Source organism: Aythya marila (assembly GCF_965140915.1).
Source record: "Aythya marila genome assembly, chromosome: 18".
Classification (NCBI taxonomy): Eukaryota; Metazoa; Chordata; class Aves; order Anseriformes; family Anatidae; genus Aythya; species Aythya marila.
Genome location: NC_139059.1, coordinates 2,555,807 through 2,660,661, shown reverse-complemented (window position 1 = coordinate 2,660,661; position 104,855 = coordinate 2,555,807). Strand labels below are relative to the sequence as shown.

The following is a 104,855-nucleotide window of genomic DNA, read 5'->3' as shown; positions in this document are numbered from 1 at the left end:
GTTATGTACAGAAAACGCATTTTAATACAGAGGGGATGCCTGCTGTGAGCATGCTTTTGGGTTTCCCAACCCGCATGGGTGCTGCTGCTGGCCTCCTGCTCAAGGCAGCCCTTCATGGTGGCACTGGAGAGGAACAAGGGAGCCCAAAGAACCTCAAAGGGCTGCTCACAAGGTCTCCAGGCACTTGCTGCACAGGATTCCTTAGGGGGGGGAGGCTCAGGGCCAGGCTGGCATCAGCCCGCCCATGTCTACCAGGGCAGGAGAGATGCTGGGGACGGGTGCTGTGAAGATGATGCTTGAAGCAACTTGTTTTGGGGAAGAAAAAGAGAACTGAAAGCTCCAAGAAACTTTTCACTAAGGAGAAAAATCAGCATACTGAATTAGGGACTTTCTGAAGATCTTTTAAGGAAACATTACAGGGAAATTAATTCATTTTTCAGCTTTAAAGAAGACACTTAAAAAAAATAAAGAAAGAAAAAAGGCATGCTGCCCTTAGGACACCATTAAACACAAACTAGTATGAAAACCTGGGAACTTTGACTAAATTGAGATTAAATTTCTTCGGGGTTGTTTTCCTCCCTGCCACAGGCACACCCCGCTTTTCATTTCATTATGTCCTTAACTATGTCCTTAACTGACCCGCAGGGCTGGAGGTGGATGACCTTCCCCTCCTCCTCCTCCTCCCAACCCATCACCCTCAGCCCTTCGCTGCTCCTCGCCTGCAGCGAGCACCCATCCAGCCACCCAGTGAGCCTGTCTTGGGCACGGATCCAGCCGGAAAAATGAATTACTTTTCTTGGTGGGGTGCATTTTAAGTGGATGAAGATGATTCATCGCCGCAGATGCGCAGCTCCGCGTGCCAGCAGCGCGCAGCTGCTGCGGGGTCACTTTTAGCAACAGCCCGGATCGGGGCCGAATCGATCTGGCTGTGAAACACGACAACTTCACGCTGTTGAATCCCAAGTGTTGCAACACCACAATTCCCTGAATTCAATTAAAAATATGATCTTAGTCCCTGCAATAAAATAACCCTGAAGGCTTCAGCCGTGCTGAATGCCGCGCACTCACCTGCACGGTGTGCTGCGCTCTGGGCTTTTTGAGCCAGTGCCCCTACTTCTAGGGCAGAAAAACACATGCATAATAGAAAGACAAGCACTTAACAATCCAATCCATCTTTATTTTGGTAGTTCTTTCTGCTGGAAAATGGAAAACCTCAACTTTACAAATAGAGCAGAATGGTAAAATAGGAAAAAAAATAATAGTAAATCAACTGCAAATGATTCAAAGTGCCTGACTGTGACATCAGGAGTGTTACAAACATGTTTAGACCCACAACCTGCTGTTTCCTGCTACCAGAACACTGTATGTCTGCTAGATTAGGGTTTACTCACTGCACAGATGTTTTTAAATACGGGTTTTCTTGGTAACATGAACAAAATCAGACACATTAAATTCCTCCATATAAAAATACATCCTTATAATAAGACCACAGAGTAAAGGCATCTTCAGATTTCTGGATACACTGGCTAATTACTCATCGCAACATCCCTGCAAAGCAGCTAAGGATCATTATGCCTGGGAAAGGCAGCACGAAGAAAGATGGTTTGCCCCAAGGGCCACAGCAAGCCCAAACCCCACGCTGCATCCTCTTCCAGGTGTTGCACAGAGTGGGGCTCAGGTCGTATGGCCAGCACTTGGTACATCACTGACAACAGCTGAACAAAGGGACTTAATCTGCAGGATTAAATCTTAGACTTCTCGGGTTATTCTAGAGTTTAATTATGCATGTTTTTTCCCTGTTCTGGCAATTATAGACATCATCTAACACTTTGGAAGACTTTTTCTACAGTATACTGTAATTCCGGAGATGTCTTGGGGTGGCACCTTATGCTACATTGAAAGCCAAAGCCACAACAGCAAAAAGATCCCACCCACATATGAAGTTAACTCAACGTGCCAGATCCTTTATACAGGAGGTTGCACAACTACAGTGCCACATCACCTGGGTTACACCGGGGTGAGGAACAGGAAAACCAAGCTGAGGAACTCCAGGTGCTAACAAAGTTTTCATAGGGTCTGTTTGAAATGTTAGACATAAGAAACTATGTGAAATAGGATGATGTTACCCAGACAGAAGTCTCATTGTACAGAATTACCTTACAGCCTATTAGGTGAAAAGGACTAAAATTAAAAAAGGGCAGCAATGGGGCTGCATGTGCAGAAAGGACAAATTCAGGTCATGGTCCTGGTGCTACCACAACTCCAGGGCTCAAAGCTTCACCGCAAAACAAAATCTGTACCCTGAGCTGCAGCCTGAGGGTACGGAGGAGGAAGTGAGAGTTGTTTCTCACCCCAGCACAGGGAGATGTACGTTTGCATGATGACAAAGGAAAACAGATCTGGGCTCTCAACGTGATGAAAAACCAGTATTACACAGACTATGTACAAGCAGCTGGGCCAGAGAAGTCCTCATTATCCCTTGGTTTCTGAATTTCCTCAAGAAAAGCAAAGGTATTTTCTAACTTTAACGTGAAGACGCACAATCGATATGACTTATGAAGCCAGTGTTTTGATAAAAATGCATCACTAAATTTGTTCATTGCAGAACACAATGAACAGTTAACAATCTTCAATTTCACATATAAAACTAAAAAAAGTGATGATAGCTTTGTGTAGAAAATAATATATTTTAAACATACATCTGTTGGATCTTAGGATAAAGAACTATGTATTCTTCTCTTCGTAGTGCTTCTATGCAAAGTAAAGGCACGATTCCTACGTGTGAGGTTGTGAAGTGGGATCTTATTCTTTTGGGTTTATGAAGGTGAATGGAAAACTGCCACGCTGGGATGAAGCACGCTATGCTGAGCACACTACGGCATTACTTACTGCAATCACTACAAGGAAGGACTAGGATATCGTGTTGCATGTGCTTATGGATTCACCGCCAAGAATGGAAACAGCTAAAGGGACTGCCTCCAGCCCAGCCGGCAGGATACGTCGCACCCCACAACAGAATTGGACTGTTTCTGACACAGACTCGAAACACATTTCTGCAAATCCCATAACTACACAGCTATGTCTTTGTACTTTTACCAAGCTGGGGAGGGGGGGGAAGCATCCACTTCTGTGTACCTTGTTTAACCCTACAGTGCATGCATTACACACAGCAGTGCCGCCACACCTGCCAGTCTGCAGCAGAAAGGACCACGAGTGCTGACAAGGGCTGGGTCGCAGCTGTAAGTGAGCAGTTCCAGGCTGGCTGGACACCAAGCTAAGCCTGTGGACCCTTCAGGACCCTGCTTGCAGTGAATATGGTTACACCGGAGCGATTTTCCCCCTCTCCAAAGCAGGTGCATCTTCTAAGCGTGAGCAGGGATGGATTAGCCACAGGGATAGGACCTCGTGGGGACACGCATGGAGCCTCGCTGGACAGCCAGCGATGCCTGCAGGGGAAGGATGCTCCAGGGGAGCTGGCGTTGCCCAAATGCCCAGCTTGCAGCGAGGGCAGCCCAACCTTGGCATCGTCAGAGCACAGCTAGCAGCGGTACCGCTGGGGCAGGCACCAATGCCAGGAGATGCCCAAGTGTCCTGGCAGCGTCTGCTCACTCTGTGTGAACCAGGAACCAAGCAGCAGAGGAGGAATGTCACAACAGGCAGAGTAATGGTGGGGATCCTCACTGCTTCCACCAGTATCGCTTGGGCCGGGATGCTCAGCGTTCCCAAATGCCGTTCTCCTTCCCTGCCCCAGATGCTTTCCACGTACTGCCCTGGCAGCTCAGCTCCCCCAGCACGACACGGTGCAGGAGATCATCACATGCACAAAGCACCAGCAGCCCGGCGAGCCGTTGGGATGGCGAGGGGCTCAGAAAACGACCCTGTCCTCCTGTGTCCTCTCCCACCACAGCGTGCTGTTCAGGGTGCCGAAGCTGCTGTCCTCCTCCTCCTGCTCCCTAGCAAGCTCCACAAAGACCTTGAAGAGACATAAGGGAGATGAATGTGCCAGGTTCCTTGGAGGAACTCGCTCAGTCACAAGACAATTTACGGTAAAAGCCTTACAAATACAGAACATATTGCTGCAGATCCGACTTGGAAGTTTTTTGTATTTTGGATTTTTTCCTCTTTGCTCCTACCCTCCCACCTCAAAACACTGGGAAGGAAGCTGCACCAAATACGAGCTGAAAGCATTTGTCATCAGTGGTAACTAATCCAGATTAAGCAATAATAACCTTCAGTTTTACCCCCTTTTCATAAAAAAATAGCAATGTCTATCTTTCTAAGAAATCACAGTGATAGTTCCACTAATGCCACAATTATTTTTTTCTTTGTTCTAGCCAGCACATCTGGCCGGACTTATTTTAAAATGTAAGGGGAAAACAGGAATAAGGGGAACTGAAAGTCCCAATTCATGTTCTGGGGAAGTACAGCCCCACTTTCCTGATACCAGAGAAGTCACCAGTGGAGCAGCCTCAGCCCCTTGGAGCTGGGCACCGAGCTCCAGCTGTGGGTACAGGGATGCCCACAAGGATGCATGGCTTAGGGCCCGTAGACGTGAAGTTAAGCTGCCCCAGACCCCTATAGAAACCCCATCCTGAAAACTTTAATGCCTAAGCCTGGCATGGATTACTTTCATGGAATAACATTTGCTTCAACATACCTGTTCCAGTGTTGCCTGAGAAAAGCTGTACTCCTCGATGTTAAAGGTGTGTTTTACTGTTAAAAGAATTCAAAAGAAAGCATATTTAAGCATACTTCACTATCTGAGACAACTGGATTTAAAGCATTTAAGCTGGTACATGTGCTTACTGTTGGCTTCACAAGAAACAGGGATGGCAACAGCAATAGAAAAAAGGAAATTAAATGGATTTTCAACATAAATGCAAACGTGCCTCTGCACGTGGAATGAAGGGAAACACATCAGCTGTGGGAGACAGAAAGATTTCCAAACATGATGGGTGGCAAGTGCTTAGTTACCTTCTTCCAGCTTGGAAAAACAATGTGAAAGCGACTGTACATCTTCTCTAGGGATTTTATACGCCAAGATAGAAGCAAAACTGAAACAATCAAACAAAACAAAATTAGCTTCAGGTAAAAAGCAAAAATACAAATATCCAAGTGAACAAATTTAAATCATTTACTAAAGACTACTCGAGGCATTTTGATGAGTTGTCCACACACAAGAAAAGAGGGATGGCCCAGCTCCAGGAGAGCAGCGGGGTTATAACCCGTTTGAGAGCACCCTGGTTGGGATGCTTCAGCTGAAACTCACCTGGGCCTGCTTGGTGCTTTTTATGCCCTTCAGCTGAGAGTCAGCCATTTATATTCTACCTATAAAGTGACACACAAAAACTCCTGCCAGGGCTTAAACGATGAAGTTTTGCCTTTCACACCAGCTCTGACAGGGGTCACGCTGCACCCAGTGCTCCAGAAGAGGGACCTGCTTTACCCTGCACAAGGGCTTGTGAAAACCAAACTCTCCTTCAAATCTCCCCCATGGGAAGGATGTGCCTTGTGCAATGCCTGCAGTGCTCTTTCCGACATCCTCAGCAGCAGTCACCAGGAATTCAAAGCTGCTGGGAGAAAGCCAACCAACCCACCCTCAACCCCAGGTCCCCACAGTTCAACCAAGTGTTTCCAGCTATGGGCAGGGATTCAGTGCCTCAGAATTCATCCCATTTCCAGGATGACAGAGAAGGAAGCCATCACGCAACAGTTATGCAGAAATCTGGTTTTGCTTCTGCTATGCCACTTTTGCACACATGATTCAGATGCTTGGCCCTAGTCGGTGGCACGAACACTTTGGGTTTGCTGACTTGCAAAACATTTTTTTTTAAGCTGTATGGGAATTTTTTTTTGTCAATGTTAGCATTATGGCATTCCTTACTCATTACTGATGAGCTGCTGAGAAATCAGAGACTTGTATTAAGCTCAATGTTCTCTGCTTATTTGTTAAACATTACCTTTCTTGGCGATTTGCATTGGGGAAGATGTGCAGAATCTGCCTCTGCAGATACTCCATCTGCTGTACATCAGGTGTTTCCCTTAATTTCATTTCCAAGAAGTATCCTCTGCCAAATTTACTCTTCAGGTGTTGAACAGTGCCTATACACCTACCAATGGCAGAGAGAGAAAAGGTGGTACACGCTTTACACCATACTCAAAAAAGCAGACTAACATCTAACAGCCCCTTTCCACATGCTTAATTTTGCTCCAGGTTGAGACAATTGTTGCCTAATTTTTAGAACAAGGCTCCATGGCCAGCAGCTGCCCCATTTTCCACTGCCAGCAGTACCTGAGCTGCCCGGCCACCAGGATGGCCACGCGGTCACACACAGCATCCGCCTCCTCCATGTAGTGCGTGGTCAGAATGGCTGCTCGCTCCTTGTTTTTAAAGGCTGCTCGAATTGCCCGCCTACAAAACAGGAAAAAAGGAATTCCCAACCAGGACACTACTGAAGCAACAGCAAAAAACAACACTGGGCATAAAATGCTAGGAAGATACTGGGAGGGGAATCATCAAATAACGCTGCTGTTACAGAAAAATGAATTCAGTCTTTGTTTCCTTCTGGTTGCTGAGGTTTTTCAACTGTCCTGGTCAAAGACAGCTGAATGTCAGTGTTTTGCGGAGAGGTACACAGGCAGACTGTCCCAACACCAAGTGTCCATGCACTGCATATTACATTTCTCCTCTCCCGTTAGGTGTGCAGTGACTCCCTGCAGCCCTGGGGTTGGTTTGTGGACTAATGGCAGAGCAAGGTGTCCCACTGAGGGTTTTTTTTTTTTTTTTTTTTTTTAAGAAAGATGACTCAAATCTCATACTCCTCGTATTCCTTTACTTTGAAGATTTCTTTCTCCTGACTTCCATGCTTTTCACCCCGGGGCTGTTCCAGGAGAGGACACAGGGGGTGTGCATCTTGCCCCCCAGCTGGTAGCATCAGCAGCGATGGGGCTGCTCCCCAGGACCAATTCCCAAGCGGAGAGGAGCCCCCTGCCAGCACGGCACTCACCACATGTGCTGCTTGGCTTTGGGGTCCATGCCAGTGGAAGGCTCGTCCAGCAGCGTCACCCGCGGGCTGCCCAGCATGCTCAGGGCAAAGCAGAGCTGAAAGGAGGGCAAAGGAGCAGGGTAATTGCCATGATGCCTCCTGCACGCAGGCACCACGGCAGCTTTGGAAGCAATTCCATACCTTGCGTTTCAGCCCGACTCCCAGCTTCTTCGTTGTCTTCTGCAGGTGGTCTTTTAAATCCAGGGCACTTGAGATGCTGTGGAAGGAGAAGCAGACATGAAAAGCCCAGGTAACACAGGGTGTGATGGTTCAGCTTTCCTCTCATCACACTGGAAGCAATCAGTCCAATTTAAGATCTGAATTACAAATATTTGTAGAGAAAAAGCAAAGCAGTTAGCAGCATCAGAGCTGGGCGCTTCTGCCTGTCACAGGCCCTGTGTCCCAGTGGAACCATGTGTTGACAACCCAGACATGGCTCCAAGCTTTGGCCTCCCCATCCTCGCAGCCCCTGCCAAGGCTGTCACTGGCATTTCACAGTCTTTTAGAAATAATAAAATACAAAAAGCAATTGAATTTTGTGCTGTTTAATCTTTATCTCCTAAGCTACAAATTAAAACTTGATGAATTTGCTAAAATGATCTGAATATAAACTCAAATAAAAAAAAATACTGCGTTAGGAAAAGTGAAAAAAAAAAAAAACACCAAAACAGTTAAAACCTCAAATGTTTCTATAATAAACTACTTACCGTTTTACAACTTCCTTAACATCAGTCTGACTCATGCCTTTGATAGCGCCATAAATTTCAAAATGTTCCTGCAGTGTAATATCTGGCCACAGTGGATTAGTTTGAGGACAGTACCCCACGAATTTAACCGAGTCATCGTCGCTGTTCACTCCGGAAGAATAATCTCCCATCAGAACCTGCAGAAGTACAACAGCCTCAGTCGATAATATTGTCAGTTTTAGAGCTGGTTTTGTTGAAGACTTAGCAAAAGACACTCAGGAAGGGCAGCAGTAATGACAAATGTTAAGCATGGATTCACTTTCTGTGAATAGGAAAGATATACCTGCCCGCTGGTCGGCTCAACCTCTCCAACAAGCATGTTAATTAATGTGCTCTTCCCAGCTCCGTTGGGTCCTAATAATCCCAGTATTTCTCCTAAGGGCAGGACAACACACAAAACACTGCCTGTGAGGTCAGACAAATTAATTCACAAAACCAAGAGTCGTTTCTGTAACCGAGGCAGCTCAACAGCAAATGATCCAACTCGAACCTTTCCTCACGCAGAGAGAGACGTGTTTCGTTGCCACTTTCTTTATTCTCCTCCCCAGACGGAACTCCTTCCTCTCATCATACTCCTTGTGCAGGCTGCTGACCACAATCGCTGGCATCTAAGAAAGGAGAGAGGAAGGAACAGTGATGCTCTGGCACGCTCTGCACGGAAACCATGTCCCCATGACCCGTGGTGGCTGCAGCCCCCAGCAGCCACTGAATTTGGGGTTTGGGGCTGCAGCGTTACCTCCTCACTATTGGGGTTGCTCAGCGCTTCCTTCACCCGCAGCCTCTCCGCCTTCACATCTTCATCTTCGTTCTCATCGCGCGGGGCATCCGGCAGCTTCCAGGTTTTGACTTTTGTGAAGCATTTTCTAAGGGGAAGAAAACAGCACGAGGCCTGCGCTCAGCATTCCGGTGGAGCAAAGCTTTCTGAGAAATCAATCCAGATTTGCTCTCCGGTTGATACAGAAAGCTTTTGCGCTTGCCAAACCTCGGAGTAATGTGTTTATGCTGCGCATCCGAGAAGCCCCAAAAGAGTTGAAGGAGCTGTCAGTGTGTGCAATTATGCCATTTTAACGCTGAGCTCTTTGTTAGAACATCCATCTCTGATGATGCAGTGGGAAGGGAAGTTCATGGCTGCAAAGCAAGCAGCAGCTCTGCTTCGGTGGAAGCAAGTCACTGCTGCCCCTGCAGTGCTGCTCACCCTCCTGCTGGTGGGCACTCACAGCTGTGATCCTGGTTATACATTATCAGAAGAGGCATTGAAATCCCCTTATTAACCTTATTTTTAAGTAGGATTGCCCTCAAAATTTGTAGTTCTGTATAAAGATAACTCAAAAGGAAGCAAAAGCTGCACTATCCCCCATAACTGTATGCTACGTATTGCAGTTCAACCACCTGCATGATTTTTAAGAACTGCTTCCTTGGACTTACTCCTTTTTAAAAGTCTACTCAATAGAGAAACACACCTGAAAAATGGATCCTCTCGAATTGTCCTCCCTCCGTTCTTCACCTCAAAACATCGCAGCAGGAAGAGCCACACAACACACTGCAAATAGGGCTAAAACAAATAGAAGTCATTTGTCAGAGCACTGCTAGCCCTCCGGGGATGGAGATCCTACAGGTAGCCCTATAGGCAGCCCCACCGGTGTGACGAGTGATGAGAATCACCAGCTCTTCACCACAGAAATGCTGATGGCTCTGAGAAGATGAAATATATTCTTATGCCCCTGCTTTAGCCAAGAAGAGCTGACAGTAAAGAGAAAGTCTGCTTTGATTTAATGGCAATTGCTTGGCTTCTAGGAGAGAGACAGACTGTCCCCTGCTCTGGAGTTCGTCCTCCATCGGTATGGACTCCCATAATAATCAGAATTAATAACAGCACTGTTAGTAACTCTACTGAAGCAGGAGATATTGAGTTGGTAAGTACAGCAAGTTTTACTGATACTGTTCTGCTGCAATAGCCTGCAAAGCAGCAGACCCCACAGATGCTGAGCATTAGATCAATTTTTTACTAATGCAGATGCCCAAAAAAAAGGGGTCTCCCAGCTGGAGTTACCAATTCTCTATGGCAAATAATGATGCTTACTGCTATAACTGCCACCAGGAGCCTGTCCCATGGGTCATGATATTCTCCATTCTTCTGTTTGTCTGTCCACGAGACCTAACAATGCAACAAAAACCCTGTTTAAGAAAATAATTACCTACCAGAGACCACGTATTCTGCATTGCGCTTTACCCTGTGAGCTCTGTGCAGATCCGGATCAATGTGCCAAACCAGCCCAGCCCCACAGGCTGAGCAGCACATGGTTTTCCTTTCGATATTTAATGGTAGACTTGTGTCTTTCCTCATGTTAAACCTGCAACACTCTGCTTGCAGGAAAAAGGTGACTTTTTGCCAGCAGCTGCCCTTCTTCATGCAGTAACTGGCTACTGATGGCACTATGCAGGTCCCAGTCACATCTTTAAAGGTGCCCACCCGATTCCAGCCATTTGTAAGCACTCTGGAGAGCATCTGCTTTGTGTCCTTACCTTTATGAAACAGATCAGACAGCCGATAAGGGAATAGATGGGAATGAAGATGGAGAAGACATAATGCAGCGTGGTGGTCACTGTGTAAAAATCCAGAAAAAAGGCCACTTCGGTGACAACCGTACACAGCAAAGCTGCCTATACAAAACAAAGAAAAAAAATTCCATTTTCATTCAATTCTGGCTCTAAAAGTGTACGTTACTTAATTTGAGGCATATTTCTAAAGCTTTTGTCATTTAGTATATGTCAGTAATAAAGAAACATTGGTAAATATTCGATTTCTTGTGCAGTAAGGACACAGTGAAATGACCAGGCTGGAAAGGCTGGCGTGGCTTTGGAGAGAACCAGGCCTCCCAGTTAACCAAAGCTGAGGGAAAGTTACTCACCACTGAGAATATAAATGACCAAAATTCTTTTGTATTTTGGACTTTTTTAAATGTGAAGGAGACGACGTAAGTGAACAGCACAACTGATGGGACGTAGCCAATCAGGCAAAAAAGCTGCAGAGACAAGAAAGGTTTCTCAGGAAGTGTGCAGTATGAACCCATTTTTTTTTTGTATGTTTATCAGTTGATGTTATTTTAGGGTTGTACATGATTCTGGGTACAGCATGTGTCATTAAATACAGAAATAGATGCATAGGTAGGAACGCCCTTGAATGTAGTTCCATGTTTGCTGTATTTCCTCTTGCTTTTATTTAAAACAAAACAAAAAACACAGGCTCCCATACATATCAACCTGATGATTTTAAGAAATATTACCAAGCCCTCCATCAACGTTAGCATTTTTGCAACAATCAGAACAAGGGACGGATGCAGCAGTAACAGATCAGCCCTGCAGCACAACGGTCACACCCCAAACCTGATTAGCGCAGAGCTACCAATTCTGGGAAAGAAACTGGGAAAATCCAATTCTTCTCAATTACAGCTAAGATTTCAGAAAAGCCAGCTCCAACTATAAAAGATATGATGGTTTGTAGCCTCCTTAGTTTATGCATATGCTGCAATTCATTGCGGAGCTGGTCTGTGTTCAAAGTCACCGCAACCTTGTCATTAGCAGAGTGCCGATGCAAGCGGCGCAATTATCAAATGGCAGCAACAGCGCAGAGCAAATTGAGCAAAGAATGACAGTGCACTTCCTTGGAAGGTTCTGGTAATTTAAAGCTCTGTTTTATTCTGGTTCTCAGTTAAACCCTAAATACTTCCCCCCTCCCCCCTCAGGGGAAGAAGAGGTTTTGCCTTTGGTACATTCAGGCTGGTGCCTCTGCACCAGGAACCCTGATCAGGCATTTTCTGTATACATTGTTTTGGAAAACCCTGCTGAACCATCTAATAAAAATAAATGCTTGTGGAAAATAACAGAACCAAGCCCCTGCACCTCTGTGTGTCCTCAGGTCCCCACCACACTCACCACAGCCATGAACTTGCCGACGTAGAAATAGATGCCATAGTGGAAGGCAAAGAGACTGCCTATCATCAGGACGAGGATGGAGAAGAACAGTGGGAGGTCAACGACAGCTTGGCCCACCCAGTAAGCGGACGGATAAAGCCCTGCTATTTTCAGCTGTGTGTATGCTTTGATCTGCAACAGGAAAAGAAAATGCCCACGATGGTCATCTGTATTGGTACGTGGGTGGGCTCTCATTTCTTGATCTGACTCACCACTTTTACATGGACATTGTATACATGTAGAAGCACATCGCCCACTTGTTGCTGATCCTAGCTGCCAAAGCACGTAACATTTCCATGGAAAGCCAAAGGGCTTTTCTGAAACCTGCTCTACCCGATGCCACCAACACCGGAGTCACTCCTGCTCTGCTCTGGCTGCCCTGTGCCTCGCAAGGCAAAGGATACTACTTAAAACACCTCTGAAGATCTTTCCAAAAAATCCCAAGATTTTTAAGATCTTGTGTGTCTACAAATCCACACCCAGAAGCTTACCTTATGGTTTTCTGCATTCTCCATGGCAAAATAGGGTGGCATGCCCGTGACAATGATTCCCAGCAGCACAGCTTCAAAATAGATCTCCAGTTTGAAAACAGTATCTGGAAGATCCTGAAATATACATCAGATTTCTTCAATAATAGAACGCGTGTGGGGAAAAAAATGCACTTATGATTGGAACACGACTGGGTGTGCAAAAGCATGAGTTCTTGAGCCCACCTCAGCACCAGCTCTGCTGCCTGCTGCGAGCTGTCCCCAGCCCTGCTCACCTGGATGAAGGGGTTGCTCCAGATCTGAATGCTCTCGCTTACGTTCAGAGTGCGCAGCAGTAGGTTGCTGACAATATTCATCAAAACTGGCACGGCATGCACCATGGTACTGTTGAATACGATTGTGAAAACATAGTTCTGGAAAGAGAAGTATTTGTTATATTAATTAGTCTGCCTGAAGGGTAACGCCCTGAAAGGGCTCTCCTGTGGGCTTAATTAAACCTGAACAATGATAAAAAAAAAATCTCTGCATGACAGAGGATGCTTTGCAGGAAGCTCTGTGCTGCTCAGAGTGGTTAGAACACAAAACCTAATTCAATAATACAGTCATGTTCATAGAGAACAAATTATTTGGAATAAATCCTCAAAATGTTTTATGCAACTGTTACACTCTGACAAATGATGCTCCAGCCAATTACAGCCTGAAAAACAAAATACACAAGGATCTGCACTCATAAGTTCTTGCTAATGCATTTTAAAAACAGACAAAAATTTATGTTAGCTAAGGACTGCACTGTCACACTGCTATTAGTAGCTGCAACAACAACAACAAAAAAAAGGGAACAAGAGATAGAGCTGGCATACTGCAAAGCATTTCCTTTGTTGGAAATTAAATACAACCCTGATATTCAAATCATCCTGACACTCCTTCAGTGACCATTGTGAAATGAATAATTCCAGTCCAAGATACTCATTTTTCTTTACACATGAGAGCACCATGGAATTATACTTCTGTCAAATTGTGTAATTCAGCCAGTGCAAGTAAGGAATAAGTTCATATGCCAGGTCTCTTGTGAAGTAAAATATTTCTCTTGGCTTTTTGTGTGTTTGTGAGGAAAGAAGAGGAATGGAAGTTTTATTAACCTACCATAATTATCATTATGAAAGAATGAATTTATTTTGAGCATATTTCCAGTCCTCTACAAGTCCTCTTTGCAGGCTTCTTGCATAAGCAATATTATATGACATTATTTGATTATATAATTCAATACTTTGGACGTTTAAAAATTTGATCTCCTTATTGAAAACAACCCAGAGCCTCAATACACAGAGTGGTCCCCAAATGTTCACACAAACAGCAGAGATGAAATTTCAACCCTATCACCTCAAGTGAACAATCAGCATCAACCTCATCAGGCTCACCCCGAGCCTGCCTTTCAGGACAGAGCAACAAAACCAGCCCCTGGCCAGCTGCTCTGGGATATGACCGAGCAGATCTGTCTGTCTGTCTGTCTCACCTGTCTGGATTCAAGGTCGAACACATTTAAACCTGCACTGTGAGGTGCAGCTGAAACGTAGTCGCTGTCATTGAACATCTCCACCAGGACGTTCAGGCTCCCGAGAGAGTGGACAATGTCATCAATATCTGAGTCTGGTAAGAGACAGAAAAAGACATCACCAGCTTGCAGTGTTTTACACAAAATTATTGATGTGTTTTCAAGTCAGCAGTGCTGCAGTCTTCTCCCTGATCTAACCATATGATAGCGACCACCCTTTCATTACATGTGCCCACTAAAGAGAGTCCTCTGCTGTTCTGAGCACCGCAGATGTTTTTGTCTCTGCTTCCCCCTCCGCAGCCTCCCCAGAGCTCAGGAAACACTCGGTTATTTTACACAATTAAGTCGCACAGGCCAAATGCAACAGTTGGAAGCAGAGGTGCCAAGGAGCATCATCAGGTTACTGAGCGTTTCAGCTGCACAGAGAATTAGCTAACAGACAGAAATCAGAGGCGCTTTGATGCAGTATCTGGAGGACTGAAAGCGTATTATGTACAAATTCCCCAGAGCTCAAAAAGATGTTTATTTCTACTGCCCAGATTGCTGCTAGCCACTTTTAAAACATCTCCATTTGAAACAGAAAGGAATTTTACAAAGCACTTTGTAGCAGGATTTTAATGCAGATGTATCCAAGTGTCTCTGTGCCCAGCTCCTTCACACGGATCATCTTTGTGCAGGGAGCACAGCACCACCACACACAGGAGAAGGAGGGAGATCTCTGAAGTGAACCACACAACACAGAGGATTCTCACTCTCTACCGTGTCTGGCCACTTGGAAATGCTTGATTTGGATTCACTTCAAGGAAAGTTGTTTTGAACCCAGAAGGTTGCACCCACCACCTTTCCCCCCATCTTCACCTTCCCTTCCTCACCCCAGGGGATGCAGCAGCCAGCAGCCAGCCCTGCAGAGCCCCTTCCCTCCCCTACCTGTGGAGTTCTGCAGCAGCAGCCGACTCCTGTACTTGTGATATTCCTCCCCAGGCTTCAGCAAGTACAAATCCGGGGAGAGTCTGACAGGAGCTATTGAATTTTTGATGTAGTGGTGCGTGAGAAACAACAAGATCTGAACGACAAGGAAAATCAGAAAAAGCAACAACCTGAAAGCAAAAAAGAAAAGGTTTGGTTTTATTAAAATTCAGCAAATGCAGGCCCAGTTGATGTGCACGTCTATTAAAACAACATCTCCCTCACCCCAAAATGCAGCTATTCAACAGCAATGAACAGCCTCACACTTGGTTATGTTTAAATGTGACTACAAACAATAATTAAATTGCATCCTGCCTCTTCCCTGTTGTCATTCAAACAGGTTTTGAGATTTTTGTGTACGGACCAAAAAGCCTCAATACTTACATCACTCTGACACATTTATTTTCTCGCCTGAGACTAAGGAAGTGAACTTTTGCTATGGTGGAAACCTGCTTCTTCCACAGGGCTGCGTGGCTCATTGGGGGCGACCTGGTCTCTGAGAGCATCAGGAGGCTCTGCTCCATGTCATCGAGTGACTTTGTGTCTGCCTCCTCCTGCACTTGCTGGGAATTAAACACGCTGTAATCTGGAACAGAAGAGAGTAAAAGGGTATGGACTGGGCTGCTCTGACAGGGCTACATGGTTTGAGATCGTAGGTCTGGAGGAAGCTTTGCTGAAGTCAATTCTTGACCGCTGCTATTGAGAAATCACCTCATCCCTCCCTGGGCTCTCAATTTAGCCCCAAGGCCAATGATACTAATGTACCCCAAAGCACACAGATCAGACACTGAAGGCAGATGATACAGATTTCTGCCCTGGGGAGAGCAAAACTGATAGCCTACAAACACTCAGACGGTGCAGCCTTGCCCTAGCTCCACTACATCAGCCCAGGCACATACCTGCATTACTCAGCATCAGCACACTCAGCTGTTAAAGCCCCTTACACCCACTCAAAAACTTTGCAGTGTGGATAGTTTACTACTCTGCATTGCAAAAAGCTCTAAAAAGATAAAGGCAGCTTCAACACTTCACAGCTGACATCAGAAGATCTGATCAGCTCTGCAGTAACAGTCAGCAGTCCCAGCTTTTCATCTGGATGAAATTTAAAGGAAGGGGAGAAAGACAAGCTCAGCTTCAGCCTTACGTGCAGGCTACCAATATTACTGCTCACCTAGAAAGCTGGAAATGAATTTTATATCATGAATTTCTTCAAAGTAAGCTCCATGAGGTAAATAGAGCACATTATAAAAAGACAGACATAAGAAGTGCAGCTGTGAAGCAAAGAAGTGAGATGTAGGTTCACTGTATGAAAATTAAATCGTTGCAGAGACAGCACCAAAAAGCCTTTTCTCTTCATCCTCCCAGAATTTCTCTCCACCCAGCTCACAGCTTGTGTGTGTTTTTCCTGATAAATATTTCAAAAACCTGGGATAACGCAAGGCCTGAGGTGCCCTGTGCCACCAGGCATTTTTAATTCTTACCTCCATAGCAAGCCTCCTAGCAGCGACGCGGCACAGCAACATCTACACTACCTCGTACTAAACCAAATACAAGGGAGAACAGGAAAATACCATGGGCTGTCCCACCTGCTTGATCGATTTCTGCCTCAACTTCCAGCTTCAGGTAGACATCCTCCAGAGTCGTCATGGAAACACCGTAAGTAATAACGCCCAAATGGGAGTGGGTGTCGAGGTCAGAAAACAAGCCTGCAGATAGAAGTGAAGAACACTGGTTGCTCTGGGACAGGATCACATCGTCCTCCCGAGAGATCTTCAAGCAAGCCAGAAGCGCTCTGCATCCCTAAGGCCTTCAAGACCATAGCGTGTAAATGTGGCTACTTCAACTTGAAGACACAGGTCATGGCATGACAACCAAGGTGAGGATAGGCTCATTATAGCACAACACTTTTCATCCTATGTGGTCAGGCACAGAAAACGTAAATTACAAATAAATAAAATGGGAAGAGTTGCTGGACACCCAGCAACACTCGCCAGGTCTCCCCAGTTGCTCCTGCCTCCATTGCTGAGGCACATTCTAGCTTCGACTTCTCCTTAAAACAGTTTGGGGGAACTGAATCAGTCTTGCATAAAGATGTTTCGTACTTTTTTGAAAAGTACGAACAGTGACTGCTAAAGGTAAAGCTAATAAATTATTTACTAGTTAAATGTAACGGGAGAAGGGCATTTATGAAATGTGAGCTGCAATCACATCCATATTGATTCCCCCTTAGCTTTTCCAACAGTGACAAGGACACACTGTTTCTTCCATTTTCTTCCAGGAAACAAACAAGGAGTGCTGTGTACAATTAAAATCAGATAATTGCTGCCATCTAGTGAAACTAACACATTTGTTCCACACTCTCTCTCTCAACAGTGAATTTCAGTGCAGGGCCACAATGCTCTTTGTGGCTCACAACAAGGGGGATTATTGTAGGACTTATTGGCTTCCTGCTGGAGGCCAGCCCTGGTCACTGAAATGTTCTGCAGTAAGAAGATGCTTGTGCCAGACAACAGGACTCTTGGACAACAGGGTCTTTTCATGTTTCTGCTACAGGCATCTCACCAGCATCTGCACCACAGCCCCCTGAGGAACGCAATGAGGTCTTTGCCTGCCTGAGAAACTGATGAGAGCTAAAGCAAAGACCTCACTGACTGATCTTGAGCCAAACCATAGCCCCCCAAAAAGCTTGTATAAATGCACAAATGCAGAAATGACAGTTTGACAAGTACTGCAGGCTACAGCCAGGCTTGATGGATTTCCCTTTGATGGCCATCCCACCCTACACCAATACCTGCAAACTTGTCCATGTCCTTGAGCGGCAGGGTGTACACGAGCTGCTGGTCGGTCTCTTGGAGCAGGCTGGCTGTGGGTACGTGCTGTCTGATCAGCGAGGTTGTAGCTTCTGTGTTGCAATAGGCATCAATGTGCATGCTATGAAAACACACAAGAAATTGGTTTTAAAAAGGTGGCTTTTGTCCTGATGCCCAGATCAGAAAGATTAGCCTGCAGAGCACCAAGCAATCAGGAGATGATAAAAGGGTCCTTCTTGGGGTGGGGGTACTGTCTTACTGATTTACAAAGAAAACAGATAGATGAAGTCACATGTAAAGAATACCTCAAGCGGTAGCCAATTCCCCATTTGGTTTTCAGAAAGAGAGAAGATCCAAGGCATTTTAACATCCCTTGAGAAATCACAGCTTTACGATCTGGAAACAAAAATCAAGAAGGCCTTTTGAGCAAGAGGACTGCCAACAGGCTCCAGAACCCAGGTAAGCCCTTCACGTAACGGTGCCTCCCTGGCTGCAGAAGCACCACCTGAGGCTCAGTAACACAACTGTCGTTTATGGACAGGGCCACAGCAGGGCTCACCAGCAAGGATATCTGCCTCGTCCATGAAGTGAGTGCTGAAAACCGTCACGCGATTTGGTTTTCTGTTTTTCAGGAGGTTCCAGACAATATGACGTGAACACGGATCCATGCCTGCAGTCGGCTCATCCAGCAGCAAAACCTTTGTGCAAAAGGAAAAGCATTTGCAAAGCCATATCCGTGTGCAAGGTGTGGCCTCAGAAATCCTATCTAAATGACAGACACAGGTTTTTGGTTTGAAGCCTGCTAGTTATTTGCTCAAAACACAGGAGACATCCTATCTTCCCTTCGTTTTGAATAAACACATCTCCTGTTGTGAAAAATGGAAAAATCATTCAGTAAGTTAATGCCATAATCTGTTTTATTCTATTTCAAGTGCAATTACATTTAGCTATGCATTGACTCTGTCTATTGAGGAATGCTTAAATATATGCTTTTAAAATCCCAGTGAACTGTCAGATGTATCCTTTTTTAATGCCTATCTAAAAGCAGCCCCAGTTCCTACAGGGAAGAAATAACAGACCTGTAACACAAGAGAGCTCTGTGGCTCTGCTTCCAAGCCAAGGGCTCACGCTGCTTGCAAGGAAAGTCTTGCTCAGATTCACTGTTAGGGGCTAAATATTACCTGCCAGGAACAATATAAAGCTTCTCAGTTCTTTATTTCATAAAGACATCAAATCCACAGCTACTACCATCACCTAAGGAATTAACACCTTCAAGCATGGAGGTTGGACTAAATTGTTTAAAACTAAAATAAGGGGGAAAAAAAAGTAACAGTTGCGCACAGTATCAACTTAGGCATCTAAAATGTTAAATGCATTAATTGGTTTTGACAAGAAACATCATCACTTAGGTGTGTTAGTAACACAAAGCTGGGAGCGCTTCTGTCACCCTCACCTTTGGGTTCCCAAGGACAGCAACTCCAACCGACAGCCGCCTTTTCTGCCCCCCACTTAACTTCTTAGCTTGATTGTCTTTGATAGGCTGCATATCCAGGTCCAACAACACCTTCTGAACCTTTAAACATAAGAAACAGATTTATTATAAAAAAAAAGCTATTTTTTTAAACCAGATTGCAATTTTTAGCCTTCAAATTAATGTTAAATTTAAACGTTTCATATGCATTTTAGTTTCCTAGGAAAAAACAAATAGATCACCCTTGCAAAAATGTCTGCCTGTACTCTGCCTCTGTCTGCTGTACTGTAAAGTAATATCCCCCTCCACACCTGCCTTCAGGAAGCATCTGGGCCATGTAGGGTTATAGTGCTGTGTAGGCTAAAAATGAACATATAAGACTGTGCTTGTGTCCAAGCAACTTACCTCTTGTATCAAGTCATTCTGAGGTATTCCCTTAATTGCGGCAAACAGGGAGAGATTCTCCTCCACGGTTAATATGTCAAAGTGGATATCAGACTGAGGGCACACGCCTGCTATTCGACGCACTTCAAGCATTTCATCAATTTCAGAGACTCGGTGACCATAGACAGAGACAAACCCTGAAAAAAGCCCAAAACAATCAACTTAATTTTTTTTTTCTTCTTTTTTTTTACAGGCAGCCAGAAAGCAGGCTGGCCTGGGTAGCTAAAGAGGGGCAAGAAATTCAGGTGGGCTCTTTCAGATATTATCCAGAGAAAAAATTGGTGCATCTTGAGATAATAAGAAGGGATAATGGTTTTCAAAAGCAGGGTGGCCAAAGCTCCTGACAGCGGGAAGCCTCACCATCTGTCGGTGGACACAGCCCACAGAGGATGTTCATCAGTGTTGTCTTCCCGGTCCCGCTGTGCCCAAGTAGTGCCGTGATCTGGCCTTCGTAGATGTCGAAGGACAAGTCTACCCAACAAAGTGGACAGGAGAGAGAGGATAGGTTGGTGATGAGCTTGTGGCACCCTGAGTGGGTTTATGCCAGAGAGATGAAATCAAAAAATGACATATGGGGTAAGCCTCACGTTCTGCTAGGAGGAAGGCCAAGCCTCCATGCCATGTTGCGGCCTACCAGTGGGGTGGCCATGGCCATGAGTGGCATGGGGCTTCGTGCCATTGGGCAATGAGAGGGCTGGGGAGATGGGGCAGGCAGGTTGTGCCTCCTGATGACAGGGGAGGAGGAGAAGTGACTGAGACGGTGTCATCAGGCTTTCTTTAGTGAGGGAAGGGCTCCTCTACTGGGGCACTGGTTTAGAGGAGATCATTGCCAAAGCGGTGAGAGAAGGCGCACACAAGCACATCTGGCATTCACGCTTCAAGTCCCACCCCAGTAAAAGAAACCCAAAAGCCCAAACTGAAACACAAAAAGATCACTCAACAATCCAGCTACTGCTCCTCTGCATCTGATAAGCAGCTTAAAAGCTAAAATGTTCTTACTTCTGAGAGCCTCCACAGTTTCCCCCTTTTTCCTGAATGTTTTCTGAACACAGCTGATTCTGAAAGAAGACATGTCATTTTATAAGCTATTTTAGGATCTTTATATGTCATTTTGAACGTTCAACACGCAGCAACAGTCACAGCAAGATGACTGTGCTAAAGTGGCACAAAACACATCTACGAGCCATAGAGGCAATGCAAGAGACAGGACATTCTGTCACAGAACTTAATCATCTCCACCCTGGTATCAGAAAACTTTTTCTTGTTGCCTTCTTAGGCATTTCCTATGATGACAGGATGAATTATTTCACGTCCGTGTTTCTTTCACACAGTAGAATAATGCACTAGAGGCTTCCCAAGTTAGAGAAGGGCACGGCTACTCCCCAGTAAATTCACAATCTGACAGAAGATTCAACAGACACGATGTGGAAGAGACATATTAGTACAACAAGACTCCGAAGACATGATTACTGGCAGTTCTCCATCAAAATTAAGCAAAAGAAAGCAGGTATTTTCTCTCTGAGAGGTAAAAGCCTTCCTTCCAGCCCTACTGCATTTCAAAACAAAAACGCAACACCACCAAAACCAACCACCAGTTTACCTGAAGGCACAACGTAAAGGATGGGTTTTGGAAGCCTGACCACCTTGCAAATGAGGTCAGAGAGGAAATTACAAGTATGAAGAATGGGATGAGGAAAGGGATACGAAAGACTACAAAACCTGTATGTTCAAAGACAATGGCAGAATGATGGCAAGCTGGTGGAGACACACTATGGAAAGAGTCCAGGAAAGATGAATAAGGCAAAAAGTAACTACAGCATCCTCATGAACATTTCCATTAAAACTTCAACCTATGGCAGACACCCAAAGAGACATGGAGAGCACAGACAGCACAACACTCATTCTGGTCACTAAGCTCAAAAACTCATTTGAGACTAGTGAAGCCATAAAAAAGGAGTGAAAACAGAGTTTCTCAGCTCACATGAGGCTATGCATTTGGACAGTGATGAAAACAAAAACTAAAGGAAAAATTCTCAAAACAATATCTAAGAAACACTAAAAACACAAGACAATCCGGGTGCAAGACAACAGGCAAAGCAAAATGAAGAGTGAATTATGAGACCAAGCATATCTATTTTGCAGTTTTGTTTTACCCTCTTGCCTATGACTGCTAGGTAAAACCACCATGAAGTTCCCCTCTTGTCTATGGAGAACATAACAGCCTTCCCAGAAACCCAGAATTCAGCTCTCTCCTCAAATGTGCATTACCAGAAAATAAACTCTCCCAGCAGAGTAGGCGTTTCAGCATCTGCAATCACTTACGCCTCTCGCGGCCTCAGCGAGGCTGAAGGAATGGAAAACCGGCCGTTTTTGAGAGGACTCCAGCTGAAGGAATACAATACACAAACAAACCCTTTCTTTAAGCCCAGTGATTTACCCTTGGAGAGCATCCATGTAGCTGATGGTGGGGCTTCACTGAATATGGAAACACGCTGTGCTGCGTGTGCGGAGAACTCTCCGCAATGCATACCATGTGCTATTTGAATCAGCAGATTAGAGGAACAGAAGTAGTTTCCAAATTACAAATGAAACATCGAAGACTCAGGTGATCTGCTAAACTGCACATGGGGCCAGGCAGGAATCATACCTGATGGCTTCCTTTCCCTGAAATTCGGAAGGCACAGGTTCAACCATCTCACTGCAATTTAAATTGCCATTGATGCTGCTCTCGTACAGTTCCTTGTAATTTTTTCTGTGCTTTGACCAGAATGAGGGCTTCATAAAGAAAAATGATGATCGGCGTAGTCCAAACTCCCCTAGGTAATACAGGAAAAAAGAAAACTTCTTAACTGTAAATACACTGCAGCTTTTGGGATTTGGCTATAAAAGCCATGAGCTATCCTGCTCAAAGTTTAGGAGCCAGCCCACATCCAAATTCTGGAGGGGCTTCACCAGCCAAGTTTACATTATCTGTTTTTAAGCCATGGTTTCCATCAGTGCTGCTAGCAGGTCCTGGATTTGTTAAGTATTTAAATAGATGTGCAAATCTCTTTTTATCTGAGAAAAATCTCCAGTGCTGAAGGTACGGTAACTTAACTACATGCACTAGAAAGCAATGGAGATCACAGGCAAAGGCAGTGGAAGGGCTTAACACAGGCATTAGTCACATGAGGAACAACTTCATTCTACGTTTCATGTTCATTTACAGCTGTCACAAGGAAAGGTCTGGAACAGGCAAAGTGGTCTTTACTTTTTTTTATCCCGTAAGAACAAATTGCATAAGCTGAGACCCAAGCTAGCCTAGTAAGGAAGCCTTTTAGAAAGATGGAGACAAGGTTTAGCTGACATACTTAAAGACCATAAATTCTAAACATGCTAATTCTCCTTCCTCCCATATCCCAGCTTTCACAGAATATAACTTATTTCAGCTAAAAGTATCCCGAGTCACTGTTTAAACTTTACTTGCAAAGAACAGCACCATCTCCTTTCTCCACAACTAGAATCAAGCCAAACACTGCATGCCAACACTGTGGAACCCAGTGGGCAGGAGGAAAGGACCCAGGAGTTCAGAAATGCCACCCAGCTCCACCAGAGATTTCAACCAGAGGGCTCAGTACTTTGGGAATTCATGACATTAGCACAGTTCAGTTCGATTTCTCTCATGAACATACCTGGAATGACCTGATCAAGGTAGACAGCTACAAGCAGATAAAATATGCTATCCAGCACCAGTAAGATAAGTGAGATAAAGAGCGGGTAAGGACCATGACTTAGATTTGAAAATGTTGCACCATCTTCATAATCTTCCAGATGCATGACCTGCCAACAAACATGCATGGACCGAGATGTTACACACCCACATTTTACCAGCTTGGCAAGGCATGACAAGAACGGTGCAGAATGTAGCAACAGAAAAAAAAAAATAGTCAAAAAGTGACCAAGATCACAGAAACAACATAAAGTTGCTTGATGGTGCACTGGGTTTTACTTGATATTAGAATTGCCATGGGAAGCTATTAAGACGTGCATTTTTCCCCACCATCTGCTTATTAAATAAATAAATAAATCAAACTATTTAAGAATATCTCTATGACTACCTATCAGAAATGTTGCAAGACAAATGACTGCTACGAAGCTGCAGTCCAAGCAGAAGGTTCTTTACCTGTGCAACACCAATCAAGAAGCTGCACTGGCACAGGGGGCTGAGAACCCACACGAAAGACTTGGGGAAATCTTCCAGCAGGACGATATTCAGGCCCACAAATCCAAAAGCCAGGGTGGCCAAAAACTCAACTATACCCACGTGCTTTGACTTTTTAAATAGAGGTGTCAACATAAGTGCAAAGAATACCTAAGAACAGATTAAAAAAGAAAGAAGCAATATGTTAAAAAAATACATTAATACAAGGTATAGAAAACGAAAATAGCTTTGTTCTGCCTCTGCTAATCAAATAATTTTCCTGGTACAGTCATTACAACATTAACCCAAGTTCCTTCAAAAACAGACCAACATGAGCAACAGATTTCCCAAAGATGCCGGGTGATGGCACAGAAAAGAAACTGAAGTAAGAGAAATAAGGAGCCACACTGCTGTGTGTGTACATTCCAGTTAGTAACCCCCCCCCCTTTTTTTTTAAAGTGATAGATCATAAGTAACCAATGCAAAAATATTTGTTTATGAACTCACACATGCAATTTGTTGTGTAAATTAATTCCTTATTAATTAGGGCTTTAACATTACACTTGCCCTAAGGAAGTGACGTTCGTTCCAGACTGTTTAGTAGAGAGAACAAGATCAGAGGGGATAAAACCTGTGGATGGGATGGCCTAGGCATACTTACTGAAGAGATGCCATACAGGAAAAAAAGGAGAAATATCACAAAGGCACTGCTCTGGGGAAAGAGTGAGGAGGCCGTCGCAATCACCGCCATGAGAATGGACATAACGAAGATCAGACTCGTGTACAGAAGCACCCAAGAAAGCCTACGAGCAAAAGGGGAAAAAAAAAGGAACAGAAAGCAGTGAATGAATTCACATCCTGAACTACTCACATGCAAAACCAGCTAGAACTACAATTCTTTCACATTCCGGGCAGCTGCACCACAGGCCAGGCTTGCGAGAAAACAAGAGCCCCTAAATGAAAAGGGCTCTTGTAAACGTCCCTGGGACTGTTCTGAGCATCAGGGCACAGACATCAGCACCCGCTGCTTCCAAAAGATGAACAATTACACAATTCATGATTTCTAGTTTTTTTTTTTTTTTTTTTTTGAACTTGCATAATTAATTTCCCAGTTTAACCAGAAGAGGGTAACTGAGCAGTAGGTTTCAATAATTAAAGAAATTCTATTTAAAATTTAACACACTAGTCATTCCGGTAGCTGCGCCAGGTAATAAAATCCTTCCCTTTTTGACAGCGGTGTTGCAAGACTGTGAGCAACTCTGGCCTCAGCAAACAGATGCAGTTTGTACGCAGGTAGTAAAAATAACGCATTTCCTCCAAAACATGCTTCTGATTTTTTTTTCCAGTGCAGAAGCTGCATTACCAGATCACACCCATTTCACCCAGGGAGTCCCTGAAGCAGAAAGGTAGAACAATTTTCTCAACATCTGCAATGCTCAGGAGGGACACGTGCAGCCTGCTACCGCGGCCGACCAGCACGGCCACAAGGGATCAGACCCGTGGGAAATGAGGTTTGTCACCAAGGAGGCACCGCAGAAAAACAGAGCCGAACATCAGGAAAGGGCTCTGGTACAGAAACACAATGAAAACAACCAGGAGGAAAAAAAAAGACAGCCGCAGCTGGCTGTTATGGTGCAGCGGGGCACAATGCTAAACCACTCTAGGCTACTGTGGGAAGCAGAAAGCGAACCCCTTTTTATCACTACAATTATCAATGTGTTTGAATTAGTACGTCCTCTTATTTGGAAAAAAAATACACAAAGCCAACTGCTTTGTGCTGCGTAGGACAATTTTCCTCACAGTAAGAAAGCAAATTAAAACTTGTTGTTTAGACTGCTCTTCGTGGCACGTTAAAATTACAGAGTTAGATTGGCTTAATTATGTGTTGGGGAAACGCTGCTGATAGGCTCTGAAGAAAGACTGCATGTTACCTGTTGATCCTCCAGGAAAGGAGTTACTGAGCCAAAGTGCTGACAACGATAAAAGCAAACTACACAAAAACACCATGCTGCAACTCCTTTAATCCCTCCAAATCTGGCACTACTTGGTATGGATAAATGCAGCAGCATTACTCTGGTATTTATTGACTGAAACATTCCTGTTTTTATGATACCGTATCTCTATGTTAGACTTTGCAGAGCACCTCACCTTTAGGTTGCTGCAATATTAATTTGATTAAGTGAATATAATTGGTAAACTGAGGATAGGATAGCAGAGCTTTACTGTAAAGTGTTATTTTTTTTATAATTCTTCTCTAAAGAATGGGCTATACCAAACACTCACGTACCAAAAAGCAGTATCGTGAAGTCCCAATATTTTTAAGAATTCCTTTAGCTTCCTCTCCTTTTCTGCCACAATATGAATTGCCAAATAATATCCAAATGGCGAGAAAGCAATTACTAGGTAAATTAAAATGATGGCACGAGGAAAGTTGTCGATTTCCACCACCGCCGCCTCTCCCATAACCGTTGCTCTCGTCAGTTCGAGCTGTTCCCAAACGGATTGATTGGTCCTCAACTGCGAGGAAAAGGAAAAGCTGTTTTAATGCTGTGGCTGGTTTCACAGCCCTGCTCTGAGGCACTCACGGGTGCCTGCTGCCGAGCCCTGCAGTTAACGCCTGCTCTGACGCATTGGGCTCATCTGGACACAAGGACGAATGTTGATGTTATTTAGCTGGGCAAGAACATTTCTGTAAAAATTATGGCAAAACACGTGAAGCAGTCTGCCAGCTCATTGGATTCAAGCTGATTTTCGGTATGGCATTGTACAGTTAATATACAACGTCACAAAACCAACCAGAACCTGGCAGCTCATGGAGCCGAACCTCAGTGGTTTCGTTGCTTTATTTGTTCGGACTGACCTGTATAATCGCTGCATCGATGCAGGCTTGCAGAGCTGTAAATCCTGAGCTCCAGTACGTCACCGATTCACAACCCTTCCGCAGGTTGGAGCAACTGGCTGCAGAATAAGCAAGGTGTTTTGAAGAGCAAGCCCCAGCCCCAACATAAAGATGGTGCAGCTTGAGGCCGCACCTTGTAAGAGGTGGGAACAACTTCCAAAACATGACATACACACACACCATCAAGCCAACAGAAAAACAGAGTCTGATTTTCAAGTTCATCCCCTTATGGAGTACATGTAAGGGTGGCATGTTTACCTCTCGATTCCGTGTACACAGAAGTCATAGCCACTGTATCGGGGAACCTCAGCTGGTAGGACATGGCATCGCTGAACACGACGCCCACAAAGTTCGAGGGTTTGAAAGCACTGGCCTCCTGCAGCTCCTCTTCGCTTAAATATTCCTCCGTGATGATGCCTGTGAAGTGGTAGAAATTATCGTGTTGACTTAGGTAACGGTGCAACAGGAAGAAAAACTGTGCAACGCTGTTTATTTTAAAAAAAAAAAGCCATGCTAATCATTAATGATTTATTTGGTTTGGGATATATATAGAACTGTATTTTTGTCCTAGTAAAGGAAGAATTTTCCTGAACAGGAACATGCAAGACTGTAGCTCAGTAGTGGGGTAGGCAATTCAAAGGAAAATACGAATTCCACTTTTGAACGTCCCCGAGTTTTCCCCCCCAATCCTTTCTTGTCCTCAGGCACCACCGTGTTTCAAGAAGGGCAGATTAATTGGGACATAGGGTTATGTGCAAGACAAGAGGGTATTCTGCCACCACCTTCAGCTGAGAACTGCAGCTCTCTGCATGCCAAGCACAGCCACAGTTTTTAAGGGAAATGGACTGCAAAGGCAGAAAGCAGATGAGGATACCCGTAATGAAACACAGGCATCAGGCTGTGCGGCTTCTCAGCGGTACCTTTGAAGTGCGAATACCACCAGGAAGAGATTGAAAGATACCAAACTAAAAATACATCAGAATGGTTTGGGATGTATCAGTTCCGACTAGATGTGCCAGCTGTACAAAGCACTTTAAATATATATATATATATACACACATAAATCTGTACTTTTCAAAAGAAAAGGTGAGAGTGTTAATTGGAATTGTCATTAAAAAAAAAAAAAAAGTTGTTTTGATAGCTACGGGATAGAAAACTCAACCTAAAATATCTGCAGAAGAGCATTATCTCCTGAATTTGCACTGGGATGGCACAGGCAGGTGTAACCAACCCTAGGGTGGTTCAAGGGCTTTTTGCGCCCTGCATTTGGGCCCTCTGAAACCCTTTTTTGTAGCTATAAAACACTTATTGTCTGCAACAGGAGGATGGGAACCACTTTCAGGAGGCAGTGCCAGAACATTTGCCAACCAAGCAAAAACTGCCTTCACAGTCTGTTCTCTCTCTGTGACGGAAAAGCAACACTTTTTATCTTATCATTAGCAAGCAGCAAGAGCAAGCTCCTTCTCTAAACACAAGCCACAGCATGAGATATATTCAGAAAAAAAACAACTAAAAACAACTGCTTAGTTCTGAGTACCGTCTTCGAAGTTATCAAAAGCCACCTTCTTCATGATTTCTCGTGCCATTCTGGTGGGCGGTGTGTATCCAACGACAAAATTCACCAGCATGGAGGTGTCCAGAGTACCGAGGTTGGTGTTGGAGATCTCGCCATACTTCCTGTGCGGATGCATCATGCTCATCAGAATGAGCCAAAACAAGAAGAAGAGTGGGAAAAGGATCTCCTACACCAAGAAGGAAGAGATGAATTAAAACTTCCAAGAGCAGGCGTAGAAACAAGAATCACCAATAATTTGTCCGAGTTACACAAAGCTTAGACAACAGACTGTGAGCTTAATTACTTGACTGTAAAGTTTCCTGAACGTTCTCGAAAAGTTCCCTGAATGTCCTCAGTGTAACAGTGATTTCAATGCCAAATCCTTCTCTGGCACTGAAGCAGGATTTTAATCGCATGCATTGGTAACTTGAGAAACCATTTTATGATACAAAGGGATAATTCTGCATGCCTCAAATATCAGCAGGCTTATGCTCTTTGGAAAGAAACAAAACAACCCACAATCCGTTAAACAATTAGTCAAGCATTCGACTGACTCTTGTTCACCTCAAAACTCGTACACATCACCTGTGCATATGGCTAAACAGTTACAACAGAAAAATTTTCTGGAGAGGCCTAGTCCTGCTATCCTGGCCAGTTTTGATCTCTAGGAAGGGTGAACATGTTTTTGAAAATGCAGTGAGATTGCATTATTAATACAAGGACATATTCTGCATAATGCCTTATATTTTTGGGACAAATAACCAGCCAAAGGATCATGAATTTTTTTATGAAAAAGCCTATTTCAACCAAAACTCAGAGCAAACCACGAAGCTTCAGAAGTATTGTAATAAAAGTGAGTGTTGCCCTCAACACAGGAACCACTTCAGTGCCGAATAACCACAGACAGGCAGCCAGCAGCCAGCCAGCACCCCGCTCACCTGAACGCTGCTTTTCTTTGTCCTACATTTAACAAGCCAGTTCTTGAACAAGAGAGCTCTGGTTTGCCTCCATACCCCTGCTTCTCTCGGAGCATCTGGCGCCATTTTTCAAGTCTTAAAAAAAAAAAAATTAAAAAAAAAAACAACATGAATTAACAAGATAATTTAAAAAGCAAAAGCCAGGCAGCTGCATCATTTAGTATCTCTAAAAACGTCCACTTGTGTGTCTGTTAGATGCCTGCTGCGTCAAGAAATTGATAGTATTCATTTCCAACAAGAGAGCTGGGCACATTGGCTGGGGGAGACGTCGGGGTGCCATCTGAGCAATCCCCACCCAAAGGCAGGGTCAGCTCTACACAAGCTGATGGGATCCAAGCCAACCCGGGCTTATTTTTATTTTATTACATACAAATTAAAAACAAAAGTACTTATCTCGGAACATAATTCTCGTGTCCAAGAGCTGAGGGCAGCCAGCCAGACTGACGCATCAAAAAACAAGACACCTCACCCCAGGATAACTGTTCAATTTACCACGAGCAACCCCTTTTACTTCTGGAGCGGATCCAGCACTACTTATTCTCCTGATTTACCTTTTCATTAGGCCAGCTGCACGCTGCACTGGTGCTGAACAGGAGCTTTTGGAAAAACTGAAGACAACTGAAGTTGCTCTTCCCCTTCCACCACGACGTAGCTGGTGAGCAGCTGCCTTTACCCCCAGCAGGCTGCTGTCAGCAGCTTGGGGTCACGGTTCCGTGCACGTCCCTCTCCATCTCCTCACCTGCAGGTGGAAATACAATCGTGAGCTGCTCAACACCGACAGCAGGATGGGTGCAGGGTTCCACCGGGCCTGATGACTGAGCTGTCACCACCACTTCCAGCTCCACGTGTCCCACCTGCTGCAATGCCTACAAGCCACAGGGGAGCAACTACATCTTTTCTCAACATTTCGCCCAAAACACGGTCTTAAATTTTAAGAATTTATCTGCTTTCCAGGCTTTTTAGTTACCAATGCTTCTCCAACAAGCAGACTCCTGTTTTTGGTGACTGCATGCTGGGAGCTCCGTAGCAGGACATACTTTCTCTGTTATCTTTTAGACAACACACAGTTTAAGCTTCCTCCCTCAGCAGCATATTAATATGGAAATCTATTTTTGGAGTGCTGGCCTCATCTAACTGAAGAAACACATGAGGTTGCTCAGATGTCAGCACCGCTGCCATCAGCTCAGCTTGAAACACTCTGAGCAAACTGCACATACACGGACAGCAGTACCGGCGCACGTATATCCGATAAGAAAAGAGGGGTAAAGCCAGCTATTGCCACTAAAGTCACTGTGTGCCCCCTCCTTGGGCTTGGTGCAGGTGGGCTGCAGCAGTGGGATTTGGGCCGTGGCTGTAGCAGGCACCAGAGGCTCAAGGACCCACAGGAGAGCCGCCGGCACAGCGCTGAAACCGATGCCTTGGAAGGGAGCCCGCTACTGCCTCAAGTGCTTCCAGTAAAAGCCCAGGGAACCTACTTTAAAAATTAATGTTTCTTTGATTTTTTTAAAAAATGAAGTGCTTAAATACCAATTTATGCTAATAACTAATTCTTGTGGGAGATTGCATACAGCATCTCTAGATACCTTCAACCAAAAAACGATGCAAAATGGTGGCGGAGACATGTAGAAACAATCCAGAAGAGCAGCTGTCACATATAGGTCATAAAAACCAAAGTGCTTCTTCCCTCTGCTCGCAACACTCTTTGTTAAGTGCCTGGACTTCCACTGTTTGCTCTCAGGAGCAGATTTCAAGAGCACTTACAAGAGGAGAAGCTCCACTGAGGTCCTTACTCAATGCTATGCGGCTGCATTAAAGCAGCGAACCCTTCCCTTGGTCCCACTTCACTATTTATAATGAAATACAGAAAACTGACAGGGCTGATTTAATCAAATTCAATCACTGAGGCCATTTGCTGCTTCTTTAATTATTTTCTATCCATCAATAAAAAAAAAGAGAACCCCAACCAATAAAAAAAAAACACAACCAACAACAGCAATTCCACATCTTCATTGGAACGCTTCCATCCTTCAATTTACATCGCTTAGGTTAGAGGGAGAGTCGTTTTAAAAATGCTAATTCATTTCTTGATACTACATCTGCCATCTCCAAAGAAGCTGGTGAGGCTACATAGCACACTATTGAGAGCGCTGAGGAACTAGCACTTGAACAGTGAAGAACCACAGCTGGGTGATAAAGCCTCCCCAAAAAGTCCAGGCCAGGAAAACGAACACATCGGCTGAATAGGAAAAGAGAAAGGCTGCCAAGACATTTATTTGAGTAAGTGCAATAGACAAAATGAAAAGATTCTTAACCTGCAAATGTCCCCATCAATTTAGCCACTTCCCTGTGGCCTTGCGCTGATAGGAGCAGCGGCTGAAACACAACTCGTGGGCATCTCAAGGAAATTACTGCATTCATACTTTAATTCCACACTGCAGATGCTTGTGCTTCTTACAGGGGAAAAAGGACGATCAGCTTAGTTAGGAAGGATTCCCTCTCTTCCCTGGACATCAACCTCATAATTCTCTTTAAGGTTTTAAGGGTCAGCCTATATATGCTTTACTGCTGCATGGCACACCTGTATTTTATAAAAATAAAAACAGAAGAGCCTCAGCCAACTGAACTGTGGCTCCAGGAAAACAAAATCTATCCCTGAACAACAATACCTGCAGAAAGACAAGAGCATAAGATTACAGATCTTGTTGAAAGAAGACAATACCTTAAATGATACTTAAGAAAAACTCCAGATGTGCTCTTTACTGGTCTTAACGTTATTTCAGCTAAATGCTAAATTTATGCTTATTAAAAATAATAATAAAAAAAGGCTGAATTTCCTTCCTCACCCGAAGCCCAAAGGAAGCAGCTGTTTCTCGGGTTAGACCCCAAACACCCCCCCCCACCCTACACCGCAGCGCACGGCCCCGCTCGGGGGGCGCTGCCTGCGGGGGTCCGGCCCCCCCCGGCCCCTTGCAGAGCGGGTCCCTCGTGTCACGACCAAATGCAGAACGCAATACACGGCGTGCAATGAAATACAGAAGGCACAACGAAAAAATGCATAGTGAAATAAACACGCCGAAGCATTTACTAGACAGCGATGACGCGCACAGGTGCAGCAAAACTCCTCCTCTTCCTTCCTTTTTTTTTTCTTTTTTTTTTTTCCTTTTTTCTTTTTTTTTCTTTTTCTTTCTTTTTTTTTTTTCTTTTTTTTTTTTTTTTTTTCTCCGTTTTTCCCTTTCCCTTTTATTTTTTTTTTCCTTTTTCCTTTTTCCCCCTCCCTCCCTCCCCTTGTTATACCCCCTCCCCACCTCGGGGGTCGCTCCCCCGGTGCAGCCCCCATCTCCACCCGCAGCGGGGGTGCCCGCTCCCCCCGGCACTCACCGCCTCGGCCCGGTTCGACCCGGCTCGGCTCGACCCGGATCGGCTCGGGAACGCCGCGTTTGCAGCGGGGCCGCAGCTCGGGGCCGGTCCGTGCCGTGCCGTAGCCGCCGCCCCGGGGCGGAGCGGGGCGGAGCGGAGCCTCCCGGCCGCGCATCCCCGGGGGGTCCCGGGGGAGCCCCTCCAGGAGCCGCCCTAGGCGGGGAAGAGCCCCAAAAAATGGGGTGCTGGAAGGTGTCGGGGGGTCCTCAGCGTGCCCCGGGGGTTTAGGGACGAGAGGGAGCCGCCGTGATTGATTCCGTGCTGCTGCTGCCTACCTGCTTGGGGGGATCTCCACTGCTTGCTCGCCTTATCAAAAATGGAATTAAAGCGTTGGGAGCGCTGCCCTGGATGCAAACGCTGAGTTCTGGCTGGGTGTCGTCGCCCGTCGTGGCTCGCTGGCGCGTGATGGCTCCCACTGAGTCCTTCCCTCTGCAGTGAGCGCTCTCGTCAGCCTCGGGCCAGGCCTTAGCCCATGCCCGGCCGTGTGCTGCCCAACGGGATGCTCGGAGATCCAAAATGCTGAGATCTGAACGATCCAAGCACGGCGAGAGCGATCTGCCGCCTAGTTCCCAGATCTGCTGAAAAAGGGAAGGCAGAGGTGTCGCGGAGAGCTGCAGCAGGGATGCTGTGTGCATGCAGCTCCCGGTGCTCCAGCACGCACCGGCTGCAGGCAGCAGCCTCTCCCCCGGGAGAGCATGGCGTTGGGTAGGTGATGTTTGGAGCCAGCACTTGGAAGCCTCTGCCTGAGCTGGGTTTGTGCACCTGAGGAGCTGCACGAGCATCATGCATGGCTGCACTGAAGTGCAGCAGTGTAATGACAGCATGGGCTCAGCATTTCTACTTGGAAAACAGATCTGGAGTCTGCATCTGTGTCTGCAAGAACAAAAAAGGTCTCAAAGTGCCATATTTTACCAGAAACCTCAGTTTACAGGTGTGGCTAGCATGGCCATGCAGAATCCTTTGCATTCACACTTTTACCTGCACTGTCTAGGAATATTCACAACTCATCGTGTGCCTTCTGCAGATTTTGCTCCCTGTCGCGTTCCCCCTGGACCTCTGGCACCTCTCCCCACCTCCCCACCGCTCCCTGCTGCCGCCAGCCCCAGAGCAGCAGAAATCCTATGGGCTGGTTTTGGGGAGCTGTTTTTAGGGAGCTGTTTTTGGGGGGAGGAGGAGGCTGCTTCCACCAGGTGTCCTCTGAGAGCAGTGTGGTTCTGGGCTGGGCAGCACTGGGTCCAGGCTTTTTGGGATACCTCACACGTACAAAATGATCAAATTCTGCCTGATCTCTATGCTAGCAATCCCTTAGGAAAAAAAAAAAATAGGAAAAGAAAAAAGAAGTAGCTATCAGAAAGGCTTTAACTGGAAATATTTTTTCTTCTCGTTTCCACCTTAACAAAGAGCAGTAGATACAAGCAATCTAATTTAAAAAATGCCCTTTCGTTTTGCTTAATGAATACTGAGTAAATGCACTGGCATAACTGGAGCTTCAATAAAAAAAAAAATAAAAACAAAAGCAAACTTGTTATCGTCATCCAACTAGCATTAAAGAGCAAAGAAGCCTGGCTGGAACTGAATTCTTCTGGTCACTTTGATGTTTGTTGTGGTCTCTTTTTATGCTTGAAGAGTTTTAACTGCTCATATTTATGTTCTAGCTGCAGAATTTGGAGCTCCTGGGCTCTAACACACGTGAAGATAATCCCCTGCAATATATTTTGTGTTCAGAGAGGGGACACCACTTGCACCAGGCGTTGCACCAGGTGCTGCTGCAGCCAGACAGCCCTGGAGCCAGGACCCCGTCCATGCCAGGGAGTCAAAGCACAGCGGGGAGAAAGCCTGTGGAGAGCAGTTACCACCTGATGTAGGGCAATGCTTTTCATCTTCAAAGCACATTAAAACCATTACCGAATTAATTTTTCCAACAGCCCTGTACATTCGAATGCCCCAAATACGATCTCCGTTTATAGGTGCAGAAAGGCAGGGGTGATGTAATTTGTTCGAAACCAAAGGGAGCCCGCATCTGAGGTGGGGACGGGCACTGCTCAGTGCAAACAGCACTCGCCAGCAACCTCTCCAGCTTTTACTTCTTAGCAAAAGAACTTTGAAGACAAAAGAAAGCACTTCCATCTGTTTGACTGGGGGAAAGATCTAAGCAGCCAAATCCAGGTAGTGGCACCATGCAACAAAACCACACGAATGGCTGGGCAAAGGCTTGGCAGTGCAAATTCTGTTTTCTTACAGGGAAATTAGTTTCTGCTTACTTCAAACTGTGAGGCTCTACCTCTGCAGCAGCCTCGCTCCATCAGTACAAAACAGTCCATGACAAACAAGAGGTGAGTTCACACCTGGAGACACAAGGGTTAGGGAGCAGACAGAAACATTTATGGGTTTGTTTCAGACCTTGGGACGTTTCTTCCTGCTGCTCAGTGCAAACACGCTGCAGTTGAAAGAGTTGTTGCTTACAATAAATTACACGAGTTTGATGATGAAAGGCAAAACAACAAATAATTCAGACGCGAGCCTGAGCTGAGCTTCTCTAAAAGGTGGGGAGATGAGCAGGGGTGTGCCGAGGCCACGCTTGGTGTGCGCTTCACTGCTGCCCTCGGCTGCGGTGCAGCTCCACCACCGTGTCTTTGCACCTCTGGCCTGTCTGTCCTCAGCCTCCAGTATCTGTCCCTGGGGAAGCAGAAGGCTCAGAGGGGACAGGCTGAGGGGGCTGCTGCAGAAAAAAGCCACTACTTGGGGCCAGCACAGCCCTGCTGAGGATAACGGCAGCATGATCGCTGGTGCTCCTCCTGCACTGTTCCTGCACGGCATAAGCAGAGTTTGAGTTTGGAATGCAGAATTCCAACCTTTAAAGGCATGTTGACCACCTGAACTCAGTATTTTGGCTGTGTTTCCACTGTCCCCTCTTTATTTTCTGTACACAAATGCATGCTGGCTTGTGCTGAAGCAGTGGGAATTTTTTCCCATCCTCGTGGCTCCCGTATGCGGGGAGCTCCGAGGCTGATGCAGCGCACACCAAATGGCACCACTGCCCTGCCAGGCACAAAAGACACCTCTTCTGCTTTCTTTTTGGAGGATCTTGTGCATTGCAGAAAGCCGTGCACGGCCACCGGGCCCTCGCCCAGGGAATTGAGTGCACGGGATGTTACGGAAACGGCCGTGCAGTGCTCTGCAGTCCTAATGCACACAATGCATTTTGGAAAGGAAGCACGAAGTAACCGAATTTCCTTTCTTTGAGTAGGCAGTGCCTCAGCCTGTAATTGAAAAAAAAAAAAAAAAAAAAAAAAAGAGTTAAAACTGCAAAGGACCATTTGTAAATACTTGGGTCATGTCCCTGCTCAGCCTGCCGGTGGAAGGGCTGCGAGGTGCCTGCTGCACCTGGACACGGAGCAGAGCTGGAGGCAGATGCCCACGTCAGAGCAGGTTTTATTGCTGGCAATCAGCGGGGAGTTGTACCCAGCCCTTCCTGTGCTGCTTTCAGAGAAAAGAACGAGTTCAGCATCTGAGACAAATGGCCCGAGCTGGAAGCTCATTCTCGTTTCAGCTTGGTGGACGTGTCCCTTCTGTGCCCGGTGGCGTTTATGTCACGGCTGGAGGGAGCATGCCTGCCCTGAGTGCTCTGCACAGCCAGCAGAGTTTGCAAAAAAAAAACAACCTGGAATGCTCAAATGATTTTGTGCAGCGATGCAGAACCGTCAGGTGAGCAGCTGTTCCCTCACTGCTTCTCTTTTTATCAAAGCTTTGCAGAGCCCTTTGAGAGGCAGAGGCCTACCACAGAAACTGCTCAGATTCAAACCCAGATAAACCCGAGCTCTGGTTTGCATTTTCCTTTGGACTCACCACCTGCTTGTGAGCTGACTCGAGTCCTGCTCCTTGCCTGTTGCCTGTTAATGTTTAGGCCGATTTTCTCCTGCACAGAGCTGGCTCATGCACCCGGTATGCTTGTGCCTGTCCCCTGCGGCAGGGACTTGGGGACCGGGACCTCGGCTGCTGGGAGGCCTTGCTGTGCTGAGAGTGCCTTCACTTTCCAGAAAGCACTAATAAAAATAAAAATAAAATTATACTGTAGATCATGGTTGGTTTTCTCATGCAATAAGAAGGCACAGATGTTCCCGACCAACAAAAGGCTCCTCCTGCACTGCAAGCTGGAAGAACTGCTCTTCTAATTCCTCAAAGGATTTCTGCTACAGACTGTGCCAGCTAGAACCAAATTGCGTGCAAAACCAGAGATCCCCATCGTGTCCCACTTCTGTTTGGAGCCAGCACATCCCGTGTGCCTGGTGCTGCTGGGGAGGACAAAGCCTCTGTGCTCCACGCGTGCTTTTTGGGGACCGCAGGGCAGCATGGAGAAACTGCGGCTGCCTCCCAGCTCTGTTTCATCTGGATAGAAACAAAGCAAAGCTGTTAAAAAAGCAGCCTGGCTGGAATTCTGGGGGTTTAATTAATCAGGCAGGTTGCTGTAAATGGTTAAACTCAGAGCACATCCTCAGCAGTCAGATAGTTTTTTCTGTAAGCAGTTGTTCCAGCCCCCAGAGCAGAGGCAATTGCTTGTAGGACAGAAAATACACTCCATATTTACTGGAAATGATGCGCTTGCATCAATAAGCCTGCATATAAGCATAAAGATGATGCATTTGCATCATCTAGTGCTAGAGCCCAGATTGTCTGCCTGGGAAGCCCTTCAGCAGTAAATCAGAGCACCTAATTTAGTGGGCTGCCTCGTTCTGTGAGCTGTAAGGAGACTAAAATTGAACTGTGCAAACACCAGCCTCCGTCAGCACTCCCTGTTACACGTCTGCAGCTGCTGTACCTGCACACAGCTGAGAAGGATGCTCTGCCACTGCCAAAGCCTCCAGCTCTTGGCCACCAAAGCCCTTTTCGATATTCACCAGCAGGGCACGGTTGTGAAGCCTAGGCCAGTATCAGCAGCAGCTCATCCCCATGAAAAGAAAAGGGATAAAATGCTGTTGAGAACAGCAGCATTTTGCAGCTCATTAAATGGCTTTGACTCTTTTTGAGTCAGTTTTGCTTATGGCAGGCAAGACATCCACATACGAAACAAATCTTATTTCAATGCCCTTATCCATTTTTTTTAAACTACATTCAAACTGGTTCAAAATTAAATTTCATGAAAGAAGTGGCAATCTTGGCCAAAGTTTTGGCACAGAGACATTCAGCCCAGAAAAGACTTTTAAGGGAAGTCCTCTGAAAAAAAAACAAGCTGCTCACTCTGGTCAGGAATGATACCTCATGTTTGTAGAAAAAAAAAGAACTAAAATGTCTTTTTTAAATCAGTTTTGCAAACAAGCAGAATTATGATAAGTTCTCATCCAGAGGATGCCCAAGGGCAAACTCTGCTGTGGTGTGTGGCAGCCTGTGGCCAGCCCACGCCTGCCCACCACCAGGTGTGTTCCCTTCCTGTCACTTTTGCCACACAGGTTATAAAATGCAATTTCCTGTTTTAGGAAGCACAGCATTGGCTGACTTTGTATTAAAACATACTCTCTCTTTATGTTGTTTAAATAAAATTATGCTTCCTGCTGCCAGCCCAGTAAAAACATCCCTTCACACAGAGGTCTCTACCTGTCCTTGTTTAGCACTGCTTTCATTTGGAGCTGCTCAACCTCATCCAACCGTGCTGGAGGACATTTTTTTTGCATTATTTGTTTTTTGGAGGGCATTTTTTTGCCTCCTCCTCCTTCCTCTCCCTGGCTGCCAGTGAGCCGTGAGCTTCTGGCTCTGAGGATTTGGGCTTCTCCTTCCCTTGCACCCTCAGCACAGGGAGTTTCCAGGTGGTTTCCTACCAAACCCCAGCTAGGTGGGACACTGTGCATTGCACCTGCAACCAAAAAATCACCAGGTGACCACATTTGAGGCCAGACCATGGGCAAGACTGGCTTCTGTGGACAGAAACATCATGCAGATGGGGCTGGGGCACTGAAATGATTCCTGAGGGCAAAGCCCCTGCAAACAGCATGGGGCTGTGAGCTGTTCAGTGAGACATCCAAATTTGTACCACGTTAAACAGGAGCACAGAACACCACCACAGGTTTTGACAGGCTACTCAGATATATTCGCGAGGAAAGCCCTCTCCAGTAATTACCTCCAGACCATGTTACCCTGGGAGCTACGTAAATATAATAAAGGTTTAACAAAACACCTCACCAAACACTGGCATGGCAGGGGCTGCACACACCAAGCAATGGGAGCATCCCCACCCTGAGAGTGTGCAGGCACACCGAGATGCTCTCGGTGTTGCATCTGCTGCTGGGTGCCCCTTGGCTTCCAAGTGGCCCAGAAAAATGAGCCATGGCTTTGTGGTTTTTTTTTGTTTTTTTTTTTTTTTGAAGGAACACAGCTTGCAAATTGTTTTGCTGGAAAAAAAAAAAAAAGCAAAAGAAAAAAAAAAGAAAAAAAAGGAAAAAAGGAAAGAAAAAGAAAAAAGAAAGAAAAAAAAAAGGAGAAAAAAAAAGTTTGGTGTAAGGTTTTAAACATTAGTCCTTAGAATTCAGTTCTTGCCATCCTCCATGACCGGCGGAAAGAAGGAATCAGGGACAAGCAGCGAGAAACAAAGTCCAAAGTGCAGAGCGGTGCCACAAGGCGAAAAACCCCACAAATGCCACGGATAAGCCAGCGAGCCGGGCGTTAGCGAGGCAGGTGACACACGGGGACAGCCACCGCCAGGCCGAAGGTCACAGCCACATCTGCAGGCGGTGACACAGCCACTGCTGCGAGCTCCTGGAGGCTCTGCCCAGGATGGATGGGGACAAACGCCAGCCCCTGGGGCTCCTCTGGGGCAGCTCAGGGCACCCTGGTCTTGCAGCAACCTTAGTGGGGTCGTTTTGAATGCTCCCTCCTTGCTCTGGGTGCAGGGTGTGTGGTGCTGGCTTAAACCTTACCAAAAGGCTTGGATGTTCATGCCCAGGCAGAATTTAGGGAAGTCTGGATTTGCTTCTTGCTCCTGTCCCACCTGCACTGCTGGGTCTCCAAACGATGCCTGCAAAATCTTACTGCTACTGAGCCTGAAGGTACTGTGCATGACCCCAAAAGACATTTAAAGACCCCTGGCAGAGCTGGCAGTGCCCAACGTGCCCACAGGAGCAGTGCCAGCCCTGCAAATCCAGCAAAGCACGGGCTGCAGGCTGCCCTGAGTGCTCCTGAGGTGCCCGAAGGATGCGTTTTGGTCAATTGCTTCACCAAAGTAATTGGAGGAGCTATTTTACATACACACATGTGTATATTTAACGTGTACATAAATTGTATATATGTAAAATATGCATACAAATGGAGTGCAGATAGGAGGGAGTCCAAAGAGGAAACAAACAGGCAATACTCACAGCATCCAAACCCACACCGGCATGCAAAGGAAAAGCAGCTCCCAGCTGACTGATTTCCAGTGGTATGAGGCTGCTTAATTTGTCATCAGCCTCCCTTTTTTCAAAAATAATGGTAAAACATCTGACCTGGCTCACATGGCATGGCTCTTAGTGGTCTGAGATAGAGCATTTTAATCTCTACCCCTCTTCTTTAGCCTAAAAGAGACCAGCACTGCCCTCATTTTGCTTGGAAAAGTGTGCTCAGCCCCTCGCTCTTATCCAGCAGGGGTTATACCCCTAAGACTTCATTATTTCTTCAGTTCCTAAGCTGTAAGCAGGTTTTGTATATCGGCCTCTGCCACGTTTATGAGCTGTGAAGCCCTCAGCCTCTGGTCATTGCCCCTCTGGTCAGTGTCCCCCCGAGCTCCCCACCTGCCCGGGGGCAGCATGCTGCTGGCTGCGGTGTCCCCCTGCATTTCTACCCATCTGAAGTAGGAAAACACGTGGCATGCAAGCGGCTGCAAGGGAAAACACCAGGGAAAAAAGTAGCAGAGGCAAGGCAGAACAAAAGCCCTGGCGGAGCTGAACTCTCAGGAACTCTGCTGGGCTTTCACAGCATTCCCAGCCTGCAATCCCCTTTAAATCGGGGAACAAAAGAACGGGGGCGATCGCCCAGCACCATTCAGGACGAGGAGCAGATGGTCTCTGCTCCCAGAAGCAGCCGTGTTTAGGACGCCTCATTGTTTCTCACCTCCTCGCTCGTAAAGCATTTTTCTCCTCCTCAGCATCTGCACCCGCTGTTTGCCTTGGCTTTTCCTTGAGCTCCATCCCCAGCCGTCCCCGCAGAGCCCCCCTCTGCCTAGCTGGCCCCTCTCATCCTGGAGAAACTCCTGGGGCAAATTCACCTGCTGGAGGTGAGCCCAGCCCCGTCTGCCTGCCTTGTGGCCAGCAGAGTGCTCATCCTGCTCAGCACCGATGCTTTCTGTGCTCTGGAGGAGAGGTGAGGTGTGCGTGCTGTGCCCCAGCAGCAGGAGGGAACCAGCTGGTGTCCGCCTGTCTTCGTGCCATCACCTCTGCTGGGGTTGATCTCAGCCAAAAAATGACTGCAAATTCCTCAAGATCCTGCCTAGGGGAGAGGATTGCCTAGGGTAGGATAGCACAACATCTCCCTGCTGTGGATGCTGCCTGGCCATGCTCCTCCTGCCCAATTCCTTCGTACACAAAGTGTATTGGTTCGGGAAGATCTCGCTTCCCAGGCACTGTGACTTCTATCCTGCCATGCATAGGTCATCACCCAAAATACACACCGAGTTTAGGTAATAGCAGCAGTGCCTCTGCACCCTGAGGCACTGTACAGAGCATGATTTGGAGCCCAAAAGCCCTGGCATGAGGAGCTCAGCAGGGCTGCAGGCACCACGTTGCTTCTCTCTGTGCTGCATTGTTTGCGCCTCGGTGGTTACAAAGCACACACAGTGCCGGGATCTGCACCTGCTGAGCTCGGTGCAGCAACCTGCAGTGAAGGATTGTGGCACAGGGAGGAACATATGCCAAACAGCCAGGTGGCTGAGATGGAAACGTGGTGATAAAGAAATGCTGGAGGAGCAAAGCAGGAGGGCTCCAAGAAGCAACGCTCCTCGAGCCTGCATTGTTTGTGGACACAGCGCTGGGATTCATTTCTGGCCTGTAGATTATTTGCAAGCAATCATTCCTGCAAACACTGAAAACAAAACCTCTAATTGTATTTTTCCTGGACAAAACACCCCATGGCACAGCGTGCCTTCCATCACCCTGATCAAAGCGTGGGCTGGGAAGCCTAACACAAATCCGTACCTCCGTGCAAAGTGGCTCTTTACAAGTGCAGAGATGAGAATTTTCAGTTGTGTCCTGAAACCATGGTGTGTTTGTCATTTTTTTTTTCCTTTTCTGCAGCAAATTCATCTCTTAGCAATGAGGGAGCAAGCTGAAGGAGGAAAAAACAAGCCATAACCATGCATAAAATTGAAAGGGCGACGTAGAGACAGTCAGTGCTGGAGGAGAAGTTATGGCCAGGCTTGGAAATCACATCTCTTCGTGCAGCCTCGGGGATCCATCATACAACGAACTTCCCTGAGAGCTGATCTCTCTCCAGGAGCTTTGATTTCGTGGCTTTTTGCTACCATTGCTTTGGTGCACGAGCATCCCAGGGATGGGCATTGCACATCAGCGGAGCACGGGCAGGGAAGCAACAGCGGGTGCTGCAGGGGCTTCGTCACCCTGATAAATGCAACGCCCCACCTCCTGCATGCGTCCTGCAGCCCAGCTGGCGAGCTGCTCTCCAAAAAGTCACTGCCCAGGTATGCAGGCGGCAGGACACCACTTATTGCCACAACAGGATGATTAAAGCGATGCTCCTGGGGAAGGCAATTAGGTGTATTGGGAGGCGCAGCCTTGCACAAGGCTTCTCCGGTCGCCTCCCCGTGGCTCCTGGGTCTGCAGCTGCTGGAGAACAGATTGCTCTGCTCTGCTTCGGCGTCTGCTCCGCCGGACTAATTGCTCCGCAGCAAATCGAGGCGTCCTGCTGTAAACAAAACCTGCAGCCAGCAGCTCCCGTGGTGCTTAAAAAATTACTTAACGAGTCCTCAAAAGGCAAAAGGCCTTCTTCTCTACCCACAGCTCGCAAGCGCTGCACACCGGAGGAGATGGTGTGAACAGAAGGGCTGGGGGTCCTGGGCCTGTTGCTGGAGAGGAGCAGGGTGAATCCTGCTTGGGACAAGGGGAATTCGGGCACAGCCTGCAGGATTTAGGAGTTTGAAAAGCTCTACACAGCTCTGTGACAATTCCCATTGGCCAGCCCTAGGAAAACCCCCAGGAGAAGGGGCAGTGCTGCTTCCCACCTCGGGGCTCCCCTCTGCCACCTGCATTTCGCTGGGTATAACCGAGCATCTTTGCCACTAATTCAGCTGGAAATACTTTTAAAGCACACATTTCTTATCACTTAGGTGTTGTTTTATGTTGTTGTTGCCATTCCAGTGTTCCCATAATGAAGTATTTATTGTTAAAGGCTGCTTTAGGAAGGCCAAGAGCTTTTATTTCCCTAGGGTCTCTCCAAGCGGGGTTCCTCGTTGCACAGTGGGGTATCCCCCCCTCCCTGCGAGCCTACAGGGCCTGAGCTGGCCCACGTGGCTTAGAGCCCTGCAAAAAAAAACCCCACAACACCATAGGTTTGGGACACGTTTGCTGCATCTGCTTTGCCTGCAAGGGGAGAAGACAAAAAGGCTACAAATCCTTAATGCTTTCTGATGTGCCTCAGACCAGCTGCGCTGCCACCGCCGTGCTGTGCACAACGGTGCAGAGCCCCCGGCACCGTACGAACGCAGGGACGAGAGGTTTGTCTCTGGTGGTGCCTTAAAATCTAAAAGCAACGGGGACAAAGTGGAATGCATATTTTTTGCTCTTTCCAGTGCATTTTTCCACCACAATTTCTCGTGTTCATTGTGGTGAGCAGGACACCACGATAGGATCCCCTGTTCTGCAGGGGGTCAGCAACACCCTCCTGACCACAGCACGTGGAGGGGGCAATGGGGCTGCCTACAAGGGCCCTGCTGGTGCCACCTCCTCACCCCGCATTGCCTGCATTCTGGCCACCCCACTGCATTCACCCCCGAGCATTTCCCCAGTCCCACAGCAGCCCAAGAATCCACCTGGGAAGTGCCTGTGCTAAGCAGCCACCGCCTTCTCCCTGCACCAGGTAACTCCCAGGGCAAAATTGTGCCAGCAGCAACTGCGTCCTGCAGCCAGCACTGGGCTGGGAGCACCAAATAATGGCAGGGCACGCAGGCAGGGTGCAGGCCGGGATCCAGGCAGGGTGCAGGCAGGGGTACAGGCAGGGATGAAGGCCAGGAACGCATGCAGGGATGCAATCAGGGATGCATGTGGGGCTGAAGGCAAGCGTGCACGCAGGGATGCATTCAGGGTGCATTCAGGGATGAAAGCAGGGATGCATGCAAGGGGTGAAGGCAGGGCGGGCAAGCATGCAAGGGGCAAGCAGGGATGCAAGCAGGAATGCAACCAGGGATGCACGCGGGGGGAAAGCAAGTGTGCACACATGGATACAGGCAGGGATAAAAGCAGGGATGCACGCAGGGGTGCATGCAGGGGTGCATGCAGGGATGAAAACAGGGATTTAGGCAGGGATGCAGGCAGGTGCAGAGAGATGCAAGCAGGGATGAAGGCAGGGATGCATGCAGGGATGCAGGCAGGTGCAGATAGGGATGCACGTGGGGGTGCAGGCAGGAATGCATGCAGAGCTGCATGCAGAGCTGCCGGCAGGGATGCAGACAGGGATGCAGCCAGGCATTCAGGCAGGGATGCACGCAGGTGCGCAAGCAGGGACTCAACCCGAGCAGCGCACACAACCCCCTCCCCACTCCCACCTCAATTCAGACAAACCCACCCGCAGCACAGCCCTACCACCGCACCACTCCACCCCCGACCGCCTCCCCCACCCCCCCCTTCCCCCTTTAGCACCACATCCCCCCCATTTCCCCCCATTTCCTTCCCTTTCCCCCCCCATCTCTGCGCGCAGCCTCCGCGGGTGCGCGCAGCAGCGCAGCGCCGCCCCCTGCAGGCAACGAAACACCGGGGGGGGGGGCACAACCAAAAAAAAACCTACAACTCCCAGCAGGCTGCGCGGCGGCCGCCGGCGGCGCGCGAGCGCAATGCGCGCCCCCCCCCCCCTCCGCGTTCTGCTTTCCCCCCCCCCCGGCTCCCAAGTTTGGAGCTGCGAGCTGCCAGCCCTGGCCCATCATGTAGGTGCAGCGCAGCCTTGCCCTCGCCGTGCAAGCAAAGGGGGGGGAGGCCGCCCCCCCCGCCCCCGAAGCTGCTCCTGCAAAGCGTGCAATTGCACGGCTTTCCTCTCTTCCCCCCCCCCCCCCCCCTTTCCCAGCTGCAAGGAGAGCTGCTGCTGCTGCTGCTGGTGCTGCTGGTGGTGCTGCTGCAGCAGGCGGGCGGGAGGAGTTTCCCCCCCCCTCGTTGCACGAAGATTTTTTTTTTTATTATTTTATTTATTTATTTTTTTTTTTTTGGGCGCTTGCAGTCCGCATCTTTGTTGCAAAACTAGCTCCAGAGGAGAGGCAAGGCAAAGTCTTTTGTGCTTCCCCTCCCCCCCAGCAAAGCAAAGGGGAAAATGTCTCAGGCGAGAGGTAAGGCTCCTGCTTCCGTTTCGTTGCAAAACGTGCAAGAAGGCGTGCATGCATTTCGCAGTGCATGCATGCATTTTGTCGGGATGCAATTGCATTTTGAAGTTTGAGGCTTTTCAGTGGCTCTCAGTTGCATTTCCTGTTTAGCGTGTGCCTTTTTGCAGCCACACACGCACTCACACACACAGTTCCTGTAAGGCAGGGCTCGCAGTTCAGCTGTGCATTGACGTTATTTGAATTCTTCTGCGGGGATTGCTGAGCCCTTTTTTTTTTTTTTTTTTTTTTTTCTTGCCTTTTGCACAGTCAGGACAGATAAAGGGTGTTGAAGAGCAGCTGCGTTTGCTGCTGGATGTGTGCATGCAAAAGGGGCACGGTGCATGAGAATTAGAGCTAATTGCAAGTGCAAAATTAAATGAAACTTTTACAGAAGTCCGTGGACGAGATGAAAGGTGAAACTTGAGTGGAGTTACCAGGAATTAAATATATACCTATGTTTCCATGGGAAAGTATTGTTCTTGTGCCAGGGCTGAGATCATTTTCCAGCGATCTCCCCCCCCCCTCGCACCCTCCCCGGTAATATTTTGTAACTTTTGGTCGGAGGCAGCGGTGTGCTTTGCAGCACCGGATCGCTGAGAGCGTGCAGGGGGGGCTTTATTTGGCATTTTGGAGCATGGGGCTCGGTGCTTGGGATGCAGCGGGAGGGGCCGGGCTGGGTAGGGGACAGCAGTGATTTTTTTGCCAGCAGCGTGGGAAAGGCTGGAGCTTGCTTTTAAACTCGGTGGTTGTTCCGGACTCGCTCTGCCTTGTGTCCTGCAAGGGCTTGCGTGTCGGGGAAAGGGGGGGGTGGGAGCTGGGGAGTTGAATATTGCAAAAACTGCTGTGGGAATGCAACAGTCCCTGCAGGAGCAGGCGGAGATGGTTCAGGAGTTGCTGCTCCGGCCATTCATTGTGAAAATAGATGCACATATGTCAGCGCCCGGCCACACAGATGCAGCTTTCTGAGCTCCTCTGAACGCGTGGATTTGCTCTTGCAGCTGCCTGCTCCTGCATCTTGTGGCCGTCACGCAGAGTGGGGAGCAGGGGGCGAGGGAATGCATGCCCTGGGGGGTGACAGCAGCCCCCAGCCTGGGACTGGGGCTGGCTTTTGGCTTGTTTTGTGTTGTTTTCCTGAGACGTCTGCAAAGTCGGTGGCCATCCACTGCCAGCCTCGCTGGGAGGACATAGGAAGGAGGTGCTTTTGCAGCTCTTGCCACACAGTTTTCCTTTGTAAGAAAAATGTAAAGTTGTTGTATAATTTATTCCTGATTTGGGTTTGCTGCAGTCATCTTTTCCAGCCAAGCAGGGAATTGTAAAAGTTTCCAATGGAAAGAGCCAAGGAAGTTTGATAATGCAAAATTTGAACGCAATGATACCCGGAGCTCGCTGCTGATTGCAGGAGGGTCCCTGCAGGACCCATGGGGGCAGGAGCTGCGTGGGGAGCAGCTGCTTGCTTTGGGGCCCTGCAAAGCCTGGGGTGGGAGAGCATGGCCACAAGGAGCCAGGGATGGGCAGGGACTCGTGGGGTGTCCCCGCAGCCCACCCCTGGGGCACCACGCAGCCCCCACGCACGCCGGCGCTGGCCTTGTCCGTCCTCAGTACCAGGAAAATGGGCAAACGTGAGTAGCCAACCCACAGAACACGATCCCAATGAATGGCATCATTCTTGAATCCGTTTTCCGTCCATCTCCTGCCCTGCAACACGAGCGCCGGGGCCAGAATTCCTGGCGCAGATAACTCACCGCGCTCAGCTGTCCGGGCTCAGGTCCTGCTGGGGAAGGGGCTGCAGGCTCAGGGGCTCGCACCCGAGGTATTGCTCCCCGGGATGAATTAAATGAGCCACAATCTGCATTTCGGGATCAGCTTTCACGTGTTGCAGGGGAGGTTGCTCGTCAGCTTTCTAAAATACTGCGCAGGGCTCCAGCCAGCTGCCGAGCTGCGGAGCCCTCTCCCTGCCTTTGAACTGGTTCCAAAGTTGTTCTGAGAATTTGGCAGAGATTAATTTTTTAGTGCTGCCTGTCGGGGGGGGGACGGTAATCGAGAGGGCTGCTCTCTGATGAGAGGGCTTCTTCCCTGCAAAGAGCCTCGCCAGGCTGAGCGCAGCCCCTACCTGTGCCACACAGAGAGCGGCTTCTTGCACGGCCACGGCGCTGCTGGAGGAGACAAAACTCTGCCTGGAGCGTGGAAACTGCACTTCCCTTCGGCCCTGGCCGCAGCAGAAAGCAGAAGATGCTTTCAGCATCGTGCTTGCAATATTCAGCTGTGCCACCTGCGCTCGGATGGACTTCAAGGCTTCGTGGTTGACAAAGTATGGATCAAATCCACAGCATGCGACCAGGTGCAAGCTCTCATGTTTTGACGCCTGCTCTTTTCCACTTCCATTCCTCTCTTCAGCTACAAAATAGTGGTTTTAGTTGGATGGAGTAGCCTATGGAAAACAAGACTTCTCCGAGCACCGAGGGTCCCTCAGCCCACTCCGGAGCATGGGGCTGGGCCGTGGCGGTGGCTCGGGGGCTGGATCCTCGCCCAAACGTGGAGCATTTGGCTGTCATGACTAATAGGATATTATTTTGGAAGAAAAAAAAAAAGCGGAAGTCCATATTAATTACAAGCTAGACGCAGTTTGAGGCTATAAATCTGAACTCTGGTGACAGCAGATACGTTCGGGAGCCTTCCAAATTCATTGTAACGGGGGAATTACCCACCTGCGGAACCCACATCAGAGGAGCAACCTGCAAATATGCAAACTTCTCCGCCAAAGTAAGAGAAAAGAAGGGGAAACAGTTGCCATTAGAGCAGTAATTCATAAATGGCTCATGGAAGTGAGGTACGTGTAGCTACCGGGTATTGCCGCTCATTGATCTCTTTCCCAATTCTCACAATTTGTTGCTTCGAAGACAATTTTTGTGTGCTGCGGCTGCAAAGGGATCCTGCCCTCCTGAGAACCACGTCCCACGTGATGCTGGCTGAGCGTGTACCCTATGGACTTTGACCAAAGGCCCTGCACCTCTGCAGAATAACACATTTCGTGCAAAATGCTCTTTTTTTTGTTTGTTTGTTTTTTTCCAGCTAGAAATTGCCGTGGAACAAAACGCAAATCTGCAATGGTAGCTCTTGTAAAAAAAACAATCGCTGTCCCGGGCAGGTGGCAGGTTTTTGCTAGTGTCAAATTAACCTGTGAGCACTGCGAGGCTGCTGGAGGTTGTGCAACGTGCCTCGTCAGCACCACCTCAGCGCCTCGCCATGACCGCGCTGAGTGGCGCTTGGCAAGGGCAGGCTCCGCCGCGGCATGGCCAGGGAGGTGCCAGCCTAGCAAGGCTTGGCCTAGTAGCAAATGCAACCCAGTTCGGTGCAAATTGCATGCTTTTTTATCTTTATTTTGTTAAAAGAGACCCTGCTGAGTCGCTCTCTCACCCTGTTGCATGTCCTGTCTGCTTCGGTGGTGGGGTCTGCCTGTGTTTGGCGTGGGCAGATGCACACAGAGGAGTTTAAAAGTCTCGTGCAATGCAGTGCTGGAGGAATTGAATAGCATGGGGTGAAAGCAAAGCAGATGGCCTGGGTGGAAAGTGCTAGGCTGGAAATGTTGTCTGACATGAACCAAATTGCTGCATGGTGCAGCTGAGTGAGGGGGGACCGAGGCACCCAGCTGAGCGCCTCCAGTTGCTGTCTTGCTCCCTGCATTGCGCAGGGAAGGATTTGCTTGCAGTGCTGCTGGAGGTGCTGGCAACCCTCTGCTGCAGGCAGCAGTGCTGGGGTGCCGAAACCAAGTGTATTTTGGGGTGCCCTGTCCCGTGTCCTGGCACCGAGGTGGCACGAGAGCCGGCAACGTGGCCAGGGCAGCAGCTCCCCGGAGCTGAGCATGCTGCTCAGCAGGGCTAGGAAAATATATAAACATTTAAAAGCTCAAGCTATAGAAGTAATTATAGCCATAAAAGTGATAAGTTGCAGAGGAAAAGGAGTAAAGACGTGCTTTCTCCTCCCAGCTGAAAAAAGTTTGGGTTTCTCACTGCCACACGAAGTGGTGCTCGTTTGTTTCGTTTAGTCGCCAAAAAAAAAAAAAAAGGATCTTCCTCTGGGGTGAATTCCCTCCCGTGACACATACGCAAGCTGCTAAGGTGAAGCAAATGATACTCAATTAAAACCACAGGCGTAATTTAGAGGGCTGAGACACTTCATTCTTCCAGGAGCATTGGCATTAATGGAGCACAATTACCTTGCAAGTCACAAGGCAGACTTGTCAGTTGTGTGCTGTGGTTGCAAATACATAAGATGACTACAGAGTTGTTTTTGTTTGCTTGTTTAGCTTTTTTTTTTTTTTTTTAAACGTGCATTTGGGGTCAGTTCTCTGTTTTCTCTTGCTGAAAAGAACTGTAACATCATCTGTAGAAGGCTCTTGGAGAGGGATCACATCTAAAGTGAGCTTAAAGGTGGAAAATGAGGAATAACACAGAGGTAAATAGCACAGGAGCAGGAGCACGCCTGCAGACCTCTGTGGGTGCGCTTGGAGGACAGGATCTGTCACCCCAAAGGCTGGGCACAGTGCTCCCAAACCCTTTCCAAGGTGACCTGCTGTCACCCCATGAGCCTGCAGCCCAGTGCTCGTCCTGCTGCTGCCTGCTCCGTGTCCCTGCTCCCAGTCTGGGGAGCTGCAGGGGACACGGCAGCACCGGTGGGTGCAATGGGGTCACAGTGTGACTGTGTGGGGTCACTGGTGGCAGGAGAAACCCCAGGACTGCTCTTTTCATTTTAGCCATGACCAGAGCTACAAATAATCACAGTTTTATTACCTGTAGAGTTGCATAGCTCCCTTCCTTAGGGCCTGCCTGGGACTAGTGTAGGAAATTACCATTATCAGCTGGAGCAATGCTAGCACCAAAGCAGGTCGAGGACCCGGAGCTGCACCACGCCAGGTATTAGTGTCTGTGGTGGCAGTGTGGTGAAGGGCGTTCTGTATGATTTCCAGACCTGCTCATTTTGCAAAAAGTTTTTTTTATTATTATTATTTTTTTTCTTTTGTCTTCCAAGTCCGTGTTATTTTGCATGTTGACAAGTACAAATGGAAAAGCGTCCTCGCACAGTAACCCTGGCTCAGTAAAAAGCAATTTGGAGGGGGGAAGCCCGACACTCTTGTTTGTAGGGCTTTTTTTTTTTTTTTTTTTCTTTCTGCCTCAAAGCCAAAATTAAAGCTATCCTTCCCTTCGAGCAGGAAATCCCAAACACTTGGTTGACGTCTCAGAGAGTTCATCCCATCATTAAAGTCTCTGGGGTGCTAAAGCACTTCTGAGTCATCTTGACTTTGGAGATGTTGCAAACAGATGCTCAACATCCTTCGTCGAAGCTCCAGGCAGCCGCTCGCACATCTCCGTCTGCTGGTGCTGGCAAAGCCTTGGCTCAGCACCGCTGGGGATCTGCACCCTGTAGCCACACACAAAGGCTGAGCACGGTGAGAGCAGCATCTGACCACATCGGGAGGGCAGCTCGGGGTGGGAGCTGCTCGGGCTGCTCTTGCTCCCCATTAATCATCCCAGGAGCTTTGGCCATTGCTTATTAGGCTGCTGCAAAAAGCCGAGTGCAGCGAAGCCCAAGGAGCATTGTGCAAGCAGCCGGAGGGAGCAGCCTCTATGGCTGAGGCAGTTTCATATTTGTAAGAAAGATTTCAGAGAGAAAGCATTTATTTTTTTCCCCCGTTCAAGCAGGAAAACTCCGCTGAGCAGAGCTGATCCAGTTTCTTGCTGTTGCTGTTTTGTTAGCCTACTTAGCTTGCAATTTTATAATCACGGCTAGATTTTCCTAGCCTGCACCGAGCAGATCAAAAATCATTAGCAGAATTGAAGCCCAAAAAACATCCACTTTTACTGCGCTCTGATGAAACCAGTGGAAAAAAACAGTAAAAGTTGCAGATGAGATGCCAAAGATAAGGCAGCAATAGAAAATGAGTACAGGAGTCAACACTTGACTGTGTCTGCAGCGAGAGGCTTTTTATGAAGGCTGAATAAGCAAAGGCTCCGGAGCTGCTTTTGAAGGAGAATCTTTTTCTAAACAAAAATATGTAATTGCACTCAATAAAACAACGCTCGCCGGTGCCAAATGGCCTCAGAGCATCGTGTGCCGGCTCTGCCGCGGACGTCTCAAGCAACATGTTTTTGTGCTTATTTTCCTCCTGCGGTGGGGTCCGGGCCTGATGCTTCTCACTCACACAATTTCGCTGGGGTTGTTTGACACTCGAGCAGCAAGTTGCTTTGTGGACATCACAGCTTCGCACCGCGTTATCCTTCCTCTTACGGACGTTTCTTGCTTCTCTGGTAGTTCAAGGTCAGATGGAGAATGACTCAAAAAAAAAAAAAAATCATTATTTTGGAGCTGTTGGAGCAACAAAAAGTCCCCATCCGGCATGGACAGCCCTGCTCAGAGCAAAGAGGGTGAGAAGGGTTCAATCAGCGTCGATGGCTGCCTCTCCCCGGCCTTGATTCCTCACAGGCTCCCAGCAGATCCCATCCCATTTCTTTCCAAGGAACACGGGAGCCCCACAAGCAGCCCTGCGTGCCCACGCAGGTATCTGCGTGCAGGAGAAGCCTTCCCTGCAGAAGGGTGCCCGGGCTGAGAAGGTCCCGCTGGCAGTGGCTCCAGGCAGGATCCGTGCAGCACCTAGCGCTGCCCTTGGCACCGGCCCCTTGCTCCCCAGGCACTTTTCCAGTGCCCGCAACTGGAAGCCATTTCGAGGCACGCTTTCCAGCTTTGATTTCAACACAGCCCTTTCTTTCTAGTGCTGCTTTAATTGCCTACAATTAGGGGTCTCCGGCGCTGCAGAAACACCGGGAATTAAAGCCAAGTTCGGCTTCGCGAGGACTGGAATTGATTTCTCCTCTCAGGCAGCTGATGCTGTGGCCTCTTGTAAAGGAGATGCCAGGCTGTGATCCTAGCACTCCTGCACGCTACTGCCCGCGGGTTAATTAAAGCAGATGCACGACGTTTATTGTGGCTTTATTCGAGGAGCTGAACACCTGTAGGACCTGAGAGCAGCCGTCCCCCTTCTTCCAGTTGGGTGCACCGTGAAGGCAAAAGCAGGGACTTGACGTGCTGTCATCAGGATGCCAAAATCCCTCTGGGCAAAACTATGTCTTGAGTCAATTTGTTTGAGCACGGGGCCCCAGCACTTGGCAGAAATGCCTCTGAAGGAGCACGGGGCTTTGGGCAGCCCCGATGGGTCCCTGGAGGAGCGACGGGGGCACCAAGCTCCTGCACAAGCAGGATCCGAGCTGGATTTCCAAGCCCCATGAGGATTTTGGAGCTGGAAGCAGGACAGACACCGTGACAGCTCTCATCACAAGCTGGGCCACCACTAAAATTTTGGGGATGGACCCAGACCTCACCTGCAGCCCCTCCTGCAGGTTTGCCTCTGCTCAGCGCCGTGCTGGTGGTTAATGCAGAAGCTCGCTCCCAGGAGGACCTCGGTACTTAACCGTACTAATTAAATGTTTTCAGAAACCACAAGATTGACCTTCACTGCGTGCCCACAGATTTTTCTCTTATTTAACAAGCACGGGGTTGACAGAGTAACCTATTAAAGGAGAAGAAAGGCAGTGCTCTAGATACTGTTGTTTTCCAACCCCTTCTGAAGGCTTTTTTTTGCTTTTTCAGCTCCGGGTTGGAAGCCATAATCCCCTAATAACCTACCAGGAGCAACCAGGCTGGAGATGACGGGTGCTTAGCTCAGAGCACAAAGCCTGATAAAGCAGTTAGCACACCTAAACCCGAAGTTTCCTCACGTACCTGTGCAAGAAGCCCCAGCAGCCATTATCTGTAGGGGCACTTCAGTAACCAGAGCGCTCCTCTGTGTGCTGTGGAGCTGTCCTCTGGGAGATACCCTCTAGAAAAACAATAAAAAATAAAGGCAATTAACAGGCTGACTTCCTTACCTTTCCCAAGGACGCCAGTAATTTGCTCAATGCTAATAAAACCTGGAACATCTCGACGGAGGACTTGAGCTCCTGCCAAGGAATCGGTTTTTACAAATTAACTCAATAAGCAGCTCGGGGCTGTGCCCGGCACGGGGGGACGTCGCACGACAGCCCCTGGCACCAGCATCTGAGCTGCAGGAACAGCCCAAAATAACCCCCTGGCAGCTGGGGAAGGCGACACAGATGCAGCGTTCAAAGATTATTGCTAGTAAATTGCTCGCTGAAGATAAGAGCACCCAAATTCACAGCGGGTCCCTCCTCAGCAGCCAGCAGGACCTGCGGGATGTGGTGGTGTGGGTACCTGGGCAGGCGCTTCCACCCAGCCCGGCTTCAGCTTCATTCATGCCATCAGGCAGCTTCCTTTAGAGCTAACCATGTGATTTATTTATTTATTTATTTTTTTCCCCCTCAAAAACATTTGGTACTTCCCCCGCAATGAAATCAGAAGCTTTCTGTCAGATAAGAGGCTGGAACAGCTTCCTGCAGTCGGCGAGCATTCCTCCTCTCACTCTTCCTGTGCGTCCCTCAGAACAATGCCAGCTCTCCCAGCACCAGCGAGCATTCCCTTCGCCTCCCAGCACGGCATTTCGGGCCCATCCTGTGCAAGCATCTCCCCAGGCAGCGCCTCCTTCTGCTTTCAGAAGGCCTCGCTGCAGCTCAACGCAGGCGGCGGTCTGGGAGGTTGGATGGGAGATGGGTCTGGAGATTTATTTTTTTCCACCTTACAGTAGAAGCTGATTTATTTTATTTTATTTTATTTTATTTTTTTTTCATATTCTGATATTGAAACTCCTCATGCATGTGTTAAACTTGGATCGGAAGAGCTTTTTTTTTTTTTTTTTCAGGAGTCACTGGGACTGGGTGTGCTTGCAGTTAAGCGTGAGGATTTACAAGGCTGGGGGTGTATTCTGTCCTGCTGCCAAGCAGGGTGGACATCAGGGATCTGCCTGGATGATTTACACCGCCTTCCTCTCCCTTGGTTCCTTTTTTCCCCTTTCTGCTTGTCTGTTCTTGCAACTTAGAAAGCGGTATCGGATTCGGGAGCATTTCTGTATATAAGTGAAACTGCAGCCTGGAACCTCGCACAGGGACTTGTGTAGAGGCTTTGACAGAAGGGCTTATAAAGGGAGGTTTGTACTTACAGCTCCTGATTTAGAAGGCTGGGTGGAGAGATGCAGCCTAACAGGGTTTGATCCACGTGGACGTATGTGGGTAGAGAAAAATCTGCCCGGTTGTGTCAGGGACACTTGACTGGAAAAAGAAAAAAAAAAAGCGCAAGAAGTGCCATCTTCTGCCACGGTGCCGTGCCATCAGGAGGGCCGTAATGCTTTCCGGACTGAAATAAGAGCTGCAGAAAGGCTTTTGTTCTTTGCTTTGCTTTATTAGGTGAGGTGTGAGCATGTGTGCGCTCTCAGCAGGTGGCTGGAGGATGAGCTGCAAGTCCGTGCCCTCTGACTTCTGGCACAAACCCCTCCGAGGCTCCCAGCTCCCCTGGGTGCCCAGGAGCTGCTCCGCGTCCTGCACACCTCCACCTGCACGGCTCGGAGCTTCCTGAGCTTCTTGCACACTCAGACACATCACTGAAGGACGGCAGGGTCAAGATGTTGTGGTTTGGGTTGCACGGAGCTGCTCCGGCGCTGGCAGTGCCCAAAGGTACTGCAGGGTTTGCCTGTGGTCACCCCTCGCTCCTCGTGGGTGCCTGCGTGTTTGCAGGCAGTCGGAGGAAGCTCTGGGTGCCTGGAGGCATTGCCAGCAGAGGGAGCATGAGGGAGGTCCTGCCAGCTGCGCTGTCCAGAGCTGTCGAGTATCACCCTCGGTTATTTTGGTACAGAAATAAGCAAACGTGCTCATAAATGAGAAAAAAAAAATAAATAGCAAAAGAGGGGTGTCTAATGGGGAAGCACGAAGGCAGATTGGTGGCAATCCTGACTGCGTCGACAAGGACATTTCTCTGAACATTCACAAAATCTCCCACCACTAAGGGTAGCTCGGAGAGGGGAGGCTGTGGGGTCTTTTGGTGCTTGTTCCTGCTCAGCATCCACGCAGCATGAACAAGGATGTGCTCACGCTAAGCACGTGCTAACATTTAAGCACCATTGCGGTGTGGGAACCATCACAGCAGGAGCCACACACCAAAACTGAGCTTTTAAATCCCCAGCACAGCTGAAATCAGTGGGTACAAACCTTCACCTTCATCTCCTTCATCTTCATCTTCCAGAGCAGCCCGTGTGTCCCTGTTTTCTTCGGGGAGCAGCTGCCCCCGATGAGCACACCTCAAAAAGACTTTACAGGACCCACTGGGAGAGAAACCCAGCTACACCAAGTGTGTTTAAAAAGCCTGAAAACTAAAACTGGAACTGGAGTGAGACCTTCAGCAAAGTGGTGTTCATGGGCTGGTGGGGAGCGGACCTGTGCCGGACTTTAGGAAATTGTTTTCTGGGGTTTGTACAGAGCAATGGGAAAGTTTTGTTCCTCTGCTGAGTTTTCCAGGGTTAGGAAGAGTAGAGGTGTTGGTGGCTGGGCTGGGGGTGGTGGTTTAATGCATCCTGCTCCCACCCTGGCCACGAGGACATCTGCTTTTATGCTGCACGTAAGAGGCTTGCTGCTAAATGGTGGGGCTGCGCGCGGTCACCCCTGGTGGGGTTTTGGGGTGAAACCTCAGTCATTTAGGGGAAATGTGTGAGTGCAGGCATGGGTGAGGTCACCCAGCACCCGTATGTGATTGCATGCCGTGATGCATTTTTGGGAAGCACTTGTTTCTCAAGATGCAGTGGGAGGCGTCTGTCCGCGTGTCCGTGTGTCCCCAGCGTGCGCTGCAGCCCGTGCCCCCTGCTCTGCCAGCAGGTGCTCCTTGGCAGGGAGAAAAGAGAAGCGAAGGTAGCAGCCCCGAAAGCAGCCGTGTCCTCCAGACCCTCCTGCACAAAAGGCCTTTTGTTCCGCGGGTGGATTCCAAGAGCTTTTCTCCCCTTTCGAGTCCAGCAAACTCCCACTGGAAGCAGGCGGCCGAGGTTTTGAAAACAAAGCAGCGACTAAACCAAAAGTCCCTCGGCAAAATCCCCGCGAGGGCTGGAGGCTCTTGACGAACAGCCTCCCCGGCCGGCAGTTCCTGTGGATTTCCTAACGGGAGATAAGCACGCGGGCTCTGCGATGGGAAGGCAGCAAAGCCAGCGGCCCTTGGCAGGGGGATGATACCGGTGTGATTTACGGCGTAGCGGTGACTCGAGGGAGCGACTCCCTCTGCTGCTCGGCTCCCTGGAGCTCCACACTGTGATTTCTCATGATAACCGGGTGAGAGGAGAGGCCCTGAGGCTCCCAGGCGGGCTCCCGATGGCCTCTGCTGCTCCCCGGGCTCTCCATCACCACCGCATCCTTCCCAGGTCAATGGGGGAGGATGCAGTGGGGACGCGGGAAGCAAAATCCTCTTGGCCATCACTCGGGCACACTCCAAGCTGTTGCCACTTGTACAGCAGGATTGTGGGGTTTGAGGCCATTTGGGGTGGGAGCAGGTTGGTGGCAGAGGATTTCTCCTGCGCGTGGGCTGCATGTGGAGCCGGAGCACTGCATCAGCACCAAAGCAAATCAAATCGATGGATGGAAAAATAGTTAGGCAAAGAAAGATGAAAAGGAAGAAGAGGGTTTGGCCCCTTTGGCATTTCCATCAGACTGCTGGAGATGGGGCGTGTGCAGGCACCAAGTCAAATCTTGCACTTTGGGTTTTTGTGCAGCGTTTTTCTGCAGGTACCTCCCCAGCCCTTGCAGGTGGGCTCAGGCTGGTGCTCGGGGACACCAGGGGGAACGGGCCTGCTGCCCGTGCCCCTGCTGCCCTGTGCCACGTGGGCAGCCTCCTCCGCCGGCTGCCAGCCTCCTGGTCCCGGGGGTGACTCAGAGCCCCGAGCACCAGGCGTGTTTTTGCCTCCGTTCGTTATTGCAGCACAGCCGAGCGCCAGGCGGGGAGGCACACGCACACAAACAAGGCTTGTGCAACCTGCCCACGGCCACGGACGGGGTCATTGGGGACACAAGCGGAGCGTGCACATCCCTGTGCCGGGTCCCTGCCGCCCACCACCTCCTCCTCTTTTTCCGTGGAGGCTCAGGAGGCTGCTGGAGGGCATCGCTGGAGCACCTCGTGCTTCCTCCTTGCATCCCCCTGGGCCATCCCTGCTCTGAGGAGAGCTGGGCAGGGGCAGGGCTCGTGCTGGTGGCAGCTCGGGGCAGTCGGGGTGGGATTGCCCACCAGGAGATGTGCCCAGCTCCTGCTCCCGGTGGGTCTCTCTCCTGCTTGGTGACGTTGCCACCGCCTGCACAGAGGTTGCAAGGAGCCGTGCCCTTTCCCCCAGGCCACCGAAGTTCATGCAGCTGGATGCACACGTGGGATGGGTTCAGCCAAAGTGTTGTAAGCGCTTTTATTTATTTATTTATATATATTAAAGCCTCTTGTGCCCTACTCTGAAAGCCGTAGGCAAGCAAACCCCTCCTATCTCCCATCTCCTGCTTGCATTAGCACCTAAAGCATGATGAATTTCGGTCTGGTTTTGCATCGCATCTGTTTTCTAAAGAAAAGCAGGACGTCAGGGGAGGACTCTGCCTTGCCTCGTCATGCCTGCAGGTCCCAGCCCAGCCCTGGCAGCAGCTCAGCAGGAAGGTCGGGGTGGCCCCGCGCTGCGCCCAGCGCTGCCTGCAGTTCCCTCGCTGCGGCTGGTACAGCTGGCAGAGCTGTCTGTTGTCACCGCCCGATTTCCTCTGAATTGTCAGCCTCAGAAAAGAGCACATGGCTGCTCTCTGACGGTCTGCAAGCATGACAGCGGGTGCTGCAGGTCTCCTTTCCTCCCACGGGGGTATTCCTGCAAGCAGGCGCTGCAGCGAGGTGCTAGGAAAGCATCGAGGCAGAGACAGGTTGGGAAGGGAACTCCAAGGTGCCAGCAATGGAGAGTCCAGGATGGTGCTGAAGCCCATAAAACAGCTCAGCGAGGTTGCAGCACCCGCTGTGGGGCAGGAAAGATCATCCTAAAGCATCGCAGCCTCTCCCCATGTGGCCTGGTCCCGATCAAAGTGTCTCTTCCCCGCCGCGCTCAGGTCTGAACTCCTCTAAAATGCAGAGGAGCTCTTATCAGAGGGACAAACAGCCTCTCGTAACCAAAATATGCTGGCAGATAAGGAGAAATCGCATCCCTCTGGCTTCTTCATCGGCCTGGATAAACGCTGCAGACTGCAGCCCGTTTGCAGGCTGCGTGAAGAGAAAAATGGGCAGAGCGGGGGAGATCAGCCCGAGTCAGGAAATTGCCCTCAAAATTGAATTAGCGAAACGCAGAGCTTATTGAAAGGCAGGGAAATGGGCTCTGATATTGGCACAGTTGGGTGATGTGTCTGCATGTTTCTGCGCTGCGGGACAAGCAGATTTACCCTGCTGGAGCCCTCGTTGCCAGCCGTGCTGCTGCGCCTTCTGCCAGCGCTTCGCTCGCCGCAAACCGTCCCCTGCTGGACGCAGGCTCAAAGGGCTGACCTGGTGGTGAATGCACCTCGCAGCAGAACCGAAGATCTTTGTCTGTGTAGCTCGGCAGAGCTGACGTCTGGCAGTCGCCACAAATTGGGCACGCAGCCTCTTTGCAGCGGGGACGGGCCCTGAGCCGCAGCTAACCCCAGCGCGAGCAGGGCACGGCTTTGCGCAACCTCCGCCGCCCGGTTCAGGCGGTGCACCTCCTTGCGACAGCCCTGCTATTTTGGTTTGGGGCCTCTCCTGCGCTGGGTTCATTGCAGGTTGCCGGGCTGAGTCACGGGAGTGAGCGGAGCCTTGCGACAAGGCGGCCCCGAGGCTGGGCGCAGCAGGATGGGATGGGACGGGACGGGGTGGCCGCTGTGCTCCGGTCCCAGCGGTGCTGCACGGTGCTAACGGTGTCCCTGCACGGGGTCGGGGGAACTGCTGTGCCCACCCCATGGCATGGTGTGCCCCTCTGGGCTTTGGGATCCTCAGGAATTAACCCAGGAGGTGACTGCAGCATCGTCTGCTCGCTTCCAGGTTTCCAGGTGTTGCTTTTCCCAGTGGGGACGCAGGGTGCAGGGCTCTCTGTCTCTGTATTTTTACTGCTCAGGCTGACTTTGGGAAGAGGGAATTAACCACCTCTGGGCTGCCGTTCTGAGGTTATCTCCTCGCCAAGGGGAATTTGGGTGATGGGCTGGCTGTGGCTGGGTCTGTGGGGTGTCTGTAGGAGCCGGACACCCTGCACGGCCAGAGCCAGAAAGGAGAGGCAGAGGAAAAGAGCAAGGGCAAAGGACTCGAGCACTCCCTTCAGCCTGCTGGCATTTCCAGTGTTGCTATATTAGATAAGACTAATTGATTGATTTTTTTTTTTTGGAGAAAAGCACAAGAGGAAAGCAGAAGGTTGGGAGGTCAGAGGAAGCTGGGGCTATCCCGTGGTATCTCTGTGCTGTGTTTCGGGCATATCCTGGTGCTGGGTCTTTCTGTATCCATGACAGTCGTAAAAGCACCCCTGCTTTTCCTGCTTCCTGTCCCAAAATACAGTTTGTGTGGAAAAAAAAAAAAAAAAGAATGCTTCAGGAGTGGGGCTGGCGGTGGTGATGATGTGTCCAGACCTGGATGTGCCGAGGGCCCCCGAAGGAGCTGGGAGCTCCAAGGCACCAAATGCAAGGAAGAGGATGGAGCTGGGATCTGGGATCAGGGATCTGGGATCTGTGAGCCAGGAGCTGCTGTAGCCCTATGAGCTCGGCCCCTTCCCCCAGCAGCCCCGTGCTGAGTTGTTAAGGAAACAGATCCCAAGTTTGCCGTTTCCAAGGCGTTACTGCAAGCGGCCACGAGGGAAGATGCAGATGGGAGAGGTGCAGGAGCCGTCCCTGCTGGGCACGGAGCAGCACCACGCTCCCCATCGTGCTGTCTGGCTGCCTCCGGCCCATCCAGGTGCTGATGGAGCCATGGAAGAGCAGCCAGTGGCACTTGGCCAAGCCTACTTATTGCCAGGGCTAAGGAGAGAGCAGCTGAATTATATTTTGAGGAGGCAAAGAAAGCGCAGCATCCACTTCAGCCCTTCCCTTGGCTTTTGATTGAAACTTTAACAGCCTTTAAGAGCCTCTTGCATGCTAAATTCCTTTTTTGTGGCTCAATGAGGGGTTGGAAAACAGCTTTTCCAGCCCACTTCCATGTCACCGGTGCTTATGTGATCACCTAGCTTTTGTTTTTCTCCAGAAACCGGGGCTTGGCTAAAGCTGTGCATCTACAGATGGGGGGTGGGAGCCCCTCACCCTGCCCGTGTCTCCCTGCTCCAGGCATCTCACCGTGGCTTTGTGCTACTGGGTGCTCCTTTTTGGCTTGATTGGCTTTCAAAAACTTTCAGGAACATCAGACCCCAAATCCTTGAGAAAGCTGGGAATAGTAATGAGCCACTTTTATCTCTCAGAAAAGGGGCAGAAAGAGGCATTTCCCTCCTGTGAAATTTTACCAGCGGACTGCGTGCTAAGGAGAGTTATTTGAAAGAAAGTGTTGCTACACGGCTATTAAACACGGCTTTAATAATAAATTGTGGTGAAGACAGAACTGGTTAATATCCTTTCGCGGAAATAGGAGCTTTTTGTGGCAAGGAACCATTTACTTTGGATTATATCATAAAAAGTTTTTGACTGCAATGAGAAGTCTGGAGACTGGGGAATGGGATTTGCCTTCAGAAAAGAAGGTTTATTTTCTGTTACGGTGTATGTGGACAGCAAATTCCTCTGTCTTCCCTTTCTTTATTATTTTCTGCTGTTTCTTACCCTTCTATTGTGAAACTTTGAGGTCTCACTTTCCGATATTGCTATTTAACATTGCTCTAATTGGAAGGGGCCAGCGACAGTAATTCTGCGCGCTCGGGCAGCGGCGGTGGGAAGAGGTTAACAGGCCCACTGGAAGCCGTATTTTCTTCCCCTCCCTCAGGAACTGGGTTTAAGACCTTCACAGGGAAGTATTTAATGTGTTTTCATTAAGTTTTTCTTTTTCCTGCTGCAGGTATGCTTTCGGACTTCGCTCCCACAGGCATGGGGTGGGTGCTGGGGCAGGGGGGCTCATGCTGTGCCCCCCTGGGGCAGCACCAAGGGCTCCCAAAAGGGGTGAGGGCAGCATTTAGCAACTGCTGTGCTAAAGAAGGTGGATGTAAGTTTGTGCTTAGCATTGCAGAGAGCCCCGGATGTTTTTCCGAATCAGAACTCAGGGCTGGGAGATCTCTATGCCCTGCTCAAAGCCAGTCTATTTTTTTTTTTTCACATTTATTCCTAAAACCTGGCTTTTGAGTCAAGTGTTTGTGAAAGTCTCTGTGTGAAAAATTGCAGGGAAGAGTTTTCAAATGAGCTTTAGCATGCAGGCTCTGAGACCAGCCAGCCACCTGGGGCTGCTTACGCGGGACATGACTCCTGATTTCTGGGTGCTGCAGCTGAATTTTCTGGGCTGCAGCTGAATGGCTGGCGTCCCCAAAGGCTTCGGTGCTTCAGCCTTCCTCTGAGTCAGGGACTTCCTCAGTCACCTGCTTCTACCAGATCTGCAGTCTCCAAGAGCTCAGTTTCTCTGTCAGACACGGCTGAGGTCAGCCTGTGGGTTTACGCTTACCACCAGGGACGCAGACAGTCGGATAAATACATGTGCGGTGATTTTCTTCAGGAAACAAAGCTAAAAATAATAATGATTCACGAAAACGCTCTGAAAAACACCATCCTTCTAGTGGATGGAGCAGGTAACAACCAATTCTGTGTGCTGTTCAGCTGCCTCCACGTTTTGAGCTCCTGCACGGATGACTTTCTGCAGACTGCAGTTCCGCACGGCGTCGTCTTTCAAAAGCTACGTCTGCTATGGTGAAGTGGAGGCTGTTATTTTGACAGCGAGATGCTTGCTTGGCAGCTGTTGTTGCAGAGTACTGATCTTGGAACTAACATTTTTCATTTTTTTTTTTTTTTTAAAAAGAGCCCTGCCTCTGGGGACAAACTACCCCAAGCACCTGGACGCTGCCCCTGGCACGGCTGCTGGAGCCGTGTGGCCGCAGATGCGCTGGGTACCCGGTGTTGTCCCCCTTCCCTGGGTCCCTTGCTGTGACTTTCCCACGTATTGTTTGTTTGGGAGCAGGTCTTGCCTAGGCCACACTGCTTGCTTGCACCCTCCCCGATGTGCGTGCTCAAAGGGATCGGGGTTAGTTTAAATAGGATTTTTTAATTTTCTTTTGCAAACCCGCATGCAAGGAGCAGCTTGGGCACCGGGTGTTTTATTGCCATCCCCACTGCTCGCCCGCCATGGTCCCTCCCTGTCTTTGCAGGACATTTTATTTAATGGGGCTTGTGTCTTGGAGCAGCTGCAGAGCCTCAGCTGAGATCCCTCATGCAGCTGGGAGCTGAGCAAGAGCTTCATGCTCTTCATGCTCAGGATGGCTACTGCTTTGTGGCCAGGATGGCTAATACTTAATGCTCAAATGCTCAGGATGGCTAACGCTTCATGCTCAGGATGGCTGATGCTACCTGGCTGTGTGGGCAGGATGGCTGGTGCTGCCCACGAGGCACTTGCAGCCCCCGGCCTCAGGAGGCTCGGAGGGAGGAGCAGTTTGCATCCATCAAAACAAAAGGAGCCGAGCCCCTTTGATCTGGTGGAGAGGCCTGAAAACATGTGCTTGCAGCCTGACATTCATTACACAAGCAGCAGAGGGGTAGCAGTGCAGAGGTGACCCATCACACCCTGGCATGGGGAGCGGGTCCTCAGGAGGTGCGGGTGCTGTGGGCGCATCTCGCCCGTGGTGATTCCCACTCACGTCCTTCCCCGTGCTCTCCCGAGCCGTGTGTGCTCTGTGCCGCCTCTGTTGCTTTCTTCTGTCTTGAAAAGAAAATCCCAAAGAACGTTAAACTGCGTCTGTGTCTTGGCAGCTCGAATATGCGAGCAGATTGTGCTTCAAAAAAATGGCAAAGTTTCAAAATATTGTATTCTGTGAAGAAGAGACAAGGAAAATAAACTCCCCAAAGTGCAGATTTTATTTCACCAGGAGGCGGAAGGCTTTTAATATTTATTTGGGTTTGGTGTTTTGCTACCTAGTTCTTTTGCTGACACCACTTGTGAACCATGGGAAGATTAAATGCTTCATAATCTATTCTGGTTCATGTTCAAGGCAGGGTCACTTCCAGTTGGTTCCTTTACACCCTCCCAGAGCTCTCAGGTTCCTGGGGTGCAGGTACAGCACCCGGTACTGTGCAAGCAAATCCACAAAGGAAAAAAATAGAATGGAAAAAAAAAAAAAAAGAGAGTAAATATCTGCTTGTTTCCCTTTTATTTTGGTGGTTGCGTGCGTATTGTTGCAGCTGTGTGGCTGGACGGATGCTCAATGTGCAGAAGTAGCAGCGTGCCAAGGGATGGCTGGTGAGGGTTAGTAGGAAAAGTTCAGCTCTAGAGTTAAAGAGGCAGGTCCTGCCTCCGTGGGCAGTTCAGCAAATTTCTGTCTTCATTCCCATGTGCAAAAGAAGGATGAAAATGCAGATTTTTGCATGCTTGTGATTGCCTTGTTTGCCTAAACTGCGAGAGGATGCAGACAGGTTTTTGGAGGCAGAGAGGCCGAGGGGACGGCAGACTTAGAGGCTGCCAGGGAAACAGGGGGTTGTTTGCTCGTGCTGCAGGACCTGTGTTTTGGAGATGCTTTTTTTAGCTAAAAGATGACAACATCGAGAACACCGCTACCGATTTAGCATCCTGTTGGATACGAAATGCACTTGAGGCGGTTTGGGCAAGAAGTGGTACAGGAGGGGCTGCTTCTCAGCTGGGCCTTCTGGAGACCTCTGTGTGCAACTACGAAAAGCAGTAAAAGGGTCAAAGAACAGCTCCCCTAGCTGCAGAAATTACTGCACTTGTTTTTACAATTATTTGTACTTCCGTACAAACCAGCTTCTACCTCTTGGAAAATCTGAGAGCTGTTCCTCATGCTTCTGAGTGGCCCCACTTCTTTTATTTTGCCTCTTCTGTGTTAGACTGGAAGCTCTTTGGAGCAGAGAACTGGCTTTTTTTTGTTTTGTTTTGTTTTGTTTTGTTTTTTGCTTTGTAAGTTTGCAGCTCTGCAAATTTCTAATGACAATAGCGAGCGTGCACAGTGGTTTCCAGTAAATGCTTTTCCCACGAGGTGTCATCAGCTGGGTTGCAGCAGCCTGTCCCGTCCCCTGGAATTGCTCTTTGCCAAACGGAGCGAGCATGATCTTGTCTTTTGGAGCAAATGTTAAAAAAAAAAAAGAAAAAAAGAAATAATAAAAAAAAAAAGGTTGGCAATCTGAGTTGACTAATTGCTTCAAAAAGGTCATTTTCAGTTCTGGGTGCTTGCGCTTTGATCTAGCAGCCCTCCGGCACTGGGATGCGCAGACATCCATCGACCTGGGTTTGTGTCAAGGGGAAAAACAAACCCAAACATGTATAGGTGAAGTTTGAAGGAGAGTGCTGGGAATAAAGAGTAGAGCTCAGGCTTAAAAGAAAGACAGTAATTGATATAAATTGTTAGGCTGAAAATGTTTAAAGCCTAAATTAGACGCCTGTGCCTTTTTTGGGGGACCAGGGATTTTATTACACGCTCAACCAGCCAGATGTTTACCTTGGGGTTTTGGTGACATGACTTATGTTTCCAGGTTATTTTATCCATGAATCCAAAACCCCGTGCTGAAATGTGGCTGTATATGTTTAGTCATAAAAAGGTTCTTGTATTTCTCTAGTCTGCCTGGCTCTTATGTCTGCCGGCTTGGACCCCCTTTACAGGAGAGCCTGCATTTGAACTGCTTCAGAGCTTGAGCTGCATCCAGCTCAGCAAGGCTTGGCTGGTCAGTGTGAACAGAAACAAATGGCTTTGAAGCCTGCAGACTTCATTCTGCTGTATTTTTTGCTGGGTTTGCACAACTTTAATGGCCAGGAGGTAAAACGTCAGTTTAAAACAAAATCGGAATCTAGTTCGGGACTTTCGGATTCAACCTGAAAAGGATTTTTAATCCCGCCAGGGTTTGCAGTAGTGTAGCTGGAATGGTTAAAATCTGTCTAAGAAACATTTTAAGGGATCCTACATGGGAAGGGCTGACGAAGGAGAAATACCTTTCTTTTTGCATTTTCACATGGCCTTTTCGCATGCTAGGACTCTTGCCTGTTTTCTGTACCAAGTTGGCAGCCAGACCCTGCAGGTCTAAATGAAGCATTACTGAACAAAGGCACTTTATGTTTTGAACTCTGTGCCCTGAGTCTACACCACCAGCCTGGCCTGGCATTTATGTTAAGTAAGGTCAACAAATATAGACAAGCTGCATTTTGCAAATTAAAACCAAAAAAAAAAAAAAAAAAAAAAAGGCCTTTCTTTAATTCTGCCCCTTTCTCGTTTCGCAGGCAAGAAGAGAAACCCTGGGCTGAAAATTCCTAAAGAAGCATTTGAGCAACCACAGACAAGCTCCACGTAAGTCGCCAAACACTGAGGGAGAAGAAAAAGAAAACCACGAGCCCCGGCTGCCTTCCAGTGCCTGTGCTGCTGGGGCCGGGCCGGTCACAGCCAGCAGCCAGGGCTTGTCCTTGCAGGGCAGGGTAACGGGAACCCTTCGTGAGGAGAATGGCACCATTTTGGCACCATTGGGGAGGATCAGAGTTGACAGCCCTTGTATTTCTTCCCCTGCTGCACCTTAGGGGTCTCTGTCCATCATGCTCTACCCGTGGTCCGTGTCTTTGATGCTTTGTAATGTGCCCAGGAAAAGGAAAAAAAATCAGGGTGGACACCCCGTTTTAACCCATGTGGCCCTCACATGGGAATAATTTCAGGCTGATCACCCCGTTCCAGAAAGAAATTAGCAACCCCCCAGCTGTTCTCCTCCCTCCCTCCTGCCCCCACAGCCCCAGCTCCATCCTGCTGCCCCTGAGTATTTCGGAGCAGCAGTTGTTGGGTTCACACCGTGCTGATGCCCAAGTCTCCCTTTCGGGGTTTAATGGGGCAGGTCAGCGACCCCATACCTTGTGTCCAGCAGAAGAACATGGTACGGGCAATGGTTTTTGGTAAAAACAACCGATTCTGCAGTGCTGGAAATGAGGGGCTCCCCGAGAGCCCCATCCCTGGGCAACCCCGAGCTGACACCTTCCCTGCCCGGGGAGAAAGGGGGAGGATGTGGTGAGAGGCTGAGCCCTCCCCGTCTTGTCTTAGCTATTTCTGGAAAGGATTAACGGAACCCAGGTTTTGCTTTTGACCTTTATGCCCACTTAGTCCATATTTCATACGGGCTGACAGAGATTTGGTGCTAGTCACCTCGCTTGCCTTGCCCAACACCAAGCTGCTGAAGGAACAGATCTCTGGGATTCTGCACAGGGGTTTGGATGTGAGAAATGCCAGCTCCAGCAGCTGCCTTCCTGACCCCTTTTTGGGTTGACTTTGTGGCTCTTGGTTGTATTTATTGGTCCTGCAAAGCTAGGAGACCATTAGGCTGCAAGGGCTGCCAACTTGCTGGTGCAAGGGGATGGACAGGGGTCCTTGGGGGTTGTGAATACCTGTTGAGGGAAAAATTGACCTTTCAGGGAACATTTCACATCTCTTCCCTCTTCTCTCCTGCAGGCCACCCAGGGATCTAGATTCCAAAGCCTGCATCTCTATTGGTGAGGAGGTAAGACTGGGAGTGACGATTAGAAGAAGACCTTTGGGGCCAGGTGCCTGTCCTGTGCTGGCTGCTTCTCCACGCAGGCTGCTCTTGGGATCGCTTCCTTCTTAATTGCAGCCAAAAACGGGGAGGTCGACAAACACCAGCTATTTAAAAAGCACGGCCCATTTCACATGAAACTGGGGGTAGATGCTGGATGCATGGAGGCTGAGAAGATCCAGGCTGGGATTTTGCTTCTCCTGTTTTTTGCGAGCCCTGCGAGCCACCTCCAGCCCTGGGGAGCCAAGTGCTGGCTGCTGGTGGTGCTCCTCCAGCAAGGGTTGTCCCCAGAGCACCGGTGGGCAGCTGGCTGTGACCTGCTGCTTGTCCCCACCCTCTCCAATGTGCCCCCAGGGGCTTGCCCTTTGCTTCCGATCACACCGGGGGCTCCTTCAAGTGTTCCACTTCGGAGAGCCCTGCCCTGCCTGAGGTGCAACTAATCCCCTGGAAATATCCGTTACAAAGCGAGGGGATTACTAGCGTGAGATTTTACTCTCCTTTGCAGTTGCTCTGCTGATTTAAAGCCTTCATCCAAAGTATTTCCCTTCGCTAATACCGAAGGCCTTCTCAAGAGCCTGACTCAGGGTAGATCTTCCTGTCCTGGAAGCAAATCCTTCTGACAGCATGGAAACCGGTCCACCTGATGCTATAAAAACATAGCAGGAGAAAAACAAAACCGAGGGCAGCTATTTTGATAGGAGAAAACGGCACAGCAGCATTCATAAAAAACACTTTAAAGCTGGGTAATAAATTTATTAGGTGCAAAAGATTGACCTCGGTGTCAGCAAGTTAATTTATGAAGTGAAATACTAATGCAGTGGCGTTTTATGCTGTCTATCTTTGGATGCTTTTCTTTCATTTGGGATTTTGTATTTTCCCTGGCATGGAGCAGGGACTGGAAGGTGGAAAGAGTGCGAGATGCCTCTGGAGCAAAATGGTGCAGCACCAAGGCAGAGCCACCGCCTGCTGCTAGAGCAAATCCAAGAAAATCACTTCTCCCCTGCAGTTCCAGGGGTGAGGAAAGTCCAGGTGCTCCAAAACAGCTCCGTGCACGGAGGCAGAGAGCCTGTGTTGGACGGTGCAGAGAGGCACTCTTGTAAAACACAGAGCTTGGTCTTTTTTATGGATGTGGCTATCTCGGAGAGACTGATGTGTCAGGGCTTGAATGTCCCGTGGGCCCATTGCTTACTTGTCCGACCAACTTCTTTTAGGATGCGCTCCCCTTTTCCACCTTCCTCCGCTCATCCCAATCCCTGGAGAACGCCACTTTCCCCTTCTCCCTTTAAACTTTGCTGCTAATTTTATGGGTTGCCCTGAGAGAGCCAAAGTGCCTCCTTGGAGAGGGTCCCGCAGAACAGTAGCAGCAGTGTCAGAGATGCTTAAATCATGCAAAAAAATGTTCGTGAGGGCTCCTTTAGCAGGCAGCGGAGCCTGGGCGCACAGTAACGCAGTGTATGGCCCCCGTGTGTTGCAGCCCCCCCGGCCGGCACGGGCCAGGCTGCAGGATTTTTCTGCTGTGCAGGCAAAAAAACGGTGTGGGATTATGCGCCGTGAATCAGTTCATTATAAGCCGCTTCTTTCTGGAGGATGATTGACTGATGTGGTTGCGCGTTCAGCAAACAGAATGGCCGGTTTTAGTAGCAAAGGCATGTTTTAAAGATCCAAAAATAATAATAAGCAAAAAATAGAGCTGCTGCACAATATCGTGCAATGAAGGGAGAAGGGGCAGGTTAAAATGCAGGGCTGCAAACAAAGTAATCCTTTGTGTAAGGCCAGGAGAAAGAGATCTCCAGTGCTAGACGAAATAAATCCTTCGTAGCTTAAAAATGGGGCGCACTCAGTATTTGGCTGATCTTCAGGGATGCAGAAATCAGATTTTATGGGCCTAAAGAAAAATTGGTGATACTTCCATGATTGGGGGAGGAGAAGGATGGAAGGAAACAAACAAAAAAAGAAAGAAAGAAGGGAAACTGAAGGTGATTCTCTGGGGTGAGGCTGCTGGGGTGCTCTCCATCCCAACTTGTGGTGAGGCTGAGGGGTGGCTGGGTGCAGGTGGCTGCAGCACCCTGCTGAGGAGCACCCTCCCTGCACCCATCCTGCTCAGGGTGCTCTCAGGGGGATGAATTCGTGTGCTCAGCGGGGTTGGATGTGGGTTAGATTTGGGGTGTGTTTTACACCTTGCATCTATCTTTTTCCTGATGGGTTCCTCCCTGCAGAACTTTGAGGTGAAAGCTGATGACCTGGAGCCCATCTCCGAGCTGGGACGAGGTGCGTACGGGGTGGTGGAGAAGATGCGGCACATGCCTAGCGGGCAGATCATGGCAGTGAAGGTAGAGTGAGCCTCCCGAGCCGCTTTCTGTGTGTTCGTTGTGTGTGGACGCCCTCTGCGCCCTCGTCCCTGCGCATCTCTAATCTTGCTTGTTCTCACGCATGCCTTTGCTGAGATCCGCTTCTTTCCAAGTGGAATCCTCTTTCTGCACAGGGGCAAGGAATGCTGAAGAGGATTTGGGCCCTGTTGAACAAAGAGAAGGGATTTGTTCAAAAAGTGGGATGCTCAGTGTGTTTCCTGCATCGTGGTGTATACAAGCATATTGTTCTTCTATGTCTGCGACATGCCTGGTTTTTCTAGCATTTTAAGGGTTATATGCCATAATTTTTTAAATATACATATTTTTTTTCTAGCATTGATCTATCCTCCATTCAGGGCTCTGCACAGTAACTGTAATTATAAAGAGGACTGCACTGTAAATTCAATTGCATAAGATCGTTTTCTTCAACTTGGACTTTTTAAATCTCTTTGGAACACAGATTTATTTTTTTTTTCACATTTTGTCTGCTGCAGTGGGGTCTTGATTCACGACAGGTTTGTAGATGCTATTATGAAAAGTTTTCATAACAGCAGCTTTGACTCATAAGCTTGCAGCTTAAGGAAATAGTCATGGGAAAATTTGTACCTTGGGAAAGGCCAATTTTTACAGGGCTGAATTTTAGCTCAAATTTCCTTTCAGAATAAGAAAAAGACAAAAAAAAAAAAAAAAAAAAAAAAAAAAAACAAAAACACGCAGAGCTGGAAGCCAAGAGCAAACTGAAGGGAAATTCTTAGCTCCTCTGTTATGGCTGGACCTTGCTGTGGATGCTGGGATGTGTCTCAGGGCCTCCACGCTCTGCATTTTGTCTTCTTGTTTGCCAAACTGCAAAAGACCTCTCTGAATATGATGTGAAGGGGGTGCAGCAGGCACATTCGGGCTTTTACTTGCATCTGCAGTGCTGAACGGTGTAACTCCATCACTTACTGACCTCGGGTGTCTTTGGCCAAAGAGCCTGGATATGTGCGTGCCCCATCTTGGGTTGTGCTTTGCCTGTTTGTTGGGCTTCCCAGCTGAGGGGCTGCAGGTATGTCACATAAATGACATCTCTTCCTTGGGAGACTGGGAAATGTGCACTTTCCAAAGCCATGAGGTGCACGTGGTGTCAGGCTGCAGGGATGGAGCCTTCTCTCCTGACCAAAGTTGCTGATGTGCATAGATGGATGCTGCAGCTCCAGGAGCTGTGGGTTCTCAGCAGCCTAGAATTTGGTTCCCAGCTCCTTTCTGCGATCCCAAGCCCCAGTGACTTTTGGCTGTTGTAAAAAAAAAAGTGGCATTTGCCAAGCAAAATCCCCTGCAGTTCGGGCTGAGGTCAAAAACCCTCTTCATCCACCGTGGCCTTCTGTGGCACTGGAGTGCCTGCGCTTGGGATGTGCCCATGACAAACAGGGGTGAGAAAAGGTAGCTCAGGGCGTGTGAAAAAAGATAAAGGCACGATTTCATGACATGCTGGGCAGCACGGCACCACTGCGATGGGTCCCTGCAGCAGCAGCGTGCTGGCAGCCCTGCTGACAGCCAACGCTAAACTGCTTTGTGTTCCAGCGCATCCGAGCCACGGTCAACAGCCAGGAGCAGAAAAGGTTACTGATGGACCTGGATATCTCCATGAGGACGGTAGATTGCCCCTTCACCGTCACCTTTTATGGGGCACTTTTCCGAGAGGTATGGCATCCCAGAGACCAGCTGCGCTGCCCTGGGTGGCTGGATCCCCTCCCAGGCTCTGAATTTCTGAATTCCCTGGCCTTCCTCTGAATCCAAGGGTTTAATCTAGATATGAGACACAGTAGAATTCGAATTTGCTCAATCCTGGCCTAAGGGGCTGCCATATTTCGTGGTGAGCGAGGAGTGGCACGCTGCCAGGTGAGGAAGAGCTGAGAGCATCCGAGCCCCTGTGCTGGGATGCTGGGGCTTGGTGGTGATGGGGGTGGCTGCGTGCCGAGGACACCAACTCACAGCCTGGTCCCTTTGTGTTAATATTGTCCTGACTTGCGATGAGAAAGCCACACGGAGGAAAGGTGTGGAAAGCTTTGGAGAGCAAGGTTTATTGAAAATGTTTAAACACAGCCTGCAGAGCTGAATTTTTCCTGGCTGAGCATTTGCTGAGGGACCTGAGCATGTAGGAACCTCCGTCCTGATAACTTTCAGGACTTCTAAGTCACTGGGACTTTGCTTTGGGATGAGACAGCAGAAAATGCACTCTAAGTGGTAGGGAAGGTGAACAACACTCCGGCTGGGGAGGAGGGAAAGAGAAAGCCCAGCAGAGTTTTGCTGAATAACTTTTACGAGACAGGGAAGAAGCAAACCGGCCAGCAAAGGGCAAGTGCCAAAGAAGGCGTTTGTACATGAAAGGCAAGGATGGTCCGTTCCAGTGGGCAGATGTTTGCTTTTTGTATCCTCCAGGGAGACGTGTGGATCTGCATGGAGCTGATGGATACCTCACTGGACAAATTCTACAAACACGTTATTGACAAAGGCCTGACGATTCCTGAGGACATCTTAGGGAAAATAGCCGTCTCTGTGAGTATTAGTGGGGTGAGGGGGGAAGGAAAAGTTTTTTTTTTTTTTTTAAGCCAATTCCTGTGTGACCCAGCCTCCCAGTAGTATTTGTGCGAGGAAGAGCATGGTCCACAGGCCAGCCCATGTGGACATCCCTAGGTGGCTTTTAGGTTTGGGGTGATGTTATTTATAAGCCATAAATACCCCCAGATGTGCCTGTACACCCTGTAATGGAGAGGTGGCACCTTCTTAGATGTGGGGAGGTCCCTGCAGCTCCTTTGCCTTCTCAATTGGGTCCTGGTACCCTTGGAGATCCCTGGGGACCCTCTGTCACCTCGGGGTGCACGATGCACGTAGTTCCTTCCCTCTAAGCAGGTCCATGAGGATGGGGGGTGAAACCAGATAGCGTTCCCTCCCCGTTGCAGTGCTGCCAGCTGTGATTCACTCTAGTTTTGTTCTTTCAGATCGTAAAAGCACTAGAACATCTACACAGTAAGCTCTCCGTCATCCACAGAGGTAAGAGCCAGGCACGCAGCCGTGGCCGTGCCGGTGTCTGTCCGTCCCATGCTCCGGCATTTTTCCCTTTTTGCATCTCAAATATGCCATGAACACACTTGGAAAAACAAATTGCAGTGTTGCTGCTTAGTTGCTGCTTTATTTCTAAAGGGTCGTTTTCAATTTTTTAAGAGGAGGTAAAAGCCCTCTCCAGGGTTTTGCTGCAGGGGGAAGGAGTGTCTGAAGGGAACGGAGTTCAGCTCCAGCAGGCGGTCATGTGCTGTAGGTCCTGCACGTGGCTGGGGACTGAGTTCCTGCCTTCTGTGTCATTTGCAGTGGGTGGAAAATGCTGCTCAGCTTCTGAATTTCTGTTTGCTTCTTTGATTTCCACTGAAAATTGTCTTATTTCAAGATAATAACAGATGGGTGAGGATCTCAGATACCTGAAGCACTTGATTGCAAAGCGCTGATTAAAGAGTAGATGTTAATGAGCTGTAAACCACCCAGCGCTAAAGAGCAAGACTCAAAAACAGCTTCTGGTCTCCCTCAGACGGTGTTTCAGCGCTTATAATTAATCTTTTATCACACGTAGGTAGATGGCCTTCTTGCAGAAGTGACCTCTTATTTCTGGGTGTCAACAGGGGAAGGATTGCTCCCTTTTGAGGCTCAGTCCTCAGATGAGAGAAGGGTGGCCTGTGTCGGGCATTTAAATAGCTCAGCAAATGGGCTTTGTGCTGACATTTCATCTGGGAGTAGCCTAGCCAGGAAGCCCCTGCATGCTCTGGCAGCTATCACTTTTGACTTCTTTCTGTACCTTAATTTCCCTTGCTGATGGTGATTATAACCGCCTTCATGAGAATGATGCAAATGCGAATGCACCAGGGATTATAAGGCCGTGATGGGAAGCAGATAAATCTGGCAGTAATAAATAGATGAGACACTGGACTGATTTCCATAAGGTGTGGAGCACCCACACGCCTGCTGCTGCTCTCATTGCCTTCAAGCTCGGTATCCTTAAAATTAGAGGCCACTTCTGAAATCTTGATCCTTGTCTCAGTTTCCTGCTCCCTCCTTCCACTGCAATCCTCACTGTTCTTCACCCTTTCCTGCCCACCTCTTATCCTTTTCCCCATGTTTTTTCCCCTTGTGCTGGCAAGACAGCAGCTTCAGCTGGGGACTCACTGGTGCTTCAGGCTCTCACAGATGTCCCCTGGAGATGGCCCAGCTTTGCCAAGCTGTGCCCCGTGAGCACTCTGATGGCCGTGGCTATCCCCAGCACGCTAGGACATGGTGGCTACATGCAGGGCTCCCTCCCACCCCCCAAATCAACGAGGGGAACCTGGAAGTGAAGGGACACTTGCAGGACATAGGACAGGCCCACGAGGCAGTCACCTGAACTTGCAATAGCCACAACCAGCTGAGATTCTGTCCTATATGAAGCACCGGGGTTTGCACGGGCACCTTTGGTGCCCTCTGCTGATAGGAAGCTCTTTGGCTTTTTTTGGCTTGGCCCATGCATGACAGTGACTGTGGTATGTGTTCCTTCTTGCAGATGTAAAGCCCTCTAACGTGTTGATCAATACACAGGGGCAGGTGAAAATGTGCGATTTTGGAATTAGCGGTTACCTCGTTGACTCGGTTGCTAAAACCATGGATGCGGGATGCAAACCCTACATGGCTGTAAGTTGAGCCGCCGAGAAGCTGCTTGTGAAAGCTGCTGCAGGGCAGCCAGAGGAACATGAGCCTGGGTGTCGGGTCATCCTAAAGGGGGAAGGATCAGCCACCAGCATGTCCCGGGGCCTCATTTTGTAAGACGTATCCCTGAAGTTACTTGTAAAGGGGTAGAGGGAGGAGAAGGATCTCACGGGTCAAATCAGGTCTTGTGAGCATGGCTTTCTGCTGCCTTATCTCCTCCCCATGACCTTGGGAAAGGCTTTGTAATTACTCCGTGTTGAACTTTTGCTGTTTGCCCTGTGGGGACACCAGTGCTTTTCTTTTGGGAGAAAAACACTCCTTTGGATTTTCTTTTTGTGAAGTAGTCGCATGGGGTGAACGCGGTCCTGGAGAGTTGAGGCTTGTCACCTCCCTTCGTGTCTGATGTGCTGGGTCAGCTGCACCACCCCAAACCTGATGCAGGTGCCATCTCCTTCTGGTGACCCATTTCACTCTGCCCTTACTGGCAAGGATGTAGGCTTGCTCTGATGCCAAGATGGTCAAGTGAAGGAGCTGGCAGCGTGGGCTAAGTGGCTCTGACCCGTGAAAGACCCCTCAGAGGTTGGTGAGCCCTGGGTGCAGGCATCACGCTGAGTCCATCCCTGGTCCTTAACTGCCCTTGTGTCTCTTCACAGCCTGAAAGAATTAACCCGGAGCTGAACCAGAAGGGGTACAGCGTCAAATCTGATATCTGGAGCCTGGGGATCACGATGGTAGGGCAATCTGGGGGCTGGCAGTGTGGTTGGGGTGTTGGGTGTGGTTTGTGGATTCGTTTTCCTCCCCGTAGCCCCCTGGCACTGGTGGCACTGGTTCCCTGGGAAGGTGTCAGGGCTGGAAGGGGCACATGGCGAATCCACAAGGTACCAGTGAGCACATTGTGGGGTCAAGGAGAAGGCAGACGGAGCTGCTTTGCTGGCTTTGATGTGTTGGCGTGGCAGGGCAGGTCTCCAAGGATGTCCCACCCTTGGGACACCCCTGAGGCTCTGTCTGCGGCTGTCCCGGGGACTGCCACCCTGCTGGGGACAGCCCTGCTGTGGTGGCCACAGGCTGCCGGGAGATGGCAGCATGGGCTAAGGCGAAGGCGTCCGGCACTGTGTCTGTCTGTGGAGCAGGTTGGATTTCAAACCTGAAAAAACATCCCGGCAAATCGCACTTAGCACAGTCCCCATCAGAGGAGGGGGCATCGGCGGCATCTCCTGCACACCAGGAGAAGCAGTGTTCAGGGGGAATCCATCTCCTTGCCATTTTATAGCACAGTGACCCTATGCAATACGTGTTTTTTAAACTTCTAGCCTCTCCCCAGTGATGTCCAACAGGAGGGCAGGAGGGAGGATTGGATGTGGAGGCTGCCAGGTGTCCTCAGGCCTGCCCCGTTTGCTGGGGGAGGTTAAACACAAAAGGTTTCCTGCAAGACACTGTGGCCTGGTGGGGTGAGGATATTCCACGTGTTTGTGCAGGACCCAAAAAAACACATGTGTGGGTGGTTAAACAGGCTGCCAAAATCCCGTGGGGTGGCAGGAGGAGCCACAGGGTGTCTGTCCCCTGGGACTGAGGCATGGGTGCTGTCTCCCCAGATCGAGCTGGCCATCCTGCGCTTTCCCTACGACTCCTGGGGGACGCCCTTCCAGCAGCTCAAGCAGGTGGTGGAGGAGCCGTCGCCGCAGCTGCCAGCAGACAAGTTTTCGTCGGAGTTCGTCGATTTTACCTCGCAATGGTAAACCTCCCCCCGTCCCTGCTGCCCCAGCCCTGCTGGACCTGGCCCTTCTGGCCCTGGCCATCTGAGGATGAGGAGGACAGGTGCTGGTGGCCTCCCATATCACTGTCCCCATCCCCACCATTGTCCCTCAGGGACATGGTATTTGTGAAGTAACCACCCCTCAAGGGCAATAGATGGGGTGGTCAGCGATGGCTGGCTTTCTCTGCTTGAGACCCAGACTCAGTGATTTTGGGGATGTACAGGAAGAAGGGATTAAGAAGGATATCTCAGCCAGTCCCCCCATATGAATATCATGTACTGTTTGTGGCAGGGTGGGGAAGCTGAGCAGGGTCCAGGAATGGCCACATCCTCCAGCAACCTTGCCCCGAGCAGCCCCTCGTGCCACCCTGCTCCTGGGGGACGCAGCTCTGAGGGCAGGCCCGGTGCTGAGCTCGCCCCGCGATGGCCCCGACTGTGGCTGTCCCGCTGCCGGGCCCTGCGGCTGCTGCTCCGCTCTCGCTGGGACTCGGAGCTGGAAGCAGCGGGAGGATTTGGCTGCGTCGTAGGAAAAGGGTTGGAGCAGATGCGCGCTGTCTGGAGGCTGGGAGTGCTGCATGAAAGCGCAGGCTCTCCCAGCACCCGAGGAGACTCGCAGCTGCCCTCATCATATGGTTCAAAGAGAGCTGGCAGCGGCCCCGCGGCTCCTGACTGCTTCTCCCTCCAGCTTCCCTGGAAACCGCCTGGGAGGCGTTTTTATTTTCCAGGCGCTGCAGTGCCATCCGCGGCTTGCCAAGTTGGCAGGTGGCTGGTGGTTTGCAGGGTAGCCAAGAAAGGACGGCAGATCGACAAATACAGAAATGTGAGACTGTTCCCGAGCTGCCAGTGTCAGGGCCTGGAGTCCGGCCGGCTCTGCTGTGACCCAGGAAGGGGATTATCAGCCACTCCTGCCCGGGGACTTTAAGTACTGACACTCAAATTCTTCAGAGTCTTGTCCAAACATGTTTTCGAGGTCCCTGGATTCAGCCGCACGCCTCTCTCCTGCTTTGTGCTGGGGAATACCTGCACATGCCCACACTGCTCTGTGTCTGTCAGAGGTGGGAGCTGGCTTGGAAAAACCCTCTCGCATAATGCCCACCGTTTTTGCAAGGCCCACGCTGGGATTTTGGACCAGCTGCCTTTCTCCTGTGCTGCTGGCTCACTGCTTGTTATTGCAGACTTGCCTGTTTGTGCCAGGCAGGCTGTTGTTCCCCACTGAACAGAGGCATAGTTTGCTTTTGCAGACACGGTGTCTTGCAGCTATTGCCTTGGGCTGATTTAGGATTAAGATAGCCACAGCTGTTCGTGGTAGTTGCAGTGAGAAGCATGACCCTACTGAGCAGCACTCGTACCTTGAAACCTTATGCTTTGGAGGGTACATGGCAGTTTCTCTCTGTGCAAAACCTGTCATCTAGGATCACTGAAGACCCCTAAACACCAATGGAGTTGCATGGAATCAGAGGAGCGAGCTTTGGCTGCGTGTTGCACTGGTTTTGTGGTGTCAGAGTCTGAGGATTTCTTCTGACACCAAACCAGGTCACGACAAGTCAGTGTATCAAGGCTAGCTGCAATGCAGGAGGTCGCAGGGTGAATACATCATCCTCTGTCTGGGGCAGTGAAGCTGCAGTGACCTGTCTGAGCTAGCATCAGATCTAATAACGGCGCTTTGTTCCTGAAAATTTACATGGATTTCAGTAATTTGTCACCAAATTTCCTTGTATTAATAACCTCGGAAAAAAAGGTTTTGTTTGTAGAGCTTCTAAATTAAGAGGATTATATCCAAATCGTGCTTCTGGACGTGCCCAAGCTTGAAATTCACCTTAGCATCTCAGCTTGGGCTACTTTTGAGCTCAGAGGATGTGACACATCCCGTACCTCCAGTTCGGCAATATTGGCACGTATCGTTACTAGGTTCCTCTGTTCATTCACAACATGACACTAAACACGAGCCCGCTACACACAGCAAGCAGGAAATATCTATTCAGTGTGTGTCCTCCGCTTCCTCTGGGCTCCGGCAAATCCCAGCAGAGGAGCGACTTATCATCACCGAGGTTCTCACTTTTGTTTTGCTCAGTGTGACACCTTTTCCCCGCCACCGACGTGTACGTGTGTGAAGATCTTTTCAAGTTGCTCCAAGTGTCTTTCCCCTAAATACACTGTCAGGAAGTGAGTAGAGATTACGTCCTGTCTTTTAAAAACTATTTTCTGCTGGAGGGAAACCAAAATAACTTCCAGCTACAACCCTCCAGAGCCATCTGTTGTAGGAGAGGAGAAAAAAAGGATGTCCCATGGAACCGTCCCCACTGATAACAGCATGGTGATAAACAAATCGGTGTACACATGCTTTGGAGCCGCCCGGTCACCATGCCCAGCCAGAAGCATGAAGGCTGTATCCATTCCCTCAGTCTCTGACCTACCTGATAATACCCAAAAGACCGATGGTGCCTGGTCCCCAGCAACAGGCAGTGGTATATAGGGTGTATACACTGGTATATAGGGTGTCCCCGGATCTGTGGCCTTGTGCTCACTGCACTGGTGTACCCAGCGCTGTGTGCCAGCTGGGGCCTGTGTGCAGGCTGTGGTGGCTGGGGGTGTCCTCAAGACCTAAGCTGTTTGCTTAACATGGATGAGCAATTTAACTCACTCTACAAGGACTTCAAACCTTGCTTTTGTCATGGTACAGTTTTACAGCTTTGCTTAAATTTCATAAAGAATGTAACTTTTAATTTTAATTTTTATTTTTTTCATTAAAGCTTGAAGAAGAATTCCAAAGAACGGCCAACATACCCAGAGCTTATGGTGAGTGTGCCTGGATTATGCAATGTACTGGTTCAAAATTGAGGTGGGTTATAATGAGGTGCTGTAGACAGGGTTTCCAATAGGGAGTGGTGATTTGGGATACTCAGCATCTGAATTTTCATAACAGATATGAGAATCCTGGCACTTCAGTGTCTCAGGAAGGTGCTGCAAAACGGAGATCAAGTCAAGTCGAGTGCTCTTGGGGATCAAGTCAATCAAGTGCTATACCAGTCAGATCAAGGGAAAAAAAAAAAGTAAAAGCAGTGAACATATTTGCTAAGGGATAAGAATGAGGCTGCAGAGATCACTTAGCAAGGGTAAAATCCTCCTCTGGAGTTTGTGTGATGGCTTCAAACACTGAAGCCAAATGCTTGCAGCACGGATGCTCCACATGGGCTGCAGGAGCTGAGTGGTCTGCTAAGCTTCATTGCCACGGAGGAGACTTTTTGGACAGGGTGATTCCTGGATGTTAGGGACAGAGACAAGTCTGTGACTAATAATTCCAGTTATTGAATTTTGTCTGCTGCTTAGAGACTGTTTGCTGTGAGCACGCCTAGGACAGAGGAATAACTGAGGAAGAAAATGCTGATAAAGACTCATGGCTGGGGAAATGCAAAGCAGTGCAGGGGGTTGAGGTCAGATGCACTTAACTGCTGATGAACTTCCAGCAGTGCGGACACTGGCACAAACTCAGACACAGCTCTAGGCTGGAGCTGGCAAGAAGAAGGGATTAAGATGAGATTTTTCTGCCAGATACCCACAGCTTTGTGGCTGGACTCCTGACTTTCTGGTGTTGATCCTGATGCTCCTAACAGCTGGTGCTCCTAAGTATCTGGTCCCTTTTTTACTGTCATCTGCTTGACAGCTTGCTAAAGGGAGTCTTCTGGTTAAGGGGTGGAAACTGCTGCAGAATATCCCCAGGCATCGGTGTCTTCTTCCCCATAATTGTAGGATGTGTGTGATGCTGACCATGGGGTCAGCCTCATCACTGCCTCAGACCGTGTGCTTGGAGGTGCTGGGACCTCTGTAGTGTGAAAGCACCAGGATTTGAGGTGTTCTCTGGCTACAAGACATGCTAGAAATCCACACACCTTTCAAAAGTGAGTTGTAAGCAGTAAATGATTCCTGTGGCATTTCTTGCTGGGCCCTGTCATGCAATTAATCTATATATAGATCTGATTTATACACAGTTTGCCCAAATACTGGTTTCAGACAAAGGGAGGCCTGAGGTTTATGGCTTTTTTTTCCCTTTTTTATTTATTTATTTTATTATTATTATTATTATTATTGAATAAATACATAATATTTTAAGCATATTTCTGAAGTTTGCCAAATGGCCTTTTATCAAAAAGGTTCACCGGAGCAGCTCTGTCTGTTGCAGCATTAATACCCACTGGCAAGCGAGCGCATTTCTGTTGAATTAGGTTCTTGGATCACCTCTCCAGAGTATCTCAATGCTGTGGTATTTTATGACTGACATGAATGTTGTGAGGTCCTGTGGTTGAGGGTTGCTGTTTTGTTGTGTGTTATTTTTTTTTTTCTCCTCCTCTCTCTTATGGCATTAAGTTGCGGTACTGGATTGGACTTGTCATTTAGACCAAGGCTGCTCCCTTGCTTTCCTGTGGAATTGAGGTTTCTCATGGAAAATATGACGCTATGCTATCTTGAGCATCAGGAAAACTGATACCGTTGCTTAATTTCATTTAAAAACCCACTTCCCCAGGTGAAGCAGAGCACGAAACTACTGCAGGGCTCCTCCCCGGTGGTCTGCACGTTGCAGGAGCAAGCAGTGCCCACCCAGCACGGGGTATTTTGTGCCATCACCAGCCTCAGGCGTTGCAAAGGGTTTGGGTTCACTGAGACAGGGCTGGAGGCCACCGCTGCCACTCGTGGCACGCCTGCGGGTGCCTCCAGGCTGCGGTAGCTCTGCTTTGGGTGTGAATTCGCCGGCTGTGAAGGCGGTGGCATCTCGCTGGGGTAATGATACAGCAGGCCACTTGGGCTGTCTCTCTGAGAGTTATTCAGGACACTCTAATTCCCGTGACTGTTTGACCCAGGGAGACCTTAAATTATGTCTGGATCCTTGCCTCAACCCATTTCAACTCGATTTCCCACATAATTGTGCTTCCTTTTCCTTGCTGCTGTGTCTTTGGGTTGCTTCCCGGCTGCTCAGAGCTGCCTTTCTTCACCGGATAACTTTCTGCTCGAGCCCACCTTGGAAAGTCTCTTTTCTTTGCCCTTCTCCTCCCTCCGTGTGGCCACTGCTAGAAATGATCTTTGAGATAGCCAACTCTCAGCAACAGGGGGTGGCAGCTTTGAAAAACCCTCTAAACTACAACATATCTTTAAAAATCTGGCTTGAATTGAGAGGGTCAGGAAGCGAAGTGAGCTCCCCCGGCCCGCACATGGGAAGTACAACAGCATTTTACACACAGCAGAGCTTTGCCTGTGAGCCCCACAGGGCCCCAGCTGCCTTTTGGCCCTTTCCGACACCCTCAATACAAATAAATGTAATTAACTGCCAAAACAGTGTGTGGGAAAGTGTGTTTTGGTGATTTCAGGTGGAAGCTGGCTGATCTCAGCTGATACGTTGCAGCCCCCCGAGAGCAAACCGAGCCACCGGTGCCGCCAGAGAGGAGTTGTTTTTTTTTTTTGGGGGGGGGAGGCATTCGGCTGTGGGCTTTTTTCTCCTTACACATATTTTTCCATTTGCGCTGAAATGTAGGCAAGATTTTCTGGCAGGATGTCTTCCCATGTTGGTCACGATTAAGTAGTTAAACATACAGCTGCGGATGGCTTTCCAGCCGGGATGGCTTTCCTCTCTGCGGCGGTTCGGGGTAAAGTAGCCATCTCCTGCTGCGAGCAGGAGCAATTGCAGGGAAGAAATGAGACTCAGAAGTCACCAGAGGGTAAATACACAGATAAAGCAGGAAGTTGAGGGAAAACCCACTGCAGTCAGCCTTCCTGCAAGGTTTTTTCCCTTGCTCCCGTTGGAGCTGGTGCGCGGTGGGGTGGGTAACCGCCGTCTCAGGAGCAGCGCTTCTCATCCCAGGGCACCGCAGAGCTGTGAGCCAGCTTGGGCTGAAGGGCATGACATAGCAGGGATAGAGGCGGTGTTTTTAATACCTTCTGTTGCCTCAAGAGCAGCCCAGGTCAGCCCTCCCAGCCAGGGCAGGGTTTAGAGGGAATCCACGGCCTCCATGAAGTGGCCCCTTGGGCTTCCTAGACTCCCTGCAGCTGTGAAACATGGAAAGCCCAATATTATGATGCTAGCGACAAAGTGTTTTTCACTGTCTGGAAGACCGGCTGAAAAGGGGTTAGGTTTGGTCCTCAGTGTTGTGAATAATAAACTTTTTTTTTTTCTCTCTCTTCTCTTCTTTCCTAGCAACATCCTTTCTTCACCCTGCACGAATCCAAAGAGACAGATGTCGCCTCTTTTGTCAAACTCATCCTGGGAGACTGAGAACTGGACTTGTATATGAATTGCCCTTCTGTGGACTGGTGGGTGCAGGGGAGGGGCGCGTGGCAGGACTTGTCATGAAAGCACCAACAGAAAGTCGCCGTGTTTTGTTTTGTTTTGTTTTTATTCTGAGAAACCCCCGCCTCGCCGAAGTTTTTAAAAGGGTTCTTTGGTATCCATAGTGACATAGAACGAGCTGGTTAGTGAAATGAATTTTAATAAGGTTGGTAACCTTAAAACAAAAACAAAACAACAAAAAAAAAATTTAAAGAGTGATTTACATATTTAATGACAGTCAAAATCCCTCTTCCTAACTTTCTCCTTATTCCCCTTCCCTTCCTCCCAAACCAGAATTTGCTTTGTCATGGTAATAGGTGCTATGGTAGTCATGAAGTTGTATGTAGATTTATATTTTGTCCCTTCCATTATTTTAATATTTATGTTAAGTGCTTGATGGAATAGATTTCTGTTTTATATGAGGATGAATGTGTGGTGACGATGATGATGCTAAATGAGGCCACAGCAAGCGATAGTCCTAGGGCTTTGCTGGGGTAAAGGTGTCAAAGGAGAAGAGAAAGACGAGAAGTGTCTGTGTCGTTGAAGATATTTAACATGCATCTTTAAAAGAATTTATAAACAAGGATCTCAGCTCAGCTACTCGAGCTGCCTTCACGGGGTGCGAGGCAGTGTCACTGTAAGGCAGGGAGGCCCCGGCATCCCGCGAGGTCTCCTCTCCTCCGGAGACCGTGCTCCGAGCCCGGGCAGCACGGCTCGGCCAACCTGGTGCCTGCGGTGCTCTGCCAGCCTCCTGCCTGGGGAAAGCCCCTGCCCTGCGTCCCACACACTTACTCTGCTTTATCGGGCAGGTGATGAGGTCCGGGGTGGGAAGATATTGTGGGAGACTGGCTGGGATCGAAGCCCCAGAGGGAAAAGGCCTGTCCAGTAAGTTGCACAGAAATCAGGAGGAGGCTGCAGTGGCTGGTCCCCGCCTGCCCTTGCACCCAGCAGCGTTGCAGTGTCTGGGGTCACCTGGGCTGGGGATGTGCTGCTTTGGGTCTAAAAGGGTGTTCCTCTCTCCTTCTCCAGATGGGAAAGGCCAACAGTCTGCATAGCAGGGATATCTCGGCGCGAGTTTCCAGGCGCTGCCTCGGCAGCAATCCCTCCGTGCTTGCCCGTAGACTTTTGGGAGTGCTAGCGAGCTCCCCTGGAGCCTGTGCCGGCGTGCGGTTTGGGTCGTGTCCAGCGCTGGTCGGGATGCTGAAGGCAGCTGGGAGTGCTGGGCTCCGGCACAGGCTGCAGGTGTCTCCCGTGAGAGCAGCCGCCGGGAAAACCACGCAGGGAAACCACAGCCCACCCGTACCAGGAGCTTGTTGCTGTTGGCCAGGTCCTCCGAGAAAAGCTGCGAGCCAAGGGCAGGAGCACGGGGGCTGGCTGGGTGGTTGGGGAAGACAGTGTATCACGCTGCTTTTAGGTAAGGCGGTTACTTTCTAGAGAAGGGGGGAGCTGCAAGACATTGCCATGGGTCTGGAGCAAGGCCACTTGCTCCAGATTGATGCTGGTTTGACTGAGCCAAACCTGCACAGCTGCCTTGCTCGGCTCTCAGGCCTTTGCCTTTGCCTGTGGCTCCTTCCCACAGCCCTGCAAAGGGGAGTGCCTGTGTGCGGCTGAGCTGCAGCGTGCGTGCCTTGTGCCCCTCTGTGTGCTTCCCTTCCCCACCCATCACTTCTGCACAGGCTCTTGGAGCCAAATCCCAACTGGAAGCATGCCTTGCCCTGCAACGTCTCAGTTGCACGGGGTGTAATTCAGCCTGGGACCCTGCCCTTTCTCTCCCATTTTAGTGGTTTGGTCTCCGTTGGAGTAGGTTGGGCTTCTGGACTAGCCTGAGCATCCACCTGGGAAGCGACCCCTTGGAAAGGCCAACGAGGAGGGCAGTGTTTGGAGCAGGGATCCCCGAGCGGCGGTACCGCTAGCACTAGGGACGTGCCGACCACTTCGAAGAGGTGCAGACACCGCCAGTGCCTGGGCTGCCGCTGTCACCGCCACGGCCGTGGCTGGTGGTGCCCACAGAGGTGGCTGTGAACCCTAAACCTGTGCTGCTCTGCCCTGCAGCCAGCATCAAAGGGGACGGGGTGAATTGCTCCTGAGGATTCATTGATCCTTGTGCCCCTCTGCTGCGGAGCGGGGTGGATTGAGGCGGGCTCGCAGGGGTCAAGGTGCAGAAGTTTCCTTGCTGCAAAGAGCTCACGGGTCGAGCAGGCTTTGGGGTGAGGTTCCCCTTCCTCAGCCTGTGCTTCGTGAGCCTGCCCGAGCCTCAGTAACGATGGGCTCCGTATTCCACTTCGTGTCGAGGAGAACCCTTCAGGTCACATTTCGTTGCGGATGAAACACAAAAGATGTTTTACTTCACAGTGTAATTTTAAAAGGCCTCGCATGGCTCATAATCTGCCCTCTCATATTCCATGGTGTGTGTGTGTGTTTTCTCTCTCTCACTTTCTCAGAGTCACAGAGCTGTTTTGATTGATTGTCCTCAGCTGCAGCTGAAAGTCCGGCCAGCCAGTTTATAGAGTTGGTTCCAGCATCAATTCTCGCTTTGAAAAACATGACATTTAAAACCACCCTTTGGTTTTCCTACATATGGATCTGATGCTTTTGTTAAAGATTGTTTTTGCTGCTTTTCTCCTGGAATATAAGTCTCGTTTGGACACTGCATCTCCTTGACCTCAGAGCACCTTTATTTCAGTGCCATTGTAATTGACAGGTTGAATTTATGAGATACTGTCAAAGTTCAGTATTAATAGCAGATATTAATGTCACCAGCGTTTTCCAATAGAAAATTAATGTCAGTGTTGTCTGCAGCTAGTAACCCTCTAAAACGATTCCTGCATGCCTCAACACTACATGCTGAGTGCTTTCTTTTATGCTTTTTGCTCTTGCAGTGCTTGGGCCGTCTAATCCCTTTGTTTTAACGACATTACAATAGAACATGCAACAAATCACTTCACTTCCCTCTTGATTCTCCATCACTTTGTTCCTTTAAAAGTCATTTACGTCAGCCCGGAGCAAGTGTGAATCCTTGTGACCAGCGTGAGTAAAAGCAGCGATCCGCGTGATCACCGCTGCGGAAGGTACTCACGGCAGGAGAGCCCTGTGGAGGCTCTGCCTCTGCATCTCTTGTAGCATGTGTGGACACAAAGCTTGGCCTGATCCAGGGTTTTCTTAGAGAGAAGCCTGAGCCGGTGGCCTCAGTGCAGGGAGGAGAGCCAGGGACTCCTGCGTGCTTAAAAGCTGAAAACATGCTGGGTTGCAAGACAAAAATCAGGCTCTTTTCTCTTTCCTTTGATTGTGAGCTCTGTAAAGATGAAAAGGCTTTGGTCAATACTCAAAATCTTGTTAGACTATAACATGAGTACAGGTTGGCCTGTGGCAGGCATGAATTCAGGGACATCAAGCCCTTCCTAACCACCGTGCCCCCCGACCAGTCATGCTGCTGAGCTGAAGCTGTTTTCCAAAAGGCTTTTTTTGTTTCTGACAGCACTGTGGGCAGCACGCAGGGTGTTAGATTGTCCTGAGTCAGGATATTTAAAGTGCGAAAGAAGCAGGTCTTATGCCATGGACCTGAAACAAACCAAAACACACCAGGGAGCAAAGAGGAGAGGAAAGCTGCCCGGAGCTCAGCACCAAGCTGTGGCCTGGACCAGCAGTGGGAATTAATTCCAGCATTTGCAGAGCAGCGAGGGCCTCTCTGCTCCTCTCTGCTAATCTCTGTTCCTCTCTGCTCCTCTCTGCTCAGCCACAGCAGCGGCTGTGGGGCTGCAGGAGACATGCACGGCCCATCCTCATGGCAGGAAGAGGGAGACCGCAGGGGCATGATGTTCCGCTTTTTTCCTCTGACATGCAAATTCCTTACAGCTCCTGATGTGCCTGGAACCTCCTGCATGTTGCCTTGAACTGTGGCAAGCCTGAAAGCTACTTTTTGGGACCCTGATGGTCCCTTAAATTTAATGGAGATATCGGAGGGCATTTGCTGGTTACTGTTTTTAAATGCCAGGTTCCTGCTGCTGCAGTGGGTGCAAGGCCCATCTTCTCTGGAGATTTTCCAGGTGTACAGAACTACACAGATATCCACGTACTGTATTTCTGCATTTTTCCTGCCTTTTGTTGGGCTTCCTGGCAATGAAGGAGGCATCTCCGACTTGTTGCAGAGGAGGGACCATCAGTTCTGGAGGCAGCCGGCCTCCCCTGTGCGGTGGGGAAGGCATTTGGTAGGTCAGAAGTGGATCTTAAAATATTAAGTTGAGCTCCCAGTTCTTTAACAGCCGTGTAAGGAGGTGGTTGTGTGCCTGTTGGGTCAGTGTTAGGTGCACCTTGTGGCAGTGCCGTGCCCAGTTCCAAGGGCAAGAACACCGGCACTGCCACCCTTAGCCAGGATTTCTCCGTGTCTGCAGGAAGCTAAGTATGTACCTGCACGTTTCCCTTCTTTCCTAGACATTTTGGAAGAGGAAATCCTGCTCGGCCAACGCAGCATTGCTTTAGTGGCTGGTCTGATGTAGTTCAGACAAGGTTCCCACCAGCTCCCTTGTTTAATAGACCTCTTTTTTATTAAAAACAAAACCCAAACTCCTCTCTCAGAAAAGCCAGCCAAGATGCTCTTTTTTTTTCTCTCTTCCATCTTGTTCCTCTTAGAGGAACTCTGGGAGCCTGTCTTGGTGCTTTCACTCTTTCACATGCCAAAGATTGCTACATCCCTCTTAGTTACGCTCCTGCCAAACCAGATCTTATAGTCTTGCCTCAAAAATCATCCACTTCCCTGCTCCTTGGGGTTCCTTTTGTTGCTGTTGCTTTTTCATTGAATTTCCTCATGTTTATTGACATGTCTATTGTTGAGCTTCCTGGACTCATGCGGCTCTCTTTTTCAGATACAGAGAAAGACAAATAGTTGCCTTCACTGGTCTGCTCCCGCTGTTGGGGAAATACTGCTAGCGATATGATTCCTGCAGATGGGGATGGGTCTCATTTAGAGCTAGGGTCATGGAGGGTGTAAACTGGCATTGCTCCATTGGCTTTGCTGGAAAAAGGCCAGTTTTGTCCAGCTGAGAATCTGTCCTTACTGTCTAAACAGTTATTACACACTAATAAAGATTAATGATTGTAAATCCCCGCGGATTATACATAAAATGGCAAGTTTTACTCATTAATCTTTATTGCCATATTATAGCTGTTTATGTTAGAGGAGTCATCTCTCTCTGTTCTGAACATGCACTTAGGAGGAGGGGGCTGAGCTTGGGGCAGACGAAGGGTGGACATAACAGACCAGATGTCCATGTGTTTTACAGCCTGTGTCCTCTCCCCCAAGTTGGTTGTTTCCTTGAAAGCCTTTAACCAGCAGCAAAGGATGTATCGCAGAGCTTTGTCTGCTTCTCTGGCCTCTGGCTGAGCTATAAAATCCAGATTGTTTCTGGTGAGAAGGGATCAGATCTCCTAATTAATATTTCAGCTCAGCCTTTACTGGAGCAGATGGATACTATGAAATTTGACGTGTGCTCTGGCAGGCCAGAGCTATGCAGCATACCGACATTCACTCCCGGACAGTGGCTGGAAGAGATGCTTTATGCACTGTACTTATCTCTGTTGCAGGTTGAAAGAATGCAGCTCCTTCGTGTAACCCCACGCCACAACAGCAGTTGATTTTGTTGTTAAGGAGGGCAAGAAAAAAAGCTCATTTTAATCACAGCCTTTATTTATTTGTAGGTGAGCATAAGCACAGCTAGGAGGTGGTGGCGCCGGTGGTCTGGACACAAAGGTTTGTGTGCTGTAGAAATGAAGAGGACTCTAAAGAGAGTATAGTAAACTGCAAGGGTGGTTTTAATGGCATAGGGACAAAATAAGTCCTCTGCTAGGCAGCTGGTCTTGGTCCCCTCTGCCAAGGAAGGTCTGGAGGTGGTGGAGAAGAGTGAAGCAGACAGAGAGGAATGGATTTAGGGCATGCGTTTTGTCACGTGTCCCAGATTGCCACTGCGTCCCCACTTCTTGCAAGGGAAACAAAATTTAAAACTCAAAATAAAATGACTGGGAAAAACTGCAAGTGAACCAGTGCTTGTTGCCTGCTGCATGGCCTCGTGCTTTGCTGCTTCCCCTCTCAAGCTTGTCAGTGAGATTCCTTGGGCATAGATGATGGGAAAAGCTTGGGAAGGCTTCTGTAGCTGAGAAAGAAGAGGATAAACATTTTCAGGTGGCTTATAACTAACTGAAAAATGGGAATATCTAATTTACTGGCCACAGGGGCAAGTGAATTCTGCAGAGAGCCATGCTGCGGGCAGTGCTGTTCCCAGGAACGACTGTGGCTCGTGACATTTATTACACGGCCTCCTTTAGTGCACTCCTGGGTTGCTAGAAAGCTCTTAGCCTCCATCGACCCCTTACATCTTGGTCACTGTTACATTTTGCGTTTTACTGTCTGGGATTTTACTAGCAGCCTTTTTTCTAGGCGGTTGGGCGGAGTGAAGGCAAGGGATAGGGGCCTCCGGCCAGCTCTCCGCGGAGCGCTTTGGGAGAGGACGGCGCTGCCTGCCTCTTATCCAGCGCCTGCCCACGGGAAGCCACAGCCAAGGCCTCGCTATCCTGCGGGTATCCAGCCCAAGCGAGAGCTTCCCTGGGCTGTTGGATTGCTCTCTGACACGCTCTCATGCTTCACTGCCATCCCATTAAAAATCCCTTCCTGGAAGCGGAGCAGCTCCAGAGTTGCAGCAGCCTCGCGGCACGGCGGCTTGCCCTTGCCGGCAGCCAGGCTGCGGGCCGGGCGGTGTTTCCTTCCTCGAAAGGCTCTTGGGTTTCTCTAAACGATGGGGCACGACTCCAGTGGCTGCGAAGCGCCGCGAGGATAAGCTGGGAAATGCTTGGAAGCGTCTTATGTGCGCTGGAAATAGAGATGGAAATCTCAAAAGATCAGACAGCTTTCGGCAATTTCCAAAGCTGTGTGGTTTTAGCCAGACCTGAAAACCCTTCCTAGAAGTTTATTTCAGGGTATTTTGGTATGTTACTTTCGCTTTTGGGCCCAGTTAAATCCAGGAAGCTCAGAATAGTGTAATTTCAAAATAAAGGATAAGCACACCCGCCCCAAGTATTGCTGAACCGATCAGGAAGGTTTGTGTTTGGTTTCTCATACAGGGAGAATTCAGGCCAGCTCAGGGTTTATCCTAATTCATTCTGATTTTGCCCCAGATTTTTATTCTTTTTGAGAAAATAGGAGATCAGTCCGTGGTCTTTCTAAAATGCCTTGACCCTTCATGCAAGGCTACGAACCAAGTTGTGCCAAACGCGGATGGAGATAAGCGCTATGGCAAGAGGCGGCCAACTCTGAGAGATGGAAAACAGTCTGGCAGCAGGTGTGCCCGCAGCCCCCAAAAATGTAAGGAGATAGATTTTCCCCAGGGTTGCGTGTGATGGAGGTATTGGGGTCTGCCACATCTCCTTTTGCTGTCTGTTCCTCTAGTTAAGAGCTTTCAGCTGTCTTGGGGTGTCCAGGAACAATAGCTGAAAGTCTTTGGTATTTCTCAACACAATTGTCTGCTGGTTTTTTTTCTTTTTCTTTTTTTTTTTTTTTTTTTTTTTCCAGGAAGGGTACAGTGAAGAGTCAGAAAGGACCAGGTGTCCTTGATTTAGGCAGCCAGAGGGAAGAGATGTAGATTAAGTGCCTTGTAAGAGCCAAAAAGGTGTGTTTAAAGATAAATTACAGCCTGCGCTGTAACTGTTAAGTCAGGATCGAATTTTCACATCTACAGGTGCAGCTGCAGAGCTCCCCATCCACATTTTGCCCAGAGTTAGTCATGAGTCTTCCATAAATATCTGATAACATAGTCCATGCTGCATGGTGGTCTTAACTCAGATCGGGGCTCTACAGACAGAAAATAGCCCGGTACAAAGTACAACATCACCAAACCCAGGATGTGGCTCCGAAATTCCCCATAAATCTAGGTATGTAGTGCATTTCCAGGGCTCTGCCACCATTTCTCTTTCTCCATAACAGTGAATTGAGGGCTTGTGTTTGGTGATGGCTGTCACCGTGCCAGTGGGGCTGCTGGAAATCGTCACAACATGCAAAACGGTGGGAATTTGGCGTTTGTTTTTCAACAGCAATACACCGGGGGGAAGCTGCTACATGTAGCGTCTTGCAAACTGGGGATATGCTGGAGTAAAACTTGTCATTTCTCACAGAAAAAGAAAAAAAAAAAAAGCTGTCTAAAAATGTCCAAAATCTTCAATTTAAGGAATGACAGTTTTATTCATGAAGGTCCATGTTTGGCATCAAAATATATGAAATTTCTAGCACTTCTGTCACCTTGCGTGTGAAATGTGCTTTTTTGCAATGGTGGGAAGTATGTAACAAGGATATTTCTATGTACTTTCACTAAAAAAAAATAAAAAATAACTGAGCTGAATGGAAAAGCAACCACTTCCCAGTGGTCTGCTGGTGTTGAAGAAGACACAGGCAAAGCAACTGTGTTTTGAACACATTAAAAAAGGAAGACTTCCAACCTACTGTAAGGCAAGTCCTTATTTTATTTTATTTTATTTTATTTTATTTTATTTTATTTTATTTTATTTTATTTTATTTTATTTTATTTTATTTTATTTTATATTTCATTTTATTTTATTTTTGGGGTGTTTTTTATTTTATTTTTTTTCCCCAGTGCCATCATTTATTTCATAACTGTGAAAGTCTCTTCTTTTCCTCACATATGGAAAGCTGATTATTCTTTCTCATGTTCTTATTATTTATTATTTATCCATTCCTGGTACTACCCAAGATGTGCTGAAGGTGTCTCCCAGCCTGCCCTCAAGCTATATGGAATCACTTTAGTATCTCCCGACAGCTGGGACAGCAAGTGTCAGTAGGTGGCTAATTATTATTTTAAATTATATATAGAGCATCTCAGTTTTTCTTTTAGTGACCTGGTTTGCTCTGGAATTGGAGATGGAGATAAGCAAGCTTTTTTTTTTTTTTTTTTTTTTTTTTTAATACAAAAGCATTTTTCACTTTTTCTTTCAATGTCTTGGAGTATTCTGAATAAGCCTATTCACTTTTTTACTGTCGTTTTTAATAGGAAAAGCACCGGTCGGGTTGTAGTTGTTCCTTCAGGAGGGCATTGACTTGCACCAGGGTCAGTTTAGCTGCCATGAACGCTCAGTGCCGCGGCTTTGTTAACCAGCAGCGCACTGGAATTCCAAGAAAAGGATCGTTTACCACCTGAGGTATAACACCTGGCTCATGATGGCCTGGGTTTGTCTGAGCCTCGTCAGAAAAAAGCCTGGAGTTTTGTGTCAGCCCTCGGGGCAATGAGGTGCTGAGGCCTGCCTCTGGCTAAACACCTGCCCTGGTGAGGAGGCCGCGAGTCCTGCCCACGAGTCCTGCCCACGAGAGGCTGTGCTTGCTCTGTAGGAGACAAAATCCTCTATGTGTGCCCTGCGTGAGTCTGTAAGGACTGGCATCTCACAAATACATGCTTTTTGTTCTTTTCCTCCCGTTCCCCCTCTTCGCAAAGGTGCCTTGCTGCTCTGCTGCTTCCGAAGCCTCCCCGGCGTTGCTGTGGTGCATCTGTTTCCTAACAGCTTGCATTGGTTTTCTGGTTTGTTTTTTCTTCCCCCTATGTATAAGAAACGTTGGGTAGCAGAATGTGGAATTCATTAGAAGTTCATAAAGCAGGGACCTCAGAAGGATGTGGGTATAAATGCTTTTCAGGCATCTGAGGTGAACTTTAAATGGAGCTTTGGCCCTCATTTGCTTTCTGCTTTTCAAATACCATTTGTGAGAAAGTGGAGCTGTCAAAGCCACGCATGAACTTTGCCTTCTTGAGAATAACTTGCCTCAAAGTAAATTGTCAAAATGCACCAGGAACTCGTCTCGAAGTAAATCCGGTAGCTCTCCAAGGCTGGAAGCGTGTGTGTGTTGGGGTGTGTGTGTGTGCAGGGGTGGGTGCCGCGAGCAGCTGCCATTTTGGAGATTTAAAAAACACAAAGCGAGTGTTTTCAAAAAGGGCAATGTAAAATATTTATTTCTTGGCAAAAGCGCATCAGACCGCATCTCCCATCCTTCTTTTAATTGCTTCGTGTTTGTTTTTGTTGTCTAAGTCTTTGCTGGCCTGCTTCCTCCGCAGCGCTCGCTGCTGCTCGGCAGCCCGTCACCTCACACAACCCCTCTGGCTGCAAGGGAGTGTGTGGCACAGGGCAGCTCGCCGGAGCTCATGAGAATCAAAAGTGTCCACATCCTAATGCCAGACCCCAAATTGTAGCTTTGGGTGAGGGTGGATGGGGATGGGAAGCTCTGAGTCCCCGCACTTCTCGCCCTGGCTTGGCCAGCGCTCGTGAACACATGCTGGGGGTTTACTGAGCAGAAAGCAGGTGCTGTCGTCTTCGTGAGATGCCGCCTGGGTTCTCCCCAGTGCCAAATGAGGTTTGCAGCCAGGCAAAACTGCACGTTGGAGGCAGGCAAAATTCCCACAGGAGGCAGGCAGGCACTGCAGAGCCCCTGAGTGCCCTCGTGCTCCAGAGCACATCGGTGGTCCTCCGGCTGCTGGCCCTATGGCTTCACATCCGTGCTCTCTGAAGCACTTCTCCTAACCTGTGTTGTCTTCATTCATCTCAAAGCCGTTCCTCGTACTATGAAGATGATAAATAGTAGGAAACTGACAGTAGGACCATGTGCGTAACATTAGATAGGCTTTTATTTAATGATGTTGTTTTAATGAGATGCTTTTAGGATCCGTGTTGTACTGGATTAAGGACATTGGTGGAACAATTGAACTGGTATTCTTTAACCCTGGCTGCCCCAGGACCTTTCCCTCTGCCCTCTTCATTTAAAAAAAAAAAAAAAAAAAAAAAAAAAGATTGGGAGAATATATTTAACTTGAAAAAAAAAAAAGTACCCTGCTGGTGGAATAAGTTAATCTTCTTTACTACGCTTCAATTTTATTTCTCAGGATATCCAAAGGTTTATCACTGCTGCTGAGAGAAGGGGACAGTACACCTTTTGAAACTTCAACCACTGTAACAGTTTTCCAGATGTGTGTGTGCGCGTGTGTGTGTGTTAAACTCAGCACTGTGTGTGCGTGTGTTCTGCTGAATATTGTGTGCATCTAAGAAATGCTTCAAACAACTGCCTGGAAGTCAAAACCAACCACCTCTTTCCAGTCATATGTTTGCCGTGACTTTTCATAACCACACTTGAACTAGTGGTCTTGGATTAAATATTCAAAGAGCAGGGCATCTTTATAGCAATGCTATGTCAGTCAAATTAAAAAAAATGTACACAAAAATAAATAAATGAAATTTAAAAATAACGTGCTGTCAGTCTACCTGCATTTACCCCGTGGAAGCATGACCCGGGACCATGAAATAGTTGCTGGGAACACATTTTGTACAGCTTTTACTATTCATATGGAAGATTTTTAAGGCACTCGTAACAGCTTATCGTACATTATTGAGAACTGAGGAATGCTCAAGCTGCTCTACAGAAACAATCGCCTTTCTGCCGTCGGTTTTTCTTTCTGCGCTTCGGCTAGCGCGGCTGGCGCGAGCAGACGCATCCACATCCCGTCCAGCCCACATCAAAGGCGCGAGCCCCGGCCCCCGCCGCGGCTCTGGCAGGGCGCTGGTGGGACCAGAGGAGATGGCTTCCTGCCCCCTCAAAAAGCCTCTTTCCAGCCTGGATGGGGGGTGCAGAGGGCTGTGAGCGGACACGGCCTCTGCGGGTGCAGGTCTCGGGGTTGGGCTGACACCAGCGTGAGCTGCAGGGGCTGGGGACTTGGAGGCTTGCTTATGCCTGAGGGCAGAGCCTTGCACCAGTGCTGGAGCGGGTGGGGGGCTCAGCAAATCAGCCCTGGTGCTTTGCTCTGGCTTCACCAGGTCCTTCATCCAGCCCTATTATCTGCAATTAAGCCTCATGTTTCTTTAAAGGTTAACTATGCATTTGTCATGATGCAGAGCCAATTTTCACCCTTAATTTATTAGTCGAAGTCAAATAGCATTTTGCTTGAGTAAAGCATGCTGGTCTGGGTCGTACTGAAATATGAACAGCTATTTCCCTCTTTTTCATGTAAATAAAGTGATGCTTCCATTTATATAAGAATTGCTGAAAACAATATATCAGCTCCCTCTGCTGATCCTGCAGTCCCAGTTAAGGCAAAAGCACTGGTTGCAGAGCTGATGCGCTAAGGAACGAACTAAATAAAAATAGCCTACTTAATATGATCACCCTTAAGGGCACAGGAAAGGGATCGATGTTTATTGCATAGCAGAAAGCGCAGTGTCCTGGGCTGAACATGTTCAGATTGCAGGGGAACGTTACCCGGCATCGGGGATGAGAATGCCGGTGACATGGAGATCGCCATAAAAACGTCTGGAGAGAAGAGCTACAAGAGGCACATAACCATTTCTGGGAATCCTAAGTAAAACAGCTGCTGAAGTTTCATCTGCACTGTGGTATGCGTGTGTGGATGCGTGTTCCGTTTAAAAGAAATTAAGAGCCCTACTTCTATTTTATCAAATCAAATTACCCTTGTATGTTCAGAATATTTATGCATCAGTACTTTTTTTTTTTTTATTAGAACTTTATCTCACTGTAATCAATTCCAAATACAAAACTATTTTTATCGCTGAAATGCAGCGGTAATTTATAAGATGTAGACGGAACGCACACGAGATGCCAAAAGCAATTTTATGGAGCCTCTTTTGTTGTCATCTACAATGCATCAGCTCTTGCCTTCAGCCTCCCATCAATTTTAAAAGCCCCAAGATGAAGAAATAAAAAAATAAAAAAGAGTAAGTGTACTGAAGCAGCTGCCAGCCCCTAAAATAGTCTGGAGATACGTGTGCACCTTTGGGATAGTGTTTGATTGAGCACAGCACAATAATGTAAGCCGGACTGAGCTTTGTAATACAATTATTTTAGTTGGCAAAATGGCATATCTTGTTCCCTCTGTGTCCCTTGCTACTACATAGTATCTCGTGCATGTTCAGAAAAAGAAATTGTGAAATAAGCTCCTGTGTTATCACAGGTAATGTCACATTGAAATGAGGAGGAGTGAAAGCTGAGGGTCTGCAGCTGAACAGGAGCTCCAGCCCTGGACAAGATGTTACTTAACTGTATGTCCACACTGAAACATGCCTTGAAATGGTCCCTCTTTGGTCTGCTTTCCTGAAGGGAGGAAACTGATTCGCTCACACTGCACGTGACTTGTAGGTCAATTGTAAGCACTTGTAGGGCTGGCACTGGGTTCTCAGCAGTTGCAGGTGAATGTCTGTACAGTTTTGTGGATATATTTCTCTTCAAGTGGCACAAGAGTGACCAATCCTCCGGCATAGCAAGTGGCTCTCGGGGAGTCACATCCCTGTCCCTGTGGAAAGTACCTCGGCCCCTGGCTGCTCCCTCATTTGGGTTGTGCTTGGTGCTTGCTGGAAGTGGACAGAGATGATAAGGAAAAAAATAATGTTGAGGTATAAACAGTTTGTAGTCATGAGAGATGGCAAAATTGAAGAGATGTTTCACAACTCCGCTTGCTAAAGATAGCCTTGAGTATCTGGAATCCAGTCGTGAATCCTGACTTTTGCTGGGAAGCACTTTGGCCTGACAAATGGCATCTCCCTAATATTCCTCTACAGTAAGCACCATGCAGGACTGCGGACCAAAGATCAGGAGAACCTGCAGGATTTTTTTCCGTACACGGTGCCCTTCAAACACAGGTCTTTCTGTGCAGGTTGACTCCTCTGCCACTTCATTTCTTTGGGGCTATGACAAGGCATGGGAAATTTGGCGATCGGGTTTAAAGAAAGGGGCATGGAAAAAAGAGTATTTGAGGTGACACACACTTGTTCTTGGCATGAGCTGCTCTGCCATCTTCTCTGCATCATGAAAAACGTGCTCATAGCTGGCACAGGCAGAGCAGCGCAGTGTTCCTGCCTCCTCCTTCTTCTCTTTTCTCCCCACATTTGGGATTCCTTCTGGGCATGCAGCAGTATTTACTTCCAAAATGCAAATATGCTGAATGAAGCCCTTTGCTTTGAGCCCCCCAGGAGCTCCTGCAGCATCAGCAGTGTCCGTGTTCTTGGCCATGAGCTGTCTCTGAGCTGGCCGATGCAGCCGTCGGCTCTGCTCTCTGGAATTGCCCTGGTGTTCCCTGCTATAAAGCCAATATTTTACCACTCCAGCACACTTCTGGTTACAGGTCTGGTGCTCTGGCTCTCTGGTGCTGGAGTGTGTGTTGGACGATGCTGAAAACAAAGTATTGCAGAGTTTCATAAGTGTATCTTGCAGCTAGAGGTGATGCTGCTTACTGATGTTAAAGATGTGGACAGAGCAGTCCAAGTTTGATCTGCTTACAAAATCCTGGTAATGTTATGAGAGGAACAGACAAATTGGAAGTATTTCTAGTCATAAAAAGCATGCCATTTTAATACTCAATGATTGGGTATTATATATTTGTAATACAATATATTCACGTTAGTACATCTATTTCAATATACTCTTAATAGCTGTAGATGTTAAAAATGAATGGAAGAAAATTACAGTGCTTACAAATTACTGACAGCAAACCTTACTGACACCTTTCTTGTTTGCATACCACTTTCACATTAGAGTGCTTTTGGGAAATAATAGTAATATTAATAGCAATAGCAATAATAATAATAATAATAATAATAATAATAATAATAATAAATCCCTCTTGAAGGTATTACTACTAAAGCAGTTTGCATGCAGATCACTTCAGGCTTCAGCACTGGGACTCAGTTAGGTTAGGAAACGAAGGCCAAGATTTGTTGATTGAGATCAGATGGCTGGTGGCGAGAAGGAATCTAGATGACTTAACTGGAGGGATTAAACTCGAGTCTTTTGGCTTCCATTTGGCTGTTTTATAAACTCCACCGCTGGGCCAGCTAGCTGGGCCGCGTTCCCCTCGTCGCGTATGTGTGATGTTAGCGCAGCGGTTTGGAGCATCAGCCAGTCAATCGGTGTCAGCAGTCCAGACGTCCTGGGTGAGAAAGGGAAAGGCAGGACAACAGAAAGCTAAAATTAGTCCCCAAAGCGCCTGTCCACACACCTCCAGCCTGCCCTCCCACCGCTGCCGGCTGCAGGGAGCAGGGCTGGCGCTCGCCAGGCCGGGGGGTGGTGGCTGCCAGGGGCACCCCCGCTGCCAGGGCTTCTCCGTGCCGAGGGCTGAGGGCTGAGGGCCCTGTGCTGAGGGCTGAGGGCTATGGGCCATGGGCTGAGGGCCCTGGGCTGTGGGCCGAGGGATGTGGGCTGTGGGTTGAGGCTTGAGGGCCATGGGCCATGGGCCCGGTGAGCACAGCCCCTGGGGAGCCTCCCTCATGAGTCTCAGCCCCGCGGGGGCAGACGCCGCTCGCTTTCTCTGTTCCTTCTGGGCCTTAACCTTTCGTTTTACAACGCTGATTGAAACCAAGAGTGGAAAGAAAAAGTCAGTCCCGCTCTCTGTTTTCCTTCCCCTCCCTTCCATTATCTTCTTGCTTTTCCATCCATCCTCATTTCACATGCCTCTCAGATTGCGTCCCCCTGGTTTTCCAGTTATTTATTGACCCAGACCTAATTCCTTATTTCCAGAAATGTGTCATGAAGCCTGCCTTTGAGTCACTCGCTTTTTGCTTTCCAGGCTCACCTCTTTGACCATGTTTTCCTGTAAGAGATAAGGATATGGGGTTTGTGGAGTAATCGCAGCAGGATGCCTGGGTTTCATTCATAGATCTGTTGCCACCGGCTCGTTATGGAAAATTAGGAGAGTTATTTCACCTTTCAGTGCCTCACCTCGGTGTCACCATCTGTAAAACAAGGCTAATAATTGTTATCTCTTCCTTGCAGGAGAACTGGGGAGCTTCGCTAATGACCATCTGCTAAATGTTCTCAGAGCCTCACATGAACATTTCTACTGAAGTGCAAATTATTATTAGAAACCAGGGATTGTTACTGGATTGATATCAAATCATTGTCGACAGCTTCTCTGCAGGGAAAACTTAGGCGCAGCCAACAAGAACAAGCTGCATGTTTTGAAGTTGTGCAGTTGATTATATTGGCTTTCATCTTCTGGTAAGAGGATCCTCTGCCATCTGAACTCTCTGATCTCTGGGAACACAATTCATCCAATCAAGCTGGAGGAAAATAAACCTCCTCAGACAAAAAATAAAGTATCCACCTGAGATCATATGAAGATGGAAGATGTCAATTAATTCCCAGCCCTCCGTCCTTAACTCTTGTAAACCCAGGATTCTTCTGGCCCACCAGGCAATGCTTAAGAGAACGATCTAATGCATCCATTGTATGGGCTCGGCACTGCGAAGAGCCTCGTGGGTCTGCCTGGCCTACACTGTAATTGAAAACATGCAAATATTTTACAGTGAAATTGGTGCCACTGAAGGCTTGTATGGACTGCCGGAGGGATGCTTGTTGGTCTCAGGGTAGCATACAGAGACCTGAGGTGCCAGGACAGTTTTTGGCCATGGTTCCTTCCTGGGGGGGAAGCTAGCCAGGCTGACTCAATGCAATTCCTCCCCAAGTCAGCCTCAAGCTGCCCTCCAGCACTGAGACCTGGTGGATTTGGCTGCAGACTGAGCCTTGTTTAGTACCACACATATAGACAGAAACCACCGCTGGGCCATCAGTGGTGTGTGTCCCCTGTGCCCAGGACCTGAGTGAGTGCCACTGATGCCCTCACAGAGAACCACAGCCTTGCCTCCCCTCCTTTTCATGTATGGGCTCATCTGTTGTGTTTCCCCTCAGCTGGAAAATGAGAGGGAGGATTGCTGGAGGCTGCAACCCATTACTGGGTATTCAATAGCAGCACTGTCAATAGGGACAAACAGTGGAGATGGGGTTAGAAATGGGGATAATTACTAAGGCTGTGTTGTGAGGTCCAGAGAGCTCAGACCTCCTACGGCACTAAACCCAATAATATTTAACAGGTGAGGTGTAGCAAGGCCTGAGACTTTCCTCTCCAATACCGTCACATGCCATTATCATCACTGTCTTAGTTTGCTGGGCTTAAGTAAAATAAAAGTGTTTTAGTGATGCTGTTGCTATCCAACATCAGCAGTTCTGTACACCCAAAACTTTTCTGAAATGATGCTGTGAGGGCTTGCGGTGAAGAAAATCAGCAAGACAGAGCTTTTGGGAGCTGCAAGGTGACAATAAATAGCATTGGTGCCAACATCTGTAGTGCACAGAGGACTCTGGGGACACGATGTGGTTCCCCTGCGCACTGCTGAGGTGCAGAGCAGAGCATGTTAAAAATGGAAAAATACCGCAGTAATTTTTTAATTAAAAAAGGATAACAACATCTTGTGTTAAACTTTTAAAAAGCAATCCTCTACAGTTAAAAATATACCTGTAAAATAATATGTGCCTTTTGGCTGTTTCCTATAATGTGTAACTTTGGTCACATGGCTCTCATTAAGACACCAGAATATGTCGTAAACTAGCATTTATAAGCTCAACGTAGGAAATTTCTGTATTTTTATTTTGAATTTATAATCCCGGTCCAAGATTTGCTGAAAGATATGAAACTTTATTTGAGGTTTTGGAAATAGAATGAATTCTGAGCAAGACAGTCTTCTTTTGGTAAAAACTCCCATCTGCTTGAATTTTGATGTTTTCTTCAAGCAAATATAATTTATTTATTTTTTTTATTCCTACAAAAATGCAAATATTAAAAAAATAAAATATCTGGCCGAGAGCTCAGTCACTAATACATAAAAAATGCAACGTTATGAAAAATTAACAGTTTAAGATAAAACGACTTCAGCCGCCTGGTAGCACAAACTCGCGCTCTCTGCGGGTTCCCCTGGCTTTCACACTGCTGCGTGCGAGAAGAGAGGAAGTTTCACTCTGAAAATTGACAAGAAAATTAGGGAAGACGTTAACCACGTCTTTTTAACACTGAAGTCTGAACAACAGTGCCCGCAGAAGTTAATAATTCATACTGTCCAAGCAGACAGGAGCTCCCCTGTTTCCTCCGAGAGCTCCCATCTCTTTCCAGCTCTCGGCAGGATGAAGGTTGAGCTCTAAAATTCGAAACCAAGTGGACTAATTATACAGTGATGAGGCCAGACAAGCTGATGCCATTCACTCCGGGACATCTGGGTGACCTGAGGCGAGCACAGAAGCGAGCTCTGGGGCTCGCTGCCGAGCGCGGCTCTTTCCCAAGCAGGCTGCAGGTGGCAATGCGCGGATGTGTGAGCCCCAGAGCTCGCCCAGAGCTCAGAGTGGAGGCTGTTGCTCTCGAAGAAGAAATACATCAGGAGGGAAATACGATAAGCGTAATTGCAGGGAAGGGTTTAGAAGATCAGACAGGTTTCCTTTCGGTGGGAAGGGCTCGTTTCTGAAGGCGGCTGCTGCGAGTTCCTTGCTTCCCCCCCAGCCTGTGCACAGCTGCTCCTCATGGTGCAGCATTCCCCGAGGTGGGCAAAGCTCAGCGGCACATCAGGGAACATCACAGGGGTAGAAAGGATGAAATGAGGCGTCTGTAATTCTCCTTCCCTGGGCTCGTTGTTGTGCCATTCTCCCGGGAGCAAGAACGCAGACTTGCAGCTCTCCTTTCTTCCTTAAGGAAGATTAATTTCTGATCTATAGCATCCCTAAGTGCATTCCAGTGCACTAGAAGAGTCACTGCAGGGAGTCACTGTGGCGTCCCTACAGTGTCTATCTAACAATTCACTTCTCTAGGTGTTGTAGCTAGGCTTGATCGTAACTAAAAGCATTGTCAAGTTTCTTTTCTGTGTGGGTATGTAATTTTTTTGCAGTGCATTTAATACGGGGAGATGGACGGTCACTGGAAGAGGCAGCCTGGCAGAACAGATACCATTGCTGGGATGGTGGCAGGGAGCTCGCTGCCCTGAGCTGCATGGGCTTGGGTTCACATCTCCAGGCTCAGGACCATGGGCTGCCCTCCCTGTCAGCACCAGCCCTGCTGCAGGATGCAGGAGTGGTGTGTTCTGGGCAGGAATCTTCAGTGTCTGTTAAGTTCCTCGTCTGGAAAACGGCCCTTATTTGCTATGCTGCATGGACAGGACTATTATTAAGTCACAGAGAGTGACTGCTTTAAAACAATATTGCAGAGTGCTCGCTGTGCTCCTCTCAGCTCCGGTAACAGCAGATAGATCAGCCCTGAGTGATGCCACCACTGATCCAACGGAGCACATGCGAGAGCCAACCTGGCAAGACACCTCCCAGCAGGAAAGAAAACCCTGTTTTAATGAAAAAGCATCAAAAAAGCTGTGCTGGGACTGTCTGTGTCCCAGACAGTCTGGAGGTGCTGTGGCACTGTGATTACCGTGCCATGTACGTGGTTGCTTGTGCTACCTCCCTGCCTCCTGCCCTGTCCCATCCATCCCCTCCTGTCCCTTTTCATCCCCTCCTGTCCCATCGCAGCCAGCAGCTCCGCCACAAGCAGGGCAAAAGGGCAAATGCAGCAATATCTTTGGCTTATCAGTGACAGGACAAATTGATACCAGACTTTTAGGAGGGTGGGGAAACGTCTCTCCATAAAAAGAATCTAAATTTACCATCGTGTTAACAATTCTGTAAGACTTTTTGGCAACTCCTAATGGAAATTTCAGGAGCAGATGGAAATATTTGGAAACATATAGAACACATGAGCCTGCAACATCCATTTTTATTTTCTCATTGGGAGTGTGGAATGGTTTCATGTTGCCTTTAAATTTTTTTTTTTTTTCTTTCTGTCTTCTGGATACTAAGAAAAGCAAGACGGGAAGAAGGCAATGGCTAAAGGCAGGAGGGGGTTTGGGGTATTGCTCACTTGATTCCCCTGTGTGGTCTGTGAGGGGATTCAGGATAAAGAGGCACCAGTGCGAGGTTCCTGGCTCCCAGGTATTTTGGAAGCTGGCAGGGATGGGAGGGCACCTGCTGGCCTGCCCAGTGAGCTCTGGTGGGCCAGTTAACCTTTGTCTGTGCAAATTAAAGTGGGTAACCTGTATCTATCTCTGTGTGAGGTTTAATAAATGAATGTGTTTTTTTTTGGTGGAAGATAATGTCAAAGCGTGCAGAACGGCTTCTGGTGCTCCCGGTCGCAAATAACCAGCTCACAGCCTCCCCGAGAGGCGAAGGCAGGCTCCGTAGTAAGGTGCTGGCTGTGTGACACAGAAGAGATGCTCAAATCCTCAGAGGACACTGAAAAGGTGGGTTGGACATTTCCAAACCCCACAGTCCCCAGAGCAAGGAAAGTTTTTGCTTTTCAGGCCCTGTAAACTATTATAGAGCGTGAAACTGTGCAGGAGGACAAGAATCAAGAGCAGTAACAGACACTCATACACAAAAGCCGGGATAAAAATAATAGCTATCAGTTACCAAGTTTCTGGACCACTGCTGATCAGTAATGATCAGGAATGAGTGCATACGCTGTATTTTTCCATCTCCCCGATGGCTTAGCACGGCGAGGGCCAAGGCAGGGGCTTTGCTGCTCTGCTCAGGGAGAGCAGAGGCTGCGTGGTTTTATGTGGGGAGCTCATCTGGAAACTGAGGCATTCTCCAAGGTGTTTACGTTGTCCCGCTTCCACCGGATCTCAGCAGCTCTTGGAATATCCATACCCAAAGCCTTTAATTAGACGGGAGACTTCAGGGCCTGGTGGTTGCAATATTTATTGTGCTTGGAAGGGGTCTGCCCTTCTATTATAGCAGCAGCGAGGCAACGCGGAGCCAGCAGCAGTTATGACAGTTATCACATCCACGGCTCGATGTGCTTCGCGACGGGAGGAACGCGTGCTTATAAAAGGAGCACACGTTCCCTCGGGGCACAGGGACATGACCTGGGTAATGACTGAGTGACTTTTCTTGCAACCACCTGAGCAGCTAACAGAGAAAAATGGGTCCTGAATCCTTCATCGACTCCATCAGTTGTCAGCAGCATTTGCAGCATCTTCATTGGCGCCGTGCTGGGTCAAGCTACAGCTGTTTTAGGAACTGCTGCCCTTTCTGATGGGCACTGCTGTCATCTCCTGAACACCAGGGAGGGGGAACCTGCCATTTAACAGAGGGACCGAGCATTGCAGTGCTTCATATTCCAGCAGAAGAGCAATGGGGAGCAATCTTTCCCCATACTGGGTTTCATGCAAGGGGAGTTGGGAGTTGCCCAGACCTGCAGAAGTCGCTCAGCTCCTAAATCCTCTTTGCTGTGTCTCTTGGTTGTGATTCTCATGGCAGGGTGAGGTTGTTGGGATTGCTTTGCAGACACCAGCCCAGCAGACATCGCTGCTGCAGCGTGCATTTGCTTCGGGCACCTTCCCTTCGCTGCAGCATCATCTCCACGTAAATGCTCTCTCCTGTGCCTTGTAGAACACGAAGAAAGCATTTCCAGTGATTAACTGTGGGCTTTTCCTTCTTAATTGCAGTGTGATCCCATGTGTGACATGGAAGCTGTTACGATAATTCCTTTTTTATTGACTGGTAGTGAATAATTATATTATAATCCCTCTGTCCATGATAAATATGCAAAACACACTTGCGACTACTCTGAGGCAGGTTTAAACCACATGCGCACACAGCTTCCCAGATGCTGGGTGCTCCCAGTCATCCTGAATCACAAGAACAAACAAATAAACAAAAGAAACCAACAAAGTAGGCTTTATTTAAAGCAAACAGCAAATATCAAAACTCAGCAACTGAAAATAAGATTCTGTAGTTTTATAAATATCCAAAAATCTCTGTTTTGCCTGCAGCCCACTGCTCATCTCCAAAACACTTGAAGTGAAACCACCTGAAGATACACCTGAAGACAAGCCAGATTTATTTTGTTCACAATACAGGCACCCCAAGTCCTCCCAGGCTGCCCAGAAAATGGCATAAAAATGAATGCCTGTGTTATCCATCCCTGCAGAAGGAAGGTCGCGGTTCCCTTTCCAGCGGCTTCCAGCAGGAATGGCTGTGCTGGAAGAGAACAAAACCTTTTTGCCCAGCTGCTGCTCACAGGTGGTGTTGGGAGGATGCTTCTGAGATGCTCCTGGGCCACCAGCGCCGTTGCCCACCCAGCTGCTCGTAGCAATGGGAGGGAGGAGTGCGACTTGTGAGGACCCCGCGCCAGATTTCCCCAGCTGTTAAAAATTAGCACACCGACATCAAGGGCGCTCTGCCGACTCACCCCAGTCACCGACCTGGCCCCAGCAGCCCGTGTTTTTGTTTGTGGAAAATCTGTAAGCGGATTAAAATTTCCCTAAATTTCTCGGCTTGTTCCGTAAACCCCCTTCGCTGATGGATTTATCTCTGTTTATGTGGGGATGGGCTGAAACTGCTCCAGTCCCAGGGCTGCTGCCCACCCGTGACCGGTCCCAGGCAACCCGGGGATTTTTCTTTTCCTTGGTCTGGTGGATGCTCGAGTGCTTTTCTCGCAAACACCAACTGGTGCAAAGGGAAAGTCCAGCTTCGTCTGCCCTCCCTAGTGCAAGGACTCTGAAGAGGAATGATTATGGCTACTGTTAATTCATGTAAAGATCCACATGAATAACCGTGGAAAATATTTTGCGTTGCTCAGCCCCAGATATAACATGATTAAATACGTCTTAGTCTAAAATTATAGGCCCTTAAATACCTTGCATACCGCTCGCAGCTGGTATATCTAAATTTAGGGATTTCACCCGCTGTGGACAGTGTCCCAGCAGCATGCACTATTGTCTGAGGGGACGTGGCCGTGGTGGGGACACTCAGGTCAACCTGTTACAGGGACGGATAGCATTGACTCTCCAAAGTGACTTCAGGAATGTTCCTGGCCACTTGTATTCTCCATCCAGAGTGGGTGTCACACTGCTGGGGGTGCTTTGGGTACGGTGATGCTGCAGGGACGTGATGGTGCAGGGATGTGATGCATGGGGATGTGATAGATGGGGATGGGACGCACAGGGATGTGATGTACGGGGCTGTGATGCACGGGGATACAATTTGTGGGGAAGCAACTTGTGAGGCTGTGGCTCCCTCCTGCCCTACCCTGGAACCCTGGGCAAGGAAAGGGCTCTTTTCAACTTATTTCCCAGTTGGACTTTATTTTTCTTTCCACCACCTCTTGACCCTGGACGTGGAAATAAGGGGCTGGCATCCACAGAGCTGAGAAAGTTCTCAGCATCTTCTTTCCTTCCTGCAGACATC

General features: G+C 48.7%; 2 protein-coding genes across 3 annotated transcripts; one reads left to right on the top strand and one right to left on the bottom strand.

The window, feature by feature from the left end:
• Window positions 1–1,183: 1,183 nt before the first annotated feature.
• On the bottom strand, window positions 1,184–32,590 carry ABCA5 (ATP binding cassette subfamily A member 5). The gene is made up of 40 exons (XM_082774823.1): window positions 32,485–32,590; window positions 29,658–29,845; window positions 29,068–29,181; window positions 28,112–28,316; window positions 26,833–26,991; window positions 26,536–26,633; window positions 25,963–26,192; window positions 24,337–24,478; window positions 23,658–23,846; window positions 23,167–23,314; window positions 22,143–22,311; window positions 20,495–20,553; window positions 19,856–19,966; window positions 19,457–19,632; window positions 19,034–19,153; window positions 18,140–18,278; window positions 17,886–17,976; window positions 17,562–17,701; window positions 16,357–16,476; window positions 15,155–15,356; window positions 14,732–14,901; window positions 13,766–13,899; window positions 12,528–12,665; window positions 12,256–12,369; window positions 11,726–11,896; window positions 10,702–10,815; window positions 10,316–10,453; window positions 9,873–9,947; window positions 9,253–9,344; window positions 8,529–8,655; window positions 8,283–8,400; window positions 8,076–8,167; window positions 7,754–7,929; window positions 7,188–7,263; window positions 7,008–7,102; window positions 6,293–6,412; window positions 5,961–6,110; window positions 4,975–5,054; window positions 4,658–4,713; window positions 1,184–3,973 (listed from the first exon to the last, which is right to left on the bottom strand). Exons 3-40 carry the CDS (start codon window positions 29,170–29,172, stop codon window positions 3,866–3,868), a joined length of 4,947 nt encoding a protein of 1,648 aa, XP_082630949.1. The 5' UTR covers window positions 29,173–29,181; window positions 29,658–29,845; window positions 32,485–32,590; the 3' UTR covers window positions 1,184–3,865.
• A 12,323-nt stretch (window positions 32,591–44,913) lies between these two features.
• Window positions 44,914–98,410, top strand: MAP2K6 (mitogen-activated protein kinase kinase 6). Of its 2 annotated transcripts, XM_082774928.1 has the most exons (13): window positions 44,914–45,025; window positions 65,366–65,432; window positions 66,570–66,618; window positions 68,868–68,981; window positions 70,560–70,679; window positions 71,418–71,534; window positions 71,978–72,029; window positions 73,561–73,688; window positions 74,357–74,434; window positions 75,296–75,435; window positions 78,207–78,252; window positions 81,638–81,753; window positions 97,575–98,410. In XM_082774928.1, exons 1-12 carry the CDS (start codon window positions 45,010–45,012, stop codon window positions 81,713–81,715), a joined length of 1,005 nt encoding a protein of 334 aa, XP_082631054.1. In that variant the 5' UTR covers window positions 44,914–45,009; the 3' UTR covers window positions 81,716–81,753; window positions 97,575–98,410. The 2 variants fall into 2 exon arrangements, with proteins under 2 accessions (XP_082631054.1, XP_082631053.1); XM_082774927.1 differs by lacking the exon at window positions 97,575–98,410 and having other exon boundaries at window positions 81,638–89,283.
• Window positions 98,411–104,855: the final 6,445 nt, after the last annotated feature.

What these genes read in the sequence shown, in the direction of transcription:
- ABCA5 (XM_082774823.1), bottom strand. Translation starts at nt 29,172, where the DNA reads ATGGCGCCAGATGCTCCGAGAGAAGCAGGGGTATGGAGGCAAACCAGA. An exon ending in TTGAGCCGACCAGCGGGCAG is followed by an intron (nt 7,930 to 8,075) that starts GTATATCTTTCC and finishes GTACTTCTGCAG; the next exon opens with GTTCTGATGGGAGATTATTC. An exon ending in TTTTTCCAAGCTGGAAGAAG is followed by an intron (nt 4,714 to 4,974) that starts GTAACTAAGCAC and finishes TTCTTTTAACAG; the next exon opens with TAAAACACACCTTTAACATC.
- MAP2K6 (XM_082774928.1), top strand. An exon ending in GGAGCCTGGGGATCACGATG is followed by an intron (nt 74,435 to 75,295) that starts GTAGGGCAATCT and finishes CTGTCTCCCCAG; the next exon opens with ATCGAGCTGGCCATCCTGCG. An exon ending in CAACATACCCAGAGCTTATG is followed by an intron (nt 78,253 to 81,637) that starts GTGAGTGTGCCT and finishes CTTCTTTCCTAG; the next exon opens with CAACATCCTTTCTTCACCCT.